The 130,984-nt window shown below is 39.2% G+C and overlaps 6 protein-coding genes and 1 long non-coding RNA gene across 11 annotated transcripts; 3 read left to right on the top strand and 4 right to left on the bottom strand.

The window, feature by feature from the left end:
* Positions 1-9,446: 9,446 nt before the first annotated feature.
* Positions 9,447-11,797, bottom strand: LOC103141835 (uncharacterized). The gene is made up of 3 exons (XR_476622.2): positions 11,711-11,797; positions 11,579-11,608; positions 9,447-11,075 (listed from the first exon to the last, which is right to left on the bottom strand). It is a non-coding gene; the product is annotated as an uncharacterized LOC103141835 (long non-coding RNA).
* An 8,007-nt stretch (positions 11,798-19,804) lies between these two features.
* On the bottom strand, positions 19,805-32,371 carry slc17a9b (solute carrier family 17 member 9b). Its single transcript, XM_007557624.2, has 13 exons — positions 31,691-32,371; positions 30,285-30,482; positions 28,154-28,293; positions 27,204-27,303; positions 26,802-26,932; positions 26,573-26,669; positions 25,282-25,378; positions 24,983-25,070; positions 24,864-24,898; positions 22,920-23,035; positions 22,068-22,123; positions 21,936-21,965; positions 19,805-21,432 (listed from the first exon to the last, which is right to left on the bottom strand). Exons 1-13 carry the CDS (start codon positions 31,822-31,824, stop codon positions 21,254-21,256), a joined length of 1,401 nt encoding a protein of 466 aa, XP_007557686.1. The 5' UTR covers positions 31,825-32,371; the 3' UTR covers positions 19,805-21,253.
* Positions 32,372-33,158: 787 nt separating this feature from the next.
* On the bottom strand, positions 33,159-35,908 carry LOC103141833 (glucose-induced degradation protein 8 homolog). Its single transcript, XM_007557622.2, has 5 exons — positions 35,838-35,908; positions 35,377-35,509; positions 35,101-35,297; positions 34,801-34,998; positions 33,159-34,191 (listed from the first exon to the last, which is right to left on the bottom strand). Exons 2-5 carry the CDS (start codon positions 35,492-35,494, stop codon positions 34,018-34,020), a joined length of 687 nt encoding a protein of 228 aa, XP_007557684.1. The 5' UTR covers positions 35,495-35,509; positions 35,838-35,908; the 3' UTR covers positions 33,159-34,017.
* An 811-nt stretch (positions 35,909-36,719) lies between these two features.
* Positions 36,720-66,151, top strand: dnah12 (dynein, axonemal, heavy chain 12). The gene is made up of 73 exons (XM_007557706.2): positions 36,720-36,834; positions 37,004-37,231; positions 37,350-37,440; positions 38,350-38,539; positions 38,859-38,928; positions 39,022-39,171; positions 39,255-39,450; positions 39,707-39,895; positions 39,991-40,144; positions 41,111-41,202; positions 41,303-41,481; positions 41,585-41,720; positions 41,813-41,938; positions 42,025-42,159; positions 43,670-43,863; positions 43,943-44,186; positions 44,294-44,479; positions 44,575-44,775; positions 44,917-45,111; positions 45,191-45,312; positions 45,406-45,541; positions 45,631-45,777; positions 46,208-46,327; positions 46,508-46,664; positions 46,746-46,918; positions 47,025-47,177; positions 47,260-47,499; positions 47,615-47,860; positions 47,979-48,098; positions 48,190-48,299; positions 48,375-48,558; positions 49,131-49,271; positions 49,357-49,440; positions 49,576-49,764; positions 49,869-49,988; positions 50,115-50,303; positions 50,378-50,529; positions 51,044-51,182; positions 51,336-51,502; positions 51,605-51,860; positions 52,305-52,601; positions 52,785-52,963; positions 53,153-53,345; positions 53,611-53,772; positions 53,850-54,044; positions 54,291-54,424; positions 54,514-54,676; positions 54,784-54,864; positions 55,384-55,560; positions 55,661-55,792; positions 55,877-55,966; positions 56,060-56,200; positions 56,297-56,538; positions 56,619-56,766; positions 56,870-57,015; positions 57,142-57,356; positions 57,442-57,634; positions 58,504-58,696; positions 58,789-58,961; positions 59,403-59,543; positions 59,672-59,830; positions 59,944-60,239; positions 60,320-60,573; positions 61,722-61,862; positions 61,943-62,080; positions 62,163-62,396; positions 62,483-62,671; positions 63,495-63,598; positions 63,683-63,887; positions 63,985-64,122; positions 64,210-64,301; positions 65,092-65,159; positions 65,862-66,151. Exons 2-73 carry the CDS (start codon positions 37,020-37,022, stop codon positions 66,053-66,055), a joined length of 11,892 nt encoding a protein of 3,963 aa, XP_007557768.2. The 5' UTR covers positions 36,720-36,834; positions 37,004-37,019; the 3' UTR covers positions 66,056-66,151.
* Positions 66,152-66,241: 90 nt separating this feature from the next.
* On the top strand, positions 66,242-71,846 carry asb14b (ankyrin repeat and SOCS box containing 14b). 2 transcript variants are annotated; one of them, XM_016674131.1, is made up of 10 exons: positions 66,242-66,994; positions 67,465-67,626; positions 68,495-68,547; positions 68,648-68,779; positions 68,870-69,028; positions 69,119-69,364; positions 69,633-69,801; positions 69,890-70,424; positions 70,517-70,670; positions 70,789-71,846. In XM_016674131.1, the coding sequence occupies exons 1-10, from the start codon at positions 66,924-66,926 to the stop codon at positions 70,962-70,964; spliced, it is 1,857 nt and encodes a 618-aa protein (XP_016529617.1). In that variant the 5' UTR covers positions 66,242-66,923; the 3' UTR covers positions 70,965-71,846. The 2 variants fall into 2 exon arrangements, with proteins under 2 accessions (XP_016529617.1, XP_007557683.1); XM_007557621.2 differs by having other exon boundaries at positions 66,944-66,994; positions 67,502-67,626; positions 70,789-71,845.
* Positions 71,847-72,120: 274 nt separating this feature from the next.
* On the top strand, positions 72,121-89,806 carry tasorb (transcription activation suppressor b). Of its 2 annotated transcripts, none has more exons than XM_007557620.2 (23): positions 72,121-72,547; positions 73,929-74,074; positions 74,194-74,286; positions 75,178-75,250; positions 75,441-75,532; positions 75,620-75,754; positions 75,838-75,962; positions 76,074-76,105; positions 76,384-76,489; positions 76,661-76,764; positions 76,886-76,995; positions 77,925-77,997; positions 78,119-78,193; positions 78,449-79,312; positions 81,080-81,390; positions 81,478-81,580; positions 82,405-83,234; positions 84,457-84,579; positions 84,806-84,965; positions 85,912-86,020; positions 86,570-86,748; positions 87,774-87,908; positions 88,043-89,806. In XM_007557620.2, exons 1-23 carry the CDS (start codon positions 72,244-72,246, stop codon positions 89,284-89,286), a joined length of 5,526 nt encoding a protein of 1,841 aa, XP_007557682.1. In that variant the 5' UTR covers positions 72,121-72,243; the 3' UTR covers positions 89,287-89,806. The 2 variants fall into 2 exon arrangements, with proteins under 2 accessions (XP_007557682.1, XP_007557681.1); XM_007557619.2 differs by having other exon boundaries at positions 88,040-89,806.
* A 6,591-nt stretch (positions 89,807-96,397) lies between these two features.
* On the bottom strand, positions 96,398-103,127 carry LOC103141829 (amphoterin-induced protein 3). Of its 3 annotated transcripts, none has more exons than XM_007557616.2 (2): positions 102,263-103,127; positions 96,398-100,353 (listed from the first exon to the last, which is right to left on the bottom strand). In XM_007557616.2, exon 2 carries the CDS (start codon positions 100,298-100,300, stop codon positions 98,936-98,938), a length of 1,365 nt encoding a protein of 454 aa, XP_007557678.1. In that variant the 5' UTR covers positions 100,301-100,353; positions 102,263-103,127; the 3' UTR covers positions 96,398-98,935. The 3 variants fall into 3 exon arrangements, with proteins under 3 accessions (XP_007557678.1, XP_007557679.1, XP_007557675.1); XM_007557617.2 differs by having other exon boundaries at positions 102,484-103,127; XM_007557613.2 differs by having other exon boundaries at positions 102,398-103,126.
* Between the last annotated feature and the right edge of the window lie 27,857 nt (positions 103,128-130,984).

Here is a 130,984-nt window from a genome sequence, read left to right as displayed (position 1 = left end):
CTCCTGAGGCAAACTCATGAGATTTTCCTGGATGGAGCACAAGTTCAGGTGCTTATGGCTGTGCTATATGTCCTCATTGACCCACATGATGCCGAATGCACATAGACAGGTATGTGCTCCACACCAGAATGTGTGTTCTGCCAGATCCAGGGATTCACCCACGAAAATGAAGTCATCATGATATCTGATGGTGGAAATTCAGGTCAGTATTTATTTAGGTTCCACTTTCAATTAAAGTAAAACAAACCATCAGCAAAATCAGACAGACATGTAAATACAATGTGTAAAAGACAGTAGAGTTCATTCTTATGGAGCTAAAACACTTGGAGAAATAAAGTGGCTGAATGTGATTTAAAGGTTCCTTGGTCAGTAGAATATCTTAAAAATTAAAATGTAACTGAAATGTCGGCTTTTTTTTATTTATTTTTTTACAAATCAAGCATACAAAAAATGAACTTTTTATTATTTACTTAATAGAACAATTTCTGTCAGAATTGCAACTGCAAGTTTTTTAGTGCCTGTCTCTAGCTACGCACATTTAGCTTGCCACTGATTTTTTTTTTTTTTAACAATATAGCACTCCCTCAGATTTTCAGTTAGTTTTATGCATGGACATTGAGAGAGCACATAAATATGATTTTATCTAAATTGTTCCATTGTAGCTCTGGCTTTATATTTTGTGTTGACCTGCTTAAATATGAACCTTTGCTCCCCGACCCCCTCCCTCCTCTTAATGCTGTTTCCAGCCTTTTATTCCAGTATTTCCCTATACTTAGCTCTACACATCTTCCAGCTTTTATTTTCCTTCTGAAGAAAATCACCCCTATCACATTTGCACCATATTTCACAATAAGGTTGCTCTGTTCAGGGTGTCAGCTTTCTAACAAACACTATTCATTGGATATAGGCCAAAAACTTTCATCTGGGTTCCATCTGACCAAAACGTTGGTTGTGTGCTCTGTGACTTGTAGGAATCTGCAGAAGAGGACCTCGGATGGCTTTCATTTAACATTGACTTATTCGCTCATAAAAGCCAGACTCATGGAGTGCAGCATTAATAACGATTCTGCTGACAGATTTTCCCAACTGAGTTTTGGATATCTGCAGCTTCTCCATAGTTACATTGGGCCTTTTAGCCACTTCCATAGTAAAAGCTCTCTTGCATTTCTGCCATAATTCTTCTATTTTCAGATCAAAAAATAAATAATGAGTTGTTAAAAACTCAGTTTGTTTCATAACATAACTCTGCTTTAAGATTATTTTCAGATACAGAGTGTCTCTGTTCCTTTGTCTTCATGATTCTGTTTATTTATTTTTCCTACCAAACCTCTGAGAAGCAATAGCATCTGAATTTATACTAAAATTAGGAATACACAAAATTGACGATGACTACTAATCAGGTGGCTTCTAAAGAAGTTAATTTATTTGTTTGTTTGTTTTTATTTAGGGTTACTAGAGAAAAGGGGGTTGAATTTAAATACACATTTTAAAAAACCATGAGATATCAAATAAAACCCTAATAAAAATATCTGAGGTATGTCAACGTAGAGAGAAAAACAAAAAATATGACATTTTTTACATGTCACTGTTCTCTTGAAGAAACAGGGCTGTGAGCGCTAATTTTAACCAGAGTTTATGAGACAGCTGCACAATATAACACAAACATTATCACTGTATTAGTGTTGGCAATAATAATATTGCAAAGGTCTGTTTGAAATGCAATATTAGTTTACTGCTGTGTAGAGACCAGTCAAAAAGTCAATAAGATATTCAGCATGTTGAATTGAGTTCCCCTGCAGTAAACGATTACACCAATTGTTCAGCTCAAGATGTTCTTTCACCACAGAGTTAAAAGCATCATAATGATAGATAAGAGACAGAGGGCTGAGAAAAATAAACTATTGCAACAATTATCATCACTGCAATATTTCAGCAATATTGTGTTTATTATTTGCATCAGATTTATTGGTAATTTAATTAATGAGATCTCATTTGCGTTTGGTCTTCTCATAGTGAAAAATCTTTTGATTCTTCAGTAAAATCTATTTAGCGATGCTGAATCTCTGAGCTTTCGTGTTAACAGCTTAATAAGTTCCACAGAGATAAACTATTGCGAGGTATGCCGCCTACATGATGAAAAACATTGAAGGAAGATATTATGTTTAAGAACCGTTTCGTGCTTGCTCATTTTGATCAAATTGCGAGGATGTGTTGAGTGAGCATAGCCACTATACAGCAGAACTCTGTGAGCGTATTCCTTTTGCAGTGTGTTTGTAGCTGGCATGAGAGAGGCTGCCTGCAGCTTGTGTGATTGTCTGTGGATATGGGAGGATGAGTTGTGAGTGCATGTGTACTTAAACCTCAGGCCATGAAAGAGTGAGCGTTTTTTTGTGTTTGTGTATGTGCTTCATTATATGAACGTCAGTGTGTGTTTTTGTGTGTGTGTGTGTGAAAGCGAGGAAAGAGTGTAGTAGGTGAGTGCAGAAGACAAACCTGTCAGCTTCACAGCTGGTTTCTCTGGCTGCAGGGCTCAGGCCGGACCACGGTGACACTCAGCATCACAGCAGCGCAGCACAGGGCCCCGGGTAAACACACCATCAAATACTGTAGCCATACACACACACGCATGCACGCACACACCTTGGTTGGCTGTCCTCACCCATAAGACCAAGAGACCAGTGAAATACACCACCTGGGTAAGTCATCATATCTTGTCATAGATTTTTTTTTTCTTCTTCTTCTTTTGGCTCAACGGAGGTGTGAACAACATCACAGACCAGATTGCCTGGCAATAGACTGACCATCATGTTGTAAGGAAGGGGCGGGGGAGGTTGAGAAGAACACAGAGTGGAGGAGTGGGGTGGGGGGAAGAATAAGCGAAAAGTATAATGGAAGATGAGAATACATGTCTTAGTGTTCTCTCTGAATGAAGTTGGGTTGTCATTCCGCATCATGTGCCGCAGTGGCTCGTTTGCAGCTATCACCAACACTTTTGACGCATTATTCATGATAAGGGTTGACACGGGCTAATAGCCGGTCCTACCCTGCATCAAGAAGAGATGGTGTTTCTATCCTTTGGTCTCATTTCAGAACTCTTTTCATGGCATGCTCCCGAGTGGAGTGGACTCTCTATGGGGGAGAAGAGCCTGAGGCAGTCCCCACACATCCAGCACTGTCGCACATTTCTATCTAAGCACTGATGGAAGTGATGGCGATTTCTTCGGGGTATTGGGAGGATGCTGGCCCCCTTTTAGCGCTCCGTGCAAGTACAACTTACAAGCAAACGGTGCATTAAGGCAAGACGAAAAGACAACTTAAGGACTGATGTTAAGAGACGTATTTACCTCTATCGTGTTAAGGTGATAATTGTAATTCTACATGGAGCGCAGGTGAATTCGTGTTGCTCTGAATGCTGTTGACATTTTGGGATCGAAAGCCCCAAAGTGAGTCAATTATACAAATAAAGTAAACATGTTGACAGGAGGAATGAAACCATGTTATGACTTGTGCTGTCAGGGGAGGTTCCCACAATAAATGATTCCACCTCAGTAGTTCTGCTCTCAATACTTGTTCACAAAGTCCGCGTGTGTTTGCATGCATGCACTCAATGATCAACTTCAGCTAAATACTAATTACTGAATACTTAGTACGGATGCCCTTTCTATTGGGTCCCTTTGGTATAAACATTCATTATGGCTCTTTTTCCTCCTTTGTAGCTCGATCATCATTATTCCACCGCATCCCCCGAGGAGCGAGACAGAGCCGAGGCCGGGGCCAGGGCCGGACCGGGCTGATGGGAAGGGGGGAGAGAGTAAGCGCTGCAGAACCAGAGCACCAGGACCTGGGAATGCACACAAGTGATATTTGTGTGAGGAGATCAAAAAGCATTTACCTTTAGATGTTTCCCTGACATGAATATTCAACATCCTTATTGAAATCTAATTTGGGTCTCCTTCTCTCAGGGGTCTTTTCATCAGTGCCCGTTGCCTGAGGCCACTGCTGATTGACGGCCAAACTTTAGTAAAGAGCGAGTGAGGGGAAAAAAAGGGGGAAGATCTGGTGGTGTTGGAGATGTGAGCGGTGTGAGGCTGGGGAGAGCTGGAGCAGATGAATGGAGAGGTGCTGAGGCAGTGACACGGGTGGGGTATTTAACCTCCTCATGTGCATGCACAAACAGAATGCTGCAGATTGCTGGGACATGGCGGACACGATAAATAAAACTTTCTTGAGTTAACGCATTTTTTAAAAAATTCATTAACACCTTATTTTGTATTTTTGAAACGATTTTTAAAAAAAAAGGACCTGTAGAGAGCCCACATGATCAGTGAATGAATTACTAAGGCTACAGACGAAAAAATATAAATATATTGTTAAGTTAATTTCATGCAAAGAAGAATCCATATTCTCCCGTAACTTTACATACTGTTAACTTTATAAATTCTACTTATAGTAAATGTGCTAAATTGAGCACCAGGAATCCAAAATCAACATTCATTTTAATGGGCAATTTAATTATTATTATCTGATCCTGAAGAGAAACTAAACAATGTAGAATGAATATATATAGCACAATAAATGCATTGCAATAATTGACGAAACATAAATTAGACTGGCTTTTGAGTCAATCCAAAGATCTTTTGTTTCTCATCATGCACTAAAATTGATATGCATTTCTTAATTCATATTTTGCATCTATCTGAAATTTACACTTGTAATTTAAGTCTATTGCAACCCATCAATAAGCAAATCAGCCAGCACTATTTTCAATAGCCAATTGTAAATTTCTTCGCCAAACTGGCAGCTTCCTCAGAGTGCCGGCCTCTGCTTCGTGTGAAATTCTTGATAATTCTCATTTCATCTCACTAAATCATCTATCTATGGGTTGTCCACTCTGGGTCAGATTGAAAAAAAAAAAAAAGCAAACAATTAAAAGGAATTAGAAATCATTCCAGTTGCCGGGTAAATTAAAAGAGAAAAGGAAGCAGTGTAAAATAAAAATTCAACTTAAAAATGTTTGCTAAATTTTCCAGTGATGTTTTCTATGCCTTCTCCTTGCATTAAGCTTCTGCCATTCACTGCCAAGAGCTGATACACCATGTTGTTTTCTAAAACTATGTTTCTAAGCATTTGTTACTGCACCTGTAAACCACACAACTCTTTTTATTTTGTTAATAAAAATGGGAAACATATCATGTCGGTGCTGCAGGGGAGAGTTTCAAATCGAACTTCTGCCTTTGTTTTTTTTGTTTTTTTCTGGCTTTGCAGATATAAAGCTGAGAACCTGCCTGAGCTGTCTGCCTCCTGTTGGGGCTGAGGAAACAGAAGAAAAAAAAAAAAGTTTCCAAATGGTTAGCGTAATATTAAAAAAAGCAGTTTTAGAGTTTGTTGTATGCAGTAAATACTTTAACTGAATTGGGATGCCCCCCTGCCCCCACCAACAACGTCCTCATCTGGCCAATGCAGTGCTCATGGTTTACTCTATTATTACACAGGTGTGGGTCTTGTCCCTTAGGGTTCCATTAAAATGATGCCCCTTTCAATGGTGGCCCCACTTGCTCTTTAGATTTAACACGGGCCATATGTCTGGCAAGAGGCAAACAGCTGAAGGGGCTTTAATTGACAAAAATCAACATATTTGCTTGTGAGTGTGTTTGTGGTGGTGAGTTAAAATAGTGAGTGTGCTCAGGCATCAGGAGATCGCTTTAGGGGTCAATTATCTATCAGAAGTTGGTTTACAGGAAGAGACGAAGACAAGAACAAAAGAGGAAAACAAAGAAAAGACGGTCAACAGAGGCAGTGATAGGGGCTAAAGAGAAAACACCTGAAAGCCGTAGTGAAGAGTGGAAGCTTGAAACAGACATTGCTGAAAATTACCCTCCGAATAATATTCCAAACTGTTTTGTTCATGACAAAAACACTGCTGTGTGCTGAATATTAACTTCATGTTTTATTTTTCTTTGCAGCAATAATACTCATGACCACAGACAAATCATGCAATATTAGCCATGTCAGCATGCTGATTCCAGCTCAGGGGGTGGGAGGACCAGAAACAAAAGAACATTCCCATCTCTTGATTTCACCTCAGTCAGAATGTAAAAAAATGCTGAATTACATGAAGCAGAAAAACGCAAGAGCTTGCTGAAAGAAATGATGGTGTTGTGATAGGAACACCGACGTTGCAGTCCAATGTCCACACAAGAAAATGTAGACTAACTCTCCATCTGGAATTTTTGATCATACAGGAAAGACTTACATATTGATCAGCAACTGGCATCTTACAGAAATTCAAGCATTCTGCCTGTGTCCATTCTGCCTGTAATTCACCACAGGGAAAAAATTATCACTTGACAAAAACTAATTTGACGCAATAAACCCTACATTATGACTGATAGCCACAGGCGTCAGCCCTGCCATTTCTCCAAACTGTGACAAAATACTTTAAATTAAGGAGCCATGCAGGAGCTCGTCATGTCTCACTTTTCTCCACATAATCAGTCTGTGGTTTACTTGAGAGGCTGTCTTTACACCAATTAAACTGTCAAAACGCTGTTCATGGGGCACCGTCTATTAAGTCACTTAAACACTATATTGATTTTTTTTTTTTTTTTTTTTTGTCTGCAGCTAGTTTTTCAAAAGATGTTGTTTGGTCCTTAAATGTCAGTTCAGTTTTAGCTAAAGATGCACATATTATGTGGACTTAATACAGAAACAAAACTGTGCTGCTACGGCTAATTTTAAAAAAGCATGTCTGTCCTCGTAAACAACACTTGTAGTTGCCTTGGTGGTCTGGCTATGAACTCTGTTGCATGCTCTTACCTCAGCTTTGGGGTGTTGCTTCTCGTAAATGCAAGATGTTTGGATGTATGATTGTTTTGTTTTTTTCTCAAGAACAAAACGACTTTTCTGTCCGCGGTCATACGAAGTAACAGCTTCAAGATGGTGACATTATTGTGTTGCCTTCCGGTTTTAGTAGCTGTGTCTAAAAAATTTCTCTTCGTTTCATATACCTCCCTCAACCACCATCACCAAAGAAAAAAACTGCAATCCACTTAATAGGCCAATTGTGTTTTATTTCTGTTTTGTACACTTTCCACATTGTTTGAGTTTTTCCAACCCTAAAACAGATTATATGTGACGTCTAAAAAGGGGGTGAAATGTTTAAAGTGTTTCCAAGTCAGCTGGGGAAACTTTAGCTTGCTTGCATTCACCATGCAATTAACATGTAAAACCTTTATGTCAGACTTATAAAGCCAGCTTATCTATTACTACAAAGCGATTAATGCTGCTCACACAATGACCAGCCTCTATATTATAAGGTAGTCCTATACAGCAGTTTAGCTTTGCTCTAATTAGCTTTCCGATCAGGGACTGGAGAGACAGCCCCTCCACCTCAGAGGAAGGACATAGGATGAAATGGCAACACAGTGAAATGTCATTAACTTGATGTTAATTACTAATTAATGGGGCTATTTCATTTAAATGTATCTCTAGCTCTCTGACAGCCCAGCATTTACTAGGTTACTCTAACTAGCCAACAAGTTGGGGGAGGGTTTAATTGCCTCGGTCTTCTAGTCTCCCTCTTCGTGTTTAATTTCTGCTAATTAAATAGTGGGCCACTCATCATGATTATGTCTTATTTTACAACGCCATTTTCTGTCTGAGTGACTGACCATCCCCACCTTTTTTTTTTTTTTTACAAACTGTACATCAAACCCTAAATTTACTTCACCACCCCACTGACTTCTAAATGACTTGTTACTTTCATTCACTTGTGACCTCCCCCCAAACCCCCCTCTCACCCTGCCATTCCCTTCTTCTTTCCTTTTCATTGCCACGCGGCAGCCGCACAAGCCACCCGTCGCCATGGTTACCCAAGCCGTTGGGTCCCATGAGGAGGAGTAGGTTCGGTTGACTAGCGTCTGGCCATTCACACGTGGGTAGTGCCAGCTAGCCAACATGGCACACAGCATCCTGCCATATGGTGCCACCGCATACGTCCCGCTGGCCCGCACTCGGGATTTGGGCGTGTAGTGAGCTGCTAGTGTGAACATGACGGCCCGGCACCAGAACCTGTTCGGCAGCTGATCCGGATTCAATACAGGACTGAAGCAACTTTCAGGTGCTTAGCGCAATAAAATAGTACGGTTTTTTGTTTGTTTGTTTGTTTTGTCACAGAAGTAGTTACATGACATGTTCCTTGACGCAGGAGATATTTTTTTTAAAATAATTTCTGCACACTATAAGGTATTCCTAAAACTTATGATTCATCACTTAAGGGTTTCATTCTAGGAATTTGTTGACGGGTAACATGGACTTTGTCATTGCTTGTACTATGCTGCCTCTCTGTGGAGCTACACAGAAAATACACAGAGACAAAACACGAATGATATAACTAAGAATACTGGAAAATTCCATTTATGCCAACAAACTGCATTTTTATTCAAAACTAAAAACTTTTTTTAAACAGCATATTTTGTTTTAACATATTTCTTATCTTAAGTCTGACTTTTTTTAGGACAGCATGTGAATATGTCACTTAAAATATGCCAAAGTTAATTTCTTGAAAACTGTCAACATATTGACAAAAACATAAAAGATAAAGGTAGCTTTACATAATCCACATCTGAAAAGGCAGGAGGAAATATTTGCTCCACCTGGCTAAAAGCTGGAAAACAAATCAAATTATTTGGTACGGTACAGTCATTTAAGTAAATTAACTTTTTAAATGGAAATCATGAGAGGAGGCATGGTTGAGCAGACATTGAGAGTAAGTATACTTTTTGCAATATGTATGTACATGTATCATCAATGTTTTTATGCCTCAGTGATTAGTAGACAAATATAGGACAGAAAAAGCAAGAGGGCCAATGATGAAATGGGAATTTTTTTTTTTTTTTTTACTTTGAGAAAATATAAATCTTAAAGATTTTTGTGAGAATTGCTCACAAATCATGAGTCAAAAGAAAAGCTGCATGTGGCCTGACTTAAACAATGGATGAAAAGAATAATTTTCACAGCTTACAAATGGATTAGAACCAAAAGGCTTAGAAAAATAAATACATCTCTTCAGAAAGCCTGAACTACTGTTTAAGACTGTATTAAAATTACAATGGCTTTTGGCAAGCAATATATGACGCAATCTATGGAGAATCAACATTTTTATTTAGTGAAACTCTGAACTAAGCCGACACACAGAGAGGACAGTTTTAAACTTGTGGTTCATCAGTTTATGTCAATAGGAAACTAAATTAATTCTGAAAATACACAGAAAAAAAAAGAAAACACTTTCTGCAATTGTGTATTTTTTTTTATCTAAATAGCAAAACATAATTTAATGAAATGCAGTGAACATTTCCAAAACTAAATTAGCACTAGAAGATGCAAAAAAAGAAACAAAAAACACCTGCCATTGCTTTGTATTCACATAAACAACTCACACAAAAACATAACAACAAAATTCCTACAACTTTATTAACAACCAAAACTCCAAATCCTTTGCTGCTTAAATGAGGCACAAAATAATAAATGCATAAAAAGTAAATGAGCATAATGCATTTCACATGAAAACTGTGTTCTGAAGGCCACCGCTTTAACACTTAGACTTAGCTGGTATTTGTTGATATATCCGTAATTGCCTTTTTTTGTTGTTGTTGTTAAATCTGTAGCCTTAATAAATCCCTTCAACCCTTTTATCTGCAGTAATTTTCATTATGTCAAGTGTAGAAAACAAACACTGGTCCAGTGAGAAAATGAAGAAATAATCCAGGTTCCCCACTCCCACTGTGATCATTTACAGTTTAAGATTTCAGTAACAAAGTGGGAAATTAAAATCTGGATATCTTTCTGATAAACATGTGTGCCAGACATAAAAACATTTATTTTTAGAGGAAGAACAAGATAAGATTAGCACACACACACTCACACACAATATCAGGTCTCATCTTTTCCATTTGTCCTTTCATATTTTTTTTCCCTCTTTCACATTAATTTCTCTTCAAAGAAAAAATATTTCAAAACCATATAAATATGAAATTGCTCAAAAATAATTTAATGAGATTTTATTAGACGCTGTAACATAGAAAAAAATAATAATTTACTATTAACCTTTGGTCTCACAAATTGCATTACTGTATTTAATACATCTATCAGAGAGAAAGCACTCAGCGAAAGCTAAGCCCTAAAGCTTTCTGACCCCCATTGAAAACTAATAGGACGAGCCTGTAACTGCAAACACAAGGTCCGCTGAAGGTAAATTGTACACAACATTAAGGGTGTCCGCCAGAGTCATTAGCGGGCGCTTAATGAGATGTCACTAGGATATTTATCTCAGTGATAAGTTTATGGGGCTTTCGAGTAAAATGCTCCAGGTATAGTTCGGACTCTCCTTGGGTCACCTACAAGGTAAGAAGAAGTCCAGCTTTGTCTGTCACAGCCAGACAGCACCTCAAGCTAACACCTCCACCACTGAGTTCCCTCTGCAGTACCCAGCACTTAGCAACAGCTTTCACAAAACAATCTCTGCAGCTTTTCCACTTCCGATGTGGCCTGTAATGCATTACAAATGTAAACAGTTTCCTCCCAAATGTTTAACCACTTCACCAGCTGTAACCTGGACGTAGTGCAAGTATACTCTCCTACATTTTTTTTCTGAACGGACAGGGCTCCCCTCCTTCTGAACCCCAACTAGAGTTTCTCAGTAACAATGCTCTGCTGTGTGCTTTTCAGTAGCCTTAAAGACCTCTAGTAAACGCAGAGATAAACAACCATTTCTCCCGTCTCAACTGTGCAAGATGCCACTCATCATCTATTGGATAATAATCCAATGTGGATAATCTGCCTATAGATTAACCACAGTAACATTTTCATAGGGAATAACGCACTCGTTCCATCAACGACTTAGATGTGGATGCTATGGTGGCGGACCCTGCCGGAGTCGATGTCGACTCTGCGAGCCTCGGCAAATGCCAGGAAGGTGAAGAGGCCCATCAGGTTGACTGTGGTGATGAGGGCAAACACTGATGCCCACGAGCCTGTGGCCTCAATGAGATACCCCGAGAAGTACACCATCAGGACTCCTGCACAGAACGAGAACAGTTACCATTCGGTCAGCTAAAAAGTCTGGCTTGAATCCAAGTTCAAGTCAGACTTTTCATGTTACCATTTGTACATTTTGAAAACTACACCCATCTCTTTCTGCTTTACAATTATGCACTACTGTGAGTGCAAAATTGCAAAATCTCAACAGAATACACTGAATGAATGGTTGTAGCATGACAAAATATGGGCAAGTCCAGCAGATACACTTTTACTAGGCTCTGTACATGAAGAAAAATGTCACAGGACTATTTGTCTTTACAGACACCGGGCTGTCATTCTCTGCTGACTGTTTTATTCACTGGCTTTAATATGCTCTCTTGATGAAATATGCATGGATCATGGGAGCCAGCAAACCTGACAGCCACACATCATCGCAAACTTTGAATTTAGTAAAAGGGAACCAGTTATCATTTATGGAGTTCCAGCTTCTACTGCTTAAATATTTATCATAAAGAGATTTCTTAACTAAAGAGAAACTCACCTGAGAATGCCCCGCATGTATTCATGATTCCTGTAGAGGTGGACACAACTATTAACATTTATACTATAAAAAAAAAACATTAATATTTAGAGTTAAAGCTCTTTTCATTAAAACTCTGAATGTTTTACTCACCAAATAGAGCTCCGGCACAAGAAGGAGCGAGATCTTGAACATTTAAAGAAACCCCGCTGTAAGAGAAATGTTTTGTTTTTTAANTTTTTATTTAGGGTTACTAGAGAAAAGGGGGTTGAATTTAAATACACACTTTAAAAAACCATGAGATATCAAATAAAACCCTAATAAAAATATCTGAGGTATGTCAACGTAGAGAGAAAAACAAAAAATATGACATTTTTTACATGTCACTGTTCTCTTGAAGAAACAGGGCTGTGAGCGCTAATTTTAACCAGAGTTTATGAGACAGCTGCACAATATAACACAAACATTATCACTGTATTAGTGTTGGCAATAATAATATTGCAAAGGTCTGTTTGAAATGCAATATTAGTTTACTGCTGTATAGAGACCAGTCAAAAAGTCAATAAGATATTCAGCATGTTGAATTGAGTTCCCCTGCAGTAAACGATTACACCAATTGTTCAGCTCAAGATGTTCTTTCACCACAGAGTTAAAAGCATCATAATGATAGATAAGAGACAGAGGGCTGAGAAAAATAAACTATTGCAACAATTATCATCACTGCAATATTTCAGCAATATTGTGTTTATTATTTGCATCAGATTTATTGGTAATTTAATTAATGAGATCTCATTTGCGTTTGGTCTTCTCATAGTGAAAAATCTTTTGATTCTTCAGTAAAATCTATTTAGCGATGCTGAATCTCTGAGCTTTCGTGTTAACAGCTTAATAAGTTCCACAGAGATAAACTATTGCGAGGTATGCCGCCTACATGATGAAAAACATTGAAGGAAGATATTATGTTTAAGAACCGTTTCGTGCTTGCTCATTTTGATCAAATTGCGAGGATGTGTTGAGTGAGCATAGCCACTATACAGCAGAACTCTGTGAGCGTATTCCTTTTGCAGTGTGTTTGTAGCTGGCATGAGAGAGGCTGCCTGCAGCTTGTGTGATTGTCTGTGGATATGGGAGGATGAGTTGTGAGTGCATGTGTACTTAAACCTCAGGCCATGAAAGAGTGAGCGTTTTTTTGTGTTTGTGTATGTGCTTCATTATATGAACGTCAGTGTGTGTTTTTGTGTGTGTGTGTGTGAAAGCGAGGAAAGAGTGTAGTAGGTGAGTGCAGAAGACAAACCTGTCAGCTTCACAGCTGGTTTCTCTGGCTGCAGGGCTCAGGCCGGACCACGGTGACACTCAGCATCACAGCAGCGCAGCACAGGGCCCCGGGTAAACACACCATCAAATACTGTAGCCATACACACACACGCATGCACGCACACACCTTGGTTGGCTGTCCTCACCCATAAGACCAAGAGACCAGTGAAATACACCACCTGGGTAAGTCATCATATCTTGTCATAGATTTTTTTTTTCTTCTTCTTCTTTTGGCTCAACGGAGGTGTGAACAACATCACAGACCAGATTGCCTGGCAATAGACTGACCATCATGTTGTAAGGAAGGGGCGGGGGAGGTTGAGAAGAACACAGAGTGGAGGAGTGGGGTGGGGGGAAGAATAAGCGAAAAGTATAATGGAAGATGAGAATACATGTCTTAGTGTTCTCTCTGAATGAAGTTGGGTTGTCATTCCGCATCATGTGCCGCAGTGGCTCGTTTGCAGCTATCACCAACACTTTTGACGCATTATTCATGATAAGGGTTGACACGGGCTAATAGCCGGTCCTACCCTGCATCAAGAAGAGATGGTGTTTCTATCCTTTGGTCTCATTTCAGAACTCTTTTCATGGCATGCTCCCGAGTGGAGTGGACTCTCTATGGGGGAGAAGAGCCTGAGGCAGTCCCCACACATCCAGCACTGTCGCACATTTCTATCTAAGCACTGATGGAAGTGATGGCGATTTCTTCGGGGTATTGGGAGGATGCTGGCCCCCTTTTAGCGCTCCGTGCAAGTACAACTTACAAGCAAACGGTGCATTAAGGCAAGACGAAAAGACAACTTAAGGACTGATGTTAAGAGACGTATTTACCTCTATCGTGTTAAGGTGATAATTGTAATTCTACATGGAGCGCAGGTGAATTCGTGTTGCTCTGAATGCTGTTGACATTTTGGGATCGAAAGCCCCAAAGTGAGTCAATTATACAAATAAAGTAAACATGTTGACAGGAGGAATGAAACCATGTTATGACTTGTGCTGTCAGGGGAGGTTCCCACAATAAATGATTCCACCTCAGTAGTTCTGCTCTCAATACTTGTTCACAAAGTCCGCGTGTGTTTGCATGCATGCACTCAATGATCAACTTCAGCTAAATACTAATTACTGAATACTTAGTACGGATGCCCTTTCTATTGGGTCCCTTTGGTATAAACATTCATTATGGCTCTTTTTCCTCCTTTGTAGCTCGATCATCATTATTCCACCGCATCCCCCGAGGAGCGAGACAGAGCCGAGGCCGGGGCCAGGGCCGGACCGGGCTGATGGGAAGGGGGGAGAGAGTAAGCGCTGCAGAACCAGAGCACCAGGACCTGGGAATGCACACAAGTGATATTTGTGTGAGGAGATCAAAAAGCATTTACCTTTAGATGTTTCCCTGACATGAATATTCAACATCCTTATTGAAATCTAATTTGGGTCTCCTTCTCTCAGGGGTCTTTTCATCAGTGCCCGTTGCCTGAGGCCACTGCTGATTGACGGCCAAACTTTAGTAAAGAGCGAGTGAGGGGAAAAAAAGGGGGAAGATCTGGTGGTGTTGGAGATGTGAGCGGTGTGAGGCTGGGGAGAGCTGGAGCAGATGAATGGAGAGGTGCTGAGGCAGTGACACGGGTGGGGTATTTAACCTCCTCATGTGCATGCACAAACAGAATGCTGCAGATTGCTGGGACATGGCGGACACGATAAATAAAACTTTCTTGAGTTAACGCATTTTTTAAAAAATTCATTAACACCTTATTTTGTATTTTTGAAACGATTTTTAAAAAAAAAGGACCTGTAGAGAGCCCACATGATCAGTGAATGAATTACTAAGGCTACAGACGAAAAAATATAAATATATTGTTAAGTTAATTTCATGCAAAGAAGAATCCATATTCTCCCGTAACTTTACATACTGTTAACTTTATAAATTCTACTTATAGTAAATGTGCTAAATTGAGCACCAGGAATCCAAAATCAACATTCATTTTAATGGGCAATTTAATTATTATTATCTGATCCTGAAGAGAAACTAAACAATGTAGAATGAATATATATAGCACAATAAATGCATTGCAATAATTGACGAAACATAAATTAGACTGGCTTTTGAGTCAATCCAAAGATCTTTTGTTTCTCATCATGCACTAAAATTGATATGCATTTCTTAATTCATATTTTGCATCTATCTGAAATTTACACTTGTAATTTAAGTCTATTGCAACCCATCAATAAGCAAATCAGCCAGCACTATTTTCAATAGCCAATTGTAAATTTCTTCGCCAAACTGGCAGCTTCCTCAGAGTGCCGGCCTCTGCTTCGTGTGAAATTCTTGATAATTCTCATTTCATCTCACTAAATCATCTATCTATGGGTTGTCCACTCTGGGTCAGATTGAAAAAAAAAAAAAAGCAAACAATTAAAAGGAATTAGAAATCATTCCAGTTGCCGGGTAAATTAAAAGAGAAAAGGAAGCAGTGTAAAATAAAAATTCAACTTAAAAATGTTTGCTAAATTTTCCAGTGATGTTTTCTATGCCTTCTCCTTGCATTAAGCTTCTGCCATTCACTGCCAAGAGCTGATACACCATGTTGTTTTCTAAAACTATGTTTCTAAGCATTTGTTACTGCACCTGTAAACCACACAACTCTTTTTATTTTGTTAATAAAAATGGGAAACATATCATGTCGGTGCTGCAGGGGAGAGTTTCAAATCGAACTTCTGCCTTTGTTTTTTTTGTTTTTTTCTGGCTTTGCAGATATAAAGCTGAGAACCTGCCTGAGCTGTCTGCCTCCTGTTGGGGCTGAGGAAACAGAAGAAAAAAAAAAAAGTTTCCAAATGGTTAGCGTAATATTAAAAAAAGCAGTTTTAGAGTTTGTTGTATGCAGTAAATACTTTAACTGAATTGGGATGCCCCCCTGCCCCCACCAACAACGTCCTCATCTGGCCAATGCAGTGCTCATGGTTTACTCTATTATTACACAGGTGTGGGTCTTGTCCCTTAGGGTTCCATTAAAATGATGCCCCTTTCAATGGTGGCCCCACTTGCTCTTTAGATTTAACACGGGCCATATGTCTGGCAAGAGGCAAACAGCTGAAGGGGCTTTAATTGACAAAAATCAACATATTTGCTTGTGAGTGTGTTTGTGGTGGTGAGTTAAAATAGTGAGTGTGCTCAGGCATCAGGAGATCGCTTTAGGGGTCAATTATCTATCAGAAGTTGGTTTACAGGAAGAGACGAAGACAAGAACAAAAGAGGAAAACAAAGAAAAGACGGTCAACAGAGGCAGTGATAGGGGCTAAAGAGAAAACACCTGAAAGCCGTAGTGAAGAGTGGAAGCTTGAAACAGACATTGCTGAAAATTACCCTCCGAATAATATTCCAAACTGTTTTGTTCATGACAAAAACACTGCTGTGTGCTGAATATTAACTTCATGTTTTATTTTTCTTTGCAGCAATAATACTCATGACCACAGACAAATCATGCAATATTAGCCATGTCAGCATGCTGATTCCAGCTCAGGGGGTGGGAGGACCAGAAACAAAAGAACATTCCCATCTCTTGATTTCACCTCAGTCAGAATGTAAAAAAATGCTGAATTACATGAAGCAGAAAAACGCAAGAGCTTGCTGAAAGAAATGATGGTGTTGTGATAGGAACACCGACGTTGCAGTCCAATGTCCACACAAGAAAATGTAGACTAACTCTCCATCTGGAATTTTTGATCATACAGGAAAGACTTACATATTGATCAGCAACTGGCATCTTACAGAAATTCAAGCATTCTGCCTGTGTCCATTCTGCCTGTAATTCACCACAGGGAAAAAATTATCACTTGACAAAAACTAATTTGACGCAATAAACCCTACATTATGACTGATAGCCACAGGCGTCAGCCCTGCCATTTCTCCAAACTGTGACAAAATACTTTAAATTAAGGAGCCATGCAGGAGCTCGTCATGTCTCACTTTTCTCCACATAATCAGTCTGTGGTTTACTTGAGAGGCTGTCTTTACACCAATTAAACTGTCAAAACGCTGTTCATGGGGCACCGTCTATTAAGTCACTTAAACACTATATTGATTTTTTTTTTTTTTTTTTTTTGTCTGCAGCTAGTTTTTCAAAAGATGTTGTTTGGTCCTTAAATGTCAGTTCAGTTTTAGCTAAAGATGCACATATTATGTGGACTTAATACAGAAACAAAACTGTGCTGCTACGGCTAATTTTAAAAAAGCATGTCTGTCCTCGTAAACAACACTTGTAGTTGCCTTGGTGGTCTGGCTATGAACTCTGTTGCATGCTCTTACCTCAGCTTTGGGGTGTTGCTTCTCGTAAATGCAAGATGTTTGGATGTATGATTGTTTTGTTTTTTTCTCAAGAACAAAACGACTTTTCTGTCCGCGGTCATACGAAGTAACAGCTTCAAGATGGTGACATTATTGTGTTGCCTTCCGGTTTTAGTAGCTGTGTCTAAAAAATTTCTCTTCGTTTCATATACCTCCCTCAACCACCATCACCAAAGAAAAAAACTGCAATCCACTTAATAGGCCAATTGTGTTTTATTTCTGTTTTGTACACTTTCCACATTGTTTGAGTTTTTCCAACCCTAAAACAGATTATATGTGACGTCTAAAAAGGGGGTGAAATGTTTAAAGTGTTTCCAAGTCAGCTGGGGAAACTTTAGCTTGCTTGCATTCACCATGCAATTAACATGTAAAACCTTTATGTCAGACTTATAAAGCCAGCTTATCTATTACTACAAAGCGATTAATGCTGCTCACACAATGACCAGCCTCTATATTATAAGGTAGTCCTATACAGCAGTTTAGCTTTGCTCTAATTAGCTTTCCGATCAGGGACTGGAGAGACAGCCCCTCCACCTCAGAGGAAGGACATAGGATGAAATGGCAACACAGTGAAATGTCATTAACTTGATGTTAATTACTAATTAATGGGGCTATTTCATTTAAATGTATCTCTAGCTCTCTGACAGCCCAGCATTTACTAGGTTACTCTAACTAGCCAACAAGTTGGGGGAGGGTTTAATTGCCTCGGTCTTCTAGTCTCCCTCTTCGTGTTTAATTTCTGCTAATTAAATAGTGGGCCACTCATCATGATTATGTCTTATTTTACAACGCCATTTTCTGTCTGAGTGACTGACCATCCCCACCTTTTTTTTTTTTTTTACAAACTGTACATCAAACCCTAAATTTACTTCACCACCCCACTGACTTCTAAATGACTTGTTACTTTCATTCACTTGTGACCTCCCCCCAAACCCCCCTCTCACCCTGCCATTCCCTTCTTCTTTCCTTTTCATTGCCACGCGGCAGCCGCACAAGCCACCCGTCGCCATGGTTACCCAAGCCGTTGGGTCCCATGAGGAGGAGTAGGTTCGGTTGACTAGCGTCTGGCCATTCACACGTGGGTAGTGCCAGCTAGCCAACATGGCACACAGCATCCTGCCATATGGTGCCACCGCATACGTCCCGCTGGCCCGCACTCGGGATTTGGGCGTGTAGTGAGCTGCTAGTGTGAACATGACGGCCCGGCACCAGAACCTGTTCGGCAGCTGATCCGGATTCAATACAGGACTGAAGCAACTTTCAGGTGCTTAGCGCAATAAAATAGTACGGTTTTTTGTTTGTTTGTTTGTTTTGTCACAGAAGTAGTTACATGACATGTTCCTTGACGCAGGAGATATTTTTTTTAAAATAATTTCTGCACACTATAAGGTATTCCTAAAACTTATGATTCATCACTTAAGGGTTTCATTCTAGGAATTTGTTGACGGGTAACATGGACTTTGTCATTGCTTGTACTATGCTGCCTCTCTGTGGAGCTACACAGAAAATACACAGAGACAAAACACGAATGATATAACTAAGAATACTGGAAAATTCCATTTATGCCAACAAACTGCATTTTTATTCAAAACTAAAAACTTTTTTTAAACAGCATATTTTGTTTTAACATATTTCTTATCTTAAGTCTGACTTTTTTTAGGACAGCATGTGAATATGTCACTTAAAATATGCCAAAGTTAATTTCTTGAAAACTGTCAACATATTGACAAAAACATAAAAGATAAAGGTAGCTTTACATAATCCACATCTGAAAAGGCAGGAGGAAATATTTGCTCCACCTGGCTAAAAGCTGGAAAACAAATCAAATTATTTGGTACGGTACAGTCATTTAAGTAAATTAACTTTTTAAATGGAAATCATGAGAGGAGGCATGGTTGAGCAGACATTGAGAGTAAGTATACTTTTTGCAATATGTATGTACATGTATCATCAATGTTTTTATGCCTCAGTGATTAGTAGACAAATATAGGACAGAAAAAGCAAGAGGGCCAATGATGAAATGGGAATTTTTTTTTTTTTTTTTACTTTGAGAAAATATAAATCTTAAAGATTTTTGTGAGAATTGCTCACAAATCATGAGTCAAAAGAAAAGCTGCATGTGGCCTGACTTAAACAATGGATGAAAAGAATAATTTTCACAGCTTACAAATGGATTAGAACCAAAAGGCTTAGAAAAATAAATACATCTCTTCAGAAAGCCTGAACTACTGTTTAAGACTGTATTAAAATTACAATGGCTTTTGGCAAGCAATATATGACGCAATCTATGGAGAATCAACATTTTTATTTAGTGAAACTCTGAACTAAGCCGACACACAGAGAGGACAGTTTTAAACTTGTGGTTCATCAGTTTATGTCAATAGGAAACTAAATTAATTCTGAAAATACACAGAAAAAAAAAGAAAACACTTTCTGCAATTGTGTATTTTTTTTTATCTAAATAGCAAAACATAATTTAATGAAATGCAGTGAACATTTCCAAAACTAAATTAGCACTAGAAGATGCAAAAAAAGAAACAAAAAACACCTGCCATTGCTTTGTATTCACATAAACAACTCACACAAAAACATAACAACAAAATTCCTACAACTTTATTAACAACCAAAACTCCAAATCCTTTGCTGCTTAAATGAGGCACAAAATAATAAATGCATAAAAAGTAAATGAGCATAATGCATTTCACATGAAAACTGTGTTCTGAAGGCCACCGCTTTAACACTTAGACTTAGCTGGTATTTGTTGATATATCCGTAATTGCCTTTTTTTGTTGTTGTTGTTAAATCTGTAGCCTTAATAAATCCCTTCAACCCTTTTATCTGCAGTAATTTTCATTATGTCAAGTGTAGAAAACAAACACTGGTCCAGTGAGAAAATGAAGAAATAATCCAGGTTCCCCACTCCCACTGTGATCATTTACAGTTTAAGATTTCAGTAACAAAGTGGGAAATTAAAATCTGGATATCTTTCTGATAAACATGTGTGCCAGACATAAAAACATTTATTTTTAGAGGAAGAACAAGATAAGATTAGCACACACACACTCACACACAATATCAGGTCTCATCTTTTCCATTTGTCCTTTCATATTTTTTTTCCCTCTTTCACATTAATTTCTCTTCAAAGAAAAAATATTTCAAAACCATATAAATATGAAATTGCTCAAAAATAATTTAATGAGATTTTATTAGACGCTGTAACATAGAAAAAAATAATAATTTACTATTAACCTTTGGTCTCACAAATTGCATTACTGTATTTAATACATCTATCAGAGAGAAAGCACTCAGCGAAAGCTAAGCCCTAAAGCTTTCTGACCCCCATTGAAAACTAATAGGACGAGCCTGTAACTGCAAACACAAGGTCCGCTGAAGGTAAATTGTACACAACATTAAGGGTGTCCGCCAGAGTCATTAGCGGGCGCTTAATGAGATGTCACTAGGATATTTATCTCAGTGATAAGTTTATGGGGCTTTCGAGTAAAATGCTCCAGGTATAGTTCGGACTCTCCTTGGGTCACCTACAAGGTAAGAAGAAGTCCAGCTTTGTCTGTCACAGCCAGACAGCACCTCAAGCTAACACCTCCACCACTGAGTTCCCTCTGCAGTACCCAGCACTTAGCAACAGCTTTCACAAAACAATCTCTGCAGCTTTTCCACTTCCGATGTGGCCTGTAATGCATTACAAATGTAAACAGTTTCCTCCCAAATGTTTAACCACTTCACCAGCTGTAACCTGGACGTAGTGCAAGTATACTCTCCTACATTTTTTTCTGAACGGACAGGGCTCCCCTCCTTCTGAACCCCAACTAGAGTTTCTCAGTAACAATGCTCTGCTGTGTGCTTTTCAGTAGCCTTAAAGACCTCTAGTAAACGCAGAGATAAACAACCATTTCTCCCGTCTCAACTGTGCAAGATGCCACTCATCATCTATTGGATAATAATCCAATGTGGATAATCTGCCTATAGATTAACCACAGTAACATTTTAATAGGGAATAACGCACTCGTTCCATCAACGACTTAGATGTGGATGCTATGGTGGCGGACCCTGCCGGAGTCGATGTCGACTCTGCGAGCCTCGGCAAATGCCAGGAAGGTGAAGAGGCCCATCAGGTTGACTGTGGTGATGAGGGCAAACACTGATGCCCACGAGCCTGTGGCCTCAATGAGATACCCCGAGAAGTACACCATCAGGACTCCTGCACAGAACGAGAACAGTTACCATTCGGTCAGCTAAAAAGTCTGGCTTGAATCCAAGTTCAAGTCAGACTTTTCATGTTACCATTTGTACATTTTGAAAACTACACCCATCTCTTTCTGCTTTACAATTATGCACTACTGTGAGTGCAAAATTGCAAAATCTCAACAGAATACACTGAATGAATGGTTGTAGCATGACAAAATATGGGAAAGTCCAGCAGATACACTTTTACTAGGCTCTGTACATGAAGAAAAATGTCACAGGACTATTTGTCTTTACAGACACCGGGCTGTCATTCTCTGCTGACTGTTTGATTCACTGGCTTTAATATGCTCTCTTGATGAAATATGCATGGATCATGGGAGCCAGCAAACCTGACAGCCACACATCATCGCAAACTTTGAATTTAGTAAAAGGGAACCAGTTATCATTTATGGAGTTCCAGCTTCTACTGCTTAAATATTTATCATAAAGAGATTTCTTAACTAAAGAGAAACTCACCTGAGAATGCCCCGCATGTATTCATGATTCCTGTAGAGGTGGACACAACTATTAACATTTATACTATAAAAAAAAAACATTAATATTTAGAGTTAAAGCTCTTTTCATTAAAACTCTGAATGTTTTACTCACCAAATAGAGCTCCGGCACAAGAAGGAGCGAGATCTTGAACATTTAAAGAAACCCCGCTGTAAGAGAAATGTTTTGTTTTTTAACATCAGTCCAAGAAATGTAAAAAAAAAAAAAGAAAAATGCTTTGATTTTGCCAATGAGAGGAGATAATTATATTATTATTCAATCTTCCAAGTACACAGTCAATAAGGGATGAGGCAGTAAAATGTTTGAGTATTATTAATGTCTATTCAGAGAACTAATGTTAAATGACAACATTTTTCAATTTCAGGTAAACAGCTTTGAAACTTGCTATTCTATTTCCTTGCTTTCCTCTGAATCAGCAGTGAAATAATTTACGTCAGGAAAAACAGATTTTCTCATATACAGGCTTTAGAGTTCAACAACGTACCCTGGTGCTCACAAATCGTGTCAGAGAACGGCGAACTCACACTAGTCACTCAAAGGTGTTTTAATCTGCATGTAATAATGTGCTCAATATGAATTATTCATGTAATTTTTGATATTGTTAACTAAAACAACAGCCGGATTACATAAGGTTAGAAATGCTCATTGCCTGTTTCAGCAGGTAGGTACATTTTGAACAGAAGAGCTTGAAATGAAATTTAAAAGTGCATGCCAAACAGGAGCTGAGAACTGCCAAAATTACCTCTGCTAAGCTGTGCACCAACCACATCATTCTGTACTTTAAACTGAAAACATAAGTTTAAAAAAAAAAATTGCCATGAGAGACACGAGATATTGCATGTTTTGTGGTGGGATAAGAGGAAATAAGTAAAATATTCAAAGTACAAAAACACAGGACTGCAAGGCAGAATGACAGGCATTGTGGGATAACGTGTGAGCCAGTACCTGTGACTGAATGTAGTGAGACCCATGGTGGCCGACACAAAAGCTACAGCCCAGGAGAACGTGGTATTACCACACAGCAGGACCGTGAACACACTGGACACACCCATAGAGAAAAACTAACAAGAGGAGGAGACAAAAAAAAACACACACACAGTTTGCTATATGCAAGAGAGACACTATTAAGAAGAAAAAGGAAATAGACTAATAAAATTCTGACTTCAGTGATTCTTGAGAATAGGGACAAAATGGGTTTTAATTTTCCCATAATTTTATTTAGTTATTTCTCAACCTTATGTATGCAAATATGACAAATAATGTTTAGGAAATGTAAAGATGCTAAGGTACAGGCTCCCAGTTGCAACATTTGTTTTTTAAAAATTACATTTTTAATTGACCTGATCTAGAACTTTGTCATCACCATCTGACAAAAATTAATATACAATTATTTTTAATTACCCTATTGGCGATACTTTTACTCATTTTACAGACAAATGCTTCTCAAGAAACAAAATAAATATTATTTAAAACAAAAAACAACAAAAGGCCATCTGACGGAGTTGACAGTGCATGACGGAGTTGATACAGAACTGAAGGTGGTAACAAACTAGTGAATAAAATGAAAAACTTGATACATGTGAAGTAATGCAATTCATGTAAAATACATTCAAATGAATTATTTGCACATTTAAGTGAGATTTGACAACAATTTCACTGAAAGAGTCAGAAAAACTCTGATGGAGTTGACATCTGACGGAGTTGAAAAAAAGCCAAACTACCTCAATTTATATGATGTTATTCTGAAGGAGGCCATATTGTAGCTCATCAGGTCCATGAAATCCTTACAACATACCAGAATTAAGCTTTTATTTCACAAAATTTCATCAATTTTTTGTAAATTGTCAGTTATGGAGTTGACACATCATGGTTGTGACAAGCAACTTAGGAATAAAACTGAAGAAAAAACTAAAGAATAACTTAAGCTAACCAGAGCTAACTAGCCCTCTTAGCAAAGGAAGAGAAAGGAAGAGATCATGGGGTCCTCAGAAGTTCTGGTGCCCCCCAATAATGCCTGATTTTTTTTTACATTCTTTTCATTTCTGAAGGTGTTGACAAAAACTAGGGACACATTTCAATGGAGTAGGAAAATATATAAAAATTATTTTTAATTCAATTTACTGATACCTCTATAATTATTTATATGACTACTTATACTTAATTGTCACAATATATAATTTTAGTATTTCTTTAATTATTTTTAACTATTATAATGTGTTGAGTTCTGCTCCTTGACAAGGGCTTTTACAGGCATCATCCACCGACTACAATGTTTAAAATAAAAAAAAACATTCAGCAAATACCTGGAAAATATACATTGTTGTGCTCACATGACCCAGGTTAGTTGAGTCAGATATTTGAAAAAATTATATTTTGTGTATGTTTTATTCAAATTTTGTGCTTTATCCACAGGACCTGTTTTGTCCCTATTCTCAAGAATCACTGACTTAACACAGAGGTAGACTAAGAGTCTGCAACCAATTTAATCTAAACAGCCAATTTGCTTCTAACCCATAGAAAATGTTCAGAGCTACTTTGGTATGTTAGTCTGACAAACATGTCTTACATATTTCCAAAAAGAGCAGAAAAAAATAACTTCTATTAAAATCTCTACTAGATAGAAATTAAACAATAAACCACAAAGGCCTGTGTCTGTTTTTCCCACATTTGCTGATAACTACTAATATTAGTTTCATTCTGGCGCAGAAATTCAAGACACTTCAGCCAACGAGCAGAGAAGGAACCTGCTAAAACTACACGAGCCATGACTGACGTTCAACGCTGAGTTTCATCTCAACATTATAAATATAATCCAGCGATCCACTGCAGGAAGGATGGAGAGCCTTTGGCTGCAGAAGAAGATTAAGAAGGCAATTCCAAATATTGTACCTGCATTAACTTCCTTACTGAGGCGGTGTCGAAACCTGAAGAGATAAAGAGAGGAATAAGTACCTGCTTTTTCAAAAACAAATAATACCCTTATGATATGCATTCCTCAGGTTGCATACCTTGACAAATAAGATGGTCAGACAGGCAGCCACTAAACAGAGACGACGGTATGGCTACCAACCAAGGAATGACATTGAACACCCAACCCTGTAGAGACATTACACATCCAAGCTTAGCAAGTGCTTGATAGTAATCCACCAGATTTTTGACTTCAAATATAGCTAAAAGAAAACAGCAATCTTTAGATTCAGCTGCTTGATATTTGCAGCTGTTGCATCTGCTTTACTCAAATTCATTTTGCACTGAAACAAAGGTCAGGGGTTGGACTGGAAGAAGAATGAGAGGATGATGCCGTTACCTTGGCGTCAGGGAAGGTGTCCTTGAAGAAGGTTGGCAGCCAGGATAGAAGGGTGAAGAAAGTGCTTGCTGTGCAAAGGTGTGTTACTATCACAGCACTAATTAGGGGGAGAAAAAGACAGAAATATAGGAGCAATTTAGTTCTAGTTTTTTCAAATACTGTTTGGCAATCTTTGCAGAGACAATGTTGAACAAATTTAACTCAAGGTCTAACTAAACAGCGATCCACTGCGATCCTCGCTACACAACGTATCAACACAGAAAAGGAGGTTAAAGTCAACCGACTGTAGATCATTGTTTCAGGATCACACCCAGTGAATTCTCACAGGTTCCTCTTCAGATAATAATGAGTGTATATGCAAATAAAACCAAACAACAGTTATAAGTCAGTAAAACAGGATATCAGTTGGATTAAATTATGCATTTCTGTGCTGACTGGCAGGACAGACTGTAAGAAATAAATTAATTTAATTTAAAAATAAAAACATCAACACTTAAAAAAACATCTTCATATTTTAAAATCCATGTCAAAAGGAACATGCAGTCCATCATCACCAACAATCTGAGACTTTAGTCTTTGATAGTTATTTTTATCCTCTTGGAAAATGTTAGATATTTCTCTAGTAGCTCAAAAGTGCCTGTGTGGTCTAGTGCCAAAATACATTTCTGACATGTTAGAACCATATGAAGCAGCTCAGACTCTGAGAACATCAGGTAATTGCCTCCCTCTGGTGCCCGGAGTCAGAACGATACACAGCAAGGCTGTGTTTCAGTGTTATGCCCTTAAAATCTGTAACGTGTCTTCCTGAAAATTAAGCACCAGATACTCCCCAGAAAACATTCTGCATTATGTGCTATCTCAGTGTAGAAATGTCTGTGTGGAAAACTAGACAAACACAAACGGTTGAACACTTTAAAATGTGTCTCCAGGAAGCTATGAACCCTGTCTGATTTTCTCCAGCACCCGGCATCAGAGTCTCTTTGAAACAATGCTATTGCCTCCGAATTAGGCGCTCTGGGAAGAAGGACATTTCAAAGTTTTAATGTCTCAACTTTTTCTGTTGACATAGAAGCCTGAATAAGATTAACTTGATTTGACAAAATGTTACAACTTGGGTTTACATCCTTTGCAATTACGTAAAACTCAAACTAAATTGTGGTTTTAAGTTTTTGTGGTGTTGGAATTGAGGCTGGACTTTGATGCAAGCTTTGGAAGTTAGCGTAGCTGCAGAATACAGAACACAAATACATTTCTGTTCTTCGCAGACACACAGGCTGCACTGTTGTCTTACCAGACTGCAGGTTGCTTGAGGAGTCGTGCCCAATGCCTTTTATTAAGTTTCGACTGGGTCCCACCATTACCCAGGGACTCAAGTGTAATTATAGGGCCTGCACACACACACACACAGACACACGAGCAGACAAAAATTCATACATTTCAATTACACATAAAAAAAGGAACATGATAAAAGCATAAAACTACAGCAGTGGTGCTTCTGATGCAGCTAAAGCTTCTCTTACCTTCTCCTTTAAGCAGGTATTTCCACATGCAGTAAGCCCAGAGGACTGACAGGAGACCAGACGCATAAAAAACGCTCTCCCAGCCATACAGATCCAGCATGAGAGAACCAACACCTCCAATCACAAGAGTGCTTCAAAAAAAGAGACAGAGAGGGGACCAAGTCAAAACAAAAACATCCTTGTAACTCGATGTCCATGCACAGCATGACCAGAGCTGACACAGTCGCAGGGTGTATACATCTGGTGGATGTGAATGGATCAGATGAGTTTGACAAATGGCTCTTGAAACATAACTTTTTGGTTCACACCAATCTAATTTACTCTTTTCAGGAAGGCGTTTTTCCAAAGAAATACTGATGGTTTTCCAACAAATTTTCATTCCGTGCCAAACATTTGACTCACCCCAGGTAGGAGCCACTCCCCACGGTGCTCATGAGGAAGCCTCGCTCACTCTCAACCACCTTCTGTGAGCACAGGCTTGCCAGGGAAGGATAATGAACTCCTAAAGTCAATACACAGACAAAAAGAAACGGGAAGGAGGATTCACCTTTAGGAAAAACCACGAAAAACAACTTAGCTGAGACAAAAAGCTTGAGCTTAAAACTGCTTAAGGTGTCTATTACTACATTTGATTTCTATAACATTTTATAGCAATGCTGTGCTGTCAAATAACTCTAAATAAACTCTTAATGCTATGCTGGGCAGAGTAAACATGCTGCAATTTATTGCCTCCACAATCAAGTAACCTGCTGTATGATGGTTCAATAAACATAACAGTCACTTCCCTTTAGCTGAAATAAGATATTTGCATACACTACATAAAATAACACACCCATTTTTCTTCACTGTGTAGTAATAAATTAAACTACATTTTTTTCTGTTTTAGGATATTTAGAATTACTGAAGTCTAGTAGTAATTCTAGTCAAGTACAAGACTAGAAAAAACTTGTGAAGACACTACTGATTCTGCTAATAATCTAAAAAAGTTTTTTTTTTTTCTCAGCAATAATAAGCAATACTAAGTACATAAAACAGTAAATGTTTATTCCGATTTAACGTCAGACAGCAAGAAAAAAGGTGATCTGCCTTCCTATACAGCATGGGAAAATATCTGGTTTAACTGTAGTAAAAAAAAAATACAAATACAAAGGAATAGGACGTGGATGAAGCACTTCTCACAAAGATCTGTACTGTTCTGCTGTGATTGCAATTAAAATTGTCAAAGGGTTTCAAACTCATCAAGCCACGTCTGTGTTATTGTGACAGAGATAAGTCCTCTCATGGTCTGGATCTTTAACCACGCTGACTAATTCTGGAGCGATGAGTCATCTCACGCTGCTTGCCAGTCTCACCTTGTAACAGGCCCATGAGGAAGCGGGCCAGCGTCATGGAGAAGATTGGCTGGGAGCAAAGGTGGGCGAGGATCGGAGTGAAAGCTGTCATGGACCCCCAGGCTGCTGCTGACAGCAGGAGGACCTTCTCACCTCCCACACTAGAGAGACACAGAGAGAAGGAGATAAAGACATATATATTTAGAAACAGTTGTTTATTTGTGATTTCAAACACTTGTAACTGGCATAACCTGTAACACTACATTTTTTGTTCGTGAATGTCCCTGAGACGTCGTGTTCTTTAGGGACTGGCCTTTAAAAATATCTGTGACTGACCCAGAATTTTACATGTCTCCCAACCTGGCTTGTTCTCTCTGGTAATACAAGTGTTATGTTTCAGCAAAAAGATAATATTAGAAAAATATTAGTTTACTGACCTCTGAATACATTTTGGTAACAAGTAATTAGGACATGAGGTTTTTATGGTTCAACAGTAAGCAAAGATAATCCATCATGTTGACATACATTGCTAAACTAGTCTCTTAACAACATGTTATTTCAAATCAGTTCATGATGACAACACTCTTCAGTGTGGATGCTGCTTTAAGTGTATACAATTGAAGTCAGAGGAAGAGGAACAGAAGTACATAAATGGCTATTTAGCAGATAAATGTTTTCTACCACAACTTGAGATATGTCTGTATTTCCTTCAAGCTGTGCCAGAGAAAGAGAGAGTAGAACCTAAAAACACCTAATGAGAAGTTGAACAGGAAATGTTGAAAGTGAAAATGTGGTCAGCCCTTTTGAAATCTTTAAATTAAGGTAAGTGTTCACATTCTCTGGCAAAGAAGCAAGCAAAAATGCATAGAAAAACAGAATTCTCCAATAGCCTTAAGAATAAAGATGGTACACAAAAAAAGGGATTGGACTTGGAAACAAAATATGAAGAAATGACATAATACAAGACTGTCGGCAACAGTGGATCTATCATTAATATGTACACTGTAATTTTTGAATTCTTGCACCTTACACATGCCATCTCTGGGTGCTCCTGTTTCGTAATAACCCTGTTTGCAACTCCCTAACCTGATAATGTAGACAAAGAATCTAACTAATTCAGCGCATTATCTCCCAGGCTAAGTAAACACTGCTGCACTTGTTTGCATCACCTCTACAGAGTGGTTGACCACAGTCTGCAATGTTTCACAACACTCCAAAGACCAGCAGAAAGCTGAAAAGAGTCAAACGTTTTACCTCTAAAAATGTATATACATAAGTAGAATAAGTGTCATTTCTAAAGAGGATTAGAAGTCGGCCCTCTAGTTTATCCTGAGCAATGACTAAGTTTATGCTGCCACAGGCTCGGTGGTTGCTGGAAAGGATATCCTAACCACTCTTCCTCGCCCTGCTATTTTCTCCTATGCCTGTTCATATTTGCCATTTTTCAATACTGTAAGGATACATATTGTTTTCTCTGCACAGAAAGGAAACCTGGCCCAATCCTTTATTGTTTAGCTGTGTATCCTTCCTAGACAGAGCCATTGCTGACAAAAAAAACAGCTTTCTTTCAGAATGATTCCAACTGCCTCTGTCACTATGCTTCTGTGTTTAGTTTTATCTAATCTCTAGACAGCTATTTCTGACATTAACTATTTTTTCTGACTTTGATTTTCTTTGGAGTACTTCTTGCTTAATGATTCCTTAATTTACAATGGCTTTTCCCAGGAAGAAGACATGGAGCGCTTCCGTTAACTATGTACACTGTCTCTCGTTTACTGTCCTTCAGGAAGCAATCCTTGCCCAGGGAGTCTGTGTCTTATTTGTTTCCTTCCTGTACTCTAAACTTGTTGCAAGTAACGGCAAATGTAGGCTCATACTTGCTCTACCGGAGGTTTCTTGATTTTAAAAGCGAAGTGGTACTTGCCCACTGTTGATTCAATTCAGTTCAGTTTATTTACTTCAGAACATGTGATCTCAAAGCACTTTTAAATCCTATCATACATGCATTTCAACTGATACTACTTATTAAACAATGTAGTAAAGTCCTGTTTATTATTCAAATAGGTTAAAACTATTTTGTATGCAAGGAAAACCCAGCAGAAATCCGTGCTACATTAAATAAACCAAAATAAGTTGAAGGACATGCGCTTACCGGTCACTGACGTAACCGCCGAACACCTGGGTGAAGCAGTATCCCCAGAAGAAGCTGCCTAGCACCATGCCGGACTCTCTCTTGGTCCAGTTGAACTTCTCCGCCATGCTAACGGCACAGATGGGCATCGCCACACGGGCGCAGTAAAGGAGGCATGTTCCCAGAAGCAGCACCACTGTCCATATCCTCGCCACTGGCCTGTGAAAAATGGAGCACACAAACTAAATTGAATGGACTCTAAAAGACTCGCAGGGAAACACTGGACTTAAAAAGAATTAGGAGGAGATGTGTTATCAGAGACAGGAAGTTTGTGAAGGCCCCTCTAGAGAACCAAAGGGAGTTGAAGTGATTTAAAGAGAACTTGTTTACACATCCTAAAAGTAGAAAACCAAACCAACTTTCATCTCAGTAAATCACTATATCACTGAGGTGTTAGCCAAGCACTGCTGGAAAATGAAACCAGCATTTCCATAAAGCTTGTCAGCAGAGGGAAGCACAAAGTGCTCTAAAATGTCTTTTCCAACAGCCTTGTTGACTTCTGTCCTGATAAAATACAGTTTACCAACACTAGCAGATGAAATGGCTCCCTAAATTATAGCTGACTGTGGAAACTTCACACTGGGTCCAAACAACTTTGATTTTATGTCTCTCGTTTCTTCCTCTGGGACTTTAGTTTCTAAGTGAGCTGCCAAATTTGCTTTCCTCTGAGAAGAGGATTGAGCAAAAGTTCAGTACTTTTTTTGCTCTCCTAATCACAGGTAGGATGCTTCTGATGTCGGCTCTGGTTGAGGAGTGGCCTGGCACGATGAATGCAATGGTTGCAACCCAAGTCCTGAACAAGTTTGTGTGTGATGCCTGTTGAACTACGGATTCCGGTTGCACTCCACCCCTTGTAAATCATCCAAAAAATATTAAATCAGATCTGTTTCTTAATTCTGCCATTCCTGTCTTGGTGGCACCTTTTCCTAACATACTTTTTCCTTCCACTCAACTTTCTCATTATATGTCTAGATATAGCATTCTCTTATTCACCAATAACCTTTTTATGCTTTACCCTCATTTTGAAGGAACACATTGTCTGCTGAAAATAATTGAGAAATACACACTTAAAATAAAACTCTGTGAATAATGGATTTTTCATAATATCTAAGTTTCACTTAATGTGATTTGACAACTGAAAAAATAATTATTTTAATCTAAATATAAAAATACTAACAGATTACAAAGACGGGCAAAGAAAAGAAAAAAAAGAATGGACTATGTTGTCTTTAAAGTATCGATGTTGACTCGAATTAGAAGTGACTGCTCCCTCATGGGAACCCCAGCACCCTGCTGAGTTGCTACGTGGTGACGTCAAGCCCTCTTCACAGTTGAATAAATGTCTCTGCAAGTGTTTGAAATGTTACCTCGGCCAGTTGGAGTGCGCGTCAGGCCGCTTCTTGTGACATCCAGGTGCTCCGATCTTGTCAGGCGGGACGTTCTCCTTGTGACAGACCAAATCTGGACTAGAGCTCTTGCCATGTTTTTGAATAACTGCCATTCAACGCGAGGTGACGGCAGACTCTTGTCAAAGGCTCCTGCTGTTCACTTTCCCCCTATTTTCGATCTGTCAGTGAGAAAAAAAAGAAGAAAAAAAAAACCCAACAACGTGTAGAGGTGGAAGGAGAGGGTGGTAGTATTGACGCGGTCACATTCACAAGGTTTCGATGTTTGAGTCTATTGCCAAGTCGCGGAACTAAAGCTAGAGGAGGGAGTGTGTTGCTCCTGATGCCCTGGGAAGAATAATCCACGTGTCACTTTTTCTCTTCAGCCTCCTCCTCCTGCTGCTTCAGCCTGTGAGGCTCGCAGTTCTCCGCGCGGTCGATAGGGTTAATCAGGAAGTGATTCAGATGTTAGGCTTTTTTTTTCCTGCTCAGCCAGTCCTTTCTTCTTCCGCTACAGTTTCATGTGATTCCGTGAATAAGTGCTTCAGCCTTCTGTGGCCTCTCTAAACGTGACGTTGCAGTAAAACAAAAACACTCCCCTCCCCGCGCTGTGCTGTCCCGTCCACATCGCAGCGACGGGGCAGCTGATGAGGCGTTTTCGGGCTGTAGGGCTCAAAGATGCGCAGCGTAATACGTTTGTTTTTTTTACCCGTCTCTGAAATACATGGAGATTGTTTAGAAAATCCTTTTTTTTTTTGTTTAGTTCAACTAAAAAATAGTATTGTAAGTCTCAATACGAATATATAGTTAGTTTAATTACAAAATTCGATGTCTTTTGAGGATTTCATGTAATAGACCAACACTACGAACATAATTGTGAAATCGGAGGAAAATATTAAAACAGCTTCCAGTCTTTTCTCAAATATTTTTCTTTCCCCTGCACCGTTTTTGTTTCGTATTGTCGCGTAAGAAAATTCAACAAAGATTGCTGTGGAAACGTCACAAAAGTCACGAGTCACCGAACACTTAATTATTTACAATACGATATTAAGTATAACTGAACTTTTGGCATGTAAGGCAAGGACAATGAGTAAAACATACTTCCTACCTCATAAAAATAATTAAGATGCGGCGTAAACACTCCATTCTGTTATCTTTAAAATAGATCAGAGACTTTCACAGCTCAGTTTGGCTTGTCTGGTTCAGGATCTTATGGACAAATTACAACTAATGAGAGGTACTTGCTCTACTTAATAACTAGGAATTAAAAGCTGAGAAAAAAAAACCTGTCAGTTTTACAGCTGTACAAAACATGAATACCAAACTACTTCATGTGAAACTGATCATATTCAGATTAAATTATTTGCCTGCAATATTTTTCTTTTCTAAAGTGATCTATAAAAAATAACATATGAAATTTCCATGAACAGAAGCACAAGTTTCATGTGACTTGTCGTGTAGGATAAATCAACTTTTATTGCAAAATAATATACCAGGGAAAAAAAGCACATCAGAATTTAGCCAAGTCGCTACAAATGTAAATCACTCATACGTAATAGTCTAATAGTGTCTCCATGTTTGCAAGTGTATTTACCCATTCACATCTTTGAACATCATGTTACTCAAGCTTATAGTCACAGTATGCTGTAGATTGTTTAATACTCCAGTAATCTTATCAAATTATTACCATAACCTTGCGGGTTTTATTTACGATTGTGTATCTATCACAACCTTTACAGAGTGTGTAAATAAAACATTATGATTCTTAAATTAAATTTAACTTTCAGCCACAGTGACCTTAAACACCCCAAGTAATGCATATTGACTATTTTCACCACATGTAAGTACCAGATGGAAGTCCACCGGTTGAAATGTGTTTCCTGAAAGAAGGTTTTTATTTTAAGAATTGCACATTGAGCCAGCAGTTTTTCCTGATGAAACCCTGCATCCTTGAAGTGGGCACACACACACACAGACCATCAGCCTAATTTAGGCTTTATTTACAACCTCCCCTGCCAACAACATTCCCTGCCAACAGACAGAAAAACTAGAGTAAATAAAACATTTTAGCTTTACATAGACAAATATGTAAATTATAATACCAAATAAAGTAAATGGTTTGGTTGTTATAGAGTAAGAAGTAACCTTAAATTACAATCAGTCCAGTTCAGAATTAACAAAGTATCAAAAGGCAACCCTTACAAAAAAAAGAAAAGGTTGTACTCTAACTGATTCAGCTTCCTGGGTTATAAATAGATAAGGAAATGTGTCCGTTCTGTAACAACATGTTATTTATTTAATCTGAGTCTTTATTTGGGGTCTTCGATCGTTCCCTTGCTCAGGTCGGTCATTTTGGGATACTTAATTTTCTTTTGGTCGAGTTCGTTCTGAGCCCAGAGCAGTAGCTTCAGTAGCTTGGCCAGCTTTGGAGTAGATTCTCTGTTTTCGTAGTCTAGTACACACTGATTAACCTCACTCCAGACCTGGGAGAGAAAGTAAGACATATATTAATGCTTTTATACAAATAGTCTTAAACTGGTGAAGGCTAAACTCAAAATAAAAACTTCACTAAACAGTGAATATTATTCTCATATAAAGAAAACATGAGGACAAAAACAATTTCTAATATTAAGCATATAGAATCATTATATAAACTGTTCTGATTGGAGATTTTGTTAATACTTGGACAAACCACAAATTATCTGACTATTGTTTTAATGGTTATACTGCAAATAATCTTTAATGTTTTATAATGTGCATTCCTATACAATAATTTTGCACATTTGTTTTGAGCAGCTGCTGTCTTGGCCTTAATATAACATAACCTGATAATAAAAAAATAATTATTATTTATACAAGAATACAAAATGGACTTTTAGAGATCTTTCTTTTTTGTTATTTTCATGCCATGTTATCATAACTTTTATGTTTTTAACTCTACTGAACTGTTGTCCAATTTTTTTTTTTTTACTGATTCCAGCAGGAAAATTACAGGGTAAATGAGACCCAAAACACAGAATAAACCAACTTACTGAACTAAAGATGCCAATTTAATCACAGAAAATGTTATTCTAAATGTGTGTTGACTCTACCTTTTGCCGCTGCATTATATTGAGCAGATCTCCAAAGGGAGACTCTTCAGGGTTGTCAAACGCCAACAGAGCCAGTGTCCTCTCCATTTCAGTCAGACACTCTCGGCTCTCCTCTCCTTGCTCTGCTAACTGCGACTGGGCAAATTCAAGGGCAGCCTCTGTCTCCCTCAGACGAATCAGCTCAATAAGATGCTGCTGCTGCATATTGCAAAACAGACAGGTGCAAATTATTGAATAAAAAATACAACAGAGAAATAAAAGAAAATAAAGTTAAGCTGACCACTTTGTGTTTTACAGTACCTGTAAGTGAAAGTACAGGTAACGGTTTGTATCCAGCAGTTCTGGGTGCAGACTATTGATAAGCGCAATGGCATCCTGAATCTGTCCTTTTAATATCAACTCCCTGATCTTAATCCGTTCATCTAAGGAGTCCAGGTCCACACTGGGCTCTATTCCAGACTCCATCCTGAACTTTTCTGCTGCCTCTTTGAATCCCTCTGTAAAACATAAAATTAGGTTATTTTTATTCTAAAGCAAACAGCTGTTTACGTGAGCCTGACGATGTCGGTACGTTACCTGTAACCAAGTAGTTCATTATCAGCCTATTCATATCAGCTCTCTGAATGTGGACATTGTTAAGTTTATCCATCCACTCTTCCTTTGTTATGTCCTCCGGCTTCTCTGCATAACTCATTATGATGATAAGATCCTACAAGAGGATACGGAGGCCGTGTTAACAGCAAACAAGATGATTTCATATATTAAACACTTAGGATAATGCACAGCTAGCTAGCTATTCTAGCAGAAATATGAAACCGGAAACTGAAAATAACAACTGTTACGGCCTTCGGTGAAAAACACAACACTGAAGCCTGGCTTCCATCAACACGGATCAAAACACAGAACATGTCGGTCTCCAGATGAAGATATTTTTCTCTACGTAAGACCTAAACAAGTCGTATGGTGCTTAATTTGACCTGTGTTCCTTATCTTACCACATACTTCCAATATAACGTATAAGTTATTCTTCACAATACCTGAAATTTTGTTGCTACTTCCCAACAGTAGCTAGCTAGCTAACGAAGGATGAGCCGCTTCTTCTTCTTCGCTTAGGTTTTTTTTTTTTTTTGGCGGTTGGCAAAAACATTAGGTGTGCATTACCGCCACCAACTGGTAAAGAGTGTGAACTGAAACGACGCTAAGACACTTTAAAACTGTTGGGCCAATCTGTGATAACTTCTCTTTAGTGCTTCAATAAAATGTAATTCTATTTTCATTTTGGAAGAAATATAGCTAATCAGCTGTACTCTTTCATTTCTACATTTCTGATATTCGGAATATGTTGATCATCTACTCCACAGTACTCATTTAACTGTATTAATTCAGGTAAATTAAATAAAATACAGGCAAACCTTGGATATATAGGTTTCTTCCAATATGTCAAAAATAAATAAATAAATAAATACATAAATAAATAAATAAATAAATAAATAAATAAATAAATAAATAAATAAATAAATAAATAAGACATGACAATGGTGCAACAAAAAATGTTGTGTTTTAAGCACTCCAGTTATGATCACTGCCTGATACTGAATATTATGAATACTCTTAACTAAAAGTTAATACTCTTAACTTTTCTAAGCGGGTGAATTAAATACCAAACTCGTATTTATTGACGTAGCCTACAATAACAGAAGGAACATGTTATGTAACCTCTACCATAATTTCGAGTTGAAAAAAAATATAGATTTACAATGGAAGTGTTAGTTACATATTTAAATTAATTAAGTCTGTTTGCCAATGTTGGAATTATAGTTTGAGATGTCTTTATAACTTTTCTTGGGCATTTTGTTCTACAGTTGCAGAGTCCAGACCCCGCCCGCTACACCCCTCTCGTTTACTGTTGCCCTGGTAACGGCACAACCAACTTTTGGATTCCGACATTCACGTAGAGCCAACATTTGAAGACGGCGATATTAAACTACAAACAAAGGTCCTTAAACGTATTGATACTTCATCATAATCCCAAAGGTAAACGTATTTGATACATTTTGTTATTCTGTGCAGATGTTTTTTTTGGTTTTTATAATTACTGTTTGAGTATTCAGCGTCTCTTAATGTTGTAAGACGGAGCCAAAAAATAAGGGTTAGCAAACCAGCAGCAAACTTAAAACGACCGTCAAACTTTCTTTCCCCCCAGGTGGCTATTGTCAGAAATGGCTACCTCTTCGGGGATTTCTAAAGCCAACGTGGAAGGCCTGCCAAAGCTACCAGTTCTGCCCCCAATAGAAAAACTGAGGGGAGCTTTGGAGAGCTCCATTATTGCACAAAATGAGATGGCGGAAGAAATAAAGAAGAGAGAAGAGGCTCACAAGAAGCTAAAGAGACAAAGGAGAACAATGCAAGAAAAACATTTCCAAATGACATTGTAGGTGTTTTTTTAAATTTATAAATCATTTATTGTGATTGTGGCAATTGCGGCAAATATTGCTATTGAAATTGATAATCAGTTTTGACTGTTTGCTGTGCAATATGATTTATTGCAGGATCTCCAGAGCAGTGGAGGCTCGCGAAAAGACCAAGGAGAGGGAAGCTAGGCATGATCCTCCCTCTCCAGAACCAGAGATTCCACGCCGAGTATGCATATTTGTATTTACTGTTGGGGTGGAATGTCTCCTGTTGATTTTCAAAGTGTGCTCACTTACATATAAAAGGAAAGTCTCTACAGTTGATGAGATTTTTCTGATGTGTGGAGACTGAATACCTACACAAAAATACATTATGTAAATGATATAATCTGGTTTGCATGTCATCATGCAAAATTAGTATTTTATTCCCAATAGTGCAACCAAAATCCTGGCTCTCACAGATTTGTTGTGACCATGCTGTGATCAATCAACAGAATCGTTGTCTTCACTTCCACCCTGAACCCTCTCCACCTCCACAAACAGACCAATTAACTATCAAATAACAATAATAATGTCAGGGACGATATTGTTGATCTGGACAAGGAGTGAACATTAAGAACATAATCTGGAAGCTTCATGAAAAGGTCACAGGTGTTTGGGCATTTATTGAGAAATGGAAGAAATATCAATCACTTGATTTAACAAACTTCATCATTAATTTACACAGACATTCACTTACAATTATTACTCTACACAAGTGAAAAGGGAGCAGGAAGAACAAAATATTGTATAAAGCAACAAACCAAACCATTTTTTAAAAAAACTTTTCTGTAATGTATTTTTTTTTATTAGTTAATATGTTTTTTCTCAATTAGAGAAGCTGCATTTGTGAGAAAAAATGAAAATCAGCAGGGGATCGAATTTTGTTTTCCCAACTGTATGTGGACATATGGCTTTGTACAAACCATAGTACAAAGAAGAAGAAATACTTCAAAATACTGCAAAACTAACTTCAAACTGTTTTTACAGATTCTGTGTAATGAATGTAAAAAAAATGATGCATTTTCCAGAAAAAAAAAGAATTTCAAGATTTCTTTAAAACACATATTGCTTTTATTTTGTTCTGCATTGTTTAAAGATGAAATACAGATTCATGAAGCATTGTGTAGAGAGTCGACCATTCGCTCCAATTCAGAAAGAGTGGCTAGACTCAATGGTTGCCCGAGTCTCACCTGAACTGAGAGGGCGCCCAAAGTCAGATACACTTCTGCAAGAGCTTTGCACGGAGGTCACCGAGGAGTTCCACAACGTGATTGTCCAGCACACAGGTACTGCTAGTTACAGGGGTGTGCAAAAGTATTCGCACCCCTTAAACTCAACACAAAGTAGTTCAGAATTGTACAGAGGATTTTATTTAGAGGTTATAAGAGTAAAGAGAATGAATACACACAGATACATTTTATAAAAAAAATATTTTGAAACCATTCAGATTATTCATCAAAATACGATGAAGTTTGTTGATTGAAACATGACACAATGTGAATGAGTTTAAGGAGTCTGAGTATCTTTACAGAGAAATATATTTGGTTTGTGCAAATGGAGTTTAAGTAAATCATGTCTTCTTATAGCTTTTTTGTTTTCTTTCAGTGGACTCAGTCCTAAAGGATCCCGACAGAGTAGAAGAAGTTTCAGAAGTACAGAGATCTGGCCAACCAACGTGAGTTCTAGAATAGGCTTCATAATTATACAATAATTAATTTGTTTTGTTTGACTATATTTTAAAGATTGTCTTTTTTTTATTTCTCTCAAGGACTGAAAGCTTTTGCCATTGCACCTTTACAAAAAGAGTGAAACTTATAAGACGAAAACTCCATATTCTGCACCCAGTGATGCAAACTATATTGGATATTGGCTACACGTCTTTTACCGGTATGATCTTACTTGAGTCATGTAGATGCAGGTAGGACTACATTATCAAGGTGAATAACCACCTCTAAGTTGTAAGTCTTAAGTCTCCTGTAAGGATTTTTTTTTTCCTCACAGAGGCTTCGAACCTGTGGATTGTAAAAGCGTACAGAGAAGTGCAACTGTAGAGTGCGAGAAGAAAGAATCTGAAATTATGAATACCTGGTTTCCTCAAATTATTCAATTATTAACAAATGAGGAAATCTTAGGTGAACTGAAAGAGGAGCAGCAGGATGCTTTTTACAACTGTGCATCTACCCTCATGTCCAATCAGGTATTTCAGTTTTTTTATATTTATTTATTGCCTTTACTTTTAAGACTATGTTTGTATGATGTAATTATAAAAAAAAAATATAGTGCAGGACACAGCTACAACCTTCAACTGACTAATGTTTTAAGATTCTTACACTTGAAATTGTTTCATTGAAAAATGTGGCAGACAGATAATCTATGAGGTTTCTTTCATATTACAAACAGCTTCTCAGGCATATTATGACTTAAAGTGATATTTTTTCCCCCCATATTTATAGTTGAAGTTCCTGCTTCAGCAAAGTGTAAAAAGGTTTGTCAGCTTTTTCGACCCAAGCTATCAACACTGCTTGCCCGTGTTCCTCATGACTTTGACATTTGATGATGGAAAAATGGGCACTTACCCAACTCTCAAAGATTTAGAATATTCTGTTTTGGAGATACTCAATTCCATAGCAAGCTCACTGCAGGTAAGATTTCTCATTTTAAGCTTAATTAGTGTTTGTGTTTGTGTATGTGTGTGTGTGTGTTGAGAAGGAATTGGCTTCTTGTTATTTACTTATAGAGAGTACAGACTGTGCAGTCTTGGTTGGCCCAAACCTCGTCTCCATGTGTGGATGCCAGCGTTCCCGATGAGATCCTTACTTGGGCTCGGGTCACTGTGACAAATGCTGTGCGCAAACATTTGGAGGAACCTGACAAACATTTGAAGACCTACGGTGATATAGCACTCATTCGCTTCTCATCGGCATAAACATTATTTTGATTTTGGTCCGCAAAAAAATTAAAATAACCATTAAATCAGTGGTCGTACTCACTGAGCCATTAATTGAATGGAGTTCATCCATTCTTTTCTTGTGGTAAAATGTTTTTATTAAAAAAAAAAAAAAAAAAAAAACTAATAAAAGCACAATAAAGTCTGCGGTTCTTGAGCAAAAAAACAAAAAAAAAAAAAAAAAAAAAACAAAGTTAAGGATTTTTGGAGGCATGTTTTTGGTAAACATGTTTGAATTTTGTGTTTATATTATTTAATATTAATCTGGTCCATGTGATACATACAGGCTCATATATATGCATCCACACCCACTAATTTTTGAATGAATGCAACGTGGTACATTGCAGAGAGACCAAACACATTTTCTCGCCATCAGCATGTTTCCGCCATGACTGTGGCTGGATGTCTGACCACTCTTCTTAGGATTCTTAGTAGTCTTCTGGAATGGACCTGCCAGTGTCAGTGTCACCTCACTATGGACACTGACACTGGTATTCCAGCAATGTCTGACTTAACCTTCACAATCACATGTTCAAGATCCTTATCTTAAGCAAATTTTAAAACTGGTTTTCGAAATGGTTAGTTTGCTTTATTCAGTAGTTAACATTTACCTTCTGGAGTGGTGCTGATAGATAAATGATGTTTACTTATATATTAATTTGTGTTTTCATAGAAACCCATATGAATATTTTTTCAACCTGTGGTAGAGAAAATCCACAATAAATTCAAATTTGTCAACAAGAATCTTGTTTTTAAAACTTAAGAACGTCCTGTTTTGTAAGCTCATTCCACGCTGGGAAAAGAACAGCAAAAATGCATCATTAAAAACCGAAAACTATTGCGATTATATTTAAACTTCACATTAGATACTGTATCAATTCATAACTTGCTTTTGTGGTTTATTTTGAAGTTGAAAGCTATGACTGGCTTGTGAATGGAACTGCGCAGACACAAGTGGACACTTTTCTGGAAGAGGAGCACACTTTTGAAGAGTTTACTGAAGTAAAGAATCTTAAAGCTGAACTTAATTCATTTTATGACACATTATGACTTCGCCATGTCTTAGTTTATGTCTGAATGTATTTAACCTTGTCTGGTAAAGCAAGTGGAGGAGTTTCATGCGCTCGCAAGGGAGATTTCCAACCTTCCATCAAAAGTCTACTTTCCAATGATTCATCTGGGATGTGAGGAGCTCAAACAAAGCTTACGTGATAAAGCCAAAATGTTTGCTGACATTCTTCTGAAAACACTGGTCGCCAAACATCGGGAGCAAAATCTAGAGTAGGTTCCCCTCCTGTGGCATTTTCAGTCAAGCCTATCTCTCATTTCTAGACATCCTCATGGTCTCATTATGCGTGATTTATTTTTTTTTGTGCATGGAAAGGATCTGCTCTGAATTTGAAATAATCAAAGAGAAATGTCAGGAAGTTCCAGAAAACATAGATGCTATGGCTGAGATGGTCGACTACATGGATTTGACCAAGACAAAGGGTCTTGCAGACCTAAATGAAAAACTACAGGTGACTAATTGGACATTTGGTCTTAAGCTGTTGTGTCTTGCAGAAAAACAACATTTCTTACATCTCATATACATCCCAACATGCACTTACAGGAAGCAAGCACCAGACTTATGTATCTCTTGGATGTCCACACAATTGAACCAGAGGATTTGGAACTTAACTCGACTGTTTTTCTTTGGCCCAAAAATATACTTGATGCTTTTGAGGTCCACGATAAGGTGCGTCTTCTAAACTATATCATTCTTTAAATTTCTAATGTATTTATTTTTTAGATTTGATTCTGCACACGGTTGTTATTTTCCAGGTGTTGCAGAAGGCCAAGCAGAAAGGAGAGAAAGAGCTGGTAGAGAAAAGGGAAAAACTAATGATTGACCTTGAAAGATTGGGAAACTTGTCAGAGCAGATAGTGGAATGCTCTCGCCTGGATATGTTGCAACAGGTACAGTGTCATTTCGGCTGTTACATAAACCTACGCTAGTGTTTTTTGTATGTTTTTTTTTTTATGAGATTATTGACCAGTTTTGAATTCACCTGTCAAGCATGGGGTGTTTTAGCAAAATGTATTGTTGCTAAAACAACAACACATATATAATGCATTTCAAAAGTATTTATACCCACTGAACGTTTTCCACATTTTTTCACGTTATAACCACAAATGTCATTGTATTTTAAGTCAAGTTTATTTGTATAGCACATTTCAGCAATAAGGCAGTTCAAAGTGCTTTTCATGATAACAAGATAATACAGTTACCAATTATGAAACAAGCAATAAACATTACATTTTGTCAGATGCCAATATCAAAATTATCAAGAATATTCATTATGAAGTATACATGAAATAAACTAATCAATACTGTAGTTGTTATTAGTCAAAGACAACAATAATCATGTGGGATGTTAGACTTGATTTAAAGAAACAATGTTTTGGCAGTTTTGCTGTTTCTGGAAGCTTGTTGTAGATTTTACGATTTTATAGAGAAGAAGACAAATAATGCATGGTTTTACAAAATTAAATAAAAGTAAAAATTTGAAAAGTGTTGCATATATATATGTATTACGGTGTTGTTTTGGGTCAACCCTACAGCAAAGTAGTCTTTCCACAAATTTATAATTTGACAACTTGACTTTAACTGGTCCATCCCAACATATGCTTTGACATAAATAATCTCATTGTTTCTCTCACTATATGTTTAGGGTCAATGTTCTGGCGAAACTCCAATTTCTGCCCGAATCTTCAGTATTTTTTGCAGCCTCTAACTGGGTTTTTCCTGCAGTGCAACTTTAAAGTTCCCAACAGGTCAATGTGCTGTATAGGTTTTCCATCCTACAAAGCTTGTTGCATGTATAATGCTTAAGTTTGGTTTCATCTAAATGGAGCACCTTCTTCAACATCTTTGCTGTGTTCCCGGCATGGCTTGTGACACACTTTTAATTTGAAATTCTCATGGCACCAATACTTTTCTTCTTACTGCTCTTCAATGAAGACAGGACTTGCCTAATTTAGATGTTATTAAAAAACATAAATGTGCTAAAAACTTAGCTATGACTTCATCCCCAACTTGTCTGGTTCTCAGCTTGATCTCCGTTATTCTGTTTGTTACCAGCAATGTTCTATAACCTCCGCAGAACAGCTGGTTGTATAATACAATTTAATTATTCACAGGGGGAACTTCTAACTTCTGAAGGCCAGTAGTTGTACTGAATCTTGGATTTTCATTTTAAAATAGAAAACCACATAACTTTGTTTCACTTTGTGCTAGTCTATCTCATAAAATCATTGACGCTTGTGGTTCTAATAAGAAAAAAATAAAATACAAAAGGGACACAAATGCTTTTACAAGATATCTATATAAAATGGAGGGTGACATACTTTGTCAGCTGTTTCTGCAACTTTCATTATCTATGGTTGCCCCAAAGCCATAATCTCATTAAACATACCTTTTGAACAGTATATTTCAAAGGTAAGAATGATACAGAAACTTCTCCGGGATGCTGAGGAGGCAGTAGTCATTGTTAATAAGGAAGAAGTCTTCTACCAATGGGACTTGACATCTTACCCTGAAGTTGAAAGCATCAAGGAACACATTGAACCATACCATAAGCTGTTTGCATTCGTCCTTAAATGGCAGAACACAGAAAGCAGGTCTGAAACCAGTCCCTAAAGTGCAACGTTTCGATTTTAATAACACCCTGTGATAAACGTGTTCTCTATTTGTGAGCAGATGGATGGACGGCTCTTTCTTGGAACTAAATGGGGAGACTATGGAAAGTCAAGTGGATGAGTTTTATAGGGAGATTTTTAAATTACTGAAGTTTTTCCAGCAGAAGCAGATTAAGGCTGCACAAGAGAAGGAAAAGATTTCTGGAATAAAAAAGCACAAGGTCCCTGAGGAAGAGGTCAAAAGGCAGGATGACCCAGCTGTAATTCTGTGTTCTGCTGCTATGGCACAGATCAAAACATTTAAGGTATTTAAAATCTACTGATGATTGAATTAACATAACATAGCATAACTTTTTTATTTATTTTTTTTGCTGGTGTGTAGCTTTTAATTTATGTATCTTTGCATCAACAGGAATATGTTCCCGTCGTGTCTGTCTTGTGTAACCCAGGTATCAGGCAACGTCACTGGGACAGCATGTCTAAAATAGCCGATCATGACCTAACCCCTAACTCTGGAACAACATTACGCAAAGTTTTAAAGCAAAACTTAGGACCTTATCTGACTGAGTTCGAGTCTATCAGTGCAGCTGCTAGTAAGGTGAAACTCCCTTGGGATGTTTAGTTTTGTTTTACAGGTTGTCACAAAAGGTCTATGATCTGAATGTAGGCCTTGTAAACCGTCTTTCATTGTAGGAGTTTTCCCTGGAGAAAGCCATGCAAACCATGTTGCAAACTTGGGACGGTGTTGCCTTCAGCCATCAACCTTACAGGGAGACCGGTGTTTCCATTTTGACTGCTTTGGATGATATTCAGACAATGTTAGATGATCAAATTGTAAAGACTCAGACAATGAGGGGCTCACCTTTCATCAAACCATTTGAGAAAGAAATTAAGGTAGACTTTTCTGGAGACAATTTCCGTTATTAATGAGTACAGCAATTTTCTGAAGTTTTCATTGTAAATAAAAAATATATATATATATTATTCATAGTTCTGTACTATGAAAACATAAAAGAGTTTTGTTTCTGTTTTTAGCAATGGGAGGAGCGCCTGGTTAACATTCAGACAATCATAGATGAGTGGCTGAAGGTGCAGGCCCAGTGGCTTTACCTGGAGCCCATCTTTTCATCTCAGGACATCATGCAGCAGATACCAGAAGAAGGAAGGCTTTTTCAAGCTGTAGACAGAAACTGGAAAGAGATCATGAGGCATTGTGTCAAAGACCCCAAGGTAAAAAAATAAAATAAAGCAAAACTGTGTTCATTTTTGAGAACAGATCTTTTAGCGACACCACATTACTTCATCTTAGATTCTGCCAGCAACCGCGCTTCCGGGTTTGTTAGAGAAGCTGCTAAATTCTAACGACCTTCTCGATAACATTATGAGAGGCTTGAATGCTTATTTGGAGAAGAAACGGCTCTTTTTTCCACGGTAAACAAACAAAAAACTTTCCGCAGTTTTCGACCAATTGGTTTTATTATATGTGGCAATATTCTAATTTTTTTCTGGTGATCCATTTTGCAGGTTCTTCTTTCTGTCAAATGATGAGATGCTTGAGATTCTCTCTGAAACCAAAGATCCACTCCTAGTTCAGCCTCATCTGAAAAAGTGTTTTGAGGGTATTTCCAAACTGGACTTCTTACCCAATCTGGATATTCAGGCAAGACACTCACATACATAATTCAAAATGCGTTATGTATACATTGTGAACGATTAGGTTTTAATCGGCTTTGTACTGTTTTTGCTCAGGCCATGTTCAGCAGCGAAGGCGAACGTGTTGATCTAATCCAGCGTATCTCTACATCCGAAGCCAAAGGAGCTGTAGAGAAGTGGCTGATTCAGGTGGAGGATGTGATGCTTCGCAGTGTCAGAGATGTGATAGCCCGCTCAAGATTGGTAAGATCACTCTTATACATAATGTTTGTGTCAGAAGTTTACCTACACTCATAACTACCACGAGAGTTTTACATTAATGTATGAATTTTGGGCTTGGAATTTTGCATTTGAAGTGTTTGAATTGAATGCAGATCTTTTCTGGTTCATAGAGTAAAAAATATTCTCATAGTTCTCGATAGAAAACTACTATAACCCAGGTTCAACATTATAGAAGAGGAACACTGAGTGCAAAACTATACTTGGTCAAATATGTATAGCATCACTGACATTTAAAGAAATGTCCATTAGATGTAGAGAATTTTATTTAGGGCACCGATAAATACCTAAAATGTAAATGACATTAATGTTGATGATGAGTGTGGGTAAATATCTGTTTACATATCACAAATTTTCTGGTCCATAAAATGTTTTCATGTTTTTAAATGGGCAGGCCTATCCTGAGACTCCACGGGACCAGTGGGTCACAGAGTGGCCTGGACAGGTAGTCATTTGCACCTCTCAGATTTTTTGGACTATGGAGGTTCATGAGGCCATCAGAAAAGGGGAGAAAGTGAGTCTTTCTGTGTTTTATTCTGCTTGATTTGAGACCTTTTCATACTTTTTTTTGGAGATTTTCTAAATTGGACTAAGAAGATTAATTATGTGGCTGTGTAAACAGTAATGTTATTAACTCTATGGTGAACACAGTATTTCTTCAAATAATCATAACAATATGCCGTTATCTCTGTAGGGCATAAAAGACTATTATGAAAAACTGAAGGATCAGCTGAATGACATCATAAAGCTGGTGAGAGGAAAACTTTCCAAGCAAACCCGGATTACTTTGGGAGCGCTCGTCACAATTGACGTCCATGCCCGGGACGTTGTCGTGGACCTTATAGAGAAAGGTAACACCATCCCTAAAACCGTTTAAATATTTAAGGAGCTCTCTTGAGCAGATCCAAGAACTTCAGTGTTGTTGTTTTTAGGTGTGTCACACGAAACTGACTTTCAGTGGCTAGCTCAGCTTCGTTACTACTGGACCAATGAAAACGTTCGCGTTCACATTATCAACTGTGATGTTTGCTATGCCTATGAGTACCTGGGGAACTCACCACGTCTGGTCATCACTCCTCTGACTGACAGATGCTACAGAACTCTGGTAGTTAAAAAAACAACAACATTGGTTTAAGTTATCTTAATTATGAATAATGCATCTTGTCTTGCTGATAAATGCTGGAATCTGATTCCATCCCCTTCTGTTATAGATTGGAGCTTTCTATCTTAATTTGGGTGGGGCACCTGAGGGTCCAGCCGGGACAGGAAAAACTGAAACCACCAAGGATTTAGCCAAAGCTCTTGCTGTGCAGTGTGTGGTGTTTAACTGTTCAGATGGACTGGATTATATCGCAATGGGAAAAGTACTATTCTCTTGAAATTCAATGTGAATTATCGTGTGTGCTAACAATGTTATTTTAATAAATATTTTAATCCATTGCATAGTTTTTTAAAGGTCTAGCCTCGTCTGGAGCTTGGGCGTGCTTTGATGAATTCAACCGTATTGAGCTGGAGGTGCTGTCTGTAGTGGCTCAGCAGGTTCTGTGCATCCAGAGGGCCATAGAAATGAAGCTGGAGTACTTTGATTTTGAAGGAACTACGCTCAAGCTCAATCCCAACTGCTTTGTTTCCATAACAATGAACCCCGGTTACGCGGGACGCTCAGAGCTTCCGGACAATCTCAAGGTGTTTTGTCAGAAATAATGCACGATATGTTTTATTTTTATTATTTAACGTACCTAATTAATGTAATTTTACCTAAGAGTGTTTCAGTGTTTCTGTACATTTTGCTTTTCTGTAGGTGTTGTTTCGAACTGTGGCCATGATGGTCCCAAACTACGCTCTGATCGCAGAGATCTCTCTGTATTCATACGGCTTCCTCAATGCCAAACCACTATCAGTAAAGATTGTAATGACCTACAGGCTTTGTTCAGAGCAGCTCTCCTCCCAGTTTCACTACGATTACGGCATGAGGGCCGTCAAAGCAGTGCTAGTGGCTGCAGGAAACCTCAAGCTTAAGTATCCCAATGAGAACGAAGACATTCTGGTAATTTTGCAGAAGTTACGTAATTTGTTTGATAGACTTCAGTTTATGTCTTTAATTGCAACTTCAGTCATCAGATCATCTTAAGTTATTCATGAATTTCTTATGTTGTAACATTCAGCTCCTGAGATCCATAAAGGATGTTAATGAACCCAAGTTTCTGTCCCATGATATTCCTTTGTTCAACGGGATCACCAGCGACCTTTTCCCGGGCATCACTCTTCCTGAGGCCGACTATAAGGTCTGATGTTTTAACACTATTACTCAAACTACTGTCTTGAGATTCTAAATGTTATCTTTGTTTTTATCTGTTTTCCTTTATTTTTTGCCAGCTGTTCTTAGAGTCTGCTACAGAGTGCTGTGAAAAGCATAATGTGCAGCCAACTGAAGTCTTCTTGCAAAAGATTATACAGACATATGAGATGATGATAGTTAGACATGGGTAGGTCATGCTTAGGTTTTCATATGGCTGTATTTACCATAAAAGACAATTATACACAAAAAAGTCATTTTGCAGGTTTATGCTGGTGGGAGAGCCCTTTGCTGGGAAAACAAAGGTGTTGCATGTTTTAGCTGACACTCTGACTATGATGAATGAGAAAGGACACGAAGGAGAAGAGAAGGTCATCTTCAGGACATTAAATCCAAAGTCCATTACTATGGGACAGCTCTTTGGACAGTTTGACCTGGTTTCCCATGAGGTAAATATGTTCCTTTTTTAATCTGCATGACATTATGAAAGCATTATGTGTTCATTTGTATACAATGCTTTGCAAATGCAATCATACAGCTTGATCTTTTTCACATTTTGTCACATTATAACCACAAAGGAAGGAGGTGCACTAGTCAGATGAGACCAGGGTTTAAACATTTCAACCAATTTTAAAGACTATATGTGTGAAGGAACATACCATTGCTGTTCCTCAGCACGGACATGGATACTTTGAAGATGGATGACCCTACATACGGGGTCAACATGGAAATGATAAACTGTTTGCACAGTGATAAAAAAAGGCTTCAGCCTGGGCCACAGGTTCACCATAAAGCTGGGGAACCACCCACAACATGTATCAAACTGACATTTATCTAATTGATATCTAATTACAAGCTATTGATGTAAGACCGCTAAATGCAAAATGCCATGCCACACCTCATCACATAAGACAAAAAAACCCCCCACATATAAATACATTTATTAGTCACTACACCTAGAATAATGTGTTGCCCATTCTTTGATGTTTCTTTTCACTTACTGGGTTTCTCTTTCTATCAGTGGACAGATGGTATTGTGGCCAACACTTTTCGTGACTTTGCCTTGGGAGACACACCAGAGCGCAAGTGGGTGGTGTTTGACGGTCCCATAGACACGCTGTGGATTGAAAGTATGAACACTGTGCTGGATGACAACAAAAAGGTGCATAGTTAAAGTAAAACTGATATGCATGCTTATGTTTTCAATATATTAACGTGATTTTTTAAAATATAATTCTCATCTGCAGTTGTGCTTGATGAGTGGTGAGATAATTCAGATGTCCAATCAGATGAGTCTTATTTTTGAAGCGATGGATCTGTCACAAGCTTCAGTAAGTTAAAAGTGTGCAATTTATATCGTGGCATGCAGCTTCTTGGTGCAGTCAATATGCATTTTCACACATTTAAAGTTGTCTAATTAAGTATTTTTTTAGCATATTTTTAAATAAGTTATGTTGCAACTGCAGCCTGCCACAGTCAGCCGATGTGGTATGGTCTACATGGAACCCTCTCAGCTAGGCTGGAAGCCTTTGGTGATCTCCTGGATGAACACTCTTCCTGATCCTCTGAAGTCTAAGGACCATCATGCATTGCTGATGGCTCTCTTCCTCTGGCTCTTTCCACCTTCCATCGTTAAGTTACGCAAGCAGTGCAAGGTAAACTGGGCCCTGTTCCACAAATTCATAGATGCAAAAGCTTCTCTTACAGCAAAATGTTTCTCTTGATTGTGTAAAAAAATGTCATGTGGGTCTGTTCGCAGGAGGTTGTTTCCACTAGCAACAGTAACACTGCGGTGGCCCTGTGTCGACTGTTTGAGATGTTGCTTGTTGAACCAGTGACGGCACATCCAGAGGACAGGAGCATTCGCATCTGGATCATGGTACTATCACTCTATTATGTCGATTTTTTTTTTTTTTCAACTTACAACTTTACAAAAACAAGGCACCTCAGTTAAGTGAAAGTTTTGCTGTTCCCTTCCTCTGTTTCTTTTATTTTTTGCTTTCAGGCAGCTTTTGCATTCTCCCTGGTGTGGTCTGTGGGGGGTGCTTGTGATGCAGACAGCAGAGAAAAGTTCAGTCATTTCTTAAGGGCCACACTTTCTGGAGAAACACAGGAATGTCCAATCCCCGAAACAGTTGGGAAATGGGAGTGTCACATGGAGGAAAAAGGCCTGGTGTATGACTACTTTTATGAGGTAATCTGCTCTTATAGTCTGAAGGTTTTTTATTAGTGTTGAATTAATGAATAGTATTGTAAACTTCTTCTCAGTTTAAAGGAAGAGGAAAATGGTTTCACTGGAACGAAACAATTAAGAGCATCAACCTGGGAGATAAAAACACAAAGGTGCAGGACATCATTGTTCCCACCATAGACACCATTCGCTACACTTATCTAATGGACCTCTGCATCAACCATGGAGTGTCAGTATTCTTAGATATTACAGTCAACTCAGATTTCAGAACTGCATGTATGCCACAGATATGAAGTTCATCTACAGTACCTGTCAGAAGTTTACGTAAACCCGTCATGGCCACGGATGTCTAATGATGATTAAATGAACACCTTTAACGAAGCTTAAAAAGCAAGACTTAGGTGGACTAGTTTGAATTTACTATTAATTTCTCGAATCCATACAATGTCTCAATGTTACTTAAAACTTCACTAATATTGTACAACGTTGGACCATGGTTTAATGAGAGACAGATCAAATTATATTTTTACTTTTGCGCCCAATTCTTGTCTTAGTTACTCGATGCAGTTGTATTTCTTAATGTTAATATGGGTCAAATGCATCGTTAATGTTGAACATTTATATGCAACTCTTGTGAATGATGAGTTTAGGCAAACTGCTGACTGGCACTGTGTGTTGTTTTAAGTTGCGGTATGCTCATTTTTCATGGTGTGCTTTTATCATTTAACAAATAATCTCACCAGTCCTCCCCTGTTTGTTGGGCCTACTGGCACTGGGAAGTCTGTTTATGTGAAGGAGAAACTGATGAACAATCTGGACAAAGACAGTTTTCTGCCCTTTTTCATCAACTTTTCAGCCCGGACAAGTGCCAATCAAACCCAGGTTAGTTCTGGCAATGTGAGAGTTGTTGATACCCATTGTTTAATTAGTTGTTAAAAGAGTTGATTGATTAATTGGATACAATGGTATTCTTACATTAGCATCTAGCTGTTCTCAGCATTCTAAATTTTATTGTGTATTTGCTGTATCTCTTAGAATATAATCATGTCCAGGTTGGATAAGAGAAGGAAAGGAGTGTTTGGCCCTCCACTGGGAAAAAAGTGTGTCATCTTTGTAGATGACATGAACATGCCTGCCCTGGAGCAGTTTGGTGCTCAACCTCCTGTGGAGCTTCTACGACAGTACATGGACCATAGAAACTGGTATCAGCCTACTCTTAGAAGCCACTGTAAACAGTCAACAAACAAAAATGCACAAAATAATTGTTTTCAAAACATTAGATGTCACTTTTTATGCTCTGGCAGGTACGACTTAAAGGATACAACAAAGATCACCTTAATTGACATCCAGTTCCTGTGTGCAATGGGTCCCCCTGGTGGTGGAAGAAATGCAGTAACGCCTCGCTTTCTTCGGCATTTCAACATCATGAGCATTAATCCCTTCAGTGACGACACCATGGTTCGCATTTTCTCCAACATTGTGGCTTTCTACCTCAAAAACAATGGATTCGCCCCTGAATGTTTTACCACTGGCAACCAAATAGTGGCAGCAACAATGGAAGTGAGTTATCTTTAACACATATAACTTTCACTTAAGACTAGTGCCTTGTAAAAACACTCTTAAACCTTTTTTTTAGGTTTGGTTTCATTACAACACTAACTTCAGCGTATTTTTTGAGGTTTTATATGACAAACACAAAGTAGCACATGGATGTAAGGCAAAAAGATAATGATGCAAACAGTTTTTCAATTTACCCCACAAATTTTCAACATTGAGAAAAAGAGGCGATACAAAGGATAAACTCATTTGGGCTGAAAACAAATGCTGTTGCACTATTATATGCCACGTTCTTTTGATTTGTCACAGCTCAATGAAATAAACCAAAGTTTGTAATTGTTACTTTACAAATGGTGGTAATGTATAGGGGGATTAAATTTTATGTTTATATTTGTCTCTGATTTTTTTCTTGGTCTTTTTTATGCTCTTCTCTTTTACATTTTAAAGGTGTATAAACAAGCCATGGAAAACCTTCTTCCGACACCAGCCAAGTCTCACTACACTTTCAACCTACGAGATTTCTCCCGGGTCATTCAAGGCTGCCTGTTGCTGAAAAAGGAGTCTCTGGAAAGCAGACATACCATGATACGCCTGTTCGTCCATGAAGTCTTTCGTGTCTATTACGATCGTCTAGTGGATGACAAAGACAGAGCATGGCTCTACCAACTGATGAACAGAATCGTCAAAGATCACTTCAAAGAGTCCTTTGAACAGGTCTTTGATCACCTGAAACAAGGCAGCAAAGTAAGCCAAACTTCAGTTTTCTTTTGTCTATTTTATAGATTTCAGTTTGTTAGACATTCAGCGTATGAAACAGAAGAGGTGTTCCGGCTTTTTTCTTACAATTTAAAATGTGAAAGCATAGTAATCAGTGACAGATTACACTGTATTTAGAAAACTCTAAATTTGTGTTGTTTGTCTTCACAGCTGGTAGAGGAAGACATGAGGAATCTTCTTTTTGGCGATTACATGTACCCTGAGCTGGAGGATGACGAGCGCTTATATGCTGAGGTGCCATCAACAGAAGAGTTTGCTGTGGTGGCAGAAGCGTGTCTCGAAGAATACAACCAGATGCACAAGAATCGGATGAACCTCGTCATCTTCCGGTACATCGCTTTTTTTCCTCCCAGCGTTTTAAAATGTGATGTAGTTTTATATGAATAGTTTATTTTGGATGAGAATACATCCAACACCAGCAGACTATACCTCTATGCTGTAAATTCAGAAATTAAGCTTTTTGTATGTTAGTAAAGTAACATGATTGATTACCTGATAAAAGACTTCACCTTATGTAGCTATGTACTGGAGCACTTGTCCCGCGTAAGCCGCGTGCTAAAGCAGCCTGGAGGCAATGCTCTGCTTGCTGGAGTCGGAGGCAGCGGCCGCCAGTCCATTACCCGCTTGGCCACATCAATGGCACACATGACCTTGTTCCAGCCTGAGATCTCTAAGAGTTACGGCATGACAGAGTGGAGAGACGACCTCAAGGTTTGACTATTAGTTTTGAAGACACTTCCACCTCACACTATATATTCTGTGCCTTGTTAAACCATATATTATACTTGGATACCTTTTTCATTTTGACATTGTACAGCTACAAGTTTCAATGTACCGGGATCTTATGTGACATATAACTAAAATATGAATAATCCAAAAGACAAATACAAGGAGCTGTATGTGTCACTTAGACGGTTGTTTTAACATTTGCTTTTTTTGTATGACATATTTAAACATACTATGCCGAAAATTGTAGATGCTGCTGAAAAATGCTGGAGTTAAAGGACAGAAGACGGTGTTCTTGCTGACTGATGCCCAGATCAAGGATGAGGGTTTTCTGGAAGATGTGGACAGTGTCCTGAACACAGGAGAAGTTCCCAATCTGTTTGCTGTAGATGAGAAACAAGAAATCATGGAGGTAAAAAAAGGTATTGATGCTAAAATAATGGAGTTTTTTTAGGGTATGTTTAAAACGCTTTTCTCCTGATCTTGCAGGCGATACGTCCGGTTGCCCAGGCTGGCAACAAAAATCTGGAGCTGAGCCCCTTGACTCTATTTGCCTTTTTCATTTCATGCTGCAGAGAGAACCTGCATGTGGTTGTTGCCTTTAGTCCTATTGGAATCGCCTTTCGAAATCGTCTGCGGCAATTTCCATCTCTAATAAACTGCTGCACCATTGACTGGTATCAGGTATTGTGGAATTATCATGAGGCAGTTTTTTTATATTATACATACAATATGTTGAATCTCACTTTGCTGTAAAAATAAATATGTGTATGACATGAAAAAAGGCAAGTGAAAATTGGATAAGAGATTAACAAAAAGGGACAGAAGAACTTTATCTTTACAATTTGTTCATGTCTGTTCATGTCCGGGATCTTGTATGTCATATAAGATCCCGGTACATGTTTCATGTTCTTTGTTGCACCCTTACAGCCATGGCCAGAAGAAGCTCTTGAGCGAGTAGCCAATTGCTTCCTGGGTTCTCTGGAGATGACAGACAATGAGAGGATTGAGGTCGTCCCCATCTGCAAAACCTTTCACACCACTGCCAAACAACTCTCACAGCAGTAATGCGCAGTTAAATGAAACATAGTATTTATCAGTGAACTCAATTAAGATGTAAAATGTAGTCACGCTTTTTTTTTTTTCATTTTAGATTCCTAGTTGAATTAGGGCGCACTAATTATGTGACTCCCACGTCCTACCTGGAGCTGATCGCAACTTTCTATCAGCTCCTGACTCAGCGGAAAGACACTGTCATGAAGGCAAAACAGAGGTACACAAATGGCCTGGATAAACTGGCCTTTGCTGAATCTCAGGTATGTGCAGAAATACCTTTCATCAGGTTTGTTTTGCTCTCTCATTTCTGACATTTTTTGAAATGTCTACCATGTCTGAAGGTGACAGGTTAGCTTTCTTTGTGCAGGTTGCTGAAATGAAAAAGGAGTTGGTGGAGCTACAACCCAAGCTTGAAGTTGCAAAGATAGAGAACAACAAAATGATGAAGGTAACCACCAGCCATACCTTTATTACATCTCAGCATCAACATTGTCGTTTAGAGTATTATGCATTCATGAGAAAAACAATGACAACCTATTAAATATTCAGGTCTTTGAAGAAGAATTTGTTGTCAATTTTAAGTGATTTAATTACCAATAAACTCCAAAGAATTAACCTTGTTTTACTAATCAAAGAAAACCTAAAAAAAAAATTGCAGGTGTGAGGGAGAGAGAAGGAGGCACACTAGGGAGCAGGAAATAAATCTAACACTAAAGAATAACGTAGACTGAAGAAATGCAATTAAAATAAAGTGACAAGAATAAGTAGAAATAAGAAAACTAAAGGAAAACGGGAACAAGACAGATCCAACCAAAATAAGAACCCAAAATAATTAAACTAGAATCAAATCAAACTACAAAACAACTTAAGAACACAAGATCCTGACACTTGCCTTGAAATGTGGTTTGAAAACTTGGAAAGATTCTGTGTGTGAATGTAAATATGAACCTTACATGGGATTTAACAGGTGATAGAAGAAGAATCGGTTGAAGTAGAAGCCATAAGTAAAGTTGTGCGAGTTGATGAAGAGGCAGCAACTATAAAAGCTAACGAGGCTCAGGCTCTTAAAAATGAGTGTGAAAGTGAACTGGCTGAAGCCGTCCCTGCTCTGGAAGCTGCTGTCGCTGCCCTGGACACATTAAAGGTCGGTGCTCTTCACTTGCACTTATTTTAAAACTAACTTTCACATTTAAATCTTTGCGATTCAGAGAGCAGAACACTTGAAGCTGTCTGTCTTACTCCAGCCCGCTGATGTCACTATTGTGAAGTCAATGAAAAATCCCCCATCGGGAGTGAAGCTGGTGATGTCAGCTGTATGCGTGATGAAGGACATAAAACCAGATAGGATAGCTGATCCAGCTGGGACTGGAAAAAAGGTGACACAAAGTATTAAGAAGGACTTTCAAACTGTCCTGATTATCAATTACGTATTGTACAATCTTATGGTTTTTGTGACCTAGGTTCTTGATTTCTGGGGTCCAAGCAAGAAACTACTTGGTGACATGAACTTTTTACGAGATCTCAAAGAGTATGATAAGGATAACATTCCAGTAAGTGTCATAAAATTACAGCAATTATTTACAAAAATAATGTCTCAAAAATGAATGTTCTCTTTAACTAACCTACTGACTGCTGGATTACAGGTTGCTGTGATGCAAAAAATTCGAAGCGAGTACATGACGAATCCCGACTTTGACCCCAGCAAAGTGGCTAAAGCCTCGTCTGCTGCAGAAGGCCTCTGCAAGTGGATCAAAGCAATAGAGGTTTATGACAGAGTGGCAAAGGTGCAGAGATTTTGATCCTTCATTACCTTTTCTAAATGCTTGCGTGCAAGTTTCTATCTTTTATATAAGTCTTAACAATTCTTTCTTTGATTTTAGGTTGTTGCTCCAAAGAAGCAGAGTCTTGCAGAGGCTCAGGAGTCCCTGGCTGTCACCGTCGCTCTTCTAGACCAGAAGAGATCTGAGTTGAAGGAGGTCGAGGACCGCCTGGCATCACTTCAAAAGACCTTCGAAGAAAAAACAGAGGAGAAAGCTCAGCTTGAATACCAGGTGGATTTGTGTGCCAAGAAGCTGGAACGGGCTGAAAAACTCATTGGAGGTCTTGGTGGAGAGAAGACCAGGTCACTGTGATGTTGCACGTTTGCTCCAGTTGTCATGAATGCACTCAGTTGATTTATTTTGTGATGTGTTGATCCCTTAGATGGTCAAAAGCTGCAGATGACCTGCAGAACACGTATGACAACCTCACTGGAGATGTTCTTATTTCCGCTGGTGTCATTGCCTACTTGGGGGCTTTTACTTCTGGATTTAGACAGAACTGCACCAAGACATGGACCTCTCTTTGTCAAGTAATTGCCCCTTGTTCCTTTATTATTGCACTTTTATAACTCATATATTTTAGTTGCTTATTATTTCTTGTTTTTCTTTTTTTTCCTAATTACATGTGTCCAGTCTAAGAATATTCCATCATCAGATGACTTTTCTCTCAGTAAAACTCTGGGAGATCCCATAAAAATCAGAGCTTGGAACATTGCAGGCCTTCCCAGTGACTCTTTCTCTATTGATAATGGTGTCATTGTCAGTAATTCACGCAGATGGTATGTCTTTGTTTCTCTGATCTACTGCTGAAAGATTTTTTTTTTTCATTTTTACTTAAAAGTAGTTGTAAAGAAATATTGCTTCTGATTAAATGTAAACATAGTGTTCATCTGATTTTCTTGTAGGCCTTTAATGATTGACCCGCAGGGTCAAGCCAACAGGTGGGTGAAGAATTCAGAGAAGGACAATAACTTGAGTGTAATCAAGTTAACAGACGCGGACTACATAAGAACCTTAGAAAACTGCATTCAGTTTGGGACGCCCTTACTGCTGGAAAATGTAGGAGAAGAGCTAGACCCTTCTCTGGAACCACTGCTGCTCAAACAAATCTTCAAACAAGGTGGCGTGAGTCTTAATGACAACCATATGTGATTTAAAATTACAAAATACATTTCTCAGTTTACAAACGTCTTGATTTTACATAGGTGGCGTAAATTGCATCAGGCTTGGTGAGACTGTGATCGAGTATTCAGAGGATTTCCGTTTCTACATCACCACAAAGCTGAGGAACCCGCACTACCTGCCTGAACTGTCTACCAAAGTGTCTCTACTCAACTTCATGATCACACCAGAGGGACTGGAGGACCAGTTGCTGGGGATTGTAGTTGCTAAGGAGAGGTAGGGTTAAATGCTTACTATTTTTACACCACTGGACTATGTCAAAAGGAAAATGCAGGATGTTTGAGGTTTTCTAAATCGTACTCTAAATCCAGATAAGTTGGTACCAGAAGCTGGAGCTAACAGCTAATCCAAGAGAACCAGAGACCAAAGCAGACTGTTATCATCTTAAAATTGTCTAATTGGTTTATGAAAACACCCTTTTATGACTTTTTAACCCATCATTGTTTACATTGTGTGATTCTTCACACAGAAGGTGATTCTTATTATTTTCTCAGAAAATTGAGGAAGGAGTCTGGTTGCCACCAGTGATGTTCTGTGTGAAACACATACAGAGAACAAAAAATGTGATGTATTTATTTTTAGTCAAAGTAACTACCTGATAAAAAGAGAAAGGCAGTGAAAATATCAATAAAATATCCACATCTTAAACTGCTAGTATAGTTTGGATTTTGACTTCGCTTTGCTTCTATTAGCAGTCATAATCTCACCAGATTTATTTTTTGTTTTGTGGTAGGTATATATTTCACAAAGGAAGATCATTTGTGAAGTTCCGCCTCCAACCTAAATAATAATTAGCTTCTGTGTAATAGTTACGACAATGATTTGAAGAGTTACAAAATACTGTTTGTTGATTTGATCATGCTTTTGGAGCTGCAGTCATTTAAGATGGTAAAAGTCGGCTTTTGGTCTTGGTCCACCTTCCTAATTATTATGCTAAATGAAGTCTCAATTAGAGCTACATGCTTTGGGTAAGATATCACTTGCTTACACCTTATTAACAAAACCTTATTTGAAAAATCTTGAGCTATTTCTGTGCAAACAGCCATTTAGCTTGTAGCAACACAAATCTTTCTTGTGTGCTACAGGCCAGAGCTGGAAGAGGAGAGAAACGCACTGATTCTGCAGTCAGCTGACAATAAGAGACACTTAAAGGAAATTGAAGACAAAATCCTGGAAACGCTACAGTCTTCAGAGGGGAATATCTTGGAGGATGAGAGTGCTATTCAGATTCTCGACTCTGCAAAGATCATGTCCAACGAGATTACAAAGAAACAACTGGTATAAAATATACAAAACAAATCAAATTAGGAAGGATGATTTAATGAGTCTGTAAAGTCCCTAATGTCCCCTTCGTTGTATTCATTTCCAAGATTGCAGAGAAAACTGAAATCAAGATCGCAGAGTCTAGAGAAGGTTACAGACCTATTGCCAAGCACTCATCTATCCTGTTCTTCAGTATCGCTGATTTGACCAACATAGACCCTATGTATCAATATTCTCTAAACTGGTTTGTGAACCTCTACATCAACTCCATACAAGACAGGTGAGTTATAAACGTTACATATTAACTGTTGCTCATTGCACATGACATAATCTGAGAATACTTATTTGACAAAGAAAATAAATACACAAGCTTGGTTAACTAGAATAAGATTGTGAACTATTTTTGTTCTTCATCCAGAGTGCTTTTATTTTGTCATTATTTTAAATATTTTAATTGAAATGTTTAACTGAAATACCACACACATTGTGCCTAATCAGTTAACCACACATAAATTACATACATAAATAATCGATTTTGTACCATTTTAACACCTACAGAAACAAATAAACGTCTTTCATTAAAACTAAAGCTAGTTACTGGAATTTTAAAGACTTGGTTTCTACATTTAGAGAAAAAAAAATGCTGTGGTTAAATATTCTTTGAGAAAGACGAGGACTGTTCTCCATCTGAACTTAGCTATATTTTGTTTTTACTGATTAGCAACAAGTCCAAGATTCTGGACAGAAGACTTCATTATTTAATTGATCACTTCACCTTCAACCTGTACTGCAACATCTGCCGATCTCTCTTTGAGAAGGACAAACTCCTCTTCTCCTTTCTCCTCTGCTGCAATTTACTTCTGTAAGTAAAAAACAAAACAATGTTTTATTCACTTTTTGTTTTGTTTTTATAAGAGACAATGAAGAAAGATCAAAATTATGTATTGTATATTTGTGTCACCTTTACTCCTATTATAAATACTTTCTCAGAGCAAAGGGGGAACTTGAACATTCAGAATTCATGTTCTTGTTGACCGGAGGAGTAGGTCTGCAGAACACTGTTCCTAACCCAGATTCCAGCTGGCTGCAGGAAAAAAACTGGGATGAAATCTGCAGAGCTAACGAACTGCATGGGTTACAAGGCATAAAGTAAAAAGTAGTAATCATTCAACCAAATACATTGGTGGCTGTTGTTTCTATATATACCTATTTTTTATGGTCTTTCTTGCAAATAATGAATTTGTTTGTTGTTAATTGCACAGAGAGGCTTTCATCAATAATCCAGGTGACTTTAAGCCTATTCATGAGAGCAAGGAGCCCTTCAGTGTTCCTCTGCCTGCACCTTGGTGTGACCAACTCAGTACCCTGCAGAAAATGATTGTTATTCGATGTCTCAGACCTGACAAGATGGAGCCAGGTATGGTCAAATATGTATCTTCCAATCTGGGGAAGAAGTTTGTCCAGCCTCCTCCCTTTGACTTGGGTAAGAGCTATCTGGACTCCAACGCCACCATCCCACTTGTGTTTGTGCTTTCTCCAGGAGCTGACCCAATGGCTAGTGAGTTTGTCAGTACAAAAGATAGATTTTCAAAAAGCTTTTAAGCACATCTCATTAAAAGTAACAATGTCCTCCTGTAGGCTTGTTAAAGTTTGCCAATGACAAGAAAATGAGCGGCAACAAGTTCCAGTCTATCTCTCTGGGTCAAGGCCAGGGTCCTATTGCTTCTAAAATGATATCAGCAGCCATGGAGGAGGGATCATGGGTGTGTTTGCAGAACTGCCACTTGGCCGTTTCTTGGATGACAAGCTTAGAAAAAATCTGCGAGAACTTCAGCCCTGCGACATGCCACCAAGACTTCCGCCTCTGGCTCACAAGCTACCCATCACCTAAGGTACAGGTTCACTCAATACATGCACAACGTCTTGTGAACCCTCGAAGTTCTGCACACTTCAATGCGTTTTTGAGGATTTAGAAAGTGGTGGATTGATGTGAAGTAGAACTGAAAAGAACGCATGGTTTTCAATGTGGTGTTTATTCAGCCCATTTACTCTAAAATGACATAATAAACTCCATTGTATTTGAAGTCACCTAGTTACTACAAAAAGTCCACCTGTGTGTAATTTAATCTCATTATAAACAAATGTTTTTCTATGAAGGCCTCAGAGGTTGGTTCTAAACTTGGTTGTTGAACATTTTAATAAAATGTTGGTTTATTAAAATGTTCGATAAACCAACATGTTCAATAAACATACATTTTATATTGTATTGATGTATGTATAATCCATATATCAATATTGTTGTATGGATTAAATCGTTTTTAATCCATTGTCTAAAAACAGAGAGTATGGAACAACCGCAACCTAACCAAGACATGGCTATAGACATAGCTGACAGGCTGGGCAATGAGAGAAAAAATCAGTAAAGCAACTGAGAGCTATATGGCAAATCTGGAGGACCTGTGGCAATGGTGGGAAAATCTGCTTACTCGACTGGAGTCATTATTAGTCATTATTTAAAGAAAGACACATATTACTTTGTTAACAGTTTGCCACAGACCATTAAGGGTCTGTAAAAATGTGGAAGATGGGCTCAAATACTAAGGAGCTGAATAAAGGCAGGTCCTCTTTGAAAACCTGAAAGACACTTCTAAAGACTTGACACTGAGTCAGAGGTTCACCAGCAAGACAGAAATCCTAAACATACAGCTAGAGCTGCAATAGAAAGGTTTACATCAAAGGATGTCAATGTGTTACAATGGCCCAGTCAAAGTCCAGGCCAAATCAGACAAACTCCTCCATTTCACAGTTATGCACTTGTTTGTGTTGACTTGCCACAAAAACATTTAATAAAGCACAATAAAGTTTGTGGTTGGCATAACTTGGCAAAATCTGAAAGCAATTGGGGGGTGTGAATACTCTTGCAAGGCTTGATACATAAGTAAGTAATTTCAAACAGTTAGGGCAAACTGTTATATCTGATTACATCTTCTAGTGGAAAAAGATCAAGCCATAATTACCAAGTGTGTATATTTGAAATCAGTTTCCAGTGACTATCCTTCAGAATGGGGTGAAAATGACCAATGAGCCCCCTACTGGACTCCGTCTCAACCTCCTGCAGTCTTACTTGTCTGACCCTATTTCTGACCCAAACTTCTTCAATAACTGCCCTGACAAGGAGTTGGTGAGTTAGTCTGGGATCTATTAATTAAAATTCATCTGTTGCACGGAGGGCCTCTTATAACTTGTGGATTCCTTCACTAGATTTGGGAAAAGCTTCTGTTTGGATTGTGCTTCTTCCATGCACTTGTTCAGGAGAGGAAAAAGTTTGGCCCACTGGGTTGGAATATTCCCTATGGCTTCAATGAGTCTGACCTCCGGATAAGCATCAGACAACTCCAGGTATTTTTACTCAGGAATGGCTGTGGAGATTTTATCATCACAAATTCAAAACATCTTTCACTTTCACTTCCTACCTCTGCAGCTATTTATAAATGAGTATGAGGAGGTGCCCTTGGAGGCCATAACATATCTGACCGGAGAGTGTAACTACGGTGGCCGTGTGACAGATGACTGGGACCGGCGGCTCTTGCTGACAATCTTGGCTGATTTCTACAACAAAGACATTATTGAGACTTTTCGCTACTCTTTCTCACCCAGTGGTGAATACTTTGCTCCACCCAAATCAAGCTATGATGATTATGTTCTCTTTATCAAGGTAGACATATTCTTCATGTGGGTAAATGTTTTTTTTTCCCCCCGTTTCCCCTAAACTGTATGAGTAACATTAACTTTGTGTTTCAGAATCTTCCATTCAGTCAAAATCCAGAGGTGTTTGGGATGCATGAAAACGTAGACATTTCCAAAGATTTGCAGCAGACAAAGCTGTTGTTTGATTCACTGCTACTCACTCAGGGTGGAGGGGAGAAGGGAGGGAGCAGCTCTGGGGGGGATAACACCCTGTTTGATATAGCCAATGACATCCTCACCCAGGTATGAACCAATTCAAACTCATCTTTCACTCATCAGTGTGTTATTAACATGTGTTATTTATTCCTTCCAACTTCTGCACATAAAAATGTCAACAACTGCAAAAATAAATGAAACCTATTAATTTATTCTTCAATGTAATTATGTATTATTAATGTAATTTAGTGGAAGGAAGGCCCCAGACTGACCTTGATGCCAATGCCATAACTTGGCGTTGGCCATTTCAAAGTTAAAAGGATCAGTTATGAAGTGTTTTGTTAGTTGTTACTAAATGAACTATTTAGTTTCTCCTAACAACATTTATTGCATATCTCAAAACCATGATTAGATGAGATTTTATTGTTGATAATAGCAACCATCCACAGTTATAACATTTTCTTTTTTCATTTCTGTATCTGAATTATGGAAACACATATTAACTAGTAGTGGACATGGTTATATATGTTTGCTCTTAAAAAATAAGTCTAATCAAATGTAGTAGAAGACAACATTTTTAGCAAATACATAAGATGTTTGTTTTTTTTATTGAATGCAGTTGTGATATTTATAAATGAATTTAAAATCATTGCACAAAGTGCTGGCATTTATCTCTGCCTCGTAGATTTTTCTAGTTTTGGTTTATTTTTCTGCTAACCAGTGACTTTTGTAAATAAGAGATGAAAATTTATTTCACCGAACTGAAACATATGAGGACATTCTTGTTTAGCTTAGTACAGACTTAAGTCACTTTTTAAAAATAGCTGGCAGCTTATTAAAAGTATATTCAGTTTTTTTTAATTAGGGAGACAATCTCTAATTCAGTCCATACATTTGCTCTTTTTTCCAGCTTCCGAATAATTTTGACACAGAAGCAGCTCTCCTGAAGTTCCCTGTCCGCTATGAAGAGAGTATGAACACAGTCCTTGTCCAAGAGATGGAGCGCTATAACACGTACGAACAATGAACGATGGTTATTGCTCAGCTAAAATCTCCAATTAGTCTATGTAATTTAAAACTCCTGATTCGCTTTCTTAGGTTGTGCAGTACCATCCGTGTGAGTCTACAGAACCTGTTGAAAGCTATTAAGGGCTTAGTGGTGATGGATGCAGACCTGGAGGCTATTGCAGGCAGTTTGATTGTTGGCAAGGTCCCAGAGAAATGGGCAAACCGTTCTTACCCAAGCCTGAAGCCCCTGGGCAGTTACATCAATGACTTTCTTTCTAGGCTTAAGTTTTTACAGGTGAAAAATCCTACAAGAATTTTATTCATGCAAAAAGTGAACTATGAGGTTTTTTACATTTTTATTCTATTTTCACTTTTACTTTGTCTGCCTGTAGACTTGGTATGAAACCCAAAAGCCCAGTGTGTTCTGGATATCTGGCTTCTTCTTTACCCAGGCCTTCCTAACTGGGGCAATGCAAAACTACGCCAGGAAATACCACATCCCCATTGATCTTTTAGGGTTTGATTTTGAGGTATAAAACACCCCCCTGTGACTTCACATGTCAAATATTCAGTCTGTTTGCTCTAAAACAGGGACTTCTTTGGTTTTTATACTCCAGGTTCTCTCGTTCGATACTTCAGAGACGGCACCCGCCGATGGTGTCTACGTTCATGGATTGTTTGTCGATGGAGCTCGATGGGACAGAGACAGGTAGATGCAATTAGCTGGTTTCAAAGTAGGACAAGTTGTGTACCAAAAAATGTCAAAACAAATATACAGTACAAATATATATGGAATGAATTTAAAACAATGTCAGTTTTGTCACCTGTGGCGTTTTTTATAGTTTTTGCCAAGACGTTGATCACAAGCACAATGTCTTCAACAACATAATTCTGACAAATGGCCCTGCTCTTCTCTGAACTCAAACTCTTCAGAAAATATCGACAGGATGTAAGGATTGGCTGCACGGAATATTTATGCATGCAGAGTGAACATAAAAGTTGACAGAGAGAAAGCTATTTCAAGTCTTGTGTTAAAACCACCACATTATAATGGCAGCTTTCCAAAATTAGAAGAGGATCTATTTTTCAGATCATTAATGATCCAGTGAGCAGGAGACACGCATCATGCTTTTTCTCTCAGTATAAAGTAGCTTAGCAGTTTCTGAAAGTCACAGAGCCACCACGACCACTTAAACGAGCGCAAGTAGATGACCTCATTATCCATCTCAGCATGAGGCTGATGAGCAGACTGAAGGGAACCTTCTACATCTTTTCCTGTGGAGTCTCAAGTACACTTGGGGTCTTTGTATAACATGATTTGCAAACCACATCACAATGAGTAGCTTAAAACCAAGGCCTTGCTTGGACTACAGAGTGACATTTTTCACTGCATCAAACTTATAAATGTATTTTCTGGGAACTTGGAGTATTGTGGCGTGTTTAGTTTATACAGAAAAAACATCTTTCCATCATACTTTTGTTCATCTTTCTGTCATCAGTGGAGTCCTGGCTGAGCAGTACCCCAAAATACTGTTTGACTCTATGCCCATCATTTGGATACAACCCAGTAAGTCTGGCCTTGCTGTACCCATCACAAGTCCCAGCATTCTAAACTTGTGTTAAATGTAATTTATGTTTTAAATTATGTCTTTGCAAAGGTATTTATAGCCCTTGATCTTCCTCAGATTTTGTAATGTTGAAACCCAAAATTTGACTGTATTTTATTGAGATTTTATGTGATAGACCAATATCAAGTAATGTGTTATGGTCATGTGGAAGGTAAATGACACTTGAATTTTAAATTAAAAGATTTAATTTTCTTTACACTTCATAGATGTGATGACACCCCACTGAGTTAAGGCTTTGTTATTAAACTTTTCTTTGTAACTTAATATCCAATTTTTTTGGAATCTATAATTTTTGGAACAAGCTTCACACAAGCTTCATACATCTATAGAGTGGTATTTTTGACCATTATTTGCAAAACACTCACATTTTTAAAAAACCTTTAAAACACAAATTTTCAGTTGTAAAATAACTTTTCAAAACCACGTATGAGCTTTTGTTTGTCTATTACATAAAATGAACGACGGTTGTAACAAGTTAAAACATGAAAATATTCAAGGGGTATGGATACCTTGTTAAGTTATTTTTACAATTCCAATTTTGTTTTGTCATTCTATTTTTTATTTGAATTGTTTCCTTATCTTTGTCCTTGCCTTTTTTATTTGCTTGTTCATTACTTTGTGTACTTCTCTCTCTGACACAGCTGAAAAGGGCAGCACCACTGTACCTGACCTACTGTATGTTTGCCCTCTTTATAAGACCAGTGAGAGGAAGGGGACTCTCTCTACCACTGGACACTCCACCAATTTTGTCATTTCAATGATGTTGCCCACAAACAAGCGCCCGCAGCACTGGATTAAACGTGGTGTGGCCATGCTTTGCCAGCTTGACGACTGAGGGCAGATTACATTTTGCTGGAGATTTAACTACTGCATAATAGTTTTTGGTGTATGAAAATAAATATAATTCCTGCATTTGACAAATTGCCAAGTATGTATGTTATGGAGCACGAGATACTGTTTGGTAGGACTTTTTTTTTCTGAGTAGTTACTATAATACAAAAAAACAGAAAGTTGGAATTGATGTTAACTCCCCCCCCCCACCACCCAAAAAAAATAGTCTACAATATTATTTTTCAATTAATGTAAACATCATGAATGCTTCAATTTGATCTTTGCATGGGCTGTATTTTTTCACCAAAGTTCTCCTTTGCATGATAATTTTAGGAATTAGGTCATAAGTACTCACATGATGTGACACTCAAAAGTGGCAAAATATTTCAATATTCCCACTGAGTTTTGCAATGGAAAGCTTTTAATTGCTTTGTGTAGTTAAAGACATGTACTGAATGAAAATCACAGTCATGGAGTTTTAATGTTGCGAAACAAGTTTTGCTAGAAACACAAGGTTGTAAAACCTGCGCTCTTCCAGAAAAAAATAAATAATTACTTATTGTCTGATGATTAGGTCTGTTAAGTTACACACACCATAGGTATGTAAGCTCAAATGTCGGTAATGCACACACACTTAAAAACTATGGTTTCAAATCAATCTATGTGGCGTTTGAAAGGTCAATATCTTATTGTTTTTGTTATCAAGGACTTCATTTTTGTTACTGACGAAGACATAAGGTAAGCAACATTTGAAGATATCTTTAAACTGGTCAGCTGTTTACAGTGTTAAGTGGGTCAGAGTGGGGTGCTGTTTGTAAAAACCCTGTGATCTGATATTTATGGTGGGAGGGAGCTATAAATAGCTGCAGTATATGTGTGCACTCAGGACCCCACTGGCTACTAGTGTGAAAACTACCAGGGGAGAACAACCGTTTTGCTTGAGGTAAACACTGAACAGGAACATTTTACCTGGTTAAATTAAGTTGTCAATGCTATGGGTCTCTAACCTTGTGAGAAGTATTTTTGTCATTTTACATTTCTGTGCTCTGATGTAGGAATTTGATTTCACTTTTGGTGTTTTTCCCGACACTTCTTCTGTTACTTTGAGATTGCCGTGTAACAAATGTTATCTCAATTCAAATATATGTTGTAAATCTTCATGCTTTTGCTTTGAGCTTTATGAAACATAGATACTGTTTATTATCTGGACATCTGCTTGAACAGTTATTGGGTTTGGTACAACAACTTCCAAAGGAATATTTATTATAAATATCCTGAAGGTACTTGGTGCAGCCAAAAGTATGCCTACTTCTATTTCTATCTTGACTAGAATGTATTGTTTCCTCAGGACTGCAAATGTTAATGTCACATGTATACACAAGTTATTGTTTGCTTTTTGGATGTTTCCTTCAGAGCACCTTTATCTACACTGTTTTTCCCTGACAATCAGATGAGCTCTGAAACAGGAGATGACTTTTATCAGTCAGAGGATGACCTGGACGAGGATGAGGCGACGCAATACATAATTGAACAGAGTCTGAGTCAGTATAGAAAACTCAAAGGGTTGAATCCGAGGTTAGAATCTCATAAGTTTTGATTAAGCTACATTGAGAAAAATAAATACCGTACATGCCAACTTTCTTCTCAGTAAATAGATATTTTTAATATATAGTGAGATGAAATTCACCCCCAGATAGCTGAATTATTCCCTCTGTGAGCCTTTAAACATGAGCAGGTATAGACAATAGGCTTTATTCCTAATCAATGGCCTTCAAATAGGTTTCTAATTAACACTGGAAATGTGTGATGGATTGAATAGCTCTCTCAACACCCTCTTGACCTTGTTAAGGTAAGCCCTGATGTGGGATCTGGAAGAGAGAAGGAAAAAAAAATCACCTTAGCTCAACAACCACATGGGACTCCTTAAAAGATTTCTCACAAGTGAGACAAAAAGAATCAGAAGAACTGTTCAACAGCAAATGATTACTCAGTGCTTCAGAAAGACAAAGAATTGGGAGGGACTATTTTTAATACAGATGGCCTAAATAAATAATACATAAATACATGAGACAATGATCCAAAATACAGCTGAGGAAATTGTTGGCTGTTTTTAGAGAAAGAGAGCAAATGGCAGAACGGTTCATTCAGTCATACAACATAAATCCAATTGAAAACTTATGAAAGGTAGGGAAGAGGCCCCCTGGGACTTTAAAGGTTTGAGGGCAGCTTGTGTTCATGGATCAAAATTACACCAAAATAAAATATGCTACAGGAAACACCTTTTACTTACTATTGATTGCATTTTCCCTTTTTAACACAAATTTTGGGGGGGATTTTATTTGAAACATTTACTGAGAAAATGTTGACATGTACAATAATTATTTTACCAGCTGAATCTAAATTTAAATGCTCATTTGTATGTTTGCAATTACTTATTCACTAGTGATCTGAAGTCCAGCACAGACCCTGATGAGATTTTCAAAGCTATCAAGGAGGGTAAGCTTATCTATTTTTATTTATTTTTTTTTTTTTTTACTTTTTAAGATCTTATTCAGAGAAACGTGAAACACCAGAAGTTCTGAATTTTCATATTTAGGGGATGAGATTGCACTGGATAGACTAGCAGAGCAACCTGAGACTCTGTCTAGAGTTGATGAGAGGGGATGGATCCCACTGCATGAGGCTGCAGTGCAGGATAACAAAAGAATACTAGAGATTGTATTTTCAGGTGAGAACACAGCTAAAACATTTGACTGTAGAAACCCATATTTTCCAGTGTGTCTTCCTTGTTGATTCACTTCTGGGTATTTTCTTCCAGCATCACCCCCGGGAGCAGCTCAGTGTCGCACTCTGAAGGGTGAGACACCGCTGTTTCTTGCTGTCGTTCATGGGCTGAGACAGAACGCCACATTCCTGTTACAGAATGGCTGCAGTCCAGATGTTCAAAATGATGAGCAGGACTCTCCATTGGTGGCAGGTATCAAACATCAGCTCATTTTGCCATGCTTAGCGTTGGCCTAATATTCTGACTGTTGTTGTTTTTCCTCCCCTTCTCTTTGACTCAAAGCTATTCTAAATGACCAGTATGACTTAGCCACCCTTTTGCTTCGGTACAATGCCAATGTAGACCAAACAGGACCACTAAACAGGACCGCTCTACATGAGTCTGCATTTTTGGGTTTGGAGAACTTTGTGTACTTGCTGTTGGAGTCGGGTGCCAATCCGAATGCACTTGATGTTAAAACGAAAACTCCACTTGCGTTGGCTGCACAGAACGGACATCTGAATGTGGTGGAGACCCTGTTGGAAAAAGGTAAATAAGACGATGAATATTCCTTTTTGGCTTCCTGCAAAGCTTGTGAAGGGTAATGGTTGGATAATGTAAAAGAAACAAATGCATAAGTCAAATTACATATCAATCAATTGCACAGACAAGATGTGTGAGAAATGCTTATGTTACATTTATCCTGCAAACACCAAAAAATCTCATTCTGCCTCTCTTGACTGCAGATAATAAGAGCCCTAAAACCACAAATTACCTTTTCAATGTGTGTCTTTATGGCGCCTATATTATATTTCAGGAGCCCGTGTGAGGTCAGAGTCGGAGTCTGGTACTGTGTTATTTGATGCAGCAGCTTCAGGAAACCCCGATATCATCTCCTTGCTCCTGGACCATGGGGCAGATCCCAACCTTCCTCTTTACAGTGGGCACCTGCCAATTCATCGCGTGGCATATCATGGACACAGACTGTAAGGAATATCAAAAATTCACTTTCTCATTTTCCAGACAAGTTTCCAACTAATATTCAATATTAACACTAGATATTGACTCTAACAGGGCACTGGAAATCCTCATCCCAGTCACCAACCTACAGGCTATCAAAGAAAGTGGAATGAGTCCACTTCATTCTGCTGCTGCTGGAGGACATGTCCAGTGTTTAGAAATTCTGCTTAAATCTGGCTTCGACCCAAACTTTATGTTGCACCCAAGGGTGCGCCGCAGTTACGACGATGAGCGCAGGTCTGCCCTCTTTTTTGCGGTGTCCAACAACGACCTTCATTGCGCCCGGTTACTGCTTGAGGCCGGAGCAATGGTGAACCAGGATCCTGTCAAGTGCCTGCAGGTGGCCCTCAGACAGGGCAACTATGAACTTATCAACACCTTGCTAAAATACGGAGCAAATGTCAACTACTACTCCCGGGTCAACACCACTCACTTCCCCTCAGCACTGCAATATGCCTTGAAGGATGAAGTCATGCTGAGGATGATTCTGAACCACGGTTATGATGTTATGCGCTGCTTTGACTGTCCATATGGGGACAGTTCTCATGACTACGCTCCTTGGACAACCTCAGTCATCAAAGACATGGTGGTGAGACACTTGCATGAAAGTAAGATTGGTAAAAGGAGACAGCTTTTTCAGATTGACATTTAAGTATCCAATGCCTTTTTGACCCTTCACAGTTCTGTGAGGTTATAACAGTGTCATGGTTGAAGCCCTTGTCTGGTCAGGTTGTGCGCATCATGCTGGACTACACTGACCATGTCTCATTCTGCCCTAAACTGAAAGAGACATTGCAGCAACAGAAGCAATGGCCAGAAATATGTCATATTCAAAGTGAGAACTTTTCTATCTATGATGGATGGGTTACCTTTCTTTTTTTCTTTAACTTGTCAGAAATGATGTACCCTAAAGTGTACTCACTGCTTTTGTTTATTTTCTTTTTGACTGACAGGAAACACGCGGAGCCTGAAGCACCTGTGTCGGTTGAGGATAAGGGAGCACCTCAGCCGTCTGCGCTTGAGAGCCCCAGTTTTTGTCAACTTCCTTCCTCTTCCTCCCAGACTGAAAGACTATCTACGTTTTAAGGAGTTTGATGTTTACAGTAGGGGGAGTATGGTTAACCTCTGAAGAATACAACGTCTAAGATGTTACTGATATCAGCATGTCTGATAAGTTCCTGTTAACATTTCTGCTACTTTACCATAATTAGATTTTATGACTAATATCTTGTAGAGTGATTCATTCCTTTTCATCAACGTTGTTTTTGCTGAGGTTTCCTAAGGACAAAAAAAGATCAATGCAGGCACAATACTATGTGCCTACATTGCATACATCTGCTTTTATAGCACTACTCTGTGGTGGAAGGAAGAACTACATTTGTGGAATAAATTTAAAGGTTTTGTGCACCTCCTAAGTTGGTATTTACAGGTAGGCTTTAAGGGTAATTCACATTTCCCATATTTCTTCTGTTTTTTATGCGAAAAAATACTTGTCTGTGTCATAAGGTACCTCTGTTGTTTTATTTATTTATTCATTTATTCATTTATTTGTTTATTTAAATTTTAGTATGCAGAGGTCTAATAAGAACTGCCCTGAAAAAAGGGGAGGAGCTGTTTTTACACATTTTAAACAGGCGTATTTTTAATGGCACAATAAACCAAACGATCACTAGCTTGATGTGCTCCCTGTTCATGTTATTGTTTTTTTTTTTTTCTTTTTCATTTAAGTTAACACAAATAACGTATTTTTTAAATTACATTTCAAGAACACCCGTTGGAATGTGTAGTTTGATGCATGCAAGTGTATTTTGTTTTGTTTTGTTTTGTTTTGTTCTTAACAAGGCTGGAAAATTAAAGTACATGTAAAAAGCAGCATATCATTTTTTTGGTCTTCAACAATCATTTAAAAATTACAACTTGCAGTGAATGTATAATGAGAAGTGGTGATGTCCATTTTAATCGTTGACTGAATTAAAGGCCGACGGAAAGGACATGGGACTCATCATAAGTGTTTAAAAACAAGAGAAAGATTGACCCAGAGAACTGGAAAACATTATTACAATGGATAATAATTGCTTGGAAACAGGAATTTATAAATATATTGACTGTGGAGCATTTTGTGGCATCCAATGTTAGAAATGAGTTTTGTAAATCGTGAAAACTATTTTCACTTTCACATCCGTTCACTCATGCTTCTCAAAACATTCCTTCTTGCACTACCCCCTCTGGCCGTTAGGGGGTGTGGATTTTCTGGCATGTAAACAGTGACGGCAACGTTTTGCAGTGGTGGAGAAGAACGTGAACGTCATTTTTACAATGGCGGAGGCAGGGTGAAGAGGCGAGTGTGTGGAAAGCGGCGTCGTAATCGTCAGAGTTACAAAGCCTTTACCGAGCGCAGCTGCCCCAAAATGGCCCTGAACCCTAAGGCTGCGGGAAAGGCGGACTCAGAATGCGCGGAGACAGGCGAGCCGCTCCCGGAGGGTGGCGAAGCCGACAAGAATTCAGCCGCCACTTCGGCCACAGCCAACCAAAATGGCGATCAGCCTGGATGCAGAGACGCTGTAATGCCCGTACAAGAAGCCCCAGAACGGCGGAGGAGCGTGCTGGCGGACGCCCGGAGCTCCAGCAGGTCTCCCTTGCCGGCCCAGAGATCGAGCGAAGAGCTGCCACGGAAAAATTTCCAGATTCCGAGGAAGACGAGAGAACGGAAAGGTGTTGCCATGTCGCTGCTATTTTGAACGGAGCCTGTCCTGCTTTCATAATTCTAACTCCTGCATGCTGTTAGCTTGCTAGCTAGCTGCTGGGTTCCGCAGGTTTATTGAATTCTGCTGAAAAGATTCGTCCTATTTACTCAGCTCACATTAGATTACACACGGGTAGTAGCACTGATTGGTGTAGCACTGTTTGCAGACTTAACGCTAGCATTGGTGGGTAAGGCTCAGATTACCAACGGGCAGCAGTGTTGCGCCTGGAAGCTGAGCATCTGAGGAGTGACCATCTGAAAGCAAACGTTGTTTGGGTTCTGCAGCTTTTCCGGGGACCGTGGTCCGCCTGAATGTGTGCTTCAGCGCGAATGTGTTGCAGCCATCACCTGACGACATGTGGGTGTCTCTTTGACCTCACTGAAGGGCATGGCTTAATCCACCCCATGAATCAACCCAAACCCATTTCTAAGCCGGACTCCCCTTAACTCACCCGAACCCTGGTAACAGAGCGTCCCTCTTTCTAAGCACTTCATCACAGCATCCCTCTGTGCATTAGCCTGTACATGCAGCTTCCAGTGATGGCCCTCATCCTTTTGAAATGTGCAAGTCCACATAGCAAAGTGTGAACTTTCTTTAAACACCAACAACTGTTTATAAATGCAGAAGTTTAGAAGAAGTCTTTAGCGTTAAGTCACTTTAGATTCTGCTCTTGTAATATCTCCCCATTGAAAATGAAACCATGTACATCCTTGAGCTTAAATGCAAAGCTGGTGTACAGTGTGAGCTTGTCTTCATCTTTTTTTTTTTTTTTTCCCGTGTAATGAGAGTTTTGTATGATCTGTTACCCCACATATAGAGGCATTGGGGTTGCAAGTGTTTGCTTGCACTTGAATTGATCTAGTATATCAAGGCTGGTGGTGTAAGGTTATACATACAGTTGATTCATAGTAACTGTTGCATGTTACTATGCAACAGTTGGAGGGTGAGTTGGAGATTTTCTGAACTAACTTCTTTTGATGAGATTAGTTTGAACACTCAAATGAATATTTGACTTGAGGTATAAACCAGGCAGAATCATAGATTTTACAATTTACCACAAGGAACAGGTTTATACTCTTCGCTTTGCTGTGCGGTTCATCGCACAATATTTTGAATTAAAATCATCCAGGAGTCCTTGGATTTAATAGTTGATGTGATTTTATGTTAAAAATGTAACACAGTCACACTGCAAAAAACAAATTTGGCCAGTCGAATAGAATTTCTGCTACTTTAAGTGTCCACGGTTTGTATCGATTTTCAGCTCATGTTCTGTTTGTTCTGTGTATTGTAACACGCTGTCCGGCACAGCTTACTATTGCACTGATTCACTTGTGAACGTCTGTGTGCAGGTCTGTACCAGTTTTTGCCGCCCGACAGTCGGGAGTTCGAGGACCTTGTGAAGATCATCTCCTCCTTTTACTTGGACGCATCGTCGCGCGGGAGCTTCTCCTACTGTAAGGCCAGGCTGATTCACAACGAGCTGCTGGAGAAGGAGGTTGGTCCGGGTCCTCATTCGCATAAACAAACTGAAAATTGCCGCTAGCGTGTGCATCCTCTTTTAGAGGTTCGGTTTGCCGCGTGTTGTTGAACTTTTCGCCTCATTTTTGTTGCCAGTTCATTGAGAAGCGGCGAGAAATGAAGCAGGAGGGGCGAACCGATCAAGAGCTTGCCGAGTCGTACTGCTTCCTTTTTCCAGACAAATCCAAGGTTAGTTTGCTTCGAAAGCTACAATCCAGGGGTTCGAAAAGTTACTAGAGGTGTTTGATTTCTTCCAGGGGGAATCTGCTTACTTGTCTTAAAAATGTCATGCAAAGCCTTACATGTTATTACCTCAGTTTTGGGTCTTAAAAATCATCCCATATGTCCAGATTTCTCATCTTAAATCTTAATTTTCATTTATTTACATATTAAATTTGTGCTTCCTTTGCTTCTTCAATTGACTAATTGGTTGTGAATTGGCACTTCAGATAAACTGAGGTGTGCAGACAGGAATCATTCGTTCTCTGTGCTGTACTTCTGACTAAGATATTATGCCACAGTTCTGCTGTGATTAAAAACTATAAGACTCATGATGTCATTCACCAAACACCTCTGTCCCACACACCTGCAAACAATCTGCATATTAAACTGGCTTGTTGTTGTTGTTTTTTTTTTTAGGAAATTAAAAATGGAAAACAATCATAACATTCTTGTTACCTTATCCACTGCCATCTTCCTCTGAACACTTTGTGTTTTACAAATATCAGTGTTGGCAAAAATGTGTTGATAACCATTATGATGGTTACAGTATAGTTGCATACCAGAGCCAAAAACAATGAGGGCGAGCCAGTGTAAGTTATTGTTAAGACATTATTAAGTTAACCTATTCAGGGTTTTTTAAAGCATAATTTATAAAGGTCTTAAATTTAAATCGGAATGGTCCCGAAAAATTACGTGAATTTGTCGTGGCATTTAAAAATAAATGTCCACTTAAGGCACCTTACCATACGAACGGATCCTTTTCATCTAGAAGTATAAAATAAAATCTGTCCAATTAAACAGATATTGGTCAGTTAGATAAAAACAACTTTCTAAGTGTGGTTTTGTTTTTCCATCCAGCTCCAGTGGATCTGTGAGAAGGGATTGTCAGTAGGACACTGCAGGATTACAACATTAGGAAATCCATCAGTGGGTGAGCTCTTCTCTTTTATTTTATCGTTTGAGATAACATGTGCTTGAACACTTGTAATGTTCCAGTAGCTGTTTTCGAAATGCAACATCACAGATCTGCATCAGTAGAAACAGGAAGAAATGCATGACGTCTGTTATTTTCCCAATGTTTTGTGGTAATGTTTTTTTTTTTTTGTTTACTTTCAATGCAGGTGTTTATCTCTCTAAATACTCTGACTTATTACAAATAAATCCTTTGGAAGTGGGTTCGTTTGGAGATATGATCATCTTTAAAGTCATGAGGGTAAGCCCGGCGTCGTTTTGTGTCGTTTTCCTCGCTCTTCATTAAACACGTGAAGCTTCTAGCCCGTCGTTCTGTTTTACTTCTCAGGGACGAATAAAGCACATCCACGAGAACATGCCTAAGAACGCCATCGAACTTTCACCCAAGTTCGACTGTCACTTGTCCAAAAGTGCCAACAGGGTCACGTCTTTGCTGTCGTATAGAGCTTTTGAGCTCACGCAGGTGAATGCCGGCTCATATGTTTTTATGCGCTTCTATTTTCTGTAATCGTTTTAGCTTCTCTAAAACTGCGTGTGTTTTTGCAGCAATATTTTTTCGAGTTTGCGTTCGATGAGATCAAACCGCGGCCCAGGCACGTGTGCCCCTACGCCGTGGTTTCCTTTCAGTACAAAGGCAAGGAGGTTGCAGCGTCTCCCATGGCTACGCACAGGTACGTTATCCTGCAGGAAATGGTGACGCCCCGCAAGCATCTCTAGGAAGCTTGCTTGGCTTGTTTAATATCTGTTTGCATATATAAACATCCAGATTCTCTTTTGAACAGGTTCAACACTATCTCTCCTGAAGGAAGTAGAGGTAATTTTTATTTTATTTTATTTTTTAGTTACTCCATATATCCCGTTTTTCCTGTTCAGCTGTACAACAGTTTTACATCTAAATCTAACCCATGAATCTTAAAAGAAAAGCATGTTTGATGATTGTGAAGTTGAGTTCAGTATTTAGTGCAACAAAATAAAAAAAAATAAAAAAGCAGTTAGTCCGGTTTTTAGCAGCATATTTACCCACAGCTTCACTGTCATGTGGTTTTTGTTTCATTTCTGACTGTTTGACCTGTGACGCTGATGGTGTTGCAGGGAAGAGCTGCTACACTGTGTGGAGTGGGCCGCTGGTCAACAAGGGCCAGGAGTTATTCCCAGTCTGCTTACGGTCCTTTTCACGTCCCTACCTTCCTTTCAAATTGCAAGTATTCCTTTTCTCCGTTAATCATTAAAGCCTCTTTCAGCTGAACTTTAACGCTGCACATATTCTTACATGTGAGAAGACAAGAAATGTTAAAAAAAAAAATAAAATTTGCCTGCGCAACATGAGGAATCGGTTATGGCATCGCTGAGCGGTTACTGTTCTCTGCAGGCGTGAGAAGTTAGAGATGAATCAAGGCATGCAGCTGGACCAGGTGAAGAGGAAGATCCCTCCTTTTTTGTTTTCCTGGGACACCTACAGTATATCACGGGAAGGTCAGCAGCGCACACGCGTTTACATCCGTTGTCAAACTAGATTAGCTTTAGTTTAAATGCAGTGTCTGCTTTCTTTAATTGAAAATAACTATAGATGAGCTGTGTGTCGTTTTGTCTGCAGTGATGAAGTGTGGGATGTCCTGCAGCCTGTTTGAGGTGACGGAAGGAAAAGGTAAAGCAACCAGCGGCAGTCTGGCAGCACTGATCAACAAACTGGAGAGGGACCGAATGGTGAGATGTTTATCCGTTACCCAGGCTTTTTATTCGAGACATAATCAACAGAATAAATAAAACGACTATTGATGCACCAAGTAATCTGCCAGCGATATAGACAGATTGGCTCAAATATTCATAAAAAAAAATGGATGAAAACTGAAAATGCACCTTTCCCAGTCTGTCGATGCGTAAAGAAACATGTTCTCATTCGTTTAAAAACAGACCGATCACTGGGGACACACTGAGAATTTGGGTTGTGATCCAAACAGAGCATTTGTAATGCCAGTCTGAAACACTAAAGTCCAACCATTTAATTTGTTTAGAGACTTTCTAAAAACATGATTTAGGTGCTTGTTTTCTGTCACATAAGGATGCATTGTAATTCTTTTCAATACCTACAAATATCTCTGTAAATTTTCACTGGCCAGAGACGACTGGTTTTCTGTTGAGAAAATTAAGACTTTATTTTTGCAAAGGTGTTTTTTTTTTCCCTGAAGATTAATGGTGAAAAAATATTTTGATATAAGATATTTCTGCTTTCATGCATGAATGGGGAGAATCTTTTTATTTTTTTGTCGCTTCATATAAAAGTAGCACATCTATATGGGACCTGGGAGTGTTATTTTTCTTCATGCTGAATGTTAGTTCTATACATTTGTTAAGAACAGAGCGGGTTTCTGGGTAGTCCTTTGAAAGAACATTTCAAGTCAGCCAGACCGGATTGTTTGGTCAGTCTTCCAAGAAAAGTCAAAATCAGAGCTAGCTTCTCAAAATCTGATTGGTGCGTCTTTAAAAATGACCTTATTGTAACCAATGTTCAGACAGAGAAATGCATTTGCTCCTCCTGGGTTTAAATTAATTAAATAAATGTTGGCATTACTGTGTGTGTTATTTTATGAGAAAACAGGCGTTGTGTAACAAAATGATCTGCTCGTTGTGTCCAGGTGCTGGTGAAGTCCTTGTTTGACAGGGGCTTCCTCTTCCTGTTGTCCTCAGCTCAGATGGTTGAGTCAAAAGGTACCGGAACGATTTTCTGTTCTTTCCTCCTGTTCTCTAACAAATCTCTGTCAGCCGAACCACCTACTTGTTGCCTTCGGTGAGGGATCAGCTTTTAAAAAAGCTGCTGTTTGTTTCCCAGAGCGACGGGGGCGGATGGAGAAGAAGCTGCAAGCGTTATTCATCTTTCAGGAGTCCAGGATGGTTGTGAAGTATTGTAAGTCAAATTCTCTGTGAACGTGGCCTCGGAACAACCCGGGTGTTTTGCGATGAGCTTTTATGTTGCTCATAGCGTAACATCTCCGTAGTAACGTTCTTTAATGTAATTGTGACTTTTTTCTGTTAAACCTTTCCTTCTGTTTATGAAGAAGATGTAGAGACTTTTAATTGTTTTAACCTTTTCAGCTGTGCTAAGGCGCAGCTGGTAGAGCCGAGTCGGCTGCTGACCTTGACATCCGCTCCTCTGTTGCAGCTTCGAGGCTGTCGGAGCCAGAGCCGCTGACGGTGGAGCCCCAGCCGGCCTTCCTGTCCACTATGGAGCCTTTTATTCCTGCACTACATTATGCCTTGTTTAAGCTGCGTCCGAACCCGGGCAAGGAGCTGAGTCTCGGGGTGGAACGGCAAGCCACAGATTACCTGACGCGCATCGAGTCGGGAACGGTGCGGCCTTTCATTCTGCCCGACTACAAAAACAGTTTTGACGATAGGGCGAGCCCTCTCTCGGTGCCTAGACCCAAATTCAACATGGACGCCGTGCTACGGTCGTACGTCCACAACTCGGCTAACTACTTTTTACCTCTGGGCAAGGCACGGGACACGATTGAACGAATAAAGAACCCTGCCCCCGTTCCTCTGCCTGTACCCCCACCTGCACCGGTTCCTGTTCCGGTTCCAGTTCCGGCTCCTGTTTGTGCTCCTCTCCCAGTCCCAGTGGAGTACAGCCCCGTTTCGGACTGGGGAGGCTCGGACCGAGGCTCGGACCGGGCAGAGAGGGTCTCCCTCGAGAGGCTCCCCCAGGAGAAAGTCCCTCCCGAAAGCGCCAAACGAAGGCAAGACGTGACGCATTCAAACGGCGCCCAGCTGCAGCCCAAGCCCCACACGGAGCCTCAGAAGGGGCGGCTGTCCCAGAGCGAGTACGATCACGACAAGATGAAACAGCTGCTGAAGCTGATCCAGCTACACAAGAAAAACCTGGTGCAGGAACCCGGCAAGGATCAGGAAAAGGACGGGAGCTGGGACGCCAACAACCTGAAAAGGAAGTTCGAAGGCGACGCTGGCGGCGGGATGAACAAACACCAACGTACAGATCACCTTAGCAACGGCGAACCCAGCAGAGGTGAGACAGGAGGCAGTCAAGTGTTCAGTTTCGATTTAATGGGTTAGTAGAGTTTGTTTGACATGCAATTATGCATACTGCTTTCAAAGTCAGCTCTTCTGAAGGTCTGAAGATTTTATTTGCATGTTTGCACAGCTTGATTTAGTTCTGAGTGATTTGAAAGCTCGATGTGCGTTTTTAGCAAATTCTTTTGAAAAATTCATGATTTCTAGAGATGCAGAACTCCCTAGATGGGTTTCTGGGCTGAGACCGATTTGGGTTCATTTAGTTTATTTATTTATTTTTTTAATTCAAAGGCCTGAATTACATAAGAGGAAACAAAATGTTCCACAGCTTTCTCAGCGGAGGTAGCTCCAAGTCAATTACACATCTGTGAAAGAAAGCAACTTGTCCAGTTAGGAAGTGACACTCGGAGTGAATTAATTTCACCTGCTGTTGTGCTAATGGAAGAGGCCGCAGGTGGAAACAAGAGCCAATTAGCAAGGAGCGTTTGTCAGATGGTGACCACAGACCTTTTCTCTTCCTTTCCAGCTGCCATCTTGCTCATGTTTGTGTGTTGTCGGCGCGTTTACAGCTAGAGGCAGCATGAGACGGAGTCGCTCAGGTAGCTCAGCTCATCTTAGATGGCGCATCTCCAGCCTCTCAGTCTGGAGACGGCGTGGAGAACGCTTTGCTGCCCGCAACATCCGCCAGCTTCACCAGTGGCGTTGTGAGGAGGGCCATTTCTTTGGAGGGACGCACCGTCCCCAGTGTGTGCTAGCTAGAAGTAGCCGGACTGCCCGCACGCTGGTGCAGTGGGCCCTGGGTTCTCAGGCCTCATGCGGCAGCAGTTCCTGCATGATGAAGGCACTGCTTATCCGTTCCCCACACCTGATCCCGACAGAGTAGGAGTGCCAAACTCATTTTCATTTCAGGAGGACACGTCGAAATCACCAATGTCCTCAAAGGGCCGGTTGTGGCGGCACGTATTGATAAAATCACCCTTTAGCAAACTGCTAAGATATTTATAAATAGCTATCTCTTCATTCGATGAACCTCTTGAAATGATATACTGAATATCTTTTCATATTCATGTAATTTGGCAGCATTCAGATAAAACGGCTTTGATATGATCAAGTGTTTAAGCACATTATCTTGAAAGTTGTATTTATGTCGTCGTCTTAAGGGACTGATGAATACTTACAGCGGGCCAGACTTGGTCCCGGGGCCGTGAGTTTTACACATGGGCAATAGAACACGTGTGGTTCATCGCGTCTCGTTCCGATGCTCTACTCCAGGTCTGGGAGGAGATCCCTCAGGAGAACATCGGCCGCCGCATCAGGAGCTCATCCAGGTGTTTTAGTGAGGTCCTTCAGGCACATGGAAGCCACACACACACACACACAACTGAGCCTCGTTTTCACTGGGCTTAATGAATTTCTGCTGAAGCTGGTCCAGCCTCCGACCTGATTTCCCACTGTTATTTTGAGTCCAGTTCTAAATCCAGACCTCTGTGGGATACATTGATCATTTTTGCTATTTCGTTCTTAATGCACTCCACTTTGTTACGTATGCAGATTTCCCTCTGAATTATTTATTGCTGGGTTTGGATGTTGTTTTAGTGTGTTGTTTAGTGTTTTTTTTTTTTTTTTTTCCCAAGCAGTGTAGTTTAGATTCCGAACAGAATCAAATAATTACACATCTGTCCTTCATGTTTGCAATGAGGGATATAATTACTGAGCTCACAATATCAGAACCAGATTCAGTCTGATTTGTTTTTTCGTTTAGCTGGCCAGATGGACGACGTCGGAGACGAGGCCAGACAGAGAGACAACCTGACGGCGGTGATGGAAAGCATGGGCATCTACGACACGGACCTGAGGAACCGCGGCAGCACGGACGCCGCGTCAGCCAATGAGACGCAGCGCCTCCTCAAAATCCTCCTGGCAACCCTCAACAAAGCCATGGCTCAGAGCTCCATGACCGTCCTGGCGAACCACGGCGAATCGTCCAGCAGTTCAGGAACGATGGAGTCCATTTTGTCCGACTCGGCCGCTGCGGTGCAAATAGACGCGGTTCCACAGACAAACTACACCGAGGTGAGCTCCAGTCAGCCGATTGAAGTGGCGTTTCTGCGTTAAAAGGTTTTTGTTGTGGATCTGGACCATGTTGTGTTTTCTGTTCAGGAGGACATGGACTGTAGTCCTGGGACTCCATTCAGCTCAGACTCGCCGATACAATCAGCTCCGCCCACAGACATCATATCTGGTGATGCTCCTGTCAGCGAAGGTAACTGAAAGAAGGTCCTAAAAGGTCTCACGTTTAATCTTCTCAGCCCATAGAAGTCGTAAAGATGTTCAGGTTTCCCATCGTAGCTCTTCAGTTTTATTTAGGAGGCAGTGATTCATATTTGAATGCTGTTGAGTTTTTTTTTTTTTTTTTCAGGTCACTTAGAATATTTATTTTTTAATAGTGAAACCCTACAGACAACAGCCTCAGTGTTTTCTCAAACATTGATCCTGGACCGTTTGTTGTCTGAGTGGGTACCAAACAAAGCATTGATTTGACTGATGTTTTTAGTTTTATATTGACAATGTAAGTGTATCACGCATCATAAAATTGCACCCTGGATTTGACACAAACCAGTTGTTGAGCCCTTGTAAGAAAATCTTTGAATCAGAAGGTTCATAATGGATTATGGCAAGTAAAGCATACGGGACAATGTACTTATGTTGAACCTTTCAGGACATGGATCATAAAGCGTTCAAAAGAGAAACTAAAAACATGAAACATCAGTAAATGCAGAAACTTCAGCAAAATAAATTTATAAACGTATAACATTTTTTGTTGCTTTTTGAAAAACTCTGCTGTGGGGGACCATTTATTTACAAACTCTTTTACGACAAAAGGCAACCAGAATCAACGCTGAAGCCAATTGTAGGCCAAATATACCCATTTCCTATTATAAGGATAACAAGCCTTAATGGTGCTAAATTTCAGAAAAAATAATCATATATAACTCAAGTTAGAAAAATGTAACCAATTAAAACTTTAGGAAGCTGTCAAAGTAAACTGGCGTCACCGTGACGAGTCCCATCTCTGCTCTCCTGCAGACAAACCTACGCCTCTCGCCGAGTCCAAGCCGGAGCCCGAGGCCGCGCCGCCGGCAGAAACCAGCCAGGAGCCCAAGACGCCTGCTGGCCTGGAAGTGAAAAGTTCTGCAGCTGCGTTGGTTGGAGATGAAGTCCCCTTCCTTCCCTCCATCAGCCTGGACACCATACTGAACCAGGAGATCCACAGCCTGGCCTCCGACATCAGAGACCTCATGCAGACTCGGCACATCAACTATGCCTCGCAGCTTCCCTCGCGCCTGTCCCTGCGCCACTGCTGGCAGCCCAGCAGCTGCTTCTCAGACTATGTTGTCCCCCACGTCCTCCCCGTGTCTGTCGAGGCACACGTGGAAGCGCTCTGCGAAAAGATGGACAAGTTGATCCCCGCTCCACCTGCTTCCCCCAAGGTCACCGCTCCACCCCCTCCTGTGACGACTTCTAGTCTTACAACCCCGGCCCCCACGGCTGTCCAGGCTTCCAAAGCGAAAGCGGAGCTCCCCGCTTCAAAGGCCGACGGCGGCAAGACGAGCTGCGTCAGCAACGAGACGACGTCCGTCAAGGCCAAAACGGAGGCGTCCTCTCCGGACCTGGGCGGAGGGCTTTACTCCCCCTCTCATGCCACAGCAGACTCTCCTGAATCAAATGCCCAGTCGGCCGGCGCGGCTCCGGACGGCGGGTCAGCTCTGCTCAGCGGGAGCCTCATCGGGCAGCTCAAACCCGAGGTTTTCACCAGCCTGGTGGAGATCTTCAAGGACGTGACGAAGAACACGGTTAAATTTTACATCTACTCTGGGGAAGACGGCGAGGACGGCACCATCTGCAAGGAGATTAAGGTACAAGCTGGAGGGACTTTTCACTGATGAGGCGATTCTGCATTTTCCATTATTATTACAGTTGGAGACGCACCAATCAGGCTGTCTTTGCCTGATGCATATTTTCTGTTAGTGCTGAGCTGCTGATTGTTATCATTTATATTTTTCCCTGTAGGGGTAAAACATAAATATAGAAGTGATTTAATTAGGGCTGCAACTAATGATTATTTTATCAATTATTCTATTCTGATTATAATCAGATAGAAAAAAAATCAGACCAGATTTTTCATTTAGCCACATATGCCTTTTTAGCAAAGTATTCATTTGCAGCTAAAAATATATATTTACAATATCAACATGAATAAAGCACAGCCCTCCCTGACTGACTTATCAACCAGATGATGTTAAAACTACAACGTGTGGAGTTCTGGGTAGAACTTATTTATAGAAAAGCTTTTTGTTTTTTTTATCTTAAATGCAAAATGTTTTTATATACTTTTTTTTTTTTTTTACATTTTTGGTTTAATTACTGTTCTGAGTTTGGTGTTCTTTCAGTAAATTGGTTTTATTGAGTCTGTACACGCCAGTTGACAATCAATTACTATATTAGATTATTTTAATAATCGATACATCACTATAAATCTGGTTAATCATTTCAGCCCTGTATTTATTTTATTTTATGAAGATTATCACCATTTATGCAGCACAATATATGTCCTTAACTTTAGTCAGATTTGTATATACCATTGATTGTTGTGTTTGTAGACTGAAATAGTGGGACATCTTCAGATTGCTCCTGTCAAAATGTATCTACTCTGGATCAATCAGCTTTGTGCTTTCCTTGGGAGTTTTTTCCAGATAGACGTAACTTTTATTGTTCTAATTATACTCAGATTTGCTGCATTTCACTGGTTAAACTTAAAAAGAAGAGAAAAAAAAGCTGCTCTTGAGAGTTTTTAAATTACAATGTCTAACTATACACCTGTTTTGTTTCCTTAGAAAAAAAAAATATCCAGATGATTTTAGTGGCATTCCTAATTTAATTGCTGCAATGTTTGCATATTTCTACATATTTTAATTAAATCCAGAGCCTCTGCTGCAGTCTGCACACGCGGATGTTTACAAATGAAGTGCAGATGTCTGAAGCACAGGCAGGATTCTTCCTGTTTTCCTGTCTCAGTGATGTACTTTGTGCATCTGTCTTTCTGCCTCTAACAAGACGTCTCTCCTGTCTGTCACAAAGGAGTACTTGAAAAGTCTCGGCAACAGCGAGTGCAGCCCGCAGACGTTTCTAGAAAACAGTGGAAGTTTGGACAAGCTCCTCATCATCATCAGGAACGAGGACATCGCTGCACACGTGCACAAGGTTCAGTAGTTTTCCCCTCATGCTGCCCGTCTTCCACTTCCAGTCTTTGTCTCTGTGTTCGCTGCAATACTTGCGCCTAAACGTAAACGCGCAGTTAAAAAGCGATGCTGTCCAGGCTCCTGGAGCAAACATCCATGACGATGACATTACAGCCTAAAGTGATGAAAGCTGCGTGATATTTATTTTTGGATTATTCTGAAAATGAACATGACTCGTCTCGCTGCAGATTCCAGCTCTGGTGTCGCTGAAGAAGCTGCCCTCAGTGAGCTTTGCCGGAGTGGACTCTCTGGACGACGTGAAGAACCACACGTACAACGAACTGTTTGTGTCGGGGGGCTTCATGGTGTCTGACGAGTTCGTCCTAAACCCTGATCTCATCACGCAGGGTGGGTCTGGCTCTTTGTCGCAGGAACAACGAAGCAGAATCAGAACTTTGAGGCTGGATTTTTTTTATTTATTTATTTTTTTTTATGTTTGCACTCAGTTATCTACTTGACCAGGTTCCACCGCTTTCATTTGTCCATGTTTGTATGAAAGGCTGTATCGAAATAAAACCGTGTGTAATTACTACATCAGAGCCTCAGCTGCAGCCAGCCTGGGCTTTTTGAAATCAATTTAGAAGAAATGAAGGCTGCTGGTTTTGGGCGCCACACATGTTTGTAACAAAGCTTTACATGCCGAGACTCCTTAGATTTTGTTTATTGGCATCCATTTTGTAAATGAGTAGAGTAATTGCTTTTTATCAGGTTGGGAATGTAAGATTTTATGTGTAGATATTTTCTGTGAGACAAACCTCTTATTAGGCTGGAAGTGATCAGCCTAATAAGAGTTTGGGCTGAGAATTTTTAGCCAATTCAAAATTCCACGGCCGCAGTGGAAATATAGATCGATTTTCACGACACCCACACACACAAATGATACACTCACAATAAATATTTTGGACATAATTAAAATTTCATGTCCTTTGCCCATCATTAACGAGATACTGCTGACATTATTCACCTCATCTGTGGCTAAAACTAAATTCTTCTTGGCAATCTGTCTGCTGCCTCTCATTTATGTCTAGACAAGTGTCGATATCATTCTTTTTCGTGATTCAGAACAAACATGCAGGACGCCATGCATCAGAAAAAGCGCCGTTACTGCTTTGTAAGTTTCCAAGGCAATGGTTGCCATGCCTCGCTTTAGATCTTTACTGCCTGCTGGGTTTGTTGTGTTTTAGTCTGCAGGGATTGTTGAGTGAAAAGCCTTTCAGATGGGGAAATTAAAGCTAAAGAAAAGTTCACAGCAATGACGCTAATGAATGCGGATGTCTTTGCTTGCTCTGCGTAGATCGTTTGCAGGGGCTGCTCAAGTTCTTGGAGGAACAGAGCACTCCTGAACATCCCTGGCAGTGGAAGGTTCACTGCAAGTCCCAGAAGAAGCTTAAAGAGCTGGGCAGGTCAGTATGGAGCATATGAACCACAGCAGTGGCACACATCTCTGCCTTTTTTTATTTATTTATTTTTTCTCTTTTTAGTCTGTCACCGAAGGGAAGCAACTTAATCATCAAATACTAACCCAGAGTGACAGAACAAAGATAATTATCCTAACCCTTGTTTGCATTTTCTCCATTTAACAAAGAAATTCTCTTACAACAAAACATTGTCCTCTATAATTTACACCCACCTGTTTCAGGGACTAAGATTTTTCTTCAGTAGCAAATTTGGATCTTTGCAGAGACACAAAGAAACACTTTTCCTCCAGTTCATACTTACGTTCTCTCATTCATAACTTTTAGACATCTTTTGGAACCATAATGTTTTCAACCTTGAACATTGATTGAGCTTCATGAAAATGTTCCAATTCTTCGGTTTCAGTGCAATGTCTTGATAAACGAGTTGATGGAAGAACAGGGTATTCTGCTTTGGTGCCGACTCTCGTTAACCATTGATCTTTGAAAGGATTGTCCATCCCTGTGGTTTCTCATGTACTGCTCTGTCTCTTTAAGGCTAAACGCCAACGCCATGGGTCTCTTGAACCTTTTAACGACTTACCAGAAGAAGCACCTGGTGGAGTTCCTCCCGTATCATGAGTGTGACACTCAGTCCCGCCAGGCTCCGGATCTGGAATGCCTCATCAAGCTCCAAGCTCAGCACACACAACAACGGCACCTGATCTTCCTCACAGGTATCACAACCTTTTTCTGCTCTCGTCATTTTGTCGTCTTCTCCCCAGCCAGAGTTTGGAAATCAACCAACCGATTGATGGTCAAAAATCAAATAAAGAATTTTTAAAGTTTCTCCCTTTATTCCTTAAATTCATCAAAGCTAAGACTGAATTTAAGCTAAGACATTTCCTGTGATTTTTACAAGTTCCTTCCCGCCATTTATCCATCGGCATTTAATAAATAAGTTAGTTTAAATGGTTAAATATTTTCATACCCAAAAGTCAGTCCTCCAAACAGCATAAAGAGTGGCCATTGATTTAGGTAGTTTTCAGTCCTCCACCACAATGTGCTGCTCAGTGTACCCGTCTGACAAATGTTTTATCGAGTTCATAAAATATTAGGTTAAGTATGCTAATCTTCAAAAATATTTGAAGTATAATGACAAGATTCCTGCTTTAGTTCAGTACGTCCAAACATTACATTCTTTGTACGACAAAATTAGTCATACTTCGTCAGGTTTAATGTAAACTTTTACAATCACCAACATGTTTCTTCTCATTTAAAGTAATGCTTACATTTTTGGAGTGATCCAACAAGAGTCCCAGTAGAGGGAGCTAGAGATTAGCACGTGTCAGACTCACCAAGGTCTCATGAATAAAGATGAACGTCAAAATACCAGAGCAAACATGCAAAAAACTGTTTGGTAGTTGCTAGGTTAAATTGTAAGGCATGAACCGACTTGTATGCAATTTTGTGCTTTTTATTTTTAGTTTATTTAAATTCATATTATCTTTGCGACATAAATGTAGATATTATATTTCTCTATTTCTGTGGTATGTAATGTTTGTACCTCTACCCTAGAACCTGCAGTGAATTTTCGTTTGTGTGTTTTAGTTCTTAGAAAAGTAATTGGAGTCAGAAGGTCAGACCTTCATGAAAACAGGACAGAAAGGGCCTGTTTGGTACATCTCTAGTTTTGATCTTTTTTCTAGTGTTAGAAGATTCACTCAAAGCAAATGTGGATTTTTTGTTGTTGTTTGAACAGAAAGGCCATTCGAAATGTTCCTGCAGTACTCTAGAAACGGAATAGTGATCGCGAGCATCGACGATGTTATGAGCGGTTTCCACAGTCTGATTGGATCCATTAATCAGAGTGAGCTTCCTACACCACCTTCCACTGGTGAGTATCATCAACAGGAACATTAAGCACAAAAAAAAAAAAAAACAGATTCCAGTTTTCCTCATTTGTTTTCATTCCTTCACGGTTTTATGTTTCTCCCTCTCTCTCTCTGCCCTCCCCTGTTCTCCCAGTAGTGAATGATGAGTGTGTGGAGGCGGAGGACATGTCATTAGACTCCGATGATGGCGAGCCACCAACCATGTCTGATCCCCTAGAACAGGTTGAGGCTAAGAATAAGCCTGAGCTGCTGCCTCAGTTGGAGAAGGAAGACTTTCGCCCTCCACTCCCAGACCTGCCGACAACCCCTGACAGAATGTCGGCACTCGAATCCAGCTCTCTCAAAACGGCCATCTCCCAGTTCAAAGCTACCAACCAGATCGGCTTGGCCTGCTCAGACATCGGCAGCTTGTCGCCAGGAGGTTTTCCTGTCAACACCCACCAGAGTTTCCTGTGCCCCTCTGCTTCCTGGTCATCCTACAGCGGTTCCTCCAGCTATGTGGCGTCTCCAGCTTATCCCGCCTCGCCCTGTAGCAGCACCCAGGAGCAAGAGTACCGCCCCCCAACCACCACCGCTCCCGCGCTTCCGACTCCGCCCGTCATGGCCATGGTGGGACCTCTCGCAAACCTGGCTTCCCTGCCCTTGGAAGTCAAACCTCCGCCTCCTCCTCCCTTCATGATGCAGGGGCAGCCGTACGGGTCAGATGCCGGCGGAGCGGTCTCGGCCGGCGCCTCCCCGCTCGTCAGTGCCCTGCCTTACAAAGACCACAGTGACGCGGCCCAGCCCGGGTACATGGGGGCCATTCCTAAAAATGCTGGTGGGACCCCCACGCAGCATGACAGGATTCTCTGTGGATCTGGGGAAAGCATTTGGGGTTCGACGGGGACGAGCACCTGTGAGACTGCTTGCAGCCAGGGTGCTGTAACGTCCAGGTCAGCGGACCCCAGCGCCGTCCCAAAAACAGGTGAGATCCCTGTGGGAAGCACACCTGGCGCCCAGGGGTGTAGGACTCAGGGGAATGGCGCTGAAAGCCTTGGAACTCCAGTGGGCATTCTCCCAGTGGCCACCAGAGGGGGCTCTGTACCCAGACCTAAGCTTCCTCCACATCCAGTGGGGGGTTTGGGTTATGGTAGTATAGGTGGCATTCCTGGACATATGGACCACAGACCTATGCGGGGGGCCTTGGTTCCTGGTCATTTAGGGGGCTTCAGAGGCAGAGGGGTCCCTCCGGTAGGAATCTGGCCTCGGGCAGGACGAGGACAGGAACTAGGGGACGGGAGTGGAACTGGGCCCTGCCCTTGGGTTTACCCATCAGGTAGGGGTGGGCCACAGAATTACTACACGGACTACACATACACTCACAACTACACCCCTCAATAGACAATCATCTGGATGAAAGGGGCAATGCAAACAGCATAAACCAGAGACAGAACTGGCTGAATGTATATATTTCCTTGTCATAAAAGCATTGATTTAAATCGATAAATATTAATTCTGGTTTTCTACATTAATAAAAGTTGATACAGGCAGTGCCAGGTGTCCTACTGTTGTGAAAACTGTCTGTACACTCTTTCCGTGTGATCTATTTGAGACCCCGTTCAAACCACTATATTTATATTTGCCAACAAATGTTTATGGCCTTCCAGCTTCTCAGAATTGACCACACTATTTCTGTTCATTCTGGTTTTTGAAACGGTTTCTGAACAAAGGGGGAAACGGCTGGTATTTTTTTAAAGAAAAACAAAATGAAGTGAATAAAATATCACTTTTGCTGGTTTTGTTTTGTTTTTTTATTTGACATTTGTTTGTCCAAAATTCTATTAAAAATAAAACATTTCAAATCCTGTTTTGTGTGATGGGTTTGACGGTGTCAATCAAACCATTAAAAAAAGAAAAATACCTCCTGTCTCGTCATTTCACTCAAAAATATGGATTTGATTTAGAAATTAACAACTTAACATTGAAATATTGAAGTAAAACTAAAAACTAGGCTTAAATGGGATTTAGACAATTATTTTTCCAGATGAAAACCTTTGAATGCTGAGGGGAAACATTTCTTAACATATTGCCAGATCCATATTCTCCTGCAGTGTGAGCTGTGTGTTGAGCAGTTTGTTAGAAGTGCAGCACTTAAACGCTTTGAGACTCCATGCTGAGTGCTCCTGGCTCAGCCTTATCACCACTGAAAGAGTAATTACGATGGTTGACGTTTGTCCAGTAACAACGGGAGGAGTGGGGGAGGGTCTTTGATCACCTCACACGATCTCGTGTTTTATAGAAATAAACACCAGAGGGCGCCATTTCCCCTTAAATGTAAGAAACCTCCTCCCATTTCTGGCAGTGTGTTGTCAATACCAGAATAACTATAACCAGGGAAATTCTATTAAACCATTAAGGCAGCTGCTAGTAAATCCTCCCATCACACATACACACAAACACACAAATATCCATGTCTGCTGCATCCCACTCTACACTTTGGAAATGCTTTGTTTGCTCTGGAAAATCCACAAGTTAATGCAATTTAGGTGACTATGCCATGCATTAGTCACCTAAAAGAACCCACCACAGATTGTTGTTGGAGAAAAAAAAAAGTATGTAGCACAAACTAGATTAACCACACGCTCTATATTTTCAAGGAAAAATAATTTCAGTTGAACCTAATAATAAAAAAACTTGTATATGTTTTTTTGCATTGGCCACAATTTATTTTAAAATGACAGTATTATGTAAAGTCAACTTTTTTGAGCTTTACATCATATTATGTTATTTCCTCATTACACATACCGCAAGTGTTGGTTTGATTCTTTCAAACCAACACTTGGCAGTCATTCTGTTTGCAGAATGGCTTGATCTCACTAGTTGCTGCCTTTTCCACGAAAGGCCTCCTCACACCTGCAGTTTCCAAGCTGAGCTTCCGCCTCACAGAGCACGCTTCCCGCTCTACGCCCCCCACTCCTGAAGACAAGCGACAGCATAAATTAGCAAACATGTGGTGTTCACACTCCGTCCGGTAGGTGGCGGTAAATGAACCTTAAGTTGGGTTGCAGTCGGCCAACAAAATAGAAAAGAGGGAGAAGACGCAAACACCTGGTGAATGTGCATCTGCTGAGCTCATCATACCAACTACTTCTTGGTGAAATTACAGTAAAAATGTTAAACAGAGAAATGTGATGACGTTTTGAAGGCAGAGAGTTGGAAAGAGCAGGAACTTCTTAAGAGTCAGATGATCAGTTTCAAAGCGGTAAATTGCGAATTCAATTTTTTTTTAAGTCATGTTCGATTTGCAGTATTTTTACAACTGAAGGTAACACAAAGTTGATTGTGCTTTACAATCAACTTGTGCTATACAATAATCCTTCCCCTTTAATACTTATTATTTGAACTCAAGTTTGATAAATCACTTAACTGTTAGGATATATTAATTCTGTTAGTTTGTTATTTTCCGAGGTGCTATACGGTAGACAAAAATCTACGTGAAATAGAAAGAGTCGCACTACTTCAAAAATAATTTTCGTAAAGTAAAAATAAAAAGTATCCATCAAAGAAGTTACTCGAGTAAAAATGTATTTGGTAAGCCTACACATTTGACAGTTAAAATATAAAGTTAATGTGACAATTCTGTTTTTTAAAGACTAAAACAATAAAAAAAAATTACAAACAACATGATTACAAAACAACAATTTAAGAATATATTGTTAAAATTCAGATAACAGCACAGATTTGTGTTTTCATGCTGATTTGGTTTGTGACTTGCATATTTAAGTCTAATATTATTTTACTCTTGTTCAGTTCCTTTGATTTCCTGGAGAAAGCATCAAATTTGAAAGAGTTTTGTTGAAATGTCAAGCTAACGATCTAATCAAGGTAGATATTTTAGTTTCAGAGAAGCTTGTGTATTTTTTTATAGATAGAAATGAGTCAGTGGGAGTGAAAAAGCAGAAACTCAGATGCTAATTTACTATGCAGAGCTAACACTTCATTATAATTCATCATTAACAGAAATACTGAAGAGTTTTGACGTACATTTTGTCTGGTATGTATAAATCTAAAGTGCTTTAATGGAACTCCTTTATTCTTTTACATAAGATATGTTGGAGTTGCATTTGAATAGCTCCTGCTTTATTTGTGATAAACACAAAGACTGAATCTCATTTTCTGGGAGAACCATACCTCTCCCATTACCCCATTGTATGCATGTAGCTGTAGGTTTATTTAAAATGCAATGGACACAGAGACGGAACATAAAGGAAGAGGGGTGTTATTAAGAGTTAAAAAAGAACCAGGGAAATAAGAATAGAGGAGAGGAAGAAAGACAGAGAGAATACAAGAAAACATAATTGGAATCTGCTTTTACAACTGGAGAAAGAGAGGAAAAAGTGAACAGAAAAATCACAGTGACAAAGAGCATATATAACTACAACAACGTCGCTAAAAAGCATCCAATATGATTAATACACTGATTAAAATATTCTACAGATAAATGTGACAATCCTATGTGAAGCTAATCCATCATTAGCCGTCATTGACTCTCTATGCAAACATAAAGTGCTGTATAAAGTATTTACCTCCATTCTGATGTCTTTTATTTTTGTGTTATGTTTCAAGTCATCAAGCTAATAGAGAAGATAAGATGACTAAATACAAAAAGCTGCAATGAGCTCATGATTTATTTAGAAAACTGACATGATGAGAAAATGTAATTGTCTGAAACCAAATCCAGTGTTTTACGTCAATGGCCCAGCGCCATATTTGTCGGATTCCCCTAAATCAACGACATGAGATGGTTTCTAGCATGAACAGTCTGCTTTAGGTCTACAGCACCCAGCTAAATTTTAGTGCTCACTCTGAATAGGCCAGTCCAAAAACTTTGGAATTGCTATGATTTTTATTATTATTTTGGAGCTGTTAAGAGGTGGGCGCGCTGGTGTAGGACGGATCATTGTCCTGTTTTATCAGGCTTCTGGAGTTTAAAATCCCAAACCGATGATGGGGCAACATACTGCGGTAGAAAACAATTGCAAAAACAACAATGCAGCCCATGACCCATTACACTACCGCCACCATGAAGTTAACATTTGTTTGACAGTCTGAAACAATTAGAAACACAACAAAGCAGCAAGAGAAGAAATCTGCAAAGGATCAAAACTTTTTCACTCCACCTTATCTATCGGGTATGGTTAAAGGTGAGAGGCTCTGGCCCCTGTTGGCAGCAGCCTGGGGGCTCAATAACAGCCTTTACCTTCATCCCGGCCCGCTCGTTCCCTCACCACCGCCTGCGTGACTGTCCGTTCTCCCTGGCTGTGTTGTAAGGTCAGATGGAAGGTCGTCCACATGAGTCATCACTTGAGTCCGTGAGGTAAGAACAGACCGTGACAACACTGGTATGTATTTTTTTTATTCTTCCATCAACGTATGAAAGGACCTTGTTATTCATCTTGGTGAAGGGTAAGTATTTCAGAAGTCTCCCGAGGTTTAGTTGCTTTTTAAAATGCACACTATGGATTTTCTGCATCTTTCTGCTGTCTGTGTTAGAGAATTAGGAGGCATCAGTGAAACAATAAATCTGCTGTTGGTTCGTTTATGTGATAATATATTTGTAATTACTCTTAGGTTTTCTGTTATTCAAAACCTGCTTCACACTACTCCCCTCACTTAGAGAGACAAAAGAAATATATCTACTGTCCCATATCTATACTTTGATGTAGCTATCTATCTAACCAGATGCATCAGTACAGATTTATGTCAGGAACTGCACGGTGGAAGAATAAAAGACGAAAAGATGCTGTAAAAAATGTCACTAGAGCCAGTATATAAAATTTAAAATACTCAAAGCCATTGTGCTTGTCAAATCCTATAATGCCTAACTAAATTCCACTTACCGCAGCACTGTAAAAATATAACAGCCCCAGAAGACAGCGCCTAACGTGCTGACAGCCTTAGATCGGTGCGTGTGTAACTCATTTGTTTGTCTGAAGTGAAATACGATTTACCTATCGGCCCGTGGCGTTGACGCGTGGTTTGTTCCCCACAGCGTGCCGAGACCAGATTCCTCTTTGGCTTGTGTGACGTCTCGCAGCTTTAATGCCACTTTGTAAACACGGAACATGGCCTGCGGATTCAGAGGTATGATAAACAGCCTCTTGTCTGCTATGACAGTGTGCATTTGTTTTGATCTTTTTTTGGAAGCAACTGACCTAGCTCTCAAAAAAGATCCAGGGAGCAGAGTACCCAGACTCATGGCTGCTCTCAAGCGAACGCCTGCCGCATTTCTCAGGCTTATATGCGCCGTTCTGGGTTTCCAGTTAGAACAGAATAAGGGCTTTTTGTGACACCAGGCCTCCCATTGGCTTGTGTATGAGGATGTCACTTAGTCTGAGAGATGCGTATGTATCTGACACAGCCGGGTGCCTCCACTCTTGCCTGATGACTGTTTTGACAGCTCAGTAATAGCCTACGCTGACAGTCAAAGCATCCCTCCACAAGTGAAGGCTATTCAACTTGTGCTATTCAGGATAAAACTCCCCTTTCACAGTAATTAGATTCTTGACTAAGATGATTTTGAATCCCTGGGAACCCAGCCGAACTAGGAAAAAACAATTAATCTGGGAAGGGAAGTGTATGCCTTAATTGAAGCCTGATGGAGTGTTTTGCTTAGGAGAAGGGCATCTTTTCAAACATCAAGGGCTGCTTCATTTACGTCTGGGTAATTTGTTAGAGTGACTCTGGATAATTTGCAGGAGGCAGGCAGACTGAGCCATGTAGGCTTTGTGTGTAGGCTGGAAATTGGTTCTGTTTTATGGTGTGATTATTGAGAAGGTATGCTGTGCAGTTGTTAGCATGAAACAGGACTTAAGGGGACGGTCTTAATTATAACCAACTAAATATGTCCGTCTTCCTCTGAACTAAATTTGAACATGCGCAGCTCCTAAATGAAGACATGTTTTATCATACAATGGAAATAAATACAATTTATCTTAACATGCATGGTGTGTGCAGGGTTTTCATACCCTTTGACCTTTTTTCACATTTTGTCATGTTAAATGTTATTGAAACAGGATATAATTATGGAGTAGGACTGAAGTGATAAATGACTTGCAAAAAATATCTAAAAGTGTGGCATGCATTTGCCATTGAACCCCAAAGAGTCATTCATCCATCTTCTTTACACCCTGGTGCCTATCTCCAGCTAATGTTCTGGGCGAGAGGCGGGGTACACCGTGGACAGGTCGCCAGTCTGTCACAGGGCAACACAGAGACACACAACCATACACACCTAGGGGCAATTTAGAGAAACCAATTAACTTGACAGTCATGTTTTTGGACTGTGGGAGGAAACCGGAGTACCCGGAGAAAACCCACGCATGCACAGGGAGAACATGCAAACTCCATGCAGAAAGACCGGGGCTGGGAATTGAACCCAGAACCTTCTTGCTACAAGGCAGCAGCTCTACCAACTGCGCCACTGTGCAGCCCTAAATAGAGTCAATCTATGACAATTTATAGTACAGCTGTTCTGAAAAGGTCTCAGGTTTGTTAGAGAACGTTAGTGAACAAGGAGCCTAAGGCAGGTTTAAAGTAGAAACATAATTGACCCATAATTTAAAAAAAGAACAACCACAACCTCACCAAAACTGACAAAGTATAGATCTCAAGTCACTCCGAACCAGTGGAACATTTGAAAGTGAATTTAAAGCAATGCTTTCTGTGATTGACACTGATATTTTTTGCAAAGAAAAATAGACAGATTGATATTCCAGATAGGTTACATATGCAAATGACCAGAAGCTGGAATTGCGATAAAGGTTGGCTCTACAAAGTATCGCTACGGGGAGGCAGAAAACCAAAGCACGCATTTCCTTTAAACTTTTTTATTTTTAATTTAGCAAAACATGTATCGTTAGAGTTTTCATTTTATCATACAATTATGCAACATTTTATGTATGCCTATCACATGAAATACAAATAAAGTACATTAAAGTCTGTGGTTACAACGCGATCACATGTAATAACAGTTCAAGCACAAACAGACTTGCATGACATTCTTTTCTGTATTTGCTTCCTGGAATCTTATATTCCCGTTGTCTTACATAAACACGGTCCCCTGATAATCCTTTGACCTTTGAAATGTTCACATCGAGTCATCTGTGTTTTTGCTTTTTATCAAATCACATCAGAGACCATAAATCCAACCTCCAGCTGTGTGCATGTCAGAGAACAGAACCAGATTAGAAGGATTTAAAAAAAAAATACAGGAATTAACAAAGCACCTGATTGTGTGTCTTCATGTTATTCTGCTAAATCCAAACCCAGAGTCATCACATCAGTTTGTGTCTCTATTGCGCTGGCTATGAAAACCAAAAAGACTACCTTATCTGTGATTTGATCTGATTTACATCAAGAAATATTTAAAAAAAAAAAAAAAAAAAAAAAAAAAAAGGCGGTCATGACGTTACATCACGCTAGCACAAAGCAGTATGTTGTGTAATCGTTATTGAGGGATTTAAATGCTGCTTCCCAACCTGGAAAAAAAAAAAAAAAGTGGGAACAAGAAATACAATGCAGCGCTCTCCTCATCTGACAGATTTTTGACTTAATCCCAAAGAGTTTCTGAGACTCGGTGAGAGTCACTCTGTTCCAGTTTCATGCACTGTTTCATTATAGATTACCATTCTTGTGCTTGGGTTTCTGTTCATGGTGCCCACTCAAAGAGCATGTTTTTCTTTGTGAGATGCACAGATACAGACAGCACCTCTTAGACTTTACATGAAGGATTACATCTAATTCCCTTCAATCTTCTGCAGCCCACTCGGTGTTTGCATCAAGATTAAAATGCAAACTCAATGAAATATGGCAGCATGGGTGTGGACAAACTGATTACTTTTATTTAAGGGATGTTGTTTTCTTCACTCTTTCATGCTCAATCAGCCTTACTCTCTCTTCAGTCTTTTACAAGAATAACATAATATTTTTTCCTTATCCCACATGCTCGTGCGCCTTCATGAAAGTATATAAAAGTCCATCCTCTGCTGCTTTAATCTCTGTCGTTGTAGTGCGTAATTTTGTCATTTCAAGCATGTTGAGATCAATTACAGACAAAAAGCCCCCCATACATACAAATAACAAAAAAAGTTATACAAAGTAATGCCCCCCGCTGGCTATGCGTCAGAGCTGCTTGAAGAATTTGTCACTTCAGTTCAAATTTAGTGCTCGTGTTTGTTCCTCTGCGTTCAAAGTGCTCGGCTGTGCATGATCAAAGAGTTGCCGTCTTTGAAGAGCAGCCCAGTCGCTGCTTGGTTTTTGTTTGTCGAGACTCCTTATTTCTCTGTTTCACCATTTGTCAGATAAGCAGAGTGCAGATGGAGATTTTTAGGGTTGTTTTCTGGCAGATTAATGCAACAGGTTTGAGTGTGACATGTATATGCATGATGGATTAGTCCGGGGGGAGCCTCTGTTTTCTAATAGATAAGCCATGGAAGTGAAGATGATAGTTAGATCTTAATTAGGTGCTAAATCCTTTATTAGGGAAATGGGAACGTTTTCAGGGCTAACTGATCTATAGACCTACATGCAGCTATTTACATCTCTCATACTTTTATAATATTTTTTTCTTTTTGGCATTGCAACCATGAAGTCTGTTCTTGTTTTTAAATTTTATGTGGTAGACCAACACTAAGTAGTCCGCAGATGTCAAGTTGAAGGCAATCTATAAAATGTGTTGTCAGATAAGCCCCCCTTTACTCTCAGACTCCTAAATACAATTCATTGCAAGCAGCTATCTTTGAAATTTCCCAATTAGAAAATAAAACTAAAAATAAAAGTTACATTAAAAAAGGAGTGATTGCAGTGGCTCTTTGAAGGCATTAGACATTTAGTAGAGAACGTTGGTGTATTTGGCTCTCAAGACTCAGCTATCTGTAAGTTACTTCTGCAAGTTTCTCTTATCAGCTTGGCATAGTTTAAGAATGTCATTTTTGCAAACTCTTTGCAAAGTAGCTCAAGCATCAGCTTTAATGGTGAGCATTTGTGAATATTAATCCTCAAGTTTTTCCACAGATTATTTGTTAGCTATGTGTCAACTTTGTATAGGCCATTGCAATACAGAAAATTGCTTTCATTTAAACTAGTCAATTGTAACCCTAAGTTAAGGGTTGTTTTCCTGCTGGAAGGTGAACCTCCACCTCAGTCTGATCCATCTTCCCATTAACTCCGATATATGGAATCACTTTTGAAAGTAAGACATTATTTTTTAAGGTGCTTCAGAGTAAAATGGGCTAAATACAAAAAGAAGCCACACTTTTCAGCTTTTAATTTGTAAAAAAATAAAAATAAAAAAAAATAAATAATAATAATAATAAATTCTGTATCATTGTGATACTGCTCAAGAAAAGCAAATTTGAAAACCAGGCACCTTTGTCCTTCCACTTCACCTCACCTCTTTGTGTTGGTCTAGCATGTAAAATTCCAGCAAAATACATTGAAGTTTGTGGCTGTAATGTGACACAATGTGAACAAAAATCAGGAGCGCAAATACTTTCCCCAGGCATTGTACAATAATCAATCAGAGCTGCAGCTGATCAACAAGTCAACATTTTGTTTTTCTTACCCAAACCTACACTCATGCCGTTCACACAATCACTCAGCTAGAACATATTGAGGGAGTTTTAATTCACACTAAATACTTTGTGAGAAGTGAGTCAGATTCAGTCTGATCCTACAAGAAATACTTCTCATACATCTGTGGCTGGGTGCAAAAAGTAAGTTATTAGCTGAATTGTAGGACTTATAAAAGCTCTACAGTGACGGTAATAAACCATTGCTGAAACTTTTATATCAACTACCTGATCATGAGACAAAAAGAATTGGAACAGAAAATTGATTTTTTTTGTCCTCCTCTCTTGAAGATGAAAAAGAGACATGAGAGCTTGCTTTTCCTTACTGCATTTACACTCAAATGACAACTCTTCCAAACAATAAGATCAACCAAATCTCTGTTTCTACTGACAAACTAACCAAAGAACATGGCCTATCCTCAGCTTTGAGGTATCCATTCTATCCTTTCTTCGCCCATTGGATGCTCCCTGAAGGCCACATGCTTCAAGGTGTCAATGTTGGGTTGTTCTCTTGTAAAAGATGACAAAATGCATGACAAGGTGCCTTGGTTGGAGTGCACCGGAGGCTGTTTGCAGAAGCTGCAGCGACATGGAGTCAGGAAGAGGTACGCGAGGATGAGGACCAAAGTCACCATGCAGCCTATCAGCGTTGTGTAACCAGTGTTGAACGGCTCTGATGCCGGCAACAGCACAGTCACATTCACCTCACGTGTTCCATTCAGTGCCTGTTTGATGTCCACAGCGGTGCAAAGATACATACCTGAGTCGCTGATCGTGGTTGCGTGTATCTCCAAGGTGCCATCGGGAAACATGCTAATAAGTGTGTCATCCATGCTGCTTTGGGTGATGAAGCCCCTACTTGGGGAAAGCCATGTAAATGAGAGGTTTGTGCTGCTAAGGGATGTTTGGCAGTCCAGACGCACCCTGTCGCCCACAAAGACCACCACGTCGGAGAGGAGAACAGTCACAGGCTCCGTGACTGTTCTTTCCACAGTGCAGTTCCGGAAGAACCGCTTGTCACGAAAGAACCGGATGGGTCTTTGAAGGTCCCCATCAACGTTGCACGTGTGCTCATCCGTAAAGTCTTTGATCGAGTTGTATTCTCTCAGACTCCAGTGCCAAAACATGGCGTACATGGAGCAGTTGCAGATGAGCGAGTTGTTGTGAGTGTACAGCCCCTGCTGCACCAACTGTGGCAAAGCTTTCACGTCGTCCAATGGCAGACTCGACATCCGGTTGGACGACAGGTCCAGCATAGCCAGAAAAGGGTGAGTGTGATCCTGGATGGAGAAAAATGGGAAGTATGTGATCTGGTTAAAGCTGAAGTAAACCTTTTTCAAGCTGCTCAGACCGCTCAGCGAGCTGTCCTCCACTTGTGTGATCCTGTTGTTGAAGAGACGGAGCTCCTCCAGCCTCCACAGCCCGTGGAAGTAGTGTTGCTCCACCATCTGAAGCCTGTTGGAGGACAGGTCCAGCAGTCTGAGGCCAGACACATTACGAAACAAGTTACGACTCAATGTACGAATTTCATTGTGGGCCATCCAGAGCTTTTCCAGTCTGGGCATCATGGTTAAGGTGTTCGGTTCCAGCCAGGTGATGTGGTTGTGGCTGAGGTCAAGGTTGGCGGGAAAGGAGGGCAGGGATTGAGGGGGTTTGTGCAGACCAACAGAGCTACATCTCACTGTGTCAGACATGCAGAGGCATTTCGAAGGGCAGGTCTGCTCAGAGCTGTGGAGGACGCAGAACAGCAGGAGGAAAAGGACATGAAAATGTTCAGAGGTCATGATTCAGGGAGTCAGATCCTTTAAATTCTTGAATCCCCTCTGGCTCCGTCTGGCTAGATGATAATCAAGTGGAAAAAAAGGCAAGAATATTAGACAGGGGCTATTTTATTTCCAAGATATGACATCTTCGCAGATATATGGGAAAACTACCTCACAAGGTCTACTAACTCAAATGACAGGTGAGGAAAAGAGACAGTTTCTGCCTAAAAAAAAATCACTTTGCATGAAAGAAGGCTCGCCTTAGGCTTTTTTTTTTTTTTTTTATGAAGGCATTTTTTAAGCAATCACAGACTCCGAGTATATATAAATTGATCTGTTAATGGGTACTTTATTTAGGTTTTCCATTACTTGGTCATAAAAATGAAGCTCACATTTTATCCAGAGCTTTAGGGAATTTCAGTAGGATTATTTTCTTTGAAGTTAAAAATACACCTGGCTAGCTTTGATGAGAAATTTCCCCTTTTTTGTCTTTGATAAGTGACTCAAACGATTAATCATCAAAACACCCTTTTATTCATTACCTTTCACTGAATAAATTCCTATATGATTTGTTTTTATCAATAAAATTATACTATACTATATATTATACTATACTATTTGTGGAACTCCTTGTTAATTTTGTAAAAAAACATTACAAAAAACCTACATGATATTGCAGTAGCATAATTCTCACCCTGAATACTTTTGGAAAACCCAGTCTTGTTTAGCTCTTGTTTAGACTTTATTTAGCCTTCCAGTAAGTCATGACTCTTTTCTGTCCATTGATATTAATTTCTGCAGCCACTGGTTGCCGTGTTGGACAAGGAGCCATTTAGGTCGCATCCCCACCTCTTCCTGGTTCAGTGTTTGCCGATTTAATTAGTCGCAGATTTACCTGTGGAATGTGACTCCAAATAATTTACGGAAAACTCGCCTATTCACAAGTGTCTTAGTAGAGCATATCCAAAATATTTGGGGGTAAATCAACTTGACAAGCTGAAATACCAAGGTGCAATTCTACTTGACATGTTACTGGCTGTTTGCAAACCAGGTAATCTATGTGCTCTATATATCTTCCTTGAGTCTGATTGCCTCTATTCCCTATGGCAGAAATAAGGAAGACTGTACATATTAGCTTCTTTGGTAGTGCAAAGACATTATCCACTTTGACTATCAATGCATACTAAGTAAAGGATTTATGTTGCCACTTTGAATGGAAAGGGAGGTTAAAAAAAACAAGTTTGCTTTTTGAGAACTGAACCAACAAATGCCATCTTGTGTTCAACAAGTCTCAAACATCCTTTAGACATAATCAACATGTTGGCCATTTGTTTGGGCAGCATCCCAAGAAAAAAAAAAAAACTACTTTGCGTTTAGCTGAAAGTAAGTGTTTATTGTTCAGATGAGGCTAAGATTAGACTTTTCTGCCACAAACACACATAATTGGTCTTGTGTGAAACAAAGGATGAATATGTTTCAAAGGATCTTATGCATTAAGTAAGTTGGAGGATCTCGGATTTGCAGTTGTGTCCTACAGCTTTTAGATGTCTCTCTGCCTCAGCACATTTGATGCAAACAATTAGGTTATAAGTACAACTTGAGGAGTTAATTCAACCATTTTATTTGCGTTTGCTAGAGCTCTGAAACATGTAAACATGTTGCAGGACATTAGCCATCGCAGAGTGAAATTTAACACCCGTAATTGAAGACGGATGGTAAATAATTCCTGTCTCTGTATTCTGAAACCTTGTGGAATGTTATAGGAAAACACTTAGTGATTTTCTATTAGCAATGGGTTTTTGTGGGATTTTTTTTTCCCACTGACCAAATGTACTCAAATTACAAGTTGGGTTGGTCCAATAGTGTAAGAGTAAGAGCTATGAAAGGGGTTTACTAGGGTGCCAAATACATTTGTCTGTTTATAGACAACTATAAAGGAAGGTTTGGTGTTAACATATGTAAAAGAATATTGACAGGTGTTACCTTCTGCAGTCCTTTCTTCTCAGTTGCACAAATGAATAAATTGAAGCTCAGACAGCTTTCCCCTACGCAATCGGTATGTTTGGATGCAGAGGTCAAAGGGTAAAAAGTTCCAAATGAGTGAGCATTTTGACTTACTTCTTTGATTCAGTTCTTTTCTCCAAAACATGAAAGAAGGAAACCAGAATCCCAAATCCCAAAATAAACCGCCTAACAGCACTAACCTCCAACTTTCAAGTTTTTTTTTTCTTCTTCTTCTTCTTCCTCTTCTTCTTCTTATTCTTCACAGTCTCCTTTTTCAAACTTGTATCCCATTAATGAAGACGCACAACACTGCAGCTTAATCCTTATCTCCTTCTTGGATCCTCTGCTCAGACTCCGCGCCGCTCAGGGGATAATGTTCTTCCCTCTCGCTTTCTCTGCAGCCAAGTTTAGGGTCTCCCTGCTGACTTTTTCTTCATCCTGAATAGGAGTGCGACAAACATCCTGTGGTGCTTTGCAGTGTTTTACAAACAGCACCAAGCTCACTTAATCTCCCACAATCCCTCCTCTTTTCCTCTCTGTCATTTAGAGTCTTCCCCTCTCATCATTAAGTAATGATGCCAGTGGCTGCCCTTCTCTGAGGTTCTCTCTCTTTTTTTTTCCTTTCTATTATATTATTTTCCATTAAATTTTTCAGTGTTTTGCTTAGAGTAGCTTAGTAGAGCCCAGGAGTTTTTCTCATGAATTTTAGATGAGTTATCCTGGTAACCTTTCGCCACTGCTCTCTAGGGGGCAGAAATTTAGTGTGTGACTCTCACTCTGTTGGTTTTCTCCTAAATGTCTGAGTTACGGGAAAGCTCTATGGCTGCAGAGTAAACTCTAGTGCATTCCCTCCTCCCCTCTGTTTTTGTGGTCTTAAATGGGTAAATCCTTCCTTCCATCTTTCCATGCACACTCAGACATGCTCCCCAGTATCTTCTGCGCCACATCCCTGTTTCTTCCCCGCCCCCTTTCTGGGTCGCCAACATTCCTCTTTTTTCATAGCTGTGGATTTTCATTGGATCTATGCTGTCCATGCTGCTTGGTCATGGTGGTCCTGACAGCTCTGATTTCTGTCACAGCAAATTAGCTTTGCCTCCTAGGATCCACCTCCTCACCGCCAGCGCTGGCCCTCCACCTCCCTTCTTCATGAGCGCCCGTGGCTCCAACTGACTCCCACTCACTCGTTCACAAGGAGAATTGGGATCTCCTGGATGGGGGTTCACTTCTCTGGAGCTGGGCCCGGGTTATGGAGGCAAATGCAAGGGGCCACGGGAATGCTAAATTTAAGCCTCCAGTCAGATTTCTGTTTGGACAGAGAAAAAAAAAATAAAGTCCCTGTTCAGTGTTGGAGAAAGGATTAGCGGTTTAAAAGAAAAAAAAAAAAGCAACATTTGGATGCATTTGTGTTTAAAGCAATGCACATGTTTTGGCATTGTGGCACTACACACAATCTTGTCCCCAGGCTAGTCATCAGCTTTGCAACAACATGGAAGATATTCACCCACACAAGTGCATTCGAGACATGTTAAAAAGGCTTTTTTCTTTTCTTTTCTTTTTTTTTTTTAACAGGCATTACTGGTAGCTGTTGTGGTTACGTGGGAGTATAACATGTTTTTTATTTATTTATTTTTTTTTTTTTTATTAGTTTCTGTTTCCTTTTACCAAACCTTTTTCTGGACATCTTTTAAAATATTTTTGTATCATTTATTGTTTGCAAGCGTTACGTAACAGTGGCGTTTGTTGAATAGCTTGCTCCAGTACGCTGCGAGTGTGTTTCTCTGTATGCAACTGGGTCACATAAACCCTTTAAAGCAGAATGTTTATCTGCAGAAGCTCGTAATGATTCATGCTTCTGCATACGATGCTTTTAGAACGGGTCTATAATCATGCCAGAGAAACGTCAATAATTGTATTTGTTTGCAGCTTTCAAAAGGGTAACATCTTCTGTTCTCGCACAGCTTGGAGTGCTAATGTTGACACAATGTTTCTCCACCTTATTGTTTTCGGTATTGGCTGAAAGGATGTTCTTTTTGCATTTAATTGCGTCTCATTGTCTTCAAAGATCAATCTAATCGCAAGTTTATGAAGAAGTATTTACGTTTTTGTGTTCTTTAGTCAGTTGTAGCTCTTGTTTTTTTGTTTTTTTTGTTGTTGTTGTTGTTGGTCGCCTGTAGCAATCTTGCAAAGTGTGTTTGACTGGAATTTTACGTCATAGTCCAACAAAAAAGTTGGGTAACACTTTATTTGAAGGGGAGTGAACAAGACTGACATGACACTGTCATAAACACATGTCATGAACATGAATAAGCCTTCATGAATATTTATGACTGTTGTCACAAAGCATCATTCGGTAAATTATGACACTTTAAAAATAATTACTGATATACATTTGTTATAAAAGTATTACTGATTGCACTTTAAAAATTAGGTAACTATGTTATTAAAGGTAAAGTTTAAACAGTAATGATTTCTTGGTTAATGTCAAGTTGTCATAACAAAGACATTTTGAATAATGTCAACTTTGTATTAAAAGTGTCATAATTTACCGAATGACGCTTTATGACAACAGTCATAAATATTCATGAAGGCTTATTCATGTTTATGGCAGTGTCATGTCAGTCTTATTCACCCCCCTTCATATAAAGTGTTACCAAAAGTCGACATAATTGTGAGGTGGAAAGATAATGATTTGTGATTTTCAACTTTGTAGCCAATAACGAAGGCAAAACGTGTGCAGTGTATTCATATTAAGCCCCTTTAAGTAAAAATCAGATGGATAATCTCTTGATGAGGTAACCGCTGACATATTAAGATTCTAGCTGAAATAAAGCACCATGATAAATATGCATACATACAGACATAGTATGTATTGTATATAAATACACATGTACAAATACATTAAAACAAATAGACAAACAGCAACAGTTTATTGCACAGTAATCTGCTGTGGCACAGATATGTTCTGGTTTTAATAGACTAAGTGCCTATTGCTCTAATGCTCTCTGCCATATCCTCTATCCCTCTAATGCGTCCATTGCCCCTCCTCTTGTTTATGAGGAGTTGAAACGTTTAATAGCATGGGGGACAAATGAGTTTTTTACTCTGTTAGTCCTGATGTGGGGAAAAACAACTTGTTGCTGAACCGGCTTTTGTGGTTGGTGATAACATCATATGGAGGAGGTGCAGATATCTACAGCTCTATTTACAGACAAAAATCCCCCCAAATAAATTCAAAGTTTGCATCAAACCATGCAGGGATCACGGTAAACACATGGCTGAAGCTGCCAGCTCCAAGGAGACTAAACTTGAGCATTTTGCCTAAATGCAATGGGTCAAAGGAATGTAACACTGCATGTTTAACACACCATCCCCAATGTGAATGAAGCTGGCGGCATCTTCATGGAGTGGAGATGCTCCTTTTAGGGACAGGGGACGTTATGAAACCTGAGATGTAGCAAGATTTATATAAGATTTATATAAAATAGAACAGAAAACAAGAAAATATTAATACTAAAATCTGGCAATAGTTCATTTTGACCATTTTTGAATGTAAAAAAGCCTATAGAATAAACAAATTGGACATTTTGTCAAGGATGTTATTGAAATATTACATTATTTGCTGGTTGATGTTGAGCATAGGCATGTAGGTCACATACCCACTTTTGTGATCAAACTACCAAATGCACTTTGGAGTAATTAATCAAATATTTTGCTGTACATGAGATTTATAAGCCACTAATAATCTTCTTGCATTTGTAAAACAAATAATCCTTTAACTCGTTCCTAAAACTACAATAAGAAAGGTGCCTGAACATGACAAATATGTGATCTACTAAATCTACTTCTGATAATAAATTTTCACTAAAACTTAAAAAAAAAAAAAGCTTTCCACCAAATCCAGGCCTATTTATGTAAGATTACATTATTTTATACATTTGTTACATCACTCATTTTGTAATTGGCAGAATGTCACCAGGTTACTGGCTCAAAAACTTTGCTATGCCATTGGCAAGTTATTATATTATTGGCTTTATTACGCTTAAAATGGCCAATATTATTTCCTCATCGGCTGTTATTTATATATATATAGTTAAATTTTGCCTCATTTCCCTCCCTCCTCACAATTATCCACTACTTTGTTTTGGTTTATCACAACAAATCCTAATAAAATGCATTGAGGGCTGTGGTTGCAGAGGGACACAATATGGAACAGTTCATTGAGCTTAAAGGATTTTGCAAGACATTGTGTATTCTGTCTGAATAAGGTTTGCTTGGATTTTTAGCATCAACAGATCCTTCCTCCTCTTTCATTCGTGGATTGCACTGCAGATCTTTTGCAAGGCCCTGTTTACTTCTGCGTCTTCCTGTCTATGTGTGTGTTGATGGGCTCTATGGTGTAACTCCACCCTGCTGTTCTGAAAAATCCCTAATCTAATCAGTATCTTTGCATCAAGCAGCTTCGCAAATCCGGCCTTCCTCCTCCTCATATATTTGATTAGACTCGGTGTATGCAGAACAGTCCCAGTCAGTCAGGTTCAGAGTGGACTTCCAAGCTTAAATCCTGACCTCGCTGCATCCCGCCTCCAGCAGAAAGTGATTTTCTTTTAACCACTGCTGCAGAAGAGGGAGAGAGGCTGGGAAGAAAAAAAATATATAGTTTGTAGCACAGGGAAATGCTTGCTCTTATCTTGCCCTTGAGAAACGGCAAAGCACACAGTCGATTCTATAAACTTTTACACTCTTAGACGCACAAAGAGTTCTTTTCGTAGAATAAAATCACGCGGAGAGACTTGCTATGTTATTATGGTTTTTATTTGTTTGAAAATAATGTTTACAATTTAGAAAACAAGCTTTTCCTTTCAGCTTTTTCCTATCTTTACTGGCAAATTACATGACAGGGAGGTGTCAGAAAAAAAAAAAAAAGGCAAACACCATGAGATACAACACAAAATACTGAGAAAACATATTTTTAGGAGGAAACAAAAGGTGTTAAATCTATCGAAGCATATTATTTTATGAACTAGCTTCAGAAAGGTTAGCTGAGAAATATGTAGATAAACATCTTTGGTCATTTCTGATACAATTTTTGTAACTCCGCAGCAGCTTTGCAGCCCCTGGAGGTGTGACATCACCACAACCGCTCTCTGCCCATTGTGAACCTTTGAACCTGATCATGTGCACATTTGTTAAGCTCTTATTCTTTTTTTTTTCTTTCTACAGTGTTTTGTCAGCAGGGCTTGCAGCCAGAGTTTAAAATATGAATGAGTCAGTGTCTGGATAAAGATTCACTCGGCTTAGTTGTTTTTCTCTTCCTTCCCTCAGTCAATTTTCAGTCTGGATGAGCTTTTGTTCTTCTTCTAAAAATAAAAAAGGGAGTTTCAAGCAGAATGTGATTGTTTGCTTGTCACAAATCACTGCTCAGTAGCACCACATGCTCTGCATTCATGTTGATTGCATTGCATTATCTGAGAAAATCCAACCCTCAAACCCCCAAATCCTGGATGGATTTTGGTCTGTATATGTTGCATAATATTTGTGGCACACATTGCACTCTAGACTGAAACACAATATGATTCCATCTCCAGTTTCTCCGCTCAAGCCCAGCTCATGAATGTGCTGCTTAGTACAGTAAATGAGAAGAGACAACCACACCATCTAGTGGTTTAAGGCTCAATTTGAATCATAATGATTTAGTGAGCTGTTTTATTCCAAATACTGAGACAATGAAACACTAGGAGTAAAGAGCAAAGCTAACAAACACAATAGATTAATACAGAGCAGCAAGATTTAATAACTGAAAGAGCTTGCAAAACAATATCAAACACATGGATTAAAATCAAAGCTTAGACCCGATGGCAGTATGAATATGAAATAGCCCTGCAAACTGGTGGAGTCTTTTTTTTTTCCCTCTGCAATAGCTACAATACTTTGTAAAAGTCTTGCATGATCATCTTCTTACATTTTACATCATGTCTTAATTCTTTGTACTTGGTTTCCAAAGGAGTCAAGTTTTCTTCCCTCCATCCATTTCCCATACTTGGTTAATCTTAGGGAGGTTCCAGAATGAATAGCGACTATCTGCAGCCATTAATGACTGAGAGGATGGGTACATCCTGAATTAAAGTGACACACACAACAAAAAAAGCAAAAACAAAACCACCCAAGCACTTATTCACACATAAGGTTAATATTGCAGAGGCTAGTAAACTTAACATGAATCTATGGGTTTGAATGGTGGACGTAATAATTACCTCACAGTAAAGGTTTGTAACAGCTTAGTAACAACTGAGTAATAACTTGGTAATAGATAACAATGTACTAATATTTTCTAAGTAATACAATACTTGGGATGCAATGAACTGGCAGAAACAGGTTGTAATCTTATGTTAGCTACTGAGTAACAGGTTTTAAAAATATGGTAGTACTATGAAGTTATAGCTTGTTGGCAGAAATTCTGAGAATCTTGTAATATCTCAATACCAAAATAGCAACTGGTATTAACAGAAATAATAAAGTAAAAAAAAAAAAACACACACACACATACTGAGATGTTAACAAAATATAAAACTAAACCAAATACCATCAGATAACTTAAAAATACCAATTACTCCAGAACTGGTGCTTTTTAAGGACCTGCTTCACTTTAAATGTGACTTGAGGTCAATCAGACATCAGTTTTAGTTCAACATGTGACCCCCCTCGTACAGAGAGAGCTTTTTGTCACTGGGAGATTTAATTCAAAGCCATCTTGCAATTCTCCCTAGATACATCACAAGTCACTGATTCTGTAGGTTCAAGAGGAGCCACGAGATGAATGAGCACCCCAGCCATAAATAACTTTTCCATGTTAGTATTAAAATCAGTCTGAGATGTAAAACCTGATTAAATTTTCAAATAGAAATATATTTTGAATCCTAAGAATGACAACAGTGTGATGATATGATCAGCTGTTATAGGTAGTTGTAGGTACTTTTTTAGATCATTTCTTGATATTATGTAAGTGACATAAATTATTTTTGTGCAATCGACACTTTTGGACATCAGAGTTCCAAAAGTAAAATTTGGATAATGGGGGGCTAAGCTTACTGATATTACAGCAACTATTCAGTTGCTAATATTTTTTATAATAAACATTAAAATATGCAGTTTAGAAAAATTGAGCATGAAAGTAGCAAGAACCAAATGATAAAGATAAATATAAATATTTTTTTTTCTTTAAATTCGAAGCCAACATTCTTCTTCTTTGTGACTCAGTCCTGCAAAGTGATGACTCAACTGTTTCTGTTTCAGTATGTGGTGATATTGCAATTCATAGACATTAGATGACATTGAAATTACAAAGACATATCTATAGCAATTTATATGCAATGGCCATAATAACCCTATATAGACACAATTGGGAAATGCATTGATGTGTCATGCAACAATTCTCTGTCAGGTAAATGTTAGTTTCAGATTTTACCATCAAACTACTTCAGCCCTCAAACTACTAATCAATTAGTTATCTCTGTAGTTCTGTGTTATTGCCAAAGTATTGACTATTATTAAGTTGTTGATGGAAGCAAGTACACCATTGTGACAATGTTATTACAAGCTGTTACTATCAGGTATTTACATAATAATCTTAGTTCTACGATCTTAGCAATTATTACTATTTTTATTGGAAGTATCACAGTATACAATATGTACAAACTACATCTTGCCTGCAGAGCCAAGTTATCTGCCTCTGCTCTCCAGTCAGAAATAATAAAATAATGATTGAAATCTCAGACAAGGAGTAAAATCTGACGTGGATGTTCAAATGTTTGTTTTTCTGGCTTTTACATGACCCACGAGCCACGAGCGTAACTCTTGATTAGAATCCGAGCTCATGTTTTCACATTTATCAGCTCATCTATAGCGGCATGCAGAGCTGAGGGCTCGGGGTACGGACTGCCCCACATCTCTTTAGCCTCTATTATCTCTGTTGATTGTTAACGGATTTCAATTAGGATTCACAGGAGTTAATATGATTGCTTGCTGTTTATCCTTTCTTGCTTCCTTCCATGGAAGCCAATTATGCATTAGCGGCAGTAGATGAGCGCTGGACGCTGCTAATGGCCCTGCCTCTCCCTTTGTGTTCACATTACTGAAGGATATGGCTTGTGAAATGAGATCGCTACTGACTACTGTGCTATCAGTGCTCGTGCCATAAAACATTATGGACCAGAACATAGTAAATTGCGTGACGTGACTGTGGGGTGGAAGACTGTCAACTCTTTCCCTGCTCTTTTATCTGTTATCCTCTCATCTCCTTCATTCTTGCATTCCTCTTATTTTTATCTCCTGCTCTTCTGTCCGTTCACATGGGTAGTCTAGTCTCCTTTCCCTCCTCCCGGCTCATCTAGGAAATCTTCTCTGTTTTCATCTTTGTTGCCTGTCTTCTTCTCTTCTAATCATTTTCGCTTCCCTTTTTACATTTATCCTGCGGATTCTTTATCTCCTCATGTTGGTTGTTTACACCTCTCTACCCTGCTTATAACTTCTGCCTTGTGGTCACAGTCAAAACATCAACCACGTTTCTGTTTCCTGTTCATAAAACTTAAAGTGTATAATTCACATATTTTAGAAAACGTGTGGTTCTAGTCTAAAGTTTACATACTTCGTCTATGAATGACATATTAATTTGGGGTATTTAATCAGGTATTTGAATTATTCTATTTTCACGTTGAAATGGTTATAAAACAATCCATTTTTACAACTGAAAAAAACCAATGGGGTGCACACGTTAGATTAGAGTTTTCTCTAATTTACATAGAATAACAACGACATGGGGTCAAATATATACATACAATCCCAACTATTTTTTGGAATGTTACCTCTTAGTAAATTGCAGAGAAACTACACACTTTTTATAGCCATCAATGCACATCTGGCATAACTCCAACCGGGTACTTGACAGAAAATGGTAGAGCTTGTTTAAACTGCCTGGCTTCTTGCCTTGTACCCAATTTTTAAGCATTGCTCATAACATTTTTATAGATCGGGGGAGCCTATAGAACCCTATTCGACTTTATCCATTCCAAAGCCAGATTTACTGTTTTATTTGAGACCTTTGTCCCACTGAAGCACTCAGCCGTATCAAATGTTCAGTTTTTCTGGGCAAACTGTCACCTGCAGACCAAGAAAGACGCATCTGTTCCAAAAGCAACACCTTCAAGCTCGACTGAAATTTGCTGCTGCCAAACATGGACCTGCCAAGTATCTTCTTTTATGATCAGACAAGACGTAGAATGAGCTCCTTAGGTCACGATGACATGAAGCATGTTGGGAGGAGGGAAAAAGAGGCTATAAGACCTAACAACATGTTATCAACAGTTAAGCATTGCGGTATCAACAGCTAGATGGTTAGAACTTTGTTACAAAAATACAATGATCTCTAACACACACCAATAATTTGTTTTGTAATGTAAAATGTGTGCTAATAATGAGCTTCTTAAACAAGTTGCACCTGAAACCTGCTGTAAATATATGGCTGTGCTTAAAAAAACAAAACACAAACAACAAAAAACTGCCAGCTAATTATGTACTCAGAGTCCAGTTAGACCAAATACAAATATATGAATTAACAATAAACTGTATCAAGTTTATGTCAGGATTGATGTGGTTGTTGTGGTGAGGAGAGGACCCTGAGACCCAGGTAGTGATTAAGATGATGAAGGATTTAATGGTGAAGAAGCTCAAACAGTCCAAAAACAGGCGGCACGGCACACAAGTTAGCACGCAGCTAAATACCGGTAGCACTGACAACAAATGAGCTAATGCCAGCACAGGACTTCACAGTTCAACTGTGCGGGCATACTAACAAAGACGACGTGGACGTACGTAACACAAACTTAGACAAGGACCCGACGAAGAACACAGACAACAGGTGAGACTAAATACACAAGGGGTAATCAAGGGAATAAGACACACCTGGGAGACAATCAACGGGGAGGACAGGACAAAGACTCACAGGGAAACAGAATCACACAGACAAACTCAAAACTAAACACAGAAACACGGATCATGACAGTTTAGTGGCATTGAAGATAAGTGCACTTAGCTTTTTGACCGGTGCTGTCAATAAAGATCACACACATAAAATGGGTGTCATATGTAAATTAAAGGTATAAAATTATTCATTATTTTTGGAATTTTTTTAATTGGACTCACCCAACATGCGATTGAAAATGTTTAATTTTAATTCCAATTAAAGCTGAAAAAAAAAAGCCTTGAATGAAAGTTTGTAAGAAGAAAAAATAAACAAAACATAGCATGAAAGAGGGGGTGGGGAAGCGGTTGTTTCACACAGATGACTGATGGGAATATCAATGTGTTTCTTATATGTCTGCTCTCCAACTTTGGGAAACTGTGATGGATCCGTCAGCGAACCTTTCTGCGCCACCTGAGCCACGCTGCCGCTGCCACTATGTCACTGCTCTCTGCTCAGACAGACACTCGGGGACATGTTGGGTGATGAGCAGTTTGTGGTTCCATCAAGGATCTCCGGGGCCATCCGTGGAAAATGAAACCATCTCCGAGCAGGTAACTCAATTTAACTCGTGGCCACTTTCTCAGGAGCTACAAGCACAAATACTTTCGCAGCTGATGAGATGAGGTAACAGAGCATGGCCAGAGTCACTGAGTGCAACAGGACAGGCCCACTTCACCCAAATTGCCTGGACATGGTCAGGGTTTTCCGCCACTTTCATAGACGGAGGAGCGGAGACTGGGGAGGAGAGAGGTTCAGGACGTTTTCTCCTGCCTTTTCAATCAATAGACTCGACTGGCTTTAATCATGGAGCTATTGAGTGCTGGAGCTTGTAAAGGAGATAGTTGGTCATCTGGAACTATTCCCAACTTTGCGCTATACTTCAAAGAACCGCTCATGTGGGCTCAAATGTCTTTGAACTTTCATCATGTTTCTGTTTCTCTTTGTGTCCCACTTTTAGAAACCGTGTATTTTATACTATGAGAGGTTCTCGAGGAAAGGAAAAAAAAAAAGTGTGTATATATATATATATATATATATATATATATATATATATATACACATACACACCCCTGGATCTGTATGCCTTGTACCTAATTGTAGTCCCAGTTTTTTTGTGTGCAATACTGAATGATACTTTAGGTAGATTATGGTTTAAAAGCTGACCTATTTTAACCACAGTCGCTATTACCAGGAACCACTAAAATATCTGCAATCAGCATGATCCATTCCTATGAGACACATGTTTGATTGAATAAAATTGTCACATTTTATTGGTCTCAAACAACATTACTCAAGTTGTTTTTGAAGAAGAAGACTGAAGGAAGATGAGCTGACAACAGTTTGCCGGTGAGTGTATAAAGCCAGAGCGTAGAATTGCAAGCAGCTTTTTAAAAAAAAAAAAAAAAACGTAATTCAGGTTTGTGCTTTTCTAAACTGTACCCATTACATTTGCAAAGAGCAGTTTGACTGCAAAGGCTGCTGCCGATGTAAGATGAAATTTTGTATCAGCTTTTCATTTATTTTCAGAAAAGGACTGTCCAATGATTCCCAACAGAGACTCGCTGTGCAAAGACAATTTTATTTGCTAACGCTCACCCCACACTCGGTCTGAAATCGTCTCTGGAAAATTTACTTCTGCATAATTCCCCTGAAATAAACAAGGATGTCCACTGAATGTTCCATCAGACGGTGGGGGGAATCAACTTTATATTCAGCCTGGCATTTCAAAAATAAATCAGCACAAGTTTTCTTTTAGGTTTCTGATGTTGTCTGAGACCAAAATGTATCCAATCAATCAGCCAGTGCAGCATTAGGCTGCCTTCAGTTGTGAAGCTTTCGATTCCTCCTTTAGGTTAATCACACTGTTCTTTCTAATTGCATCTTGCAGGGAGTTTATTGTTTTCATTGGGAGACGTACAGCTGAGGCCTGGAGATTGATTGTGGCCTGCAGTATTTTACAAAGAGTGCATGTGCAAACAGAGAAAGCTGGGCATTTTGTATTAGAGCTATTGCTGTAGCATTGATTACTTTGTTGTGCAGTTGAACTAAGACACTGTCCTTCAATGACTATGAAATGAATGCGTAAAGTAATTGTAACAATGATTGCGTTACAATGGTAATCATCATTTGTAAGGTATTATAAAGTGAGTTTGGTGAGCTTAGATTATAATTTAGAATTTTGTGTGTAAATCTCCAAACTTTATGAAAATTAGTTAAAGATTATGATTCAAATGTTTGACATCTGCATCAACATACTGTGCAAATTGCATTGGGAATATGTTTGTCATTGTGTGCTCATGTCTTATTTTCTTTAGGGCAACAACCCAAGACCTGGCAGACAATTCGAGGAGACAGAAGTCAAAAAAGAAACCCACCAAACCCCCAAAGTCCTATAAGAGGAACAAGAACCATAAAAACAGGTAAGATATGTGAAATTCTGCTTTCATCAAGATAGGCTGCTCCACACTGCAGTCTAATTCGATTTCTTGTTAATATCACCTACCAACACTGTTCCTAAAGCCTGTTTCTTGATTTACTTCTTACACCGTTTTATCTGCAAGTTTTCCTGAGAAAGACAAGATTTTTCATTACAAAAAGACAATTTTCTTATGATCTACTTATTAATGTCCCATGACTCAACTCAACCTTTTAATATATCAGCTATTATATTGCGATGTGATCCCGGCTGAGATTCCAAAGAATTGTTTCATCCGAGTCAGCTAGAGAGAAACCCCTGTTGCCTTCTTTAATTTCTTAGAGCTACTGAGACAGTTTGTCAAGGAAAAAGGCTGAGACTCCTTCGTGGGAGAGTAAGAGACGGGGACAGAACTGGACTACAGTCCTGGTATCTGGGTGAGAGCCTAAGGTTTCAAAGCAAGTAGGTCTGTGAATTTGTGTAATGTTCTTATTACGTTCTGGATCCAAAACAGAAACCACGAAAAGGTGAAACACTCTTTAATTACAATGATGATAACGAAATCATCATTGGGGGTAACGTCTGGTCAACCTTTGCACATGAGACAGGATGATGAGTGGTAGATAAGACAATCATCTTTCTTCATGTTTTCTTCAGACATAAAGAAAATGTTTACCTGAGAGGTTGTTTCCTGGATTTTCCTCTTAGGAGACTCTGTCCTTGCTCGGATTGGAGACTTTTGGCTTTGACAAAAAGGGAGAAGGAGAAAAAGTTTTAGTTTACTGGGGATGTTTTTTCACCCACAGGAAATGGAAACGGGCAGCAGTGAAACCTTGGAGTAGAAGCTCTCCTAGCCAGGTATGCTTTTTTACAGTCACTGCTGCAAGGATGTGATTTCACCATGGATCGTCATTTATTGATTGATTGATTGATTGATTGATTGATTGATTTATGTGTGGATATATGAAAAAGTCTAGTAAAAAAGCAAGATTGATGAAACAAAAATTGAAGAAACAAGATAAAACCAGAATTGCCACTGCGTGCCCGCATAAAAGCAGTCTTGAGTTTTGAAACGTTCAGCTTTAGATCAAAAATCTTGTGGAAGCTAATTCTAGAATCAAGCTGCTGCCACAGAACTATATCCTAACATATGTACTTTGCCTGTATAACTAAAAGTAAATGTTGACTGTCTGACTTCGAGGACCTAATCCAAATAAAGAGGATCAGTAGCTGCTGTTAAGAGGTTTTAAAGCAAATATTAATAGTTTGAAATGTACTCCTCCCCTGTGGGAGTTTGAGTTAAAAGGTGAGCTGCTGCATTCTTAACGAGTCGGAGGGGACTCAGAAATGACTGGGGGGGTGGAGGCACCGACGTAAGAAGCATTACAATAGTTGGTTGCGAAACTGCTAAAAACTTTCTTTAGATCCCAACAGTTTAAAAAACGGTTTCACTTTAGTTAGTAGGCTTAGATGATGAAACCAGACTGAGCTACGGAGGTGATTTGTTTTTCAAATGAAGGGTTCAGACAACAGCTGTTTACTGAAGCACACTTAGAGAGAGTATATGTATGTATGTATATATTCCTGCCCGATTGGTAAGTAAACCCTTTGAATGATATATCAGAATACACAAGACAAAATTAATTGAATAATTATTCACAAGTAGAGTATAACTCAATATGCACTAATGTACGCTACAAAAGTTTGCAGCAAAGATACTCGCATATCTCTATTATTTTATATAGTATTTAGCTTCATTAGTAGTTTTTACTTCTTTGTCTAGTATGTTGGCAACTGAAATAATAATTAATTTAGGAAATATTTCACACTCAATTTCAAAAGCAACATACCCACTCTGGGTACCATTATTATTTAAGAAAACTTAAATGTAAATATTACCCTTTATATTTCTAAAATGCAAAAGACGCAGCTGAGTGTGTAGCTGAATTATGCATGCGTGGTTTACATAAGTTTGCTTAGAATTCTGCGGCATATTCACAAAGCGATGCAAATTACTCCGGTGTTTTTGCACATTTTACATTTATTATTTATTTATGCTTTATTTCTGTGCCTGACTCACAAATTCATCAGGTCCAGCAGATGCAAGCAGTTTGCACCTGCTTATGCATCACAACACAGTTTTTCTCCCTTCAGTCACAAACACAGCAGGTGTACAAGTGATCAAAGAGATAGAGAAACATATTCCCCACATAGAGCTCCAGGTGCTGACAAGATCTAGTCACTCCTTAAAATTTTAAGCACAACCTCTGACTGCAGCAGGAAGAACTAACATTCAGAATTGCGGTTCAAAATCAATGTGTGATGGAGATGTTTTTATTGTAGAGCTTTTGATTGTAGCGGGTACTTGAATGATTCAGTCATTCGATTCATTCCTAGATTTAACAAAAGTACAAGATATACTTCTAGTGTCTTGTCACAATAAAAATGAAAAAAAAAAATTGATTACATTAAAATATGCTAGTAAATTATATTTGCATTGCACCTTTACATTCAGTTCACTCCGTCTGTGACGCTTTAAAGACGTAATACATTAGAATTTCTTTTTCTCTAGAAAAAGAGAAAAGAAAATAGTTTCTTCATGTTAACTGCTTGAATCAAAAAGCTCTGGTCTTTGAGAGTGCAGCACTGTTTATTGTGGCTGCATATTACATAAATGGGCAGTTGCTTCTAATGCATGCATAATTTCTCCTTTAAATATTGCCAGATTTTTACCAGCTCAGACAGATACTGTTTGCTCGGTGTTGGTATTTTAGAATCAGATCTTCATTTGTATGTTCAGGAGGTGAGGGGAAGCGCACAGTCTGGTTTGAACAGATTTAGTTTCTGCAAACCAACTTTTGAATTTAATCTGATTTGTATAAGGTTTGTGATGCATATCAAGTTTGGGTTGCTTGAAAAGTAGGGTGTGCGTGTAGGTTTGCTTTGACTATTTGTTAGATTATTGTCACTTTCAGAAAAAAAAAAAATCTAACAGGACCAACCAGCTTCTTAAATTGCCATTTTTATATTGATGCACCTTAATTGGCGCCCTTTAAGAGTGTAAGTTTGACAGGTATGCTAGTCTACAACAGCATGAAAAAGACAAATACAAGAAAAGTGCATTACTGTGTAGCTGCAGTAATTTTGAGAAGTGGGTTAAGTTACATATCTGGGCTGAGCTAAATCTCTGAAGAGGATCTTCATCTTTTAACAATTAGATAGATTAGCTCCACAGAGAGGGAGATGTCACTCTCATGTCGCTCATTAGAAAACACTCCTATTACACCATTTCATAATTGTTCTTCAGCTAAATTATATAACGATCACACTGACCTTTCAGCAGGCCTGCTTTATAGAACTCCAAGTTGGTGCGTTGAGAAAAGTCAATTTAATGAGTGCAATTTAATGTGAGGCTCAATAATGCTATCGCCTACTCCATTATTAATCGCAATAAAAAACTTAGCTCTGTTAATTATTGTGAATGTGTTACAATGAAAACGCCAGTGCGAGTCGAAAGCCTCGAGCTCATTCGATGAGGTGATGTGTTTGTGTCTGCTGTTGAAACAGCTTATAGACAAGGCTTTGTATGTGGATTCCCATTTCTCAGATAAAGTCTATATGGCATGATTAGAGCTCATTAGAGGAAAATCTTATGTTTTCCATGGGAAAAATGGGTCATCACACCTTTGTTTTCAACAGAGGCTGTGAACATATAACTTGTATTGAAATTTACTGCAACAGAGTAATGAGTTTAATAAGGTGAAATAGTTTCCAAAATAATAAATCCACATTTCAAACATGACAAAGAATCTATATTTTATCCCTCATCAAATGTTTTCCATTTGATGAATTTTAACGTAATGGAGTAAACATAGCAAGCCAGCAAACTTGTGTTGATCACCTGCAGTGACACTCATTGGTTATTCAAGAACGCCGAGACTAATTCTGCTTGAAAACAAAATGCAAAGGCAACGCGACATGGGGCCGCTGGTTCTAAAACTGTGCCATGCATCTGTACATCATACATTTCTGTCGGCCGCATGCTGTGAAGGGAGAGGCGGAAGATGAAAAAGAGAACAGGAGATGGGGGGGACAGTGGGATGAAAATGGAATTGAGTGAGACCGATTGTCGCCTGCAGAGGAAAACCATTAGGTTCCCCAAATATCATTATCAGATTTTCAATAAGGTTTCAGCCATCAGGTAGTGTGTACAGACAGTGTTGCTGCCTCCTGCTTCCCATTCTTTGCTACACCAGGTGCAGCGTGTTTTTTTTTGCAATTCAATCTGGCTACAAGGCCATGAGGAAGCCTTTACTTATTGCTTGGATCCCAGAACAAATCATAAGCCCAGCAAATATTGGGGGCTGGGCTGCCTTGGGGCGGTGGGGCTGCTGGAGGCTCAGGGACTTGTATGTGTGCTGTTGTCTGAATGATTACACAATGATTGCGACCCACTGCTCTCTGTTGTTCTGTGTGTACGCTCTGGTATAAATGCATTTGGGGGGGTGTACAGTGTTCTTCATTATCAAAATTTAAATAGCTTTGCTGATAAAGTCTTTCCAAAATGAAGCCATATTTCAATAGATAATCCCCCCTTGCAAGGCCCTGGCTCTCATCACAGACCATGGCTAATGAGAGATAAGAAACTGCAGATAAAAAGAGTTTGGGCTTTTATGCTCTTCCTTTACTTTATTGCATGTTTAGCACTGCAGCAGCAGAAAGGTTATAAAGGATTAAAAGGTCTCCAAGAAGCAAAACACACCAACAGGCAGAGTGTTGGCTGGTTTATATAAAGTATGGGAGCATAGGTACCAAAAGAATTAAATTGGATACTCATCTGCTAGTGCAGTGTAGCTGAAGTTACCCTCTGCCTATTCCTTTTGATTATTTTCTTATCTCTGTGTTCCTGGCTGATGGTAACAGTGACCTGCTGGATTGCTTCTTAGCCCACATTTCCTGTGTGAGTAAAATTCTGCAATTCTTTCTTAATTGAAAGATTTATTCTGAGGCTTAAAGTCTTATGAAAAGCAGAAAAAGAACGGCTTCTCCTACATTTTGTTGTGCACTGTATCAACTGTATCAATACAAAATAGATAAGTGAAAACAGATTTGTGTCAGAAGATGTTATTCTGCAAGTTCCTAAATTCCACAGCGTAATTTAAAAAGTGCTGCAGTGCTAGTTGGGGATTTGGCCCAAACACCTTCGTGTTCATTCTGTATTTTTTTAAAAACACAATCATGGATGACTTTGGAAGCAAGGGATCCGTTGCAGTGTAATATCATAAGTCCATGGTCTGCCCTTGTTTTCCCTCTGGTTCTCAAAATGACACTATTGCTGCATAAATGTACAGCCTAAAAATTTTGAAAAATATGAGAAAGTGAAGGTAAACATTGTTGCACATGTGGATACAAACTTAAGGTTACACACACTTCATATGTAAGTGAGGTAGATTCTTAATAAGGGGCTTCTACCACAATATCATTGTAAGTAGGAAAACCCTTATAACCAAGTCGAGCCACACTAAGTAGGTATTACCGGAAAAGGGTAATAAGACACATTTTTATATGCACCGACATTCATGACAAGATAAGTAACAGTGTGGTTGAGGCTTAGAGAGCAAAATCAAAATTCTGCTGGCAATAAGTTATTTGGCACAGACATACATAATTCATAAAATCTGTGACTCGCAAAAATAAAGCCATATCAATGAATGTGCTTTAAAAAGCACTTTTTTCATTGTCCATCAAACACAGTGTCACAGACTGTGTTTGATGAAAGAAAAACATGGATATTTTAACTCCCAAGTCTTAAATGCAGCACAAGTTGCATTTAAGACTTGCGTTGCCTCCCGTAACCACTGGCTGTCCAGAAGATAATGTCAGCCATTTGCAGTCATAAGAATAGCGTGATTTGTCTGTTTTACTTGTCACTCGTTTGAATGATCAGCACTGTAGCTTAGGTTCTGCGTGTTACTGTCGGGAAGCCAAAATATTTGCATGAATATTGACAGACAAATGTCTGCTTTGAGAAAATGGTGAACTAAAGTGCAGCTTCTTTTAACCTTAAAAAAAAAAGCCTTAAAAGAAAAAGGCTTCTGAACTTTAAATGACATTGTAAAAATAAGGAAAACAGCTGACAGTGTTTTCTCTACCTGTAATCTATAACAGGGATTTTCAACTCCAGGCCTCTGAGGCTGGTGTCCTGCAACTTTTAGATGTGTCTCTGCTTCAACACACCTGAATCAATTATTTAGGTCATTAGCAGGACTCTGGAGAACTTGGCTGCATACTGCGGAGGTAATGCAGCCATTTGATTCAGGTGTGTTGGACCAGGGACACATCTAAATGTTCCAGAACACTAACCCTGGAGGTCTGGAGTTGAAGGTCCCTGGTTTATAGAGTGTTACAGACTCTAATTTGTGTATTACATCATTAAATAGGAGGTGTTTGTGAGGTGTGCTAACTGTGTTGATTTAGCACGTGTTGTGTGCACCATGAATGATGCTTGCCAAACAGAAATTATGCAGTTTTGTTCATTAGCAACAGCAGTTATTCTAGTCCTTCTTAAGTATTTACAATAGTTAAACTTTCGTATTTCTCTTGCCTTGAAGTTAATTTCAAAGGAGTTACAGTCTTAAAGAATATAATATCATTTGCATACCAAGTTATGGCATTGTCTTTAAATATGCAGGTAATCTCACTGAGAGTCTCCATCTGAAGACAAAATCTTATTGTATGTTGTACACTTGAAAGCAGATATTTACAAGCGCTACATTTTGAGACAAAAACTTAAACACACTCACAGAGAGAAGTATTAGGTGGTGCTACACCTGCCTTTTCTTTTTTTCTCTTGACAAAAACTCACGCATACACAGTGAGAACATGCAAACTCTATGCAGAATGACCCCTGGTCTCAAACCCAGGCCCTTCTTGCTGCAGGACAACAGAGCTACCAATTGTGTCACTGTGCTGCCTTGATTTTATACACTGTATGTAAGTATCTGGACTCTTCTAGTTCCAACTACATATTTACAGTGTATGAGCAACCCAAACTTTTTAATCACAACAAATAGAGGCAGCTGAAATTAGGATTCAAATTAGGTCTGCATATTTTTTTTTCCCAAAAAGTGAATCATTTCTAAGTTTCTTCTTCTTGAATAAAACGTCTTTTGCTCCAGTAACTTAAAAATAAATTCATATTTTGTATATAAAAAAATATGTAAGTCTAAAACAAAAGTTTCACACTTTGAAATCTTTGTTAAATCATATTAACTTTGCAAAACTTTTTGGCATTTGGACATGGTGCCAGTCTAAACTGTACCGCAAGGAAGCCGTCTGATCTGACCCAAATTCACTCAGCTCTGACTCTGAACCATCTGCAGCTGAGAAGAAGGTGTCTCAAGTGACAAGAAGAGCAAGACTTTCTGCAACAGATTGTGTACCCGCCAACAAAACACAGAAAAGACAGAAGGAACTGTGAGATTAAACCCACAGAGGAACTGAAGTCTCACAAGATCCTCATCAACCTGTCTCTCTAGCATCGGCACAAACAGAAATAAAGGAAGAAGTAAAGTTGGAGCACAGCCTTAAGTTGTTTTAAAGACAAGAGATGAGCTAATTATCGTTGTTTTGTTCCTTTTAAATTGTTATTACCCTACGATATTCCCTAGTTGGTGTTTTTAACCATCTATTTGAGTGAATCATGTTGCTAGCACTACCATCAAAACTTGCGTTTTTGTTGTTCAGCCAAGTGTTACACTGTGAATAAACATCCCAACATCCCAAGGCCGGGTTACGAACACACAGATTGCCCTCGCTGCATGTGCATTGAAATGTATCCTTTCCAAATGAATCTCCGAAACACATTAAGCGCTCATGCGACACTGGCCATTTGGATAGCACTTCTGTTTGTTGCCCAGCTGCTGAGGTTTTTCTTCACCCCACTTGTGTTTTGTCCAAGTAAACAGTATCTTTGAAGTATTCTCCCAATGTTAATAGTCGTGGCACCTTTAATGACGAAGCAACAGACAAGGCCTGGGAGAAATATTAGCTCAGCAAGGTCACGGCAGACAAGGTCCCATCTGTCTCTTTGCAGCCTCGGTGGATCCCGGGCCCTTACATTACTCCAGCCCCGGGGCAGGGAAAATGGATCATCAATCTGATTTAGAGAGACTTTGGCCAATGCTGTCATTTCTAAGCTGAACTACACAGGTTTCTTCTACCTATTGCAGGTAAATTCATGATGGCTGGTGATGTTAAAGCATCTCACGTATGGCGTTGCTGAGCCCTGGAGAACTTCACGTTGCATTACATCACACCAGCATGCCTCACAGCAGCACGCAGCAGGAGACAGAGCTCTAGGTTTTTGTGCAACTCCACAGGCAGAGCAGTGAAGAGAAAAATAAGAGAAAATAAAAAACACACTTTCCTTTTAATCTACCAGGGAACAGATCATGGCAATAAAATAGGAGATGATTTCTTGCTGCGATAATCAACTTTTAGGTTCAGCAAAAACAAAACAAAACAAAAAAACTTATTTCAGTGTCTTGTATAAATGTATAAATGTCCACACCCCTTGATTTTTTTTTTTTTTTAGAAATTTTGGTAACACTTTATTTGAAGGGGGTTGAATAAGACTGTCATGACACTGTCATAAACATAACACCTGTCATGAACATGAATAAGCCTTCATGAATATTTATGACTGTTGTCATAAAGCGTCATTCGGTAAATTATGACACTTTTAATACAAAGTTGACATTATTCAAAATGTCTGTTATGACAACTTGACGTTAACCAAGAAATCATTACTGATATAAATTTGTTATAAAAGTATTACTGATTGCACTTTAAAAATGAGGTAACTTTATGTTATTAAAAGTAAAGCTTAAACAGTAATGATTTCCTGGTTAATGTCAAGTTGTCATAACAAAGACATTTTGAATAATGTCAACTTTGTATTAAAAGTGTCATAATTTACCGAATGACGCTTTATGACAACAGTCATAAATATTCATGAAGGCTCATTCATGTTCATGACAGGTGTTATGTCATGTTTATGAAAGTGTCATGACAGTCTTATTCAACCCCCTTCAAATAAAGTGTTACCAAAATTGTTTATATTGTTGTTGCAACCTACAGCTTAAATGCAAAACAACCTGTTGTCATACTGTTTTCTGTTACATATTAGGCAGTGGCATATTGAAAAAGGTGTGTGATGCAGGAAATTACGTGAAATAACATCTGGTTATATTGCATAAATAACCAGATGTGTTGAGTACATGGGTCATAGTTGACCTGAATACAAATGACATAGCTGAGGGTCTTTCCTGCTCCTCTAGAAGGACTATGTGCCTGCCAACTGATTCACTTTTAATTTATTTAAGGGTCACAGATTAAACTGGGGTGAATACAAATAGATGGCCCCATTTTTATATTTTTAATTAAACCTTGGGTAATAAAAAAAATAGCAGAATTGATGCTGGTCTATGACATAAAATACAGATTTAAAATTCAGTTGTTGTGGTAGTAATGTAATAAAAAGTGAAGTATCTGAGCATTATTAATATTTTTGCCAGGGATTGTATATATTTGTCATAGAACTCGGTGCTCTAGCCTCACACAAGTGATGAGCAATGTAAGTTTGCTGAGAACTACATGAGCCTCGGTGATAAAAGCCGACCAAAGGCAACCCTTAGGTAGGCATTACCATAAAGAGGCAGGCATAAAGAGGAACACCTGGGTAGTGAAGGCAGGTCACTTCTGCTCTCACCTCACCCTTTACAAAATAGATGTCTGGAAATGAAAAGGCAGGAAAAAAAATCCCTCTCCTACTGATTTCTGTCATCTTCTTTTTACGGTGCTGTTCCACTCTCTTCAGTCCCCAGCTGTCGTCTTATCAACCTTGCCCACCTATGAAGCTGGCTGTTAAGCTTTTCCTGCTCAAGGAAAATGTCACGTTTGTCTGCCAGGGTAAATTTGCTTATCGTATAAAGAATGAAGTGCTCAAGATGGAAAGGGTGGCCTCCACAATGCAGGGCCTTAAGGGATGTTTAGAAACCCAGTCTTTTTCTGCTCAGCATTCCTTTAATGTGACACAAATCCCCCTGACCGAGGAATACCGCCTCCTTTCTCAGGTTGCCTTCAGTCATGGTACCTGCATTTTTTGACCCTTTAAAATATGTGTAGCACTGTAGCACAACCAAGAATCGGCAGGAGAGCTGTTACCCCCGGCTAAGTTTTCGACAACCTTGGTCCTGTCCCAGTCAGCAAGCTGGTGGCCAAGCTCACTGTGGTCCCTTTCACTTTGAATCTGATTCCTGCAGATCCACGTTTTGTTATTCACCTGGAGCTTGCTGTTGGGTTCACTTCCAGACAGAACAGCATTATCCTCCGGTCTTCTCATCGCCCTCCAAAACACTCAGCCAGGCCTGACAGAAGTCTTTCTTCCCTGCATCACGTCACACTTTCATTCATAGTCCAAACATCCCGGTAGTGTCCCCCCTCCCTCTGCACACAGTGTGTTCTGTTCTCTTCCTGGCAAGGTGAATGGTGCCAAGAGATCGTTTATTAGGACTGGGATGGTTTGGGAAGGACAAGAGGAAGCCTCAGGTGTGAAACCTTCCCCTTGACGAGGATTAGTTTTATCCTGCATATGCAAATGGCATTGATTAAGCCACAGATAGCACATCCCCTGCTTTAGTGTAGCATTCCTGCAGGTAATGTTCTCTTAAAGTACCGCAATGAAGCCTTGGGAGACAATGCTAATAGCCCAAAGATGAACTGTCGTTGTCATCATCGTCATTTGTAGCTCTTAGACAGAGGGCGCGGTGGCAAATTACAAAGACGTGTCATTGCACAACTGCTGTTTGTTTTTCCTGATCTGCATACTGATTAGCCTGATATTAAACATACTTCTCTGTTCCCCACAATGCACTGGAGGCCTCTTGTTGTCCACAACTATACAGCGTTATCGTCTTCCCATGCCGGTGCTTTTTAACGTCCTAATCCCTCAGCATATTGCAGGAGATTATCTTTCTAAATTTAACTAGCCCCCTGAGACTGCTGAGATAGCAGCTGCTTTTTTTGCCACTTGGAAGGTTTTCAACAAACAAACTAGCTCATTGCACATGGGAGAGCATGCACACATGAGCTTTTTAAGACCTGTACCACCTCAGTAATGGCTTTTCCTCTGTTGCTCAATGCATTCAAACAGCCGAAATGTTTCAATCCAGGTTAGAAGTGTCTTTGGAGTGTTGTTGTTGCAAAGGCTGTTTTGTAGCATATGTGCCCTGCATGTTGTCGGTGTTCTGCGAAGCAAAACTGGAGGAGTTGTAAAGGGCTGCCAATCCTGCTTCAATCCCACTGTGTCTGGCATTTAGTGGGGAGGTAGTCAATCTAAATTACTCAGAGGTAAACTTTAACTGGAACAAAAAAACCGCCTCCTTTCCTCTGGAAGAAAATATAGATTAATTATGTTTATGCTTTAAGGAAACAAGATTTAATTAAGTCACATCGATTATATTTCTATAACCTAATTTGGCTAATTCTCTACATGGGCGATATTCCAAGAAGGAGAAACACATGACTGCACTCCCAGCAGCTGTGTGTAAATCTCCACATGTATTTTCATCAAACAGAAGACCAGCAGGATAACTTTGATGGCTTTTGGGGGGAAAAAAATATTATTACCAGTTCATATTATCATGAGTTTCACTTCATAATTCATCATGTGGCAGGCAGGGCATAAATGTTAATACATTTTGGATGATTTCTTTCTGGGAGGCAAGTGGTCAGCAACCTTAATTGAGACTAATTTACTGATTATACAGTTACGTTTAACCTTCAATTATCTGCTTCTGTCATTCCTCCTAGCTTAATATGGTATATTGCCATCCAGAGTCCAGTAAAAGTATTCATACTCCATAGACCACTTCATCTTTTCAACATTACAGCCACAAACTTACTGGGATTTCATGTGATGGGCTAACATAAAGTAGTGTGTAATTGCAAATGGAGCCAGAATGATACATATTGCAAATAAAACTCCAAAAGGTTTTGGTGTGCATTTGTAATTTGCTCCATTTAGTCAGATATCCCAAAATAAGCCAAAAATGAAATTGGACAACAACATACCACAGACTCATACCAAATTGAGATGGTGTAAATATTTTTGCCAGGCATTGTACTTTAAAACCACATAAAGAACACATAGTGGTTATTTATTTATTATTATGCAATATTATAAATGGCATATATACATATATCTACCCAAATAATGCATTCTGCAAATTGTCACTACTCTGTTTAGACTCATTTTAACTTGGAAGCAGCACAGGTTGATTCCAGTTTGGAGTCTGCTCTGCTGCATCAGAGTGAAAATGAGTGCATAAAATTCATTCATTTTCTCTAATTTCCCAGTATTATTCTGAACCCTGAGGAAAATTTCTCAGCATCTCAGACAAAAAAAAAAACAAAAAACAAACAACCTGGACAGATTTGCCACTGTGCCTTCTACCGTGTGTCAATAATTCAGGTAATAAGTTGCTGTAACACCTGAGCTGGAGTCATTAAATCACCTGATTTGCATGTGTTTAGACTCTAGGAGGACAATTTAATAAAACATGCTCAGGACTGACGTGTAAGTAAGCCCAGTAAGTTCTGCTTGCATGTCAGACTGGGTCATTAGGTATTTGTGAAAACACTTTGACAGTGTTTTACTCAAAGTTTACCGGGAGAAGAACTCAGTGTTTTTTTTTTTTGTTTTTTTGTTTAATGGAGCTACCAGTTATCATGCAAATTGAAGAATTTATTTTTGCAATTTAACAGTTTTTGTGCAACTTTAATTATTTTACAAAATGAACTGTCAATCGAAATTATATTAAAACAAAGGCACATAACGTTACTTGCTTAGTATGTTGTAAACTGATTCAACAAACCAATGTAGATAATCTATGTAACAGATTTGTTGTCTAAATGATCAGCCTGTGGAGTTTGAATACTGGTGATGTATTGAATGCCTACAAGCTCTTTGAAATGTTCTTCCAAAGTCTTTTCTGGTTTTCTTTTTGATTGTGGACTCCTGTTGTTGAGTATTCATTGAAATGAACAGACCAAAGTTTCACAGAAGAGCATCGCATCATAACTACATGAGAAATGTTTCAAAAGTTGACCACATATTGTAGATCAACACTTTCAGGGAATATTTCTCTGCATTACCACGAGCTTTACTTTAGCCAAACCTCTGAACCTTTTATCTTTCTATATTTCCATTAGCAGTGCAGTCATTGAATCGCTTCCTTTAAGCTGAATGGCATGTTGTCACACTCAATATCATTTTCCAGAGACTTTTGTATTCAAGCCCATTCGCTCGCTGAAGCTAACCACCTAAAAAGCAGGCTACAACAAAACGTGGTGAATAGTTGTTTTCCTCTCTGCAGTCTGGTCCAACAGGAATGGAAGTGAACTTCTCACAAAAGTCCATGAATGGGCCCTCCTTTGTGAGATTAATGAGGACTTGTATTCCTCTTTACCTGGATCAGTGTTGGTTTGTGCCTTTCTAAAACTGCTATCATTATTCTCTATTTGGAGCTGAGCTATGTTCCACTTCAATGCACTCTCTGGTAATATAAGCTTTTTCATGGAGTGCATCTATTATGTGCTATCTGATAAAGATTTTACAGCGGCATATAGGGCTGCTCTGGCCCAGCCTCCTTTGTGTGCAGTAAAGCTAAAACTCAGACAAGTGAGTCATGTTGGAAGTGACAGCAGATATTTATCACTGCCACTGTTTATGGCACAGCCTGCGTGAGCACTTTTTCTTACTTTTTCTGTCAATCCGGAAGCCTAAGTGGGAGAGTTGAGCACTAATAAGACAGCCTTGACGTTTGCCTCGCACTCTCCGAGCTCCTCCTCTGTCAGATGAAGGCAGAGATGTGAGGTTGTCCTGAAGAGCCTCCGCAGTGATCGCTGGGTGGAAATTAAAGCCAATCGCCTAAATAAGTAAAAACAGCCTCCACCCGCCGACTGGCTAGAAGTGCAGCAGTGTTGTAGTGTGCCCCCGAGCAATATTTTAATGCACGAGAATCAAAAACATTTACAGGTTTTGCATCATGTATGCCCAGCAGAGGGAATTGGGTTGCTGCTTTATACTGGCAAACACTCATTTTCAAAATTGGGGCTTGCTCCCATATCAGGATGCTTCCCCCCGCCCCCCTTCCAGAAACATGGTGAATTATTAAATATTAAACAGTCGAAGGAGAGAAAATGTCATTTGTGTCTTGACTCAATTCGAACAAATTTTCAGATGTGAGAAAAGAGAAATGTCTCCTGCAGTGTTTTGTTGTTTGTTTTTGTTTTTAATGCTTGACTTTCATTCTCTTCATTTTATTTATTTATACTCCAAGCAACAACATGTACAAAATTTGACACAACCTCCTGAAGGATGAGACTCGGAAACATCCGTTTCTTTAGATTTTTGCGATAAACTAACACAAAGTAGAATATAATTGTGAAGTGAAATTATACTTGTGATTTTTTTTTTTTTTTGCAAATAAAAAAATCCAAGTACTAAGGCATTTCTTATCAGCTTGCCTCAGTAAATACTTTGTAGAATCAACTGTGCAGATGGTGTGTTCATGGCGATGTACACATGTAATTTTTTTTTTTTACTTTGTTGTCTACTGCAGGATTGCACAGTGGCACAGTTGGTAGCACCCAGTTCAGATCCTGGCTTGCGGTTTTTCTGCATGAAATTTGACTGTTCTCCCTGTGAATTGCGTGGGTTCTCTCTGGGTATGCCGCCTTTCTTCCACAGTTCAAAAACATGACTGTTGGGTTAATTGGCTTCTCTAAACCTGTCCGTGGGAGTGTGCATGTGCACAGTTGCTTGTCCTGCCTGTCTCTGTGTTGCCCTGCAGTGCACCAGCTACCTTTCTGGGGTGTCTCTGATTCTTCCACTTGAGCTGTGGATCTCTGTAGCTCCCCTAGAGTTCCTATGGCTCTCTTGACTGCTTATCTCATTGATTCTCTCCTTGCTTGGCTTATCGGTTAATATGGACAGCCATATCCTGATAGATTTGCAGTATTTGTTAGGTGTTGTATATGTTTTTTTTTTAAACAAACCCAGTATGTGACACTGCAAAACAGTAGGAGGACTGACACTTGGAAGATGATGAAATTGCTTTTGATTTTCAGCCAAGGATTGAAACAATACCAGCAGCACATTTCTCTGCTGATAGCTCAGGTTCTCTCTTAGTTGGTGAATTGTTTGCTTTCAGCGCACTTTCAGCTTCAACACTCATCCACGTATCATCAAAGTATCCCGGCTGTCAAAGTGTTGACGTGCTTCTTCTTTCCTCCGTCACGGACGTGTCTCTTAAGATGATCAGTTACATTGATGCGACTCAATTATAGCAGCACATTTCCATTTTCCAATGAATGGGACTCTGTATTATTCAGCTGCTAATGTGACTCCGCATGGCCGCTGATGTCTGATGGGGTGTTTTCTTTTTCTTTTTTTCTGTCGGACACTTCCTTGCACTTTCAGTCAGCTCCAAGGTAAAAAGGGCCAACACTGGTCATTTTATCTGTTCTTCTTGTTTCCTGTTAGTTGCATTAGCATGCCCACAGGGGTTTCTTTTGGCACATTAAAACAGATTTGGGTTAATAATTGATGCTGCAATTTATGGACTCTAGTGCCTGAGGTTCAATTGTAAGCTTCCACTTAAAAGCAAAGCATGCCTCTCGCTCCTGCCTCTGCCTCGGAGTGCCAAGATTTATAACTTCAGACTCACGGTACGCAATTTATCGAACACGGGCGTTCAATGAAGAGAAGAAGCCAGAAGTGTCGTTTTTCACGCAACAGTCAGTCAGATTAGGTTCCAGTTTTGGATTTCCCATTCACAAGTCAGCTCAAGATAATGAATAAGAATCACAGATGTATGCTTAATGAGCTGCTAATTTATTTGTGTTTGTACAAAATGCTCAGCCTTCTTTTGATAAGGAGACATCGCTTTACATTGGTGAATAATATTAGCAGCCCGTTTGATGTTGTGGGCAAAGATCTCTATGATGTTAATCAATAGTATTGCTTTGGGTGATCACAGGCTGCTATGCATGCACAGGCATTGGGCTTAGCTTTAATTAAAATTCAGCAAAGAGGCTGTCAGGAATTACATGACTCATAATGTTTGCCTGCGATAGCCCTTCGTCTGCACCGTATAGAATTGAGAGTTATGTATTTCCTGTGAATGAGTCAACACATTGCCTC

The sequence above is a fragment of the Poecilia formosa genome, unplaced genomic scaffold (genome assembly GCF_000485575.1).
Source record: "Poecilia formosa unplaced genomic scaffold, Poecilia_formosa-5.1.2 Scaffold90, whole genome shotgun sequence".
Lineage (NCBI taxonomy): Eukaryota > Metazoa > Chordata > Actinopteri > Cyprinodontiformes > Poeciliidae > Poecilia > Poecilia formosa.
This window is presented reverse-complemented; position numbering and strand designations above follow the sequence as displayed.

Bases quoted from the DNA above. Each gene is read 5' to 3' on its own strand.
- slc17a9b (XM_007557624.2), bottom strand. From the start codon at position 31,824: ATGGCAGTTATTCAAAAACATGGCAAGAGCTCTAGTCCAGATTTGGTC. The intron at 26,670-26,801 runs GTAAGAGAAGCT...GTGTGTGTGCAG, and splicing joins ATACCTGCTTAAAGGAGAAG to GCCCTATAATTACACTTGAG. The intron at 21,966-22,067 runs GTGAGTAAAACA...CCACCTCTACAG, and splicing joins TTGTGCCGGAGCTCTATTTG to GAATCATGAATACATGCGGG.
- LOC103141833 (XM_007557622.2), bottom strand. From the start codon at position 35,494: ATGAGTTATGCAGAGAAGCCGGAGGACATAACAAAGGAAGAGTGGATG. The intron at 34,999-35,100 runs GTACTGTAAAAC...TGCAATATGCAG, and splicing joins ACCTGTACTTTCACTTACAG to CAGCAGCATCTTATTGAGCT. The intron at 34,192-34,800 runs GTAGAGTCAACA...TTTCTCTCCCAG, and splicing joins ATATAATGCAGCGGCAAAAG to GTCTGGAGTGAGGTTAATCA.
- dnah12 (XM_007557706.2), top strand. From the start codon at position 37,020: ATGGCTACCTCTTCGGGGATTTCTAAAGCCAACGTGGAAGGCCTGCCA. The intron at 49,989-50,114 runs GTACTATCACTC...TTTTGCTTTCAG, and splicing joins GCATTCGCATCTGGATCATG to GCAGCTTTTGCATTCTCCCT. The intron at 60,240-60,319 runs GTGAGTTTGTCA...GTCCTCCTGTAG, and splicing joins AGGAGCTGACCCAATGGCTA to GCTTGTTAAAGTTTGCCAAT.
- asb14b (XM_016674131.1), top strand. From the start codon at position 66,924: ATGTGTGCACTCAGGACCCCACTGGCTACTAGTGTGAAAACTACCAGG. The intron at 68,780-68,869 runs GTGAGAACACAG...ATTTTCTTCCAG, and splicing joins ACTAGAGATTGTATTTTCAG to CATCACCCCCGGGAGCAGCT. The intron at 69,802-69,889 runs GTAAGGAATATC...TGACTCTAACAG, and splicing joins GCATATCATGGACACAGACT to GGCACTGGAAATCCTCATCC.
- tasorb (XM_007557619.2), top strand. From the start codon at position 72,244: ATGGCCCTGAACCCTAAGGCTGCGGGAAAGGCGGACTCAGAATGCGCG. The intron at 76,490-76,660 runs GCAAGTATTCCT...TGTTCTCTGCAG, and splicing joins CCCTACCTTCCTTTCAAATT to GCGTGAGAAGTTAGAGATGA. The intron at 77,998-78,118 runs GTACCGGAACGA...TTTGTTTCCCAG, and splicing joins TCAGATGGTTGAGTCAAAAG to AGCGACGGGGGCGGATGGAG.
- LOC103141829 (XM_007557616.2), bottom strand. From the start codon at position 100,300: ATGACCTCTGAACATTTTCATGTCCTTTTCCTCCTGCTGTTCTGCGTC.